A 121,896-nucleotide genomic window follows, 5' to 3' on the forward strand; every position below is an offset into this window, starting at 1 on the left:
GGAGATGCCATTATAGATGAGCTAAAAGTCAAGTTTCAAAACACAATCGATGTTCTCTTAGAACCAAAGGCCTTTAATGAGGACATCTTAAATAAATTGTTGAGGATTGATTTCATTGTATTGGCACGTAAACCACGTGAAGGCTTTCTCTTCTAGAAATAAAGTTGTCCGAGCTAACAAAGCCTTATGGAAGCTCAAGGCTTAGTGTTGGTATGTGGCGACTAATAATGAAAGTATTGTACACTCGTAATGGCGACATTGAAAAAAAAACTCTAAAAAATGTTGACTTTGTATGTTGCCCTAAAAATTGCATGTTATAAGTGGCTAGAATGAAAAGGGAATTGTAATGGTGTTGTATTGTTTTATTGGATAATAAGAAAATATTGGATGGATGTGTTCTGTGGATGTAGCCCATCTTGGGTGAACCATATTAAATCTCTATGTTATTTGTGTTGTGTATTTTTCTTCATCTTTGTGTATTTGAATTTGCATATAATTGTTGATTTGTATTTGCTTCGGTTCTGCCAAAACCTTAATACTTAGAATATCCTCATCCTGATCAAGAAGGGATTTTGATGGTAGTGCAAGCTCTGAAGGATTGAAAAGCTCGAGTGGTAGGTCAACAACAAAATTAACAAGATCGAGCCAACATGGACTAACAACAAGGGCCACCTACTTTCTCTATTTGATTATAAAGTTTAATGTTTTATAATTTTATATGCATTTAAAGACTATTTTAAATGATTATTTTGAAGAATCAATTTCATGAGACTTTGGTTAGTTACAAAGGTAAACATTATAAATATGTGGCTATTGGACTATTGAAGGGTCCAAAATTCTGATCCTCGTTGCATTGTGGTGCAAGTGAAAAATAATCGAATTAGAGATCAAATAAAATTTTGTTGTGCTTCTAAGAGTTTCTTACAAGTTTGTGTGCATGGAAATTGAATATTTCTTAATGCTTTTTTAAGTATGTGATCTTAAAAAATTGAATATCTCTTTCTTTGCGAATGTTGGTATTCATACAAGTAATCTTCACCAGTCTCTAATGTTTCAAAAAACTTTTAAGACCCAAAATTTTTCCTTTCATGCGTTAACATTTTAATCTTTGTGTTGAATGTTAATGGTGATTATTTTATGATAATCAATAGCTTGTGAGCCTCATTTTGATATTTTAAAATTGTTATTTAATTTTAAGAATCCTTTAACATTTGTTACAAGGTGATGTGCGAATGTTAGAATCCTTCACTATTTTTTGGTTACAAGTGTGTTGACTTGAATTTCATCATTAGAATACTACCTGCAACATGTTAGTTTCATAAAATACAAAGGAAATGCTACAGGAAATCCAAGCTCAACCAATGAAACTACATGAAATGAATATTAAAATAAAAACACCATTTTTACCTTCATGATTTAAGTCTCATTGTGTCCTAACTCCACTGTTCCTGGTTGCAGATGATGTACTCTCAAACAAGCACTAATAGCTTCCAAGATGGCATGTGAAGAATGGACTGATAACTAATAGTTAACTGATACTATGATATGCAATGCTAAATGATTATGCTAAATTGCTAATTGCTATTTGCTATTTGCTTCAAGATTAAAACTCACAGATGCATAAGTTTTCACAAATGGTTAACTTGAAAACTCACTTGAAGACTAACTCTTTCTCAACCCAAACTCCCATTTTTATAGACTTTGAGAGGATAAGATGATGTGGCCTAGATCAACGGTCATGATCAGATCTGCAGATTTGGATGGCTGTGAGAAAAGGTGAAGGTTGAGAGAAAGGGGGAAGGAGAAGACAAGTGTCACTCATCTCACCTTGATTGAGTTGCTCACTGAGGAAATCTAGGGATGGTTGGAGAAGATTTAGGCATGAGAGGACAAGTGGACTCAAGTCCTTCATAAAATGTAGGGATGTTGGAGAGAATATAGAAGAAGGTTAAGAAATATGTGTACGCACGCAATATTTCATTAAATTTGGAAGTTGAAGATAAGTGGCTAATAAATGATTTATTTATTTTAATTTTGTTGAATTAATTTAGCCACATGGTGGATGAGTTGGAAAAGGAAAGATGAAGAAGAGATGGAAGGATGAGTTGGAAAAGAGATTAAATAATTTAAGAAATCATTTATATTTAAGACTATAGGATAGAAGAATAATCATTAAATATTAGATATTTAATTGATTGAACGAATAATTAAATATTAGATATTTAATTAATTGATTAGAAGAAAAGGATAAATGAATTAATTAATAAAATGTTTCAATTAAATTAATTAATAGAAAGACACGAAATGAATTAAATAAACTAATCTTTTCAAATTAACTATTTAATAGAAGAATAATTATTAAATAAATATTAAATATTTATTTAATTGCTCATAGCCATTTTTATGTGTATGCAACAAGTATAACCTAATTTTTAATTCACGAAAAACAAATATTTGATCATGCAAAGGGAGCTATACCTTTTTAAACTTTAGAGAGATACTAATTGATAGTTTACTCAACGGTTTGTTATCAATTTGTCTTCATATTTGAGAAAATGAGAGTCGTTATACTTACTATTTTGAAAAGACAAATCTATTAACCAACTTATTTTTGGTGACTCTGCTGGGGAAACAAACAAAAATACCAAGTAACAATTTCCTGTTATGAAATAATATGGTTTTGTCGTACAATAATAATTTCCTTGTACAACCAAACTTGGATTGTGTTCATGATAAACAAGAAAATAACATTTTTCAACTAAATATCATGGGTTGAAGGCATAAAAGAAACACTACTGAGTATATGAGAGTAGATTTAGCTCTTGAAGAAGAAGAAGAATTAGCCTAGCAAACTGTGGTAGATTTTGAGAGCCATAATGGAACCCAAATCCTCAATAAAACCAATGTCACATACTAGACCAAAGTCAACTATAAAATTAGGAACAATAACCAAGAAATTAATTTGTGAAAAGTGTTCATAATTCTTAATCTCCATGAGATATACTAGATTTTATAAGGTTCACAAGAAGTGAATGTAAAAAAGGAACCACCAACTCTACTTTGGAAGCACTTCAAGGGGTAAACTTTTGATACACCTTACTTCTTTTGAGAAGAGAAATAAGTAGTCCACCTTCACTTGAAAGAAATTCTACACAATCTCTTGTTTTTCAAGCTTTAATCTTGCACGATAATGCTCTCCTAATCACTATTAATTTTATTCTTTCAATGACATGGCTAATACCATGGGGAGCAACTATAGGGCCCCTTAATCTACGAGTACAAAAAAATGAGGCACACAAAGTCTCTAGGAAAAACTTACCTAAGTTTAGAGGTGATTGGAAGGTCTCTCCAAACAAGCATTTAAATTCTTTTTATGTTGCATGCGGGGTCCTTGGAATCCAACATGAGGACGTTGCGGTGAGGTTGTTTGTGGAGTCTCTGATTGATACTATTGCAAAATGGTTTTATCACTTACCTAAAGGGACATTAGATTCTTGGAATTTCATGAGAAAAAAGTTTGAGGATAGGTTCAAAATTGACGAAGATGAATATTCCCTACTCGCACAATTGACACAATTGAAAAGGAGATACACGAGCCTATGGGGGCATTCATTGCTAAATTTAACAAGATTATCAATGAGATTCCCCAAGCCAAAAGGCTAACCCTTGAAATTCATAAATGCTTCTTCATAAATTCTATGCTAGTAGATATAAGTTTCCATTTGAGACGAGAAAGGGTATTAGACTTAGTAGAAGCTCAGACCATGATGATAGAATTGGAGGTTAATTTCATTATTGTTGGAAAGTGGAAAAAGGAATTGTAGTCAAGTAATGTGCAACCTTCTACATCCTCTAATCCTATGATTCAAAGATTGACCAAGGATATCGTTACACTAAAGAGACACCTTCTTAAGGTCAATCCATCCTTTCAACATCCATACCAAGAAACTTTAGTAAAAAAATCAACCTGGGGGTGGTGATAGACAAATGCAATAACCTCCAACACAAGAAATATTGGCCATATAAGCACCAAGTAGTGAGGGAGAAGAAACATGTGTACCTTTCACTTAACAATTGATCATGATAGGGGCTTGTGTCTATAAATGAATAGATACATGCAGATGGCTACCATGAAGGAAGCAACTGATGAAGTAACAAACGAAGGTGTCTAAAAATTATGGCAAGTCTATAGTTAACTTCTTAGAATGCAAGTTAGACTCGAAAAAGGTAGAAGATATTTTCATCACCTTGGATCACTCCTCATGCGTTGTGCTCACTAAAAGTCAACAAAGTGTAAACAAAAAAGGTTTACTCACTTTCCAAAAGTTCACTTCTCATTTCAAAATCAATAGCTCTTCCTCTAAGATTCTAGTTATTGCTAGCAAAATCTTATAGTCTCAATCAATAGATAGAAGTAAAAGTCCATTTGATATTTTTGATATTGTGGAGTTTTGAAAATCTTCCAAAATCCAATTAGTAAAATGTGTCAAATCTGAACGTGCTAAAGCCAACTTATGTGCTAAATGATTACTTAATACTGAAGCCTCAACCTCTGATTTATCATCTGGTACCAAATACCACACCTCCACCCTACCGGATTTGAAGCCTAATCCTTTCTATGTGTCTCTCTATATTAATGGTCATAGACTTAGCAATTGCATTATAGATTTTGGTGTCCTAGACAATGTAATGCTAGCGTCTGTAGCAAGAGCTTTTGGTTTGTCTTCAACCAACACTTTAGGAAATATTACTCCATGGATTCAAAACAAGTTCCTTTAATTAGTCAGATTAAAGATGCCCAAGTTTTTTTTGCTAGCCCATCCAGGAAAAAGGCTTAAATTAGCCATTTTAGTAGTTGATATCCCTGCCAGTCCTGACATTCTTTCAAGCAAGAGTTTTTGTAAAGACTTTGGGAGGTGAAATTCAAATGGATTGGTCTTACGCTCTTATTCTCCTAGGAAATAAAAATGTGTGTTTGGAAATTGGGGACAAAGAAAAATTCACATTTCTAAAGTCTGACGATCCTCGATCTCAAATCCTCTGAGGAGGAAAAAATCGGTAATAACACATTATTCTCTGATGATACCATACCAGTGGTGAAGGATTTCTTGCCTCAGATATCTCTTCAGAGTTATGGACTTTAGAATTTGATGGCAGCTGCTCTAATTCAGGCTCTAAGGTTGCAATAGTTTTAATTTCACTAGGTGGAGAAAAATTTCCCTCTTCTTACAAGCTAGATTTTAAACATACTGATAACATTGCAGAATATGAAGCCTTGTTACTGGGGAAAACAAGAACAATTTAAAGGGGGGTAAAACAAAGTAAGGGTTGTTGGGGACACTGAGTTGATCATCGAACAAGTAAAGAGCGTTTTTACAGTAAAAAATGAGAGACTAGAATATTATAGATTTAGGGTATGGTATGAAATTGAGCATTTTGACACTTTCTCTATTGAAGCAGTGCCTTATGACCAAAATTCAAGAGCATATTCTTTGATGGTTTCAACATCATTGGTTCTTTCACACCCAGACTTCAAGGAAGATTCATACATAATTGAAATGATATACCATCCTAACGTTCCTAATAATGTAGAGCTTTAAACTTTGAGAATGACAAGCAAATTTGAACATTCTTGGATAATGCAGAAGTGTTCATGGATAACTTCTTCGAGGAAAGTGGATCATAATGTAAAGAGTTATGTCCTGCTAAAGAAAAAGAGTTGGAAGGAGGTATGGTGCAATTCAAAAAAATAAAAAATCCCAAAAGTTTTGGTTTCCCTCGAACATCTTTTTGATATGCATGACAGATATGTGAAGAAGATGATCAAATCTATTAATAATTACGATGATTACGAGACTGTGAATATTGGGAGCCTAGATGATTCAAATATATTTTATGTTGAAAAATGTTGTACACCCGAGGAAAGGAATAAACTAATTAAGTTATTGGTTAATTATAATTACATGTTTGCATGGTGTTATTATAAACTGAAGAACTTTATTGGTGGGCAATCTCAACATCACATACCCCTTAATCTTGGAACATCCCAAGATAGCTAATGTCATCTTCAAGGAGATTGATAAAATGTTAACATCAAGGATTATCTACCATATTCATCATTCTATCTGGGCGACAAATATTGTTCCTAGGTACATGCAAGAAAAATGGTGAGAAAAGGATATTATGTTGATTTCAAAAATCTAAACCGATCTTCTCTGAAACACAACTATCCTCTACCAAATATGGAGCATGTACTGCAAAAAATGGTTGGAGCAAAGATGATGTATATGCTAGATAGGTTTTTAGTTTACAACCAAATCAATATGGATAAGAAAGTTCAAGACAAGACATCTTTTATCACACCTTTGGGAGCATATGCCTACAATTGCATGTCTTTTGGCTTGATTAATTCAAGTTCCACATTCCAGAGAGTCATGGATTTATGTTTTGGAGGTCTGAGGAATAATATTATAGTGGTCTATCTAGAAGACTAAACTATCTTTTTAAAGAGAAGAGAGAATAATTTGAAAGATCTACAAACAATCTTACGAAGATGCAAAGAACATGGTATTTCCCTCAATCTCAAGAAGTTAGTCTTCTACACCACTAAAGGGAAGCTCATGGGGCATATCACCTCAAAATAAGGAATAAGGATAGATCCATAGAGAGTAAGAGCTATTCAACACTTAAGTTTACCTTCAAATAGAATAGGTGTGAAATCGTTTCTTTACCAAGTGAATTTTATATGAAAATTTCTCCAATATTTCTCAAAGATTACCAAGCATGTAGCGAACATGATGAATGAAAAACAAGGCTTTAAAAGGAACGACTTTGGTAAACAAGATTTTAAAGATATTAAGGAGGCCATTGCTCATGCTCCAGTCCTAGATCACCCAAAATTTAACAAAGAATTTATCTATTTTTATGCTTCAAAACATATAATATTCATTATTTTGTTGCGAGTTAATAGCAATAAGTTTGAATAACTCATTGATTTTATGAGTGTTCCACTTAAGAATCATGATTTGAATTACTCTCAAATATAAAAAACATGCATTTGCAATGATCAAGGCAATCAAACGGTTCAAACTTTATAACCTACACTCATATTGTAGTTTATGTTTCCGATTCAACAATTAAGATAATACTTACTCAATAGGAAATTGGTTGAAATAAGGAGCTTGGGTGGCTATAGTTTAGGAGTACGACTTGGATATCAAGCCTACCAAGATAGGTAGAGGTAGGGATTTATGTAAATTGATAGCTAGAAAATGAATTTGAGGTGCAAGAAGAATCTCCAACAATTCTACTTGTGAGTATGTAGGACCCATGGTTTTCAAACATTGCATATTACCTCACATATGATGAATCCTCCCTGCATCTGTCCTTTAGAGAGAAGAGAAATCTCAAGTTTAAATCATCAATATATGTGATTTGGAATTATACTCTCTATAAATGAAGTTTGTATGGAACCTTTTTGAGGTGTGTAGATAGATACTAGCAACAAAATCTTTTAGGAGCCTTTCATAATGAGGCTTTTGGTGTACATTCTTTGTCCATTTTAACTACTTTCAAGATTTTAAGAAAGTCCTACTAATAGCCAAGCATGTTCGAAGATGGATATCACTAGGCAGATATATGTGAAAAAGTAATAAATTTGTAGGTAGAGCTCAATTAGAAACCCTCCTACTCAAACTATTCGTAATTGAAGAGCCTTTCTAACAGTGGGGTCCATATTTTGTAGGACCAATCAACCCACCTTCAAGAGTTGGTTACACTCACACATTAACAACAACAAACTACTTCACCAAATGGGTGGAAGCTATAAAAGTTAAACATACTAATTCAAAAGTATGCAATTTTATTAAAGAGAACATCCTGGTATGTTTTGGAGTCCCACTAAAACTAGTCACACATAACAGTACCAATTTTTCATCTTGTAAAGTTGTCATTTTCTGCTATAACATGGGGTCATACTATCCCATTCATCAGATTATTACCCCCAAGGCAATGGCCAAGCCAAATCTAGCAATAAGAATCTAGTGTCAATCATGAAAAAGCTCATAGATGAAAATTAGAGGAACTGGCACAAAAAGTTGTAGGAAGATCTATGGGTGAATATGACCATGCCTATAAGAGAAACTGGAATGTCACCCTTCAATTTCTATATGCTATTAGTTTAGTTTTTCCTTTGCCATTAGAATTATCAGCTTCTAGATTGTAGATTCTAATTAAGGATCAATATTTCCAAAATTCCTTAGAAAAAACAATCATGTACCTCACCAAGATTGAGGAATGGAGAGATGACATGGTAGACATGGTTACATTCCATCAAGCAAGGGTAAAAAAGATTTTTTATAAGAGAGACAGATGAAGGAACTTCATGGAGGGAGATATGGTGTTGTTAGGGAATAAGGGAAAGGAACCTAAAGGAGCCCACAACAAGTTTGAATTTGTATGGAAAGCCCTGTTGGTGTTTCCAACTGATTACCTAGATATTCCTAAGAATTAGCCCGATTCTATCAATAGATATCTGGATTAGTTGATAGAATTGGGATCAGAGGCTGACAAACAAGAATTAATGAAAGGATGATTAAATTCTTCTACACTTTAGGCTTTGTAGACCTAGGCGAGTGTACCTTTGCAATATTTAATAGTTTTGCATAAATATTATCAAATATTGCATCAAATCAAATGATTCTTGTAGACACTTAAATTTGATTAATTTCATTAATCGAATTTAATTGCTCTTGTTGCATTTATTGATTAAATAATTAAATTATTTAATTGATTATGTCATCCCTTTGGCTAAATTAATTTAATTAATTAAGTCGTATCCAATTATTTAACTAATGTATCTTTTGATCATTTAATTGATTAATTCTCCCTTTCGTCTATTAAATTAAATAAGTACATTTATTTATTTTGTTTAATTCATCTTAACCTTTTCTTCCTAGCCTTTTAAATTTGAATTAAATAATTTAAATTTATCTTATTTGGAGCACATGGCTCGTAACTTTAACTCCTCTCTAACCCATCCTAACCCACTAACTAACCTATGGTTGCTAACCAACCTTATCCTCCTAACTAACCGTATCCCATGTGTGCACATTCCCCATTTTCTAAATTACTTGGAAAAAGAATCTAATTTGGGTGTTTCTCTCCCAAATGGACATGTGGCCTCTCTTCCACTTTACATCATGTGCATTGAAACTTGGCCTCCAAGAGGACAATTGTCATCATTTGCCTTGCCACTTGGCTTCACAAGAGACAAGTGGCACATTTCGGGGCATCCTCAACCCTCCTTCCATTTCTATTTAAGGCGACCATTTTTTCTTCAGAATCTATCCACTTTCATATTGTCATAGCATTACAATGTCATTTTACATCCACACCTAATATCCATCTTGCATCTATTATTAGCTTAGATTTCATACTCGCACAATCATGGAGCGATTTCGAGCACCTTTGTCAAAGTGAGTACACATCAAACCAAGGATAAGCAAATTAAAGGAACTTGGGAGTTTGCATGATTTTGCCCATCTCTTAACATCTTGATTTTATTTTTACACATCCAATCATGAGTGTTTGCTTTGTATTTTGTGTAGTTTAGGCTGTTAATTTCATTTTCAATCTGTTTATCATACTCACAATTATTTGCACATGTGCAATTCTCAATAGAATTTAACTAGATCTTGAAAAATACTTCCTTGAGTTGGCTCCACTCATGGTTATTTATCATTATTATGCAACTAAGAATAAGGATTCTAATTTGTAAGCCTACTCCTACAACATAAATTAAAAAGATTTTTATCAATAATATGTTTTTGAAACAAACTTGGAACCAGGTTAGATCAGTGCCTAATTCATAGGGCAGTGGAGTCATACAATAAATACATCCATATCTAGAATCGACTTAAATCTAACTCTTAATTTCCAACATTCATGCATTATACAAATGTTAACTCATTATACTTCTAGGATTTTACTTAATGATCACAACTTATATCTTCAAGTTCACTGTAACATCCTCACATACTTTAATTCTCTCCATGAAAGAAACCCATGAAACACATTACACACTAACTCATAAAGTGCAAAGATAAATCAATATATCCTCAAAATATTGATTCATGCAAAGAAGAAGACATAAATTTGAGACAATCTAGAAACATTTTTGTTAGGGGTTAGGCAGATCCGGAGCAAATACGAATTAACAATTATATGCAGATACAAACACAAAAGATGAAAAAAAATACACAACACAAATAACACATAGATTTAATGTGGTTCACCCAAGATGGGCTACATCCATAGAACACAACCGTCCAAACTTTTCTTATTATCTAGAAAATCAATACACCACCGTTACAATACCTTTTTACATTCAAACCGTTTATAACATGCATTTTTTAGGGAAACATACAAAGTTGACCTTTTTAGGGTTTTTTCAATGTTAGTTTTTTTTTCTAAAAAAAACGACAAACAAAAATTAAAAAAATCTCTCGAGGGTTGCCGTCCTTGAACCCCGATGAGGATACATTATGAGTGTATAGTACTTACATGATCAGTTGCCGCATATTAACAATTTTTTCATTTATTACTCATAATAGTTAATGCAATTGCATGGATTCAAATGACTGCAAATTTCACTTCATTGCTTTAGCAAATTTAGAGAACACATAATAGCTACCAACCCAAACTCTATCTCAAAACTCTTTGCTAATGATCCTGATTTCTCTTTTATAAAACTAAGGGAGCAACAAGCTTCAGATTAATTGGCACACTTGGCAAAATTTTATTTGATCATTCAAACAACTGAAAAATATGCCAAAGACATATTTACTTGCATGACAACAAGAAAATTTGATTGTTGTTGGAGGGAATTTGCAAATGGACTTGCATTGGTTTTTGGCACTGATCTCCTGCAACTGATTTGATGATGTTGACTTCCTTCAACTAAAATAGATGACATGCTGGATGCATTTAGAAGATGCTCCATTTTCTTTATATCTTGATAGATAACCATGGCCATTGGGCCTGCCAAGTTTCTATTTAAGTGGGGTACAACCTCTAAGAGCATTTTCCTTTATGTTGTTCAGTCCAAAAACAACTTCAACTGAGACAAGTGCTAAATATACTCTTAACTGACATATGTATCATTGATGTTATTAAGATGCTTCATCCCAAACACTAATGCAAATATCATGTCCAATTGAACACTAGTATTTTCAACAATATTTTTTTCATCACTCAAGACAATATTAGTAGCCCATGCCAACATTTGGATGATATCAATTTTCCATTGCTCTTGACTTTTCAAGCTACCATTTGTATCACTGAAGAATGGAGGGAGAGGAGTGTTATGAAAGTTGTGATGAACTTTCTGCCACTCATCAATCTACTTCATAATGTCACCTAAAGCTATTCTTATTTGCTTTCACTTTCCTTGAGTGGGATTTTTTGCATGTTCAACCCTTTTTTATTCCAACCTTACCTACAACCTTTTATGTTCTTCCATGTCTTTATAAGAGCCTATAAACACAATCCAAAAATATCAACATGCAAGAGCATCTTCTCAAAATTTCTGATTTACCAAACTAGCGACAATACCAAACTTATTAGCTTTCAAATCCTTAACAAGTTCTTTTTTCGTTTTCTTTCAATATTTTAGCTTGTCTTCTCCATTGTGTCCTTTTTGTAGACACTTTGATCAATTTCTTCTCTAAATCTGATGTTGTTTGCATAATAGATAAAGGAGTTGAGCTTGAAGAAGAACTATCTTTATCTCTCAATTGAATGTTTTCATTTCTTAGATGTTTATTCTCACTATTGAGTTGTGTATTCAATCTTACCAGTTTCTCAATATGAGCTTTAGTGAATTTTGCTGCACCGATGGTTAAGTTTGCTACCTCAACAAGGTCAATATCCTCAATCCTATGGATAAGGAACTGTCCATAACTTTTACTCAGATCTTCAATTGTTTGAGGCATTTTACTTGATGGATATAATACCCAAATAGATATAGAATTATCATCAAGATTAAATCTTGATCTAGTGTAAAATTTATCAGCAACATCCACACTTAGTTTAATTTTCATGTTTTGGTTAGATCTCAGATTATCAAAGACTATAACAAAATTGATGTCACATACATGTAAGATGATGATTCCTACTTCTTGAAGTAGCTTTTTTCCTTTCTCAGGGGTCATATACTTCATTTTCTCATCCGATTTCTCCCATAATTCCTTGAATACTTGTGGGTGCATATCAGGCCTATATCCTTGACCCTTTCAATTATTTTCCTTCCATTATATTTGAGAATGAATGCATGAAGTTATGGGCAATTTACCAAAGCATCATATGCGACAAATTTCTGAGTAGCCAGGTGTTTGACATAATCAAAAAATTTATCTAAACATTCAATGACTATTCCATTCTTGTCCTTATGAGGACTGTACTTCTCGATTACAAGTTGTTGAACTTGTTCATATTCTTCTTCATCCTCCTCCTCTTAAAGTCATCAATGTCAACTAAGAAACTAGTGTCTAGAGTAGGTTGTGGTGATATGTGGGCTATACATGATACACTTTCTGCCTCCATTGGTCTCACATATTGTTCAAACGGTATCTCCCTATGTGGTCTAAAAGCCTCCAGTGGCACACCAGTTATTAATGTAGACTCATGTTGTATCATCTTTTCTAACCTTTTCAACTAACCTCCTTCATCAATAAAGGCACCCTTTTATGAAGGATTATTCTTCATTTTCCACCTTTCGACTGCAATGACTTCATTGTAAATATCAATCCTCCTTGAAGCATAATCTTCTTCACAATTTCTTATCAAATCATCCTAAAAATAGTGCTCATGATGATACTCGATGTTGTGCAGTTTTATTTTTATTTATGAAAGCCTCAAGATCAAACCACCTCCTAGTTGTACTAGAAGGTAACTTGTAGTATGTGATCTTCATTGAAATGGAAGGGAATCCTTCAATTGTAGTGTCTCTGAAATCACAAAATTATAAAGTTGCAGGAAAGAAAGATTACTTATTGAAAGATTTAATATGCAAAAGATATGACTCTACCATTTGTCTCACAATCTCTAAGAAATGAACCTTGTTAGGCATAGTCTTTGGCAATAAATAAGGAACCCCTTCAAAACCAAAGACCCTAATTTTAGTGTAGTCCATAAAGCATACCAATCTCCCTTGTTATAATCAATCGGTTTCTTGGTCTCTCTATCCTGGGGTCTTAAAATCTTCAAGATTGTTGGAGACAATTTGTAATTCCATGGATGACCAAGTTCCATATATACTTGCTTCACAAAAAGTTCCTCAAAGTCTAGATAATGAGCTCTGTCATATCTACGGTCCCATATAGTTGTCCATATTCAGATTTCATGTATTTTTCCATGTTGATCCTAATATTTTATCATAAGTGGTCTCTTGCATATGTTATTGTAAAGCGGAAAATCGAACCCTAAGCATTCCCCCACTCCAAGGAGAGAGAAAGGAGGTCACTAGGGTTGACGGTTTTCACTTAGGAGAGACTTTACATTCAAAAGAGGGGTTGAAACCCACAAGATCCAATCCCACACAATGCAAGACTATATTCTAAATGAGTTTCAGGGTTGAGACATCAAGGATACCCTCTTTTGTAAAGAATGTAGATAGAAAGATCGAACTAGGAATGTATGTAAAAGTAAGAAAGATTCGCTTGTAGATAGAGATAGGGACACGGGATGAAGCTACGGACCTGAAATTAGCAGTAAAATGTCGAGACAATGCTGTCCTGCAAATTTGAACGAAAGTTGACAGGACAATGGCGCCCGGAGTGCACACGGTCCTCCGAAAAATCCATGAAACGAAGGGGGATCTGTTCATCTCTGCACAAGGATTCCAGATCTTCAATTACAGCCACATACCTGCAACCTACACACAGAAAAGAGAGGACGATTGGGGGGTTAGGGATTAGGGGTTTGCCTTTAGGTCAAACCCCGGTTTTGGAATTAACCAAGAAATGAGAATACTGTAAATGTAAGTGTTTGTAATGTAATCAAGTACTGATACCTTGTTGTAAGAATGTTTGTATTCTTACATGCGAAGGTGTAATGATGTTGTATGTTGTATGTTGTAGGTGATCTCCTCTTCAATGGTTGAATCCTTGTCTTTGAATGCAACACCTAGCCTTGAATGGAGACTTAGAATACTCAATTGCTTGAAGGAATGCTTGAATGCTTGAATGTTTGAATGTTTGAATATCGCTTCCGCGTCTTGCTCTTGCTTACTTCCTTCCTCCCTTTCTAGGAGAGGAAAAGTAGTTTATATACTTGTCAATTAGGGTTAGGAGACTGATTTTTCTGACCTTAGGCCGACCCAGGAACATTATTTTCCAAATTGCAAACTTGAAGACCCGATGCCCAACAAGAGACCAGGCCCAAAATAGGGCCAGGGACCAGGGCGCTGGGCGCCATGGTCCTGAAGGACCAAGGCACTGGGCGCCATGGTCCTGAAGGACCAAGGTGCCACCTCCTGGGACAACAGGGTGCAAGGAGGATCAGGCCAAGGTGCAAAAATATGCAGTTTTTGATGTCGCAAGCAGGTTTCGAGGTCTCCATTCAGGCTCAACGTTGCGCTACCATCATGAAGACCCAAATGCAGTCAAAATTGCAAGTGTCACAATTTTAGGATGCTACAGTTATTATCACATCTTGTGTACAAGATAGGATGCATCAACAATGTATAGTGTTTGAAAACAATAATTTTATTATCGCTCTTGATTGAAGTGAGGATTTCATTTATTTAATCTACAAGAAACTCAACATATTCAACAAAACTTGTATCATGGATCTTAATATTATTCATGAGGTTCATTGGAATGATTGATGTGTTCTTATGAGCATCGATGCCCAAAAATTGGCACATAGAATAATATCTGTACTCATAATACTCAAACAACTTCACAAAGAAAGGTGGCCTACCAATATCTTTGAAAGCTATCAAATACCCATTATCATCTCCTGGTTTGTGGTGGGGCAACAATTCCCTCTTGTAATCATTCTCTAAACTGTGATATTCATCAAGGATATCTTGGAAATTGATCCTCAAATCACAACTAGAATCTACTCTGAACACCTGACAGATGAAATCTCTTGATATTGTCATAAACTCTAATCTATCTTTGTAACAAATCATCTTTCCCTTTAGATCATAAATCTTTGCCAAGACGCTCATCATCTCCACATTAACAAATACATTTGGTACCACCAGTCTTCCCAAATTCAACCTCTAAGGATTGCAAACTGGTGTATTTTTGTACATATCTATATAGTGGTATCTAAACACATCATACCCATGCAAGGGTGTTGAATCATCCCCAAAACCTTTCTGCACATCTTCAAATCTATCTATGTTAGGGTTTACACCATGTGCATGCATTGGCCTTGTAGATGAGCTAGGTAGTTGGTCAATCAAGTCTTGATTAAACTGTCTATCCTTCTTCTGTCCCTTTTCTTTTGGTTGAGGAGGGGTTTCTGAAGAACTTGCCATTTCACTAAAGTTTCAAGGAAATACTAGGATGTAACAAAGTTTTTACAGTGACGGAACACAAGATTTCTTCTTATAGCTCTTTTTGCAAATGGGGTCTCAATTACAATGAACAGATTCTACCAAACCCTAAACAAAAACTCTATGATTTGACAGTCACCACAAATACCAATCACATTGAGAGAAAAAAAGAACAGATTCCAGGACTTACTATTTTGAAGATATTGTAATTTATTTCAAATTCTTTGGGGAATTTTGATCTCCTTTATGACCAAACACTTAAGGTCGATAATGCTTTTTCTAGAAACTGAAAAATTTACAATTGTCTTGTAATGCAGTTGATCAAAAAGACCCAACTTAAGTCACTTGATTATGCTCATCAATGCTCACTAATACATGATCCTATACTGTCAGTAAAGTGATGGATAATTTTGAATCTCTTTTGTTGATTGAAAAAATCAATGGTCATCAGTGAGGTTTGAAAATTCCCACCGAGCTAATCCTTTTCATTCACTAATGTCGCTAGGTCTTTGTGCCTCAAGTGGGCACCCATTGATGTGTATACATCCTAGCAACGAGTAAGCTTTCGTTTTCTTTTATACTGCATTGTTGGATCACGAAGGATTAAAAAATGCTCCCATGATGAGCAAACTCCCAACAATGTATTTATTGCTTACCATATTTACCACATGGATTGCCACATCAACCAACTCGACTTTTTCTTATCATCAATGGATCATTGGGGCATTTAAAGGATTCAAAAAATACCCACATGCTCCACCAATAGACCCTTGGATATTATCATAGTATCATTGGAATCCACCAGATGTTCCAATGACCAACCATCTTCTAGTGATGCAGTTCAATTTTTAGTTCATCACCTACGTGTGCTGCCACATGCATCACCACTGTTACTTTTTTTCATTGTTGTATAATTGGGGCCAAGAAAAGGTCCCAATGACATACAAGAGATCCATCAACATGTTGTTATTGCCACAACATGTTGTTATTGCCATATTACTCTTATAGTGGTGCTCACTAATTTAGTCTCCCACCTCATTATTGGATCGTTGGGGCTCAAAAGAGTGCCCAATGATGGTTGAGGTTTCATTGATGAACATTTTCTTGATGAGCTTATATGATTAAATAACCTCATTAGTGGATCACTAGAGGTGATGTTTCATTGATTGGAAAATCACATAAATGACCTATTATGTACATGGACATTTGACAACTTATTAGGACATATAAAGGGTACGGGGGGTTTGTGCGCTAAAGGTGTTACAAAATATTAGGCTTAAGATACTTATGAAAAATTCAACTAGGCTCAATAGGGAATGCTAACACTTGGGGATAATCAACTCAATGGTCATATTACACTTAATCATGACTAATGCAACCTACAACTAGATATCATAAGTCAACAATGTAAAATAATACAAGCTAATGAGGCTATGAATCTATAGATTTTTATAGAGCTTAAAAGGCAAAGAGAAGCCCTATATTTATCAAATTTAATAGTCCTAATAGTGGCTCCAATTAGGGATGTTGGATCATTTTGATCAAGGCAAGGATCTAGAAATCTCAGGGGAGGGGGGAAGACTAGACCAAAAACATAAAGCAAGGCTAAACATGCACATGAATACATAGAAATGTGTACACTAAAACTATTGTGCATGGATCAAATTTTATGCAAAGAAGTGCTTCAGGAACTATCCATACACTGGCGGTTCCTATACTTCACCTTCCATGTTCTGGAGATAGTATGAACCTTCACCATTTTTGTCAAAAATCACATTGGACCTAGCTAAAGGGATTCAAACTTCCCATGTTTTCACTTCTCCTAATTTATTGCATTCCACATTATGACCATATCACCCACCTTGAACTTCCATTTTGTATTTCTCTTGTCAAAGAGATACTTGGCTGCTCGTTGCAACTTTACATTCCTCTTCTGGGCTTCACTCCCGATCTCATCTAGTTTTGCAAACTAATCCATTTTGTCTTCCATTGGTTCAGGAATGTTAATATCCTCTTCTTTGAATAAATTTATATATCAACAAAAAATTATTCATTAGCATCGTAGTCTGAGCTCCATAAACAAGTTCAAATAGGGACCTACTGGTTGCGTTCTTCACAATCATTTGATTTTTCTATAATGCCAATCTTAATTTAGAGTCCCAGACCCTTTTGTTTTTCTCAAGCATTCTTTTGATGATTTTGATGATACTCTTATTGTTGGACTCAACTTGACCATTACCACATGGATGATAGGGTGACGTATATGACATAGTTATACCGTAGGAATCACAAAAATCTTTGAACTCCTCAGGCCTAAAGCACGTGACATTGTCCATGGTTAGCCTAGCAGGAACTCCAAATCTAGTCAATATGTTATTCATCAAAAAGTTAATGACCACTTTGTTGGTTGCTTGTTTAGTGGTGATAGGTTCTACCCACTTAATGAAATAATTTGTAGCAATCAAAATCCACCTATGTCCTCCACTTGTTTTTTCAATTATTTCTCCTACGAAGTCAAAATCCCACATTGATGAAAAGGATCTTTGACTTGCAAGGGTCTCAAAGGCAACACACCTTTATATTTAAGCTTTCTTGAAAATTTTTGGCATGATTCAGACTTTCTAACATATTTTTGGGCATCAACAAACAATGAAGGCCAATAATATCTTGCTTTGAGGACCTTGTGAGTTGTCGTCTTGGTAGTGAAACGGCCACCACTCACCCCTTCATGCATATCTTTCAAAACTTGTCCGACCTAATACTCACCAAGGCACAACAACAATATACCATTCCCACCTTTCAAAAAAAAGGTCACCATTAATGAGAACATACTTCTGTGCTTGGAGCTTGAGAGTCATTTTTTGGTTATCGGTCAAGTTTTCTAGACATTTCATATGCCTCAAGAAATGTACCACATTAGTATACTAGGAGGTCCTTCAATACAATACACTTCGTCCTTATTTGCCTCTATGTTGTTAATTTGTGCTACTTCAAGATTGGTCTCAGCCATTAGTCTTGCTAACCATTTTCCCCTAACTAACTTGGTAATTTGTATTTCAATGTTCAATTCTTGGATCTTATTAATTGATGCAATCAAGGTAGGGAGATCCAATGAAGGACATCCCCGCCTTGCAACCTATAACACAAAACACCATGCAAGATACCGAAAACTGGTAACACAACACAAGATCTAACTAGTAAATAGGTAAAGAGCAACTTAACCGGTAGAAGCAACACACGATATAACCGATAAATAGATAAATTAATCACTATAACCATTTAATGAGTTACATAAGCCTTCAATGACTACACACGCTAGACCGCAACCCAAGATTACAAAACAATCTTGTCATGTTATATAATTGTGATCCTAGAAATTTTTGACTGCATTAGGGTCCTCACACACGTGAGATCGAATCCTCTACCCTGATCGGAGACTGAAGATTTCTCAACCCTCAGAAACAACTTCTTTCTTGGCCTCTGCATCACCCCCTCCACACTCTACCCTAGAGAAAGGGGTAGGACAGGGGCGTGGCACCACTGTCCCCCCTAGGACAAGGGCGTGGCTCTACTGTCCTCCTAGGATAGGGGTGTGGCGCCCCTTTCCCTACCCTATTTTGGGGTAGGACCCTTCCTAGGGTTGCATTGTTGGTTGTGCATTGGGCGGGAAACTCCCCTGATGTCAGCCTGTGACAAAAATAAAATCCACTAACATGTATTTAAGGGGAATTCCTCCTCTAATTTGCATAAGTTGAAGTTGGATAAGTTTGAGTTGCATAAGCGATCAAGCATTCAAGAGCATTCAAGCATTCTTTTCCACCATTGAGCATTCTCAAGTCTCCCTTTAAGGCTAGGTGTTCCATTCAAGTCAAGGATTCAACCATTGAAGAGGAGATTGATTTCAACATTCAATTCCATACAAGCATTTCTATCAACATTGCTATCACAACCTCCCTTGAGGTGATTTACAATTCAGTCTTTTATTTACAACTACTTGCAAGTACTTTCTTTCATTACTTGGTTATTTCCAAAACTGGGGTTTGATCTAAAGGCAAACCCCCAATCCCAACCCATTTTCCTCTCTTTTTTGTGTGTTGGTTGCAGGTACACAACTGTACTTTCGGATTTCAGCTCTATTTGCAGAGGCAGAAAAACACTTTTCATTTCGCAGATTTTTCGGAGGACCATGTACGTTCCCGCCATGGTTCGGACAACTTTTCCTCAAATTCGCAGGGCAACTTTGTCTTGACATATTACTGCCAGATCCAGGTGCATAATTTCATCCCATTCTCCGATCTCAAGTTATAATCAGTTCTTTGTCACTTTTGCACTACATAATTCAATCAATTCCTTTCCATTTCAAATAAGGAAGAGGGGATCGACTTATTATTCCCATTTCATTCAAAATTCAATCTTCATCTCTGAAGGTTGAATCTAGTGAATTCTCCTCTCCTCTTCTAAATGTAACATGGTGAAAAGTGTTTGAAGGGTAATCAATAGTGAAACTCTCATCTCTCCTTGGAGGGAAAGGGTAGTTTTCCTCTTGATCTATCATTCACCATTTTTCAACATTATAAATCCTTACAACACAAATCGAAGATCCGCAGATCTTTTGCTTGACAAATAGGTCTTTGGTAACAGTTTGCACTGTTTTGCACTGATCTAGATCTCATTCCCTCCAGACTTCAATCCCCCCAGACCAGATTCTCTCTGGAAACTACATCTTCACTCGATCTCTTCTTCCTCCGACCTTTGTCCTACAAAATGAATCTCTAAACTTTCCCTTTATACCATTCCCAAGCAATAACAACTCGATCAAGTTGACCAAAGACCAACTAGTTCATGATGAAACGTGTAAACGATAACATGTCGGCCCAAATCATCAAGAACATCTTCAAATGCATAAAACTTCATGCGGTCCTCTGGAAACATTGGATAAGGCCCAAAAAACATCGCTCAATGATCCGCAAGTTACGAAAACCACCAGCAGCCCGATTCATCTTCGCTCCATATACTGCAAAACCAACCAGTAAGAACATATCAATACCGAGCCAATACCGGAATCGATGTCTCACTGGGATTAAATACAAATGCTGGTTTGAACTACTTCGGTGCTCTTGCATCATTAATCCACTTGCATCTTCTACCAATTAGTTTTGATTGGACAAAAATATCTTTCACAAGTGCATTGGGTACATATGCAATGACTTTAGCACCTACTAGATAAGGTCTAATAGTTTTTATTGCTTTTACAATTGCAGATGCTTGTTTCTCAACTATACCATAATTCAGTTTTGCAGCTTGAAGGGATTTACTAAATAATATAATGGGTTGTTCATACCCCTCCTCATTCTTCTACAACATGATAGATGCAACTATGTTAAATGAGGCAAATGAAAATATTTAAAATGGTTTACTAAAATCATAGGAGTTTAGAACCGATGCCTCTTTCATATCTTTCTTGATAGCCACATAGGCATCTATGGCTTCACCTGTCCAATCTATTTTAACTTCTTCCTTTAGCATCTTAGAGATTGGCTTGATAATCTTTGAAAAGTTTGAAATGAGCCTCCTAATAAAGTTGATTTATCCAAAGAAGGATTGAATGGCCTTTAGAGTTTTTGGGATGGGTATCTTGTCAATAGTTGCTACTCTATCAAGATCGAACATAACTCCTTTGGAGACAATGTGTCTTAGCATCTTTCCCTCAGTCACAACAAAATGGCATTTATTGGGATTTAGAGAGATCCCATACTCAATTGCCCTAGAAAAACCCTTTTCAAGGTGCAAGCAATGATCTTTAGCTTTGTTTTTAAAGGCAATTAAGTCATCTTGATATACAACCATGATAATGTTTATAAGATTTGCAAATGCAACATTTCTTAGCCCTTTGAAATGTTGCTTGAACATTGGTTAATTTGAATGACATTCTTATATACACATAGGTCCCCCATGGAGTTGTGAATGTTGTCTTATATTGTTCCGACTCTTTGAATTTAACTTGATTATAATTAGGCAAGTCATCCATCATTGACAATAACTTACACCTAGCGACTTTTTGTAACATGGCATAGATATTTCGCTATGGGTAATTTTCCTTTAAAGAGGAGATATTCATATTTCTAAAGTCAACACAAAGTCTTATATCTCCATTCTTTTTCCTTATTGATATTAAGTTTGAAATCCATGAAGAATGTTAGATAGGTTTGATTATACGACCACCTTTAAGCTTCAATGGTTCTTCTTGCATTTTTGGTGCTAATGTTGGATTAATTGGTCTTTGTTTATGTCTAAAAGGCCTTGCATCTATTTTTAACAAGATTTTATGTTGAAACGAATCCTCTCTGTAAGCCTTTAAATCAACATAAGACCAAGAAAAGACATGCTTGTATTTCCTTAACAATGCAATAGGCATTGTCCTAATTTTAGGATCAATCTTTTTTCTAATGTACATTTTATTAGGAGATGCTTCAGCCCCCAATTTCACCTCCTCTAAGCCTTCTTTATTAAGAAGGGCAGGCTTCATGGTACAACTGCCATTTCCATCAAAAACCCTGTCCAATGATATCAAACCTTTTGGTACCTTATTAGTTTTGAGTTGCACCACTTCATTCCCAAATATTGTGTCTTTTCCATCAACAACTTCAACGAATGCATTAAAATCAATTTCCTGGGTCTTATACTGATCTACGCATTGGAAAAAATTCAGTACATCATCATCATCATTTAAGACCTACCAATCACATATATTATCGGAGATTGAAGGTCTAGTCTTAACATTAAACTTTTGAGATCCCTACTAAAGTAGGATCATCACTCCTCAAAGTCACATTAGCCAAAAAATTTGCCATGATATTTTTTGATCTTTCCAGTCAATCTATTGAATGCATCAAAAAACTCTAGGGTGTCCCACACAAAAAACTTATATTGTTTCAACATCTTGTTATTTGAAGAGTATTTTGACCTAACTTGCGAAACAATTAATTTTAGAATCATCAATATATAGTTAACATCTTAATTCCATGTTTCACAACTAAATTGAGGCCTACTAATAATGCCTCATATTCAACAACATTTTTTGTGTTATCAAAAGATAACAAAAAAGAATATTTGTAAGTCTTCCCACTAGGTGCAATGAAAACTACACCAAGCACCATCAAAATACATCTTCCATAATCCTTGTTTGTTATTTTGGATTTCATCAGTAATTATCTGATCACTATTTTGTAATTGTGGATGTGATGGCTCAACCCTAAAATTTCCTATGTCTCGGTCACAAAAGCACACCATGTAATTGGGGTCAACATGTTCAACTATCTTCATTGACCTAGGTTATCTATCCAGTCTAACTTTTTTTCCATTCACAGGTATGGTGGAATAAGACAAAACTAATTGGACATTCCCACCAACAACTGATGTCTATTATCTTGAAAATAATATTCCATATTAGGGGGCAATATCAACAATAATTATATATGTTCTATAAGTAGCTTTTGGTAAAAAGGCGAACTTTAATTTTACGTTTTTCATGACACCAATGACTGTGATAGACCTATTGTCCATAGCATAACACTTCTCATATGTGATATCAACTCACAATCCTAATTCTCTCATGACTTTGATAGACATTACATTAATTGCAACTCCTTAATCAATCATATAATTTCATACTAACTTATCAAAAAAGTGTTATATAATGGGTCAATTTGAAATGGACACTTAGTTAGTGTTGTTCCCAGGTAAACTTTAGGAGTTTTCATGGTTTCATCTTCAACATCATTGACCTACTTGTTGACCCTTTTTGGTGTATGCATAATCTTATGATGTCCTAAGGTTTTACTTGAGACATTTGAAATCAAAGACATTGCACTATTCCTAAATTATTTATTTTTCATCATTTCTAATAATGGAACAAATACCTTAATCTAAGAAAAATTCTGAGCTATATCAAATGAAGGGATTATTGGAACACATTGGAGATTTGATTTTCTTGCCTCAACTTTGGGAAGATTTCCTTTCTCAATGGAAGTCATAGGCTTAGGAGCATTATTTACATGAACCTTATCCACCACCTTGTCACTCTTTTGACTCTCCATGGGTACATATTAATGAAAACTTTCAAGCTTGGGTACTTTGCCCTTATTTTCAATCTTTTGAGTTGCTAGTAAAATTCTATCAATATTTTAATTTTCTTTTATGAAAAGATTGCCAGACTTTCCCTGGTCAACATTTATAGTCATGTTTCTCAATTGATAGTTGCTTCTAGCTTGAGCAATTGCTGCACCCATGAGAGATTTTGTCTCTTCTTCTGATGGTCTTCTCAAGCTAACATTTCTAGCTTTTGATTTAGCAACATTTATAATGACATCTCCTACAAAACTATCTTCATCATCAAAAAATATTTTTTGCTCACATGCACCTCCTCTCTGTCTCTTAGCATCAACATCACAATCCACTGTATCTTCTTCAAAATAAGCATACTCATCCTCTACTACATATGTCTTGATGGAGAGCATATTGATGGTATGGTCCTCTTCATACTAATCATAGCCTTGGTCTTGATAAGATGTCTCAACTTCTTGAATAGATTGAGAAACTACACACTACAAAGGAGAATGAGGTAAATTACATGGTACACACCAAGGACTGTCATCAACCATGTTAGCACTAGGCCTTTTCAAAGGATCAAGAATCTCTTTGTTGGATGATCCCTTCTAGTTGTTATTGTTAACGTGCTTATCATCACACCAATTAGTGTTATAAGGCATATCATGCAACCTAGGCCCGTCTTTTTTTTTACAATTGGGTTTGTCATGTGATAACCCCTTTTCATTATTATCCACTTTGTAACTTAAGTCTTTTAAAGCACTCATGACCTTATCAAGCTTTCCATCCTCTTTTGGCTATTTGTCTTGATGTCCCTTTGGATTTTGGAGGATTTTAAGTTCATTTCTCTTTCCAATATTTCCTGATGCTTTTCTATCATTCTCTATTTCCAACACAATTCTAAATGCATAAACAGGTGTGTACAAGTTTTTTCTCTTTAACTCATCCCTGATCTTTGGATCAAATACCTTTTTATAGAGCACCATCTACACATTGGGTTAGTTGGCCTAAGATGAACTGGAATTCTATTGTACAACTTTTTGAATTTAGAATCGTACTCTGTCACTGACTGATTATACCCCTTTTGAATATTTGTTAACTCATGAAGGAAAAAATGCTCGGATTTGAATGGTCATCATACTGTCTTTTGAATATTCTTTTAAATTTAATTCAACAACTGATAGAGGTGTCAAGGAGACTTCATACCAATCTCTTGCATCCTTTGGCAGGGACTACATAAATTATTTCATGATCACATCCTCATGTTCAACTTCAAAGTTATCCATAACATTTTCAAATGCCCTTATGTGATCTTCACTAGACAAAGTGTTATTTCTTGAACACTTTGGTAAGAAATGTCTAATTTCATTGTCAATGGCATTAGGATAACCTTGTATACTAGTAAAATCCAACTCCCTATATCTGTCTATTTGCCTAGGCCCTCTAGAAAAGATATTTTGATGTTGATGCTGGTTTTGATTTTGTTGATTAAGAAGTGGTTGATGAATATTATGGTGTGCAACAATGTTTTGATGCATATTATCTTGAGGATTATGTTAAGGCTACAATGGAGGTTATTGAACATTCATACCACTAAGAGGGTTTGCATTTCTTTGTTGATGTTGTGGTGGATTTTGATATTGGGATTGAGATTGCATAACAAATGGATTATATCCATATTGTTGATAGCCAATCCCACCTTGGTTTGTGACAATGGGCTGGGTATACACAAGGGCCTATGAAACTACTGCAGAAATATTACACGTACTAACTAGCATCGACATTTGAGGCATTGGTAATGGTTGAATTTGGTACTGGAAAATGTATTAGATGCACTTACTTTAGACACTTGGACAAAACTTACAATAGGCTGTGAAGGTACACTACTCACCATAGAAAAGGCTTGATTGACACTAGCAAAAATGTTTTGAACACTTGATGTATTAATAGCCAAGTGTAATGGCATGTACACATTCATTGGTATGGCACCATATCCCAAACTATAGGCATTTAAAGTACCAAGTTATGATGAAGGATTTGACATAGACCACAAACTTAATCTTAACATCTCTTGGGCTATGGATTCTCTTTGTTTCATTGTTCGCAACCTAGCAACTTGTTCCCTCATTTGCTCATTTTCTACTTACATCTTGTGGTCAGTTGGTTCTCTAGAAGCACTTAAGCAGGTTTTAGCATCAATGAACTAAGCAAAATGGGGAGGTTGACTCATTGTAGATAAGTTGAACGTTATAAATTGTGGTCTATTAGAGACATTTTATGGAAATGGGTCAGGTTGTTGAGTAGAGGAACATTTTTGGTGTTGGCAACAATAGTGAAGGAAAACTGAGAGGGGGGTGAATCAATTTTCACTAGATCTATAAAATTAACCACAAATACAAATCTGATAAACTATAGCAAAAACAAAGATAAGAAAATAGATAGCACAACACACAACACCAAGATTTTGACGTGGAAAACCCAGTTAAGGGAAAAACCACGATGGGAACCTACCCATAATAAGATGATACTCTACAACAGTATGTGAAAATATTACAATGGGGAATGCACCAACATTCAGACACACTGCCTAGAGCTCACTGCTCAAGATATAATAACCTGAAAGGCTACAATCCTTAGGGAAGTCTCATTGACTTACAACAAGATTCAAACTACAATACGAAATAAATGAACTAAAAGAATAGCATCTCCGAATGCCTGATGACAGTTTTGGTTAAGCACATATGTCTACCTTGCAACACTAATCTCTTCTCAATACACTACACCAAGAGATGAATCCTTGTTCACACATACACCACTCTCTAATAATGCAGACACGACCTTGATACCTAAATTAATGACAATATCACCTATTTATACAATTCATCAATCTTGACAACAAGATCAGCTAAACCCTCTACTCACAATTACAAAATTAAATCACACGATATAAAGATCAACCATTGAACCAATATAATGATATACATGACATAACATGGACCTACATCACATTTCCAAATGCTCATCACCACCGATGATCACGCCAAGATCAACCGCAACATGCTACATCACCAGGAAAACCACATAACACGAAGAACATCACCAGATCAACAAAATCACCAAAAACTTGCACAACGATCAATACAGATCATCAAGACAAATAGGACACAACGTCAGTAACAACTGCACCAACACCACTTATCAAATCTTCATCGATTACCATCTGAACTTAAAGAACACTCAAAAAACAACAACTATCATAAAGAAAGATAACTTGCGGAGCACCAGATCACAAACCATCTGGAATGAAGATACACAAGACCATCCCAAACAATCTCCCAAAATCTCAGCTCAAGATCTGATCACACCGAAATATACCAGAGGAAATACTGAACTCTGCAAAGCATGGATCATAAAAACAAACTGCAAACCGTATCATATGATATGATCAATTAAGCTTTTCGGATCACTGAAACCAATACAAGAAAAATTAATGACACTAAAAATTATCCATATACCAAACCATGATCCCAATAAGCTAATCTGCAATCATCAGAACAATAAATCATATGAATATGTTGACATAAATGACAACAACATATCTTAGCAACAACAATGTCCAACAATCTCCCCCTTTGGCACTAATGGCAACATGTGAATGTGAAAAACAATCAATGCAAAGAAAGAAAACATCTCCAACAGACTCCCCCTAAGATCAATCAGATAAAATAATTTTTCACATGCTTCTCTCCCCCTTTGATAACAATGCCAAAGATTCTGAAAAACAAAAAAATAAACTCCCCCCCTTAAATAAGCAAGCCATAACTCTCTCCACCATAAGCACAAAACCAATCCAACAGACTACTCCACCAGAGGAGCATCACCAACTCATCAATCTTGACAAAGAGATAAGACTATGAAGTCCACTGGATTGATGCATCTAGTTCTCATCAGGAGGGGTGGATACCCCTAACTTATCTCTCAAATAGACAAATGTATTTGTAGGTAAAGGCTTAGTGAAAATATCAACAATCTGTTCCTTTGTAGACACATATTCTAGCTCTACTTTCTCTTCACTGACCTTTTCTCTCAAGAAATGATATTTGATTGGTACATGCTTAGTCTCTGAATGTTGCATCAGGTTCTTTGACATATTAACAACACTAGAATTATCATAACACATGACAATGGGATCATCATAGATAACTCTGATATCCTTCAACATTTGCTTTATCCAAACTACCTGAGTGCAGTTACTAGCAACAACTTGATGCACTCATCTTCAATAGTAGATAAGGACACTGAATCTTGTTTCTTACTAGCCGATGAAACTAATTTCTTACCCAAAAAAGAATGCACCACCGAAGGTACTCTTCCGATCATCAAAATCACTAGCGCAGTCAGCATCAGTGTAAGCACATAACAAGAAATCATCATTCCTCAGATACCACAAACCATAATCCATAGTCCCTTTCAAGTATCTGAATATCCTCTTTACAACAGTGACATGACTCTCTTTCAGATCAGCTTGATATCTAGTAGCCATGCACACAACATGCATAATGTTAGGTCTAGTCTGAGTAAGATATAGCAGTCCACCAACCATAGATCTATATAAAAACTGATTAGCTTTTAGAGATTCATCATTTTTAGATAATTTGCAGCCAGTCACCATAGGAGTTCCAACTGGTTTGGAGCCATCTAATCCAAACTTCTTCAACAATTCCTTCACATATTTAGTTTGAGATATGAAAATACCTTTTCCAGTCTTGAAATCTGCAAACCTAAGAAAAATTTCGTCTCTTCTATCATAGACATCTCAAATTATTTCTGCATATCACCGACAAACTTCATACTCAACTTATCATCTCCTCCAAAGACAATGTCATGAACAAAAAACTTCAATAATCAAAATGTTATCATTCTCAATCTTGAAATACAAATTACTATTAGTAGTACCTTTATTAAATCCTAATTTCAGCAAGTACTTATCTAATCTAGCATACCAGGATCTAGGGGCTTGTTTCAATCCATAAAGAGTTTTCTTTAGTTTGCATACCATGTCACCATCATCTGATAATGAAAATCCATCAGGTTGCTCAATGTAGACTTCTTCCTCGAGGTCACCATTCAAAAAGGCTAACTTGACATCCATCTGATATACCTTGAAATATTTATAGGCAACATATGCAATAAATAGTCTAACAGCTTCAAGTCTGGCTACCAGAGTAAAAGTCTCCTCATAATCAATTCCTTCATCACTTCTTACATCAAACTTTCCTATATCATCATCTCTTTTGATATAACACTTGATACCAAAAATTCTGAAATATCTCACAGTAGGAACATGACCAAACCATAGCTCATAAGGAGTCTTACTAGTATCACCTTTTATATGAACTCGGTTGAATGTGTAAAAAACAATGCTAACAACTTCTCTCCAATAGATCTTTAGAACATTCCCTTCAATCAACATAGTCCGTGCAACATCCAAAATAGTTCTATTCTTTCTTTCAACAACTCCATTCTACTATGGGGTTCTAGGAGCAGATAATTGTCTTCTAATCCCATGCTTCTCACATAATGAATCAAACTCACTGAAACAAAATTCTCTTCCTCTGTCAAATCTCAAACATTTTACCTTTAGTCCTGTCTTAGTCTCAATCTTTGTTTTGAATATCTTAAATTTGTCTAATGCTTCTAATTTTTCCTTCAAAAAGTTAACCCACATCATCTTGGAGTAATCATCAATTAGTAACATAAAGTATCTGTCACCCTGCACACTTCTAATGTTTGTAGGTCCACATATGTCACTATGCACAAGATTTAGCAATCCATCAGATGTATAATTATTACTCTTGAAAGAAATTCTTGTTTTCTTTCCCATTTGACATTCCTTAGATACTGGATTAGTAGGCTAAACAATTTTAGGCAAATCTCTAACAACTTATGTAGAACTGATCTTAATCATTGAATCAAAATTAACATGACACCATTCTCCTATGCCACAACCAACTTTCATCAATTTGAGCAATCAAGCAACTTTCTCACCAACATTCAAATGAAAGATATTACCTTCAGTCTTAGTTCTAGATGCAATCTCTATATCGGAGGCATTTAGGATCTTGCATTTACCATTCTTGAATTGCAAATCATAACCTTTATCCATCATCTTTCCAACACTTAAAATATTATGCTTCAAACCTTCAACATAAAAGACATCATTAGTGTTATGCTTACCATCAAAGGAAATAGAACCTCTACCACGGATCACACATGCTTTGTCATCTCCAAATCTTACTATTCCACCATCATACCTTTCCATACTCACAAATTTGCTTTTATCACCGGTCATATGATGTGACAACTGTTGTTAATCACCCATTCATCTTTCTCTTCAACTTTAGCAGCTAAAGCTTTCTCTTCAATAGTGTAGCTTGTGGAATCAACAGGTACCGGTCCATCTTCTTTGATAGCAATAAACACAACTTCATCTCCTTCTGATTCTTCATCCGTTACACCTTCATCAACAACATAGTAACAGTTATTTTGATGCTTATACTTCTGGTTAGACTTGTAAGGCTTATCATACTTCTGATGCTTCTCATATCTATCATTCCTATCATTCTTATCAAATTTGTCATTCCTATCATACTTAGCCATTCTCTCCGGGCACCTAGAAGCAAAATGTCCCATCTTATTTCAAGAGAAACACTTTAGAGGCAATTTTCCATCATACTTACCAGCTCCCTTAGGCAATCTCCGGACAATCAATGCTTCAAGCTCATCCAATTCTCGTTCTTGCTCTTCCATCTCTCTTCTCTCTCTTTCATATCTGGATATTCTGCATTCATCAAGATCATATTTCTTCTTTCTGGATACATATGCTCTAAATGTTGTCTTAGACTTTCCATGCGATTCACCAAATTTGCTTAGTTCAAATGCAACAATCTTTCCAACCAACATATCTCTTGTCACAATAATCACACTCCGGATCTCATCAATAGCAACTACCTTATGTTTGTAAGCAGGAGGCAATGATCTCAACACCTTAGCAGCAATTTAATCTTCTTCAAGGGTTCCACTAGCACATATGATACCTAGGACAATGTCATTCACCTTAGCCGTAAAGGTGTTTATGTTCTCATCTTCTCCCATCTTTAGCATCTCATATTTCCCTTTCAAACTCTGCAACTTAGCAACTTTTACTTGTTTATCTCCTTCATACAAGGTTTCAATATTTTCCCAGATCTCATGTACAATCTGAAGTCCCATTACATTAGTCATCTCTGAATTAGTTAGGGTTCTCAACAATGCTTCCTTAGCTCTAATGTTATGTTCAACTTCCTTAATCTCATCAACATTAACCTGTCTATTTGGAGGAACATAGTAGGCATTCTTTGTAATCTTCCAATAATCTTCTCCAAAACATCTCAAGTGCACCTCCATTTGGTTCTTCCATATAGCATAATTACTTCCATCAAATCTCAGACTCTCCTTCTTAAAGATAACACTTCCACTTCCAGTTGCCATCCTAGATCTCCTCGAGCGGTTCTAGCTTCTTCCAGAGGATCTAGCTCTGATGCCAATTGTTGGCAACAACAATGAAGGAAAAATGAGGGGGGGGAGGGCGTGGGTGAATCAGTTTTCATCCGATCTATAAACGTAGCGACAAATGCAAATTTGATAAATCACAACAAAAACAGAGATAAGCAAATAAATAGCACAACACACAAAACCAAGATTTTGACGTGGAAAACCCGGTTAAGAGAAAAACCACGGTGGGAACCTACCCACAATAAGATGATACTCTGCTGTAGTATGTGAAAATATTACAATGGGAAATGCACCAACATTCAGGCACACTTCCTAGAGCTCACTGCTCAAGATACAACAACCCGAAAGGCTACAACCCTCAAGGAAGTCTCACTGAAATACAACAAGATTCAGACTACAATCCGAAAGAAATGAACTAAAAGAATAACATCTCCAAATGCTTGATGACAGTTCCGGTTAAGTACATATGTCTGCCCTGCAACACCAATCTCTACTCAATACACTAGACCAAAAGATGAATCCTTGTTCGCACATACACCACTCTCTGATAATGCAGACACAACCTTGATACCTAAATTACATGACAATATCACCTATTTATACAATTCATCAACCTTGACAACAAGGTCGGCTAAACCCTCAACTCACAATTACAAATTACATCACACGATACAAAGATTGAGCACTAGACCAATATAATGATATAAATGACATAACATGGACCTAAATTAAATTTCCAAATGCTCATCACGACCGATAATCACTCCAAGATCAACCGCAACATGCTACACCACTAGGAAAACCGCATAACATGAAGAACATCACCGGATCAACAAAATCACCAAAAACTCGCACAACAATCAGTGCGGATCATCAAGAAAAATAGGAAACAATTAGGAAATACCAACAAGCACGTTAGAATCATCAATTATAGCTGCACCAACACTGCTTAACAAATCTTCATCGATCAACATTTGAACTTCAAGAACACTCAAACAACAACAACTATCATGAAGAAAGATAACTTGCGGAGCATCAAATCACGAACCATCTAAAAGGAAAATACACAAGACCATCCCAAACAATCTCCCAAAATATCAGCTCAAGATTTGATCACACCAGAATATACCAAAGGAAATATTAAACTTTGTAAAGCACTGATTAGAAAAACAAACTGCAAACCAGATCATATGATATGATCAATTAAGCTTTCTGGATCACTGAAACCAATACAGGAAAATGTAATGACACTAGAAATTATCCATATACCAAACCATGATCCCAATAAACCAATCTACAATCACTGGAACAATAAATCACAAGAATATGTTGACATCAATGACAACAACATATCCTAGCAACAACAATGTCCAACAGTTGGGTCATTCTAGCATCATGATCAACCTTAGCTTGATTTTGTTTGATGGTTTTTTCAATGTTGTCTTGGATTGCTTTGGATTTTGTAGGATATGGCTGGAAACGATACATGGTTTTATGCTTGTAACCACCAATGCCCTAGGAAGGTGTGAGATTCAAAAAAGGCAACTCTGGGTGATGAGTTTTTTATCTAAATTTTCTCTAAATAATGGGTTCCTGGATTCACTAAAATATTGCTCAGAGATCCATTTCTCTCCATCAAGGGTGGAATACAAGCCTAAAACTAAAATGGGAGTATTCATTGAAACTTGCATGGTATTTGAAAGCAAATCTGATGCAACTAGGAAATTAGAAGTACCTTTATGTTTAGTAGACCATCTCTTGTTCATTGTTTTTTTGTTTAAGGGTTGAATTGGATGTCTATACTTGCAGGATCTTCTCCCGTACATGTGAGGATTTCTGACAAATTTGTGACTCACCTGTCTAGTACTTATTCTCTCAGTTGTATGTGTCACTTCTTTAGTGTTCATGCTAACATCTTCTATCTTAACAATCACTGGCTCAGAGATATTCAACTAGAGTCACCACCCTGAAAAGGGAATTTTAAAAAACTTTGAAGAAATTTTCTCACTCAACTAAAAATCTTATAAATTTCACAAGAAATGACTAAAATATAGACTCGGACAACCCATGACAGACTACTAAATAGTGGACTTGACAAACATTTGCAACTGTCTCTAGCAGAGTCGCCAATTGGTTGGTGTTCCAACTGATTGCCCAAATATTCCTAAGAATTAGCTTGATTCTATCAACAAATATTTGGATCAGAGGCCAATGAACAAGATTTAATCAAAGAATGATTAAATTCTTCTGCACTTTAGGCTCTGCTAGACCTAGGTGGGTGTATCTTTGTAATATTTACTACTTTTGCATAAATATGATCAAATATTGCATTAAAGTAGATGATTCTTAATATAATTTAGCAAGATCTTGAATAATACTTCCTGGAGTTGGCTCTACTCATGGTTATTTATCATTATTATGCAATTGAGAATAAGGATTCCAATGTAAACCTACTTTTACAACAAAAATTAAAAGGATTTTTATCAATAAGATGTTTCTTAAACAAACTTGGAACCAAGTTAGATCAATGCTTAATTCACATGGCAATGGATTAAAAAAAAACATTCATATCTAGAATCAACTTAAATCTAATTATTAATTTCGAAAATTCATGCATTACACAAATGTTAATTCATTATACTTTTAGGAATCTACTTAATGATCACAACTTATATCTTCAAATTCACTGTAACATCCTCACAAACTTTAATACTCTCCTTGAAAGAAACCCATGGAACACATTCCACACTCACACAGAAAGTGCAAAGACAAACCAATATATCCTTAACATAATGATTCATGTAAAGAAGACATAAATTGGAGAAAATATCAAAGTAGTTTTTCATTTATTGCTCATAATATTTGGTACAATTTTATGGATTCAAATGACTCTACAAATTTCACTTCATTGCTTTAGCAAAATTAGACAACACATAATAGATATTCCCCCAAACTCTATTTTAGAACCCTTTGCTAATGATCTGGATTTCCCTTTTATAAAACAAAGGGAGCAACAAGCTTCAGATCAATTGACATACTTGGAAAAATTCTATTTGATCATTCAAAAAAAAATGTTACAATTGTAAAATATGCCAAAGGCCATGAAAATAAAATATTTTTATTGTTGTTGGAGGGAATTTGCAAATGGACTTGCACTAATTGTTGGCACTAATCTCCTCCAACTGATTTGATGATGTGGACTTCCTTCAACTAAAATGTTGATAAGACAAATACGATGATAGGTGGCACACATGATATTGAAATAGTTGACATGTTGGATGCACATAGAAGATACCTAATTTTCATTATATCTTGATAGATACTCGTGGCTAGTGGGCTTGGCAAGGTTCTATTTAAGTGGGGTATAATTTCTAAGTGCATTTTCCTTTATCTTGTATGGGCCAAAAAAATATTCAACTAAGACAAGTGCTCAATATACTCTTGTCTGGCATATGTATCATTGATATTATTAAGATGCTTCATTCCAATCTCTAATGCAAATATCTTGTCCCGTTGAACACTGATATTTTCAACAACCTTTCCTTCATCACTCAAGACAATATTAGTAGCCTATGCCAGCATCTGGATGATGTCAATATTCTATTTCATTTTACTTTTCAAATTACCATCCCTATCATGAAGAATGGAGGGAGAGGAGTGTCTTGCATTTGATCATATCTATTTAGTTCTTTGATTAACCTTTTATGAAACTTTCCATGAACTTTCAACCACTCATCAATCTACTTCATAATATCACCTGAAGTTGTTCTTACTTGCTTTGACTTTCCTTGAGTGGGATTTTTTGCAAGTTTGTCCCTTTTTTATTCCAACCTCCCCTGCAACCTTTTATGTTCTTCCATGGCTTTATAAGTGCCTATAAACACAATCCAAAACTTATCAACATGTAAGAGAATCTTCTAAATCTATGATTTACCAAACTTGTGACAATATTAGACTTAGTAGCTTTTGAATCCTTAACAAGTTGCTTTTCCTTTTCTTTCAATTTTTCAACTTCTCTTCTCCACTATGTCCTTTCTATAGACACTTTAGTCAATTACTTCTTTGACTTTGATGTTGATTGCATTTAATAGATAAAGGAGTTGAGCTTGAAGAAGAACTAGCTGTATCTCTCAATTGAATGTTTTCTTTTCTTAGATGTTCATTCTCATTATTGAGTATGTATTCAGCCTTACCAGTTTCTCAATATGAGCTTTAGTGAATTTTGCTACACTAATGGTTAAGTGTGTTACCTCAATAGAGTTAGTGTTCTTAATCCTATTGACAAGGAGTTGTCCATAAAATTTTCTCAAGGATCTTCAATTGTTAGAGGCCTTTACTTGGTGGATACAATACCCAAATGGATATAGAATTATCATCAAGATTAAATCTTGATCCAATGTAATTTTATCAACAAAATCCACACTTAGTTTAACCTTCATGTTTTGATTAGATCTCACATTATCAAAGGCTACAACAGAAATGATGTCCCATCCAGGTAAGTTCACGATTCTTGCTTCCTATAGTAGCTTTCTTCCTTTCCCAGAGGTCATATCCTACATTCGTTCATCCACTTTCTCCCTTAATTCATTGAATATATGTGGGTGCATCTTGGGCCTAATATCCTTGAACCTTTCTCTTATTTGTCTTCCTTTATATTCAAGAATGAACACATTAAATTTTGAGGAATTTAGTACAAAAGCATCATCTGAGAGAAATGTCTAACTAGCAAGGCGCCTAACATCATCCAACAATTGATCTAAAGGTTCAATAACTATTACATACCTATTCTTAGGAGGATTGTACTTCTCAGATAAAGGTTGTTGAACCTGTTCTTATTCTTAATCATCAATGTTAACTGAGAAAACTAGTCTCTAGAGTAGGTTGTGGTGATATGTGGGCTAGAGGTGACACACTTTCTGCCTCCATTGGTCTCACATCCTATTCAAATGCTATCTCCCTATATCATCTGAAAGCCTCTCGTGACACACTAATTATTAATGTAGACTCATGTTGCATCATCTTTTCCAATCTTTTCGACTGGTCCTCTTCATCAATGAAGGCACCCCCATATGGAGGATTGTTCCTCATTTTCAACTTTTAAGATACCATGACCTTATTGTAAATTTCAATCCACCTTGAAGCATAATCTTCTTCACAATTTCTTATCAAATCATCCTGAAAGTAGTGCTCATGATGATGCCCACTTAGGTGTTGTGCAATTTTATTTTCATTGACGAAACCCTCAGGATCAAACCACCTCCTCATCGTACTAGAAGGTAACTTGTAGTATGTGATCTTTGTTGAAATAGAAGGCTATCCTTCAAATGCAGTAACTCTGAAATCACCAGATTGTAAAGTTGTAAGCAAGAAAGATTGCTTATTAAAAGATTTAAAATGCAAAAATTGTAAGTTTTCCATTTACCTCACAATCTCGAAGAAAGCAACCCTTTCAGGCGCGATTCTTGGCAATAAATAAGGAACCCTTTCAAAATCAAAGACCCTGATTTTAGTGTAATTCATAAGAGCATACCAATCCCCCTAGTTATAATCAATTGGTTTCTTGGTCTCTTTGCCTCGGGGTGTTAAACAATTCAAGATTGTTGGAGACAATATGTAATTCCACTGATGGCCAAGTTCCATATATACTTGCTTCATACAAAATTCCTCAAAGTACAGATAATGGAATCTATCACATCTACAGTTCCATATAGTTGTCCATATTTGGATTGCACGTATGTTTCCATATTGATCCTCATCTTTTATCAGAAGTGGCCTCTTGCATATGTTATTCTCCCATCCCCTGTACAAGATGAGATGCATCAACAATGAATACTGTTTGAAAAAAATAATTTCATTAATTCTCTTGATTGAAGCGAGGCCTCTATTTATTTCATCTACAAGAAACTCAACATAGTCATAAGGACTTACATCATGACTTTGAATATTAGCCATGAGGGTCATTGAAACAATTGACATGTTCTCATAAGCATCCATGCTTGAAAATTGGCACATTGAGTAATATGTGTACTAATAATACTCCTCAAACAACTTCGTAGAGAAAGGTGGCTTGCCAGTATCTTGGAAAACCCTCAAATACCCATTGTCATCTCTTGGCCTATGGTGGGGTAGCCATTTCCTCTTATAATAATTCTCTAACCTGTGATATTCATCAAGGATATCTCAAAAATTGATCCTCAACTGGAATCTACTCTGAACACCTGACATCTATGAAATCTTTGGATATTGTCATGTACTTTGATCCATCTGCCTAACAAATCATCTTTCTCTTTGGATCATAACTCTTTGCCAAGGCTTTTAACAACTCCACATTGATAAATACATTTGGTACCTCCAGTCTCTATTGTTGACATTGTCTTATAACCGGTAGGAAGAGCTTTGTGAAGGTTATTGTAAACCAGTATGTAAGTTTGTGAGATGAACCAGTAATCGGAGTAAAAGGTTAAACCCTTTTTATGTTATGTAGCCGGTAAACCCTACTAGTTGTTTTTATTAAACCCTAACTGATTACAGTTGTTGAATTGGTTATGTTGGTTTATGATCTGATGTTGAGCGGTAATGATGGTGACACATGGTCATTGTATGAAGACAAGTTTAAAATGTTTTGGCACGATTGTTTGTCTAGGGAATGAGCAAAGTGTATTGCATCTAATGCAAAACACGTGATGAGTTACTGAGCTCGATGAAGTAGTAATTAAGGAGCAGTTGAGGTTTTCTTGACCGATGTGTAGAGATTGCTATGAAATCCAACAGTCATGCTTGTTTGTAATCTCGATGAGATGATTAGATTTTTGTTGTGTTACTGACCTAATTGATTTGTATTTAAGGTCGATGAAGTTGTTTTGTTAAGTGTTAGCAAGAGTTGGCAGAAATCAGTTGAGTGTGTGGTTGTCGAACTGGAGAATGATTCTACAGTTTAAGTAAAGGCAGATAGAAGCTTAAATGGATCTGATCAAGCAAGTGTAAATATATTCAGACAGATCAAGAAACTCCTGTTGTTTTCTAACAATCACTGCAGAATTGAAATCCCCTAACCGGGTAAGCTCTAATAAGCTTGGTTACTTATTAAATCCTCTAACAAGGTGGTCCATTAGATTGGGTTTTCAAATCCTCTACTGAGGTTACTGCTTACAGGGTATTTGCTTCTAACAAGGCATTTGTAGTCAATCCCTTAACCGGGTGATTCCTAACAGGATCAGTTCTTAACAGGACTTTTGTAAAAGCTTTAACAAGCTTGGCTCCTAACAAGGCTAACTTCAAAAGAGTTCAGATATTATATTGTGAGTCCCATCTCACTGTGGTTTTTACCTATTTGGGTTGTCCACGTATAAATACTTGTGTCATGTGGTGAATGTTTTTGTGGTTATGATCTTATGGTTGATTTGATTAACTATTTAACTATTTCTGATAAGGCATGATAACTGGAAGCATTGAGAAATGAAACATTGGCATATGATAAAGCATTTGGATGTTTACAAGTTAAATGTTGTTTACTGTTTAGTTGCTGTAACAATCAACCGATATTCTTATGAGTATTGATCTTGATAGTGGTATTTCATTGATAAGTTTACTTTGTATGTTTGAATTTGAGTTTGGGAAGTTTGTATCAGTTTTTCTATTTACTAATTCACCCCCCTCTTAGTAATCGACCAGATACTTATTCTTTCATCATACCATCAGTGTGTACATCTTCATATAGTGGTATCAAAACAAATCATACCCATGCAAGGGGGTCCAAGCACCCCCAAGACCTTTCTGCACACCTTCAAATCTATCTACATTAGGGTTTAAACCTTGTGCATGCCTTGGACTTGCACTTGAGCCAGGTAGTTGGTCAATCAAGTCTTGATTAAACTGTCTATCCTTCTTTTGACTCTTTGATTTTTGTTGAGAAGGGGTTTATGAAGAATTTGCCATTTTGTTGAGGTTTCTAAGAATACTAGGATGTAAAAAAGTTTTCATAATGATAAAACACAACATTTCTTCTTATAGATCTTTTTGCAAATGGGTTTGAACCAAATAGGGTCTCAATTATAGTGAACATACTCTATAATTCGACAGTCACCATAAATAGCAATCACAATAAGAGCATACAAGCACAAATCCTAGGACTTACTATTTTGAAGATATCTTATTCTATTTCAAATTATTGGGGAATTTTGATCTCCTTTACCATCAAGTAGTTTGAAGCTCAATGATGCTTATGCTAGAAACTGAAAAATCTAAAATTTTCTTGTAATGCAGTTGATCGAAAAGACCCAATTTTCTCAGTAATGCTCACTAATTCAGAATCCTATATTGTCACTAAAGTGACGACTGAGTTTGAATCTCCTTATTGATTGAAAATTCCCATCAACCTAATCCTTTTAATTCATTAACGTCGTTGGGTCATTGGGACTCAAGAGGATGCCCCAACAATATGTACACTATTGGCAATTTGGAGGAATTGATTGTGTTGCATTGATGTTTGTCAATGATGTCAACACTAGCTTATTTGGCTGTCTACCGGGTTTCGATAGAGTGGTTGGATTGTGATGTTGATCTGGAGATCATCTCCGATATTCTTCGGTATGTTCAGTTTGGTGGTATTGGTTTGTTTCGGTCAATCATGTCATTCAGATGCGTGTCACATTCAATTGGTTTGGGATTTGGTGATCCGGAAGCTATCATATGTTCTAGTAAGCCTTTTGGTTACCGGTAAGGGTTTTGTTGACAGAGGTTTGTTGAAGATCTTTTGATGGATTCAATAAGTGGTGTCGGTGCAGCTTCTAGAAGGTTCTCAAGATGCTGATGGTTATCATGTTCATGTTCCAGTTGATCCGTGGTGTTGCATTTGGCTTATGGCGACCTATTTTAGGTTTGGTGCTATTCTGCTAGGTTATGGACCGGTTTATGTAATGTGTTGGTGGATGCTCCCGATGCGTTACCGGTTGGATTTATTGTTTGGTTAATGTTGTTTCGGTCTTAGGACGACTTGGATTATCATTGGTTTGCGGGTTTATGTAATGGATTTATTGTATTATCTTTTAGGTGGCCGACCTAATTGTTTAGGTCTCGGGTTTGTATAAATATGATGTAAGATATCTTTGTATCTATCATGGGATAGACGGTTACCGATGGGTTATGGGATTATCTATTTGCGAATAAGGTTGTAATCATCATATGTAGAGGATTTGGTCGATCATAGGTGATCGAATTGGGTTTGTGTAAGAGGTTTAATACCTCTGGTATTGAGCTTAACCGAAATTGTACTCAAGCATAGGAGATGCTATTCTTGCAGTTCAATCTTCTTTTTGGATTGTAGTCTAAAGATTTCTTGTAGTCAGTGAGGCTCCTTTTGTAATGAGTAGTGAGCTCTAGGTAGTGTGCCTTTTGCATGTGCAGGCCCCTTATATGTAATATTTATTCGGCTGATCATTGGATAGATATTGTGGGTCTCCAATACCACCGTGGTTTTTCCTCCTTGAGGTTTTCCACGTGTAAATATATGGTGCTATGGTGTTCATCTTTGTGGTTGCATTATTACTTCTTGTTATTTTATTTTATGCATACCGGTTAATAAGTTGTTGTGCTAATAAGGTTAAAATTAATCTTACTAGTAGAAAATTGATTCACCCCCCCTTCTTAGTGTTCTTGGATTCCAACATACACATCCCAGTGATGAGCCATCTTTCTTTTCCTTTTAGACTGGATTCTTTGATTGTGGAGGCTTCAACAATGCTAGCATGATGAGCATAATCCCAACAAAGTATTTATTGCTTGCCATATTTACCACATGGGCTGCCACATCAACTAGCTTGACTTTTGCTTATCATCGTTGGATCGTTGGGGCATTGAAAGACACCCATCAATACCCACATTATCCATCGATAGGCCCTTTGAGATTATCATAGCATTGTTGGGTCATTGGAACCCATAAAATGTTCCAACGATCAACCAACTTCTAGTGGCACACTTCATTTTCTAGTTCACCACCTGCATGTGTCGCTATGTGCATCACCACTATTACTATTTTTCATTGTTGGATCGTTGAGGCCAAGAAAAGGTCCCAACAACATACATGAGCTCCTCCAACATGTTTTTATTGCCACATTACTCTTATAGCCAGCCCACCAATTTAGTTTGCCACCTCATCGTTGCATCATTGGGGCTCAAATGAGTGCCCAATGATGGTTGAGGTTTCAATGATGAACATTTTCTTGCTTGGGTCATATGATTAAACAAACTCATCGATGGATTGTTAGATCTTGAAAATCTGCCCAACGATAGGTGTTGTTTCACTGATAGGAAAACCATTTAAACAACTTATTATGCACGTAGACATTTGACAAATTATTAGGACACATAAAGGGTACGAGGAGTTTGTGCGCTAAAGGTGTAACAAAATATTAGGCTTAAGGTACTTATGAAGAATTCAACTGGGCTCGACGGGGAAAACTAACACTGGGGGCCAATTAACTCAATGATAATAATACACTTAATGATGACTAATGCAACCCGTGATTGGATATCACAAGTCAATAAGTGTGAAAGAATACAACATAATGAGACTACGAAGCTAGGGGTTTTTATTGAGCTTAAAAGGCAAAGTGAATATCTAGATCTATCAACTTTTTATAGTCCTAAAAAGACACTTTCAAGATAATTCAAGCGTGTGGAAGAATTGCTTTCAAATTGGCCCATTTATATGATACAATCTTGCCACTTCCATATAATAAGCAAGTCTTGAAGCTATATCAAATCTAAAACAGGTGCCCCCTATTCTTGTATTATGGTAGTTTAGGTGGTTTGTCTGAATTTTGGTTTGTGTCTAATTTTTTATGTGTGTATCTCAATCCTCTCAGGCTCCTCACTGAGTTATTTTATTTTTAGATTGTTACCCAATGTTGCTAAACTAGAGATTCTAAGTTCCTACTACATTCTTATCAATATTGGTCCCTATTCATAGCCAACTGTTACCATGGTTTTTCACTCCATTTTGATAAACCATTATGTTGTTTATTTATGTGGACTGAATGAATTCCTAAATGTCTCAAGAGTCTTGAGTATTGTGTCTTTTCTCTAAAAGTTCTTTGAAAATCTCAATACTTAGTCATTTTTATGTCTTATCAAAATTTACGTGTGGTTTTGAAACCACTATTAGACTTTGTTGAGGTTCTCACAACCCATTTGGATCCCGATGAAGATATATCTTGTTAATAATCTTTCTAAAAGTTCAAAGTATTTTTCATTTTTCACCTTTAGTCCCAGACTTGACAAGTCATTTGTTCCTTCAAAAATGATCAAAGTCTTTCCCTTATTAAAGGCAACGAACATGAGACAATTTTTGACAACCTTGTCAGAGGTCATTGGGGTTCTCACAACTTGACATTTCTCCAAAAATTTTCTTCATTACAAAGTTTTCAAAGTGAAATAAATAAAAGAGAAGGGAAGTTTCTTTTAAGGTGACGAGCATTGGGAGTTTTAAAACCAACATTGAGAGTTGACATGGTTTCCACAACCTTGTCGGACTCCGACAAGAAACTCAAAACCAAAGGAATAGAAAGAAAGGACCAAGAAGAAATGAGCAAGGAAGAAAGAAAGGAAAAGTAAGTATCTACTCTCAATCGCTCAAAAGTCAATCTCACTAGTATTGGTGCTTCATTTTCAAAACTCTCTACACAAAACTGACCAACACAAGGGGACACTCTATAAATTTTTTCCTAGAATTCAAATCTATTGTTTTAAGTCAAACCTACAAAGATGAAATATAAGTACTTGGGGTTATAGGAATATTTTTGGACTAGACAAAACCCTACCCAAAATTGGAGACACACTAGGGTACATAAACCTTGATGAATTTTGGGAAAGGGTTAATCACCTAAATAAGCATCCAATCACACAAAGATTAACCAAGAGTGATTTGCTTGAGGCTTCTAAATTCCAATTGTGGTGTAATCTATAGATTTGGTTCTTGCATGCATAAATAGGTGCAACCTAGAGATTAGGGAGATAAAGACTAATGATGACAAAGTTTTAATCACTCTAGACTAAGCCACAATTAGTGGATGTTTTAGGCTTCTAGAAAGGGCAATATATGCAAATTGGGACTTTTCAATTTCATAGTCACAATTCAGTGAGAAAAAAGGGGCTTTACGGAAACATAATAGCTAGGGAGTGGTTTGCGACACCCAAGAAATGGCAAGACCAATTACAGACCATACACAAGTCTCATTTTAAAGGGGAGATCACTGAAATTATAATTCTATTGCATAAGTTGTGAGATAATATGAATGCACATAAATTTGAAGATTGGATGTTTTCTTTGTGCAAATCATATGCACATGAGAATAATACCTAGATTGGGCTAGCCTAATCAGCGATAGACACCATTCGATGATTACAGATTTTTCTCTTAGTAAATTTTTATATGTCATCCTATTTTTTCTACATGATAGATTGCACTAGGTCATGGCTTGGGCTTAGGCGTGTTGAACTCTATGATAACAACATCCAGTCTACAATTACTATCCTGACTTGCAATTGGAGATGTGTTGAGAGGAAAAAGGTTGGAATTCAGTTTCCTATTAAAATTGGACACTACATATGTAAGCCTCTATTTGATTCTCTTATTATTGAAAGGGACGCGGTTAAATAAACCATCACTACCTATGATTGCTACATATTTCCTTTTGATAGCAAGGACTTTGTCAAGAATAATCTGTATTTGGGCTCTACATTTTATCATGTGCCATGTATGGAAGACTACTGGGCAAATTGTTTGGATGAATATGAAGTTAGAAAGAGGAGTTCGATAAGGATGAGCTTGAAACAAAATTGTTACATTTCAGTTAGGTTGGGATATAGAAGGGGTGGGGTCAAATGATGAATCTAATCTAGTTTACCCCATTTTTACTTCTAATATTCAAATGCACCCCACAATCCCCATTGATTAGAGCTTGTAGGAGCCAAAGGACCTTCATTAATAAGGATTGTTGTGGTCCTGAGAAGAACCCAACTATGACTAGCCAAGAAAAAGGCAGAAGCATCAAAGGTCTACACCAAAGGAGGATAGAAGGCACAAGGTCAAACTAATCCTAGTTCTATAGGGACTTCTTCCTCGACAATGCCCACCCCAACTAAACAAACTATTACTCTAGGTGGAACTAGAGGTGGAGACGAGCCACTTGAAAAGAAAAAATCTCCAAAGAAGACATGTGGGGATGGTTTGACTAAAGATATTGGAATGAGTGAACAAGCAAATAAGGATGCAGGTAGAGGAAAAGAGAAATGATGCAAAAAAAGAGAAAGAAGAGATGAGGGGCAAGAGCAATGAGTTAAAAATAATGGAAATATATTCTTCCAAACCCTCACAAGAATCTAAAAACACCCCTCAAAAGGATAAGGCTCCTTCATCTTTCCCTTTAAATCTACATAATGCCACAAAAACTCCCCCACTTAAGAGGGCCCTCTAGTTCACTCCTGATTTTTTGAAAAGTGCTCTAGGTTCTCCTTCTTCTCCATCATGGTTTGGAGAATAAATTGTCAAAGAAGAGAAAAGTTGAGCTTGTGAAATTGCCAACTGATGATATTGTAGACAAATTACTATAGGTATTGTAGACACCTAAAAGTTGCACAATGAATTAAGTGAATCTTATTCATTTAATTATTCTTAATTCTTCCAATTAATTAAATTAAGATTTAATTAATATCCCTATTCTTCTAATTAGCCTAAGGTTTGATAAAGTACCCTTAAACTATCCTAACCTATTAATTAAACTAAGGTTTGATAAAGTACCCTTAGCCATTTAATTGAATAAATCTTATTTATTTAATTAAAATCCCCTTTTCCCCTTTTTGATTAAATTCACATTTAATTAAAATCCCTTTTGCATTTAAATAAATCAAAATTTATTTAAAAATCCCCCCCACTTGCAAAATCCTATAAATGCAAGTTGCATCCCCTTTTTGGCTAAATTAAATCATTTTAATTTACCAAAATTACCCATTTTCCCTCACCCACTTGCAAAATCCTACATTCCCCTAATCATTCTTCTAGAAGCCTTCTAATCCTATCCTAATCATGTCCTATTCTCCTAATCATGTCCCATCCCTAAAATTGGGGGAGTCACTTCTCCAAATTTGGAAGAAAGTCTTTAAAATGCATTTAAGACTTTATCTATTTCAATTAGTTAACTTGTTGAGTCTTCCAAACATGTAAGCCTCTTACATAAACCACTAGTGGTTTTCCTCTTTGGGCAAGTTAGCCTCCAAGGTTTTCAAAAGGTCATTGGGCAACAAGGGGAAAATGGGACAACCATCATGGACAGACAGAGCAAGAACTTACAAAGATCATTGGGATGGGCATGGATGAAGTTGCAGATAAGAATACTGTCACAGAGGTCCATGATACTCAATATATAGCATGGAAAGAGAGCATCAAATAGAATGATACTTTCCTCAAGAAAAACATCAAAGAGTAAAGCAAGTTGCTCATAGATTGCAACCGAATGTTAAATGGGATAGCTCAAGAATTCATAGATATTGGATGCCTAATTAAAAGGAAGGATAACAAAGGAGATGCCACTACAGATGAGCTAAAAGTTGAGTTCCAAAATACAATCTATGTCCTAGTCTCAAACCCAAAGGCCTTTAATGAGGAACACTTAAATAAATTGGTGATGATTGATTCAACATTGCATTGGTATGTAAACCATGTAAAGACTTTCTCTTCTAGAAATGAATTTGTTCGGACTAACAGAGCCTTATGGAAGCTCAGGTTTTAGAGCATTGTGATTTTGAGAGTTTCTTTGTCTGTGTGCATGGAAATTGAATATTGTTTAATGTTGTTTTCAGGATATGAGCTTATATAGTTTGAATATCTTTTCCTTTTTTGAATGTTGGTATTCATATTCATACAAGTAGTCTTCATCAATTTGTGATGTTTTAGCAAACTTTTAAGACCCAAAACTTTTCCTTTTATGCATTAACATTTTAATGGTGATTATTTTATGAAAATTAGTAACCTGTGAGCCTCAATTTGATACTTTCATTTTAAGAATCCTTTCACATTCGTTACATACTGATGTGAGAATGTTAGAAGCCTTCGCTACTTTCTAGTTAAAAGTATATTCCAATTTTAAATTCATAAAAAATCAAATATTTGATCATATGAAGGGAGCTATGGCTTTTTAAAATTTAGAAGAAAACTAATCAATAGTTTCACCAACTATTTGTTATCAGTTTGTCTTCATATTTGAGCAAATTAGAGTCAATCTACTTACTATTTTGAAAAGACAAAATGTTAACCAACATAAACTCATAGTGAAATTAGCAGACATTAAAATTTTGTTAATTTTAATTATGGCTTATGCCCATTCTCAATTCAGCTCTAATGTTTCATAATCGAATTACACAATATATATAATGAATGCCTTATCACATGAATATTTAAAATTTTCTATTTTTTGTATTTTCACTTCTTTTTTTAATCGAATCCCTTGTTATACCCTTAAAAAAACCCTATATCCACTATTGTCCCATAAAAAAGGCCTTATACGAGAATCATGTACCCTCATTTCCCATTATAGTCACTATTGTACCGTTAGTGGAGCATAGACTAAAGCAATGACACTTTATACCTTAGTGTCACTATTGTGCTTCAATATGTTGCCACTATACTAATAGACTAGTGCTCAAATTGGTTGAAGCTACAAAGAATTAATAAGTTGAAGCCTTTTATTAATGCCATCAAAAGATAATCAGACCTCTCATTGAGGCAACATTAGAATTACATCAAATTAAAGACCTACATGCCATCTAGAAAGAGAAACCAATGCATGACATCTCTTCAAGTTGAAGGGGAAACTAAACACTCAAGTCAATAAATAAAATAAAGAGAAGCATTGGCACCTACTTTAAACGGATAGTCTTCAAATTAAATATTATACTTCGGGCTTGGAATTTGATGGAATGTCTTTCCAACGATGTTGACATGACGTGCCTTCCAATACAACATGAACAGGGAGGACCTTTTATCTGCAACAAGGTGCTTTCACCAATCAAGCTAAGGCCCTCACCCCTCTTCTAAAACCCTACAATGCATTTCACTTTCTAAATTTTAGAAACCATAGTTTGAGCATTTGTCAAAGAGCCTATAATGGAATTCTAAAGCTATTTGAAAGAAGAAAGGAAAATGGATCTATAAGAATTTTGTTTCTAGATGGGTACAAAGTTAGGGGGATTTGTCAAATTGTGAACAAAATTGAATTTAAAAATCAAATAATATTGACTATCCTAAATTTGAATAATAGGAACATATCTCAAATTTATTTTGTGAGAACTTCTCTTAATGTACTAAGGATTAAAAAACTATACTTTTTTAATTATTTCAAGAAGTTCAATTTCAAATATAAAGGCTTCATTTACAAGAAAACTCTAGGATAATTCTTTAATTTTCCTAAACAATATCATTTTAAAATCAAACAAAATTAAGAACATGAGATAATAGTGTGAGAAATTTATTGCTACAATCACAGTTAATTTTAAATTATTCAAGATAAACTTACAAACGTTCTAAAAATACAATTTTTTTTTTATATTCTACCTTTGAAAATATTCTAAATTGGTGTATTTTTATACAGAAAGGCATAACTGTAAGCAAAACAAATAGCAAGTCTGATGCAAAAAGTGCAGTGCAAAGACTTTGTTTTTAAAAATGGTTGATTTTTTTTATTTTTATTATTGTTCTAATTGAATGGAAGGTAAAATTTTTATTTTATTTTTAAAATTTGGCATCTATCAGTATATTTTACATAGATTTTTAAAAATATAAATATACTAGATATATCAAATATTATAAAATAATAGTTCGATAAACGGAGTGATTTCTCGTGCGTTTGATCATCTGTAATAAAGGTGACACTGGGTTTGGTTGCAAGGCTCGGGGTTCTGTTGTGAAAATCAGTAATGTAGAATACAGTAATATCAGGGGCACATCGAAGCTTTATTAACAATATTTGCAATCGAAAATGGTCGATAGTAGGCATTTGGGTTCATGGGCGAATGTGGGCCGGGAAGACCCGCCTCATGTTCTACAGTGGGTCTACACGAACGACAGATGGAAGGACATGGAGATACAGGTAAACCGGAGCGGAATAACAAGGTTTTTCGGCCAGTTTCAAAATACTTTCAAGGCTTCTTTCGAAACAGACGCAGTGTGGCATGGAGGTAGAATAACAATGGAAGGAGATTCACTCGAGGGCATTTTAATAATGGTGCGAATCAAGGGAATTCCGAGAAGGAATTGAAGAGATTTTCGGGGAATTGGTCTTTGGATCTGGGCAATCAACGAATGTTTGCTAGGGTTGTTGGCTTGGAAAATAAGGAGACTGCGGCTAGGGTTTCTGTTTCTTCACAACAGGTGGGAAATAAGGTAAATGTGAACCTCAAGGAAGCTAGTCCAAAAAAGGTAAGTAAGATACCTACTAATCCTATTTTGTCGGGGGTTTCTTCATCACAGGTTTGGGCTTCTATCCCTTGTATCAATCTTTTGGGTTCTGATGTTGATAAGAAAGCGAATTGTTTGCATACGAATGCTATTTCTGGGGAAATTTGGGGTGATCAAATTAGTTTGTTAAAGCTTTATCATAAATTGCAAAAAAGATGGGGGGATATGCATTATTTTCAATTATTGTCTACGAATGCTTTTATTATTGTCTTTGATTCTCCTTCTTTCAGAGATGAGGTATTAAGAACTTCACATCATTGGTTTGGAAAACATTTAATTTCAATTGCAGCTTAGAAACTTTTTTTTGTTCCTGCTAGTTCGAAACTTATTCCTTTCTGGTTTGGTTTACCTAAAATTCCTTTTGAATTTATGGACCCGGATGTTCTTGAGCAATTTGGAAATACTATTGGAACTTTTTTAACATCTAAAATGGATTTTGTGGAGGGGGAGGTTCTGGTAAAAATTTGTGTTCTTATTAACCCTAACAATGTTTTCCCCCGTACTTGTAATATCGTCTCATGATGGTATTTGACGCCAGTCAATTGAGAAATTAGGTACGGAGCTTTTTAAGTCTCCTTTACTTTTGGATACTCTGTTACTTATGGATTTTAAGAAAAACCAGTAGGTTGTTGGCTCTGTCCCTAAATCCCTTAATAAAGATAGTTTGTCGGCGGGACCTTCGGTTGAAGGATGTGGAAATGTCTCTTTGCATAAATTGGTAGAAACAGGTCACATTAATCTTTAAAATAATCCATTGTTTCGTAGTTCTGGGAAACCAAATGATCACACTTCGGGTTCGGTCTCACTTTCGTCTTTACTGAAGACATTTTCTAATAACGGGGGTATAGTGATGGATGGTAATCCCCCGATAAATGGAGTAGATCATCCATTGACAATAGATTGCCCTAAGATGCCAAATAATCACATAAAGGGTAAGGACGACAATTTGTCTTCATGCACTCATAAGGAGGTTTTGGATTCTTTTAAGAATGTGAATTTAGATAAAAATGTAGTGGTTGATATGGAAATTATTAAACAGGTAGCTGCCATAGGTTTTCCTAATGACGCTTCTTTAGTTTAGGAAATTAAGATTTTGGTGTCTAATAATTCCCCTCTGAATGTTGAAATTAATATGGCTAATGAATCTTCCTTAGGGAATAGTAATCCGTTAGAGGTTGTCCCTATTATTATGCCAGATGAGAATCTGGCTCAGCAAGTAAATGATATTTTTAACAATCATGCATATTAGATGGATGAGGGTATTATTGATAGAGTTGTTTGTTCAATTGAGAATGATTTGGGGGGTATAAACTCGACCCTTCCAATTTCTGCATTTGCTAATCCTTTTGCGGTTTTGGCTACAACAGAGTTGGGTTTTGAAGATAATCCAATTATCCTGGCTTCTCCAAAGTCATGCAAAAGTTTATCAATTGTCCAAACAACTCTGGCTTTTTCACCATTAGTGGTTTCTCTTAGGGAGAGATAGGCCTCCAAATAATCTTAAGACTCAAATGGAAATTGATGCTGGGATTCAAAAGACTTTGTCCCTTTCTCCTGTTGGTGGGCAAGGGAGGCGTTCGGTCTCTCTTGGTAGGCCTAATAAAACATGCCTAACTCCTGTAAGTGTAAAAAGAAAGAGGAGTAAAAGATCCGTGACTAGTTGTCCTGTGACAAGATCAGGGGTTGTGAAGCGTAATTTGCAAGGTTGCTTTGGGGAAAGCAAAAATTCTCCGATTAATGGGAAGAGGGGAGCTTCGGCCTCCCCTCGAGGACAATGAGAATTATTTCTTAGAATGTTTGGGGCTTAAATGCCCCTAATAAGAGACGCTTAATTAAGTCCTAGAGTGTGATATTTTTATGTTGCAAGAAACAAAGTTGTCAAAGGAGTCTGTTGATTTGGTTTTTTCATCTTGGAGAAGGTGGAATTTTCTTTCTTCTCCTGCTTGTGGTGCTTCAAGAGGTTTGGCACTGCTTTGGAATAATTATAATATTGAGGTACAGTTAGTGGCATCTACTACAAATTGGATGTTGACTTTAGTTAAAAGCAAGATTTCGAAGGTTAAATTCTAGCTTTTTAACATTTATGCTCCGTCAGGAATTCAAGGGAAGAGTAAGTTATAGGGTGAATTAAAGAGGATTTCTTCTCCCTTAAGACATGGTTCCTTTATTATCTTTGGGGGTGATTTTAATGCTATCATTGATTTAGATGAGAAAAGAGGAGGTGTTTTCCCTAATAAAAAGATTATGGATGACTTTGGGGATTTCATTTTTGATATGAGCCTTTTTAATTGTAAGTCTCAGAATGGGGTTTTCACATGGACAAACATGAGAAGGGTTTTTTCTCAGATTGTTGAGAGATTAGATTGGTTTTTGTTATTTGAGAATTGGATTGATTCAGATTTTGAATTCTTTTCCTCTATTCTACCGGTCTCAGGTTCTGATCATTTTCCAATTTCCTTTTCAGTTATTGAGGATAGGGCTTCTTTTAAGTCTCCATTCAAATTTAAGCCCATGTGGTTTAGGGATTCTTCCTTTTTGCCTCTGCTTATGAAATGGTGGAATTCTTCTCCTTTTTGTTCTGGGTCCCGTATGTTTCAGATTGCTAAGAAGTTAAGTTATTTGAAATTGAATATTAGGGAATGGAATATCTCGCATTTTAAGAACATTTTTCAAGAGAAACAAAGGATTCAAGATATGATTGAGTGTCTTAATACTCATGTGCTTCAACATGGTATGGTGCCACAAGTTTTTGATGAATTGAAGTCACTAAAATTACAGCTTGAGGAGGTGTTAGCTAGAGAGGAAATCTATTGGAGACATAAATCTAAAGAGTTATGGCTTTCAGATGGTGACATGAACACAAAAAAAATTCATTCTTCAACTAAGCTTAAAAGATGTAAGAATAGGATATCTTAGATTCAATGTCATAATGGGAATTTATTGATAGACCCGGAGGACATTGCTTCAGAGGCAGTTAGGTTTTGTAAGTCATTATTATCTTCGAAAAATGGAAATCGTATCAATGATATTATAACTAATATTCCTCCTTTAGTATCTTTGGAAGACAAATAAGATGTTGATGTCTCCCTTTTCCTTAGAAGAAGTTAAGAGTGTCGTCTTTGCCATGAGTCCGGATAAAGCTTTGGGACCAGATGGTTTTACTCTATTTTTTTAGAAATGTTGGGATTTTGTGGGAAATCATGTTTTATTGGCTCTCGAGGAAGCTAGGAGAAATAGGTTTGTTTTAAAAGAACTTAATACTACAATGATTGCAATTATTCCTAAAAAAGAGGATACTAAGACTTTTGTTGACTTCCGCCCCATTGCTTTATGTAACACTTTGTATAAGATATTTACGAAGGCAATTTCCCTTAGGTTGGCAAAAATTCTAGCTAAGATCATTTCATTGGAGCAAGGTGGTTTTGTTCCTGGAAGGGAGATGACAGAGGGTGCAATTGTAGCACATGAGGTGTTGCATTCTATTTCCACCCAAAGAACCCCGACCATGATACTTAAACTAGACATGATGAAGGCTTATGATAGAGTAGAGTGGGGGGCTTTATGTGTTCTTGAGAAGTTAGGTTTTTCCAAGGCCTGGATCAAATGGATTCGTGCATGTATTTCTTCTGCAAGATTCTCGGTTTTAATTAATGGTTCTCCTTGTGGTTTTTTCACTTCCTCCAGGGGTTTGAGACAGGGAGATCCCCTTTCTCCCTTTTTGTTTATTCTCCTAGCTGAAACCTTCAGTTGGGCTATTAGGCCTGCTAAAGTGGGGGGGGGGGGGGGTTTGGAAAGATATAAGGATTCAGAATATTCCCCAAAGTATTTCTCATTGTCTCTTTGCAGATGATGCTTTGTTATTTGGACATGCTTCGTTAGTTGAGGCAAAAGTGATTAAAGGAATAATACAGAATTATGCATCGTTTTCTGGTCAGAAAGTGAATGGTGATAAATCAAAGATTTTCTTCCTTAATACATCACAATTGGTTCAACATAGGTTGCAATCCTTTTGGGGATTTGAGACTGGAAATCTTCCATGTACTTACCTTGGGATTCCTTTCTTTGTTAAATAGGATAAGATTGGTTTTTGGGATAAGATTATTTCGGTCATTTCTAAAAGAATTCTCTCATGGAATCATAGATGGTTAACTTTGGCGGGTAAAATTGTTCTCATCAAGTTTGTTTTGAATGTTGTTCCCATATATCTCATGTCTGTTTTGAAGTCTCCAAAAGCAGCTATTGTTAGTTTATAGGATACTCTTAGAGATTTTCTTTGGAACAATAATAAAGATGGCAAGAACAAACTCCCTTTAGTTGCATGGTATAAGGTATGTTTGCCTAAGGAACTTGGGGGAACAGGAATTCAGAGTCTGGATAATCAGAATTTAGCCTTAGGTGCTAAGTTGGTTTGGAAATTATATGACAAGCCTAGCTCCTTATGGGCACAGATTATGTTTGCCAAATATTTAAATAATGGACCGAGAGAGTACATTTTTAAAGTTTCAAATTTCCCTTCGGGTTCTGCTATTTGGAATTTCCTTTGTAAATATAGATCAGTTATTTTGCCTCATCTCTCATGGATTGTTCATAATGGTAGAAAGGTCAGATTCTGGGATGAGGTATGGAATGGACAGACACCTCTGGTGAATATTAGGGATTAGTCTCCTCTGATCGCTATTCTTTCCTCCCTTTGGGGTGTTTTTGTAGCAGATTATTTTGAAATTGTGACTAGTGGACCCCTTAAGCTAGCTAGATGGAAGTCGATTGATTTCTTAGATGTTGATCAAAGTATGAAATTAAATTTTGAGAAGATTTTGGAGGATAGAATTGTATTTCTTTCTGATTCTGAGGATGAACTTATTTGGACAAAGAATATTTTTGGTAAGTATACTATTAAAGATGGTTACAACTCTCTTATGGTTGCTAAAGATTTATCATCCTAGCCTTATAAGTTATTTTGCCATTCGACTTGTCTTCCTAAAGTTGGAGCCTTTGTTTGGTTGGCAATTCAGGACACAGTCCTTACAGGTATGAGACTAGACAGGCTTGGTATTACTGTTGTTTTCCCTTATGTCATTTGTAACAAAAAATTGGAATCTTCTTCACAACGGTTCCTACATTATGATTATGCTTATGAATGTTGGCAGTGGTTGTTTGAGAAGTTAAATATATCCTTTGTTATTGGTAAGGATCTCATTTCCCATTTTAGATCTTGGCCCTTTTATGTTTGCCTCATCTTTTTATGCATGCCTTTGGATTATATCTCCATCTATTGTGATTTGGAATGTTTGGCTAGAGCGAAACAACAAGATATTTAAAAAAACAAGTTCTCTTGTGTCTGAGGTTCTATTAAAAATTGAGTCTTCAATCTCTGAGGTTGCTTTGTCGTTTATTTATAAGAATTTGGAAAATCTTACTTCTTTTTCGCATTGGGATAATAGAGTTACTAGAGCTTGGAAGATGTTGTCGGTTTTACCCTCTCATGGTTCAATTTTAAAAAAGAATGATGCAATAGGTAAGAGATGCTCTGCTAGATGGAAACCTCCTCCACATGTACACTTTAAACTGAATTTTGATGGGGCCTCTCGTGGTAACCCTGGGCCGGCTGGGGTAGGCATGGTAATTTATGATCACAATGCAAATTTTATTCGAGTTGTGTCATGCTATTGGTTTTAAAATTAACAATTATGCGGAATTTCATGCTTTGTCTTTTGGATTGGATATGACAATCTCTTTGGGAATTAAAGACTTAATAATTGAAGGTGGTTCTATAGTGATTATTCAATGTGTTATGAAAAATTGTTAGAATTTGCAGTATATACTTGATCTCATTTTACAAAAATTAGAATTTTTTGAATCTTTCTTGTTATCCCATTGTTACAGAGAAGTTAATAAGATTGCGGATTATTTGACAAATTTAGCCATTGATAGCAATGCTAATCAACGAGAGGTGGGTTTTGAGGAAATTCTTTCTAAGGTATGGGAAGGTTTGCAACAATAGTTATGTGATTTTCTTGAGTAATGTTGATGTAAAATTTTATGATGATAATTATTCCCGCTTTCCCCTTTCATTTCAAGTATTCATGTTTGTTGTCTGGAGGAGAGCTCGACCTCATGGTATTTGATACAATAATGGTTTTTTGATACTTTCTTTTTTGGCAGGAAGGTTTTTGGCTCATGGGATTTGGCACAGGGCTTTGGAAAATTCTATCTTCTTCTATTGATAGCAGCGGTGGAGTCTACATTTGAAAATTATCCGATGGGTTTTTTTTGTTTTTTTTTTGGTGCAAATTGTCATATGGGCTCTATGTAAAACTAATATTATGTGTTGTGACCGCATTTTGTATGTGGTTTTGGGCACGGTGTATAAACTGAGCTGTTAGATACTATAGGTTTATTTTATGAGTTGTGACCGAAGGTTTTCTTCCCAGGATTCTTTTCTCCGGTATGCTCTTTGAATCCTGTGTAAAAAATAAAAAATAAAAAAATATTAATAAAAAAATTTAGTGGAATAATCCACTTTTATTGAAAAAATAAAATTATAAAATAATATATATTAATGCTATAAATTATAATATTATATTTATCTATAATAATTTTTTCCCTTTTACTAACAATATAACATATCAAATTATTTAATCTAATAAATTTTAAAATTGTAATATACATTTTAAAATTGAAAAAATATCCCACAAACCATCAAATTCTAAAATCTCAGACCTCCAATAAATAAAAGAATAAAATATAATAGAAGACTTTTACATCCACAAGATCAAGGATAACCTATGCCAGAGTACAGAATAACACAGACGTCCGTAGACTTATAAGGTTTAAGTGCAATTAGAAACCGTTTATAACCTTCATATTAGTACCAACAAAACATCTGCAATACAATACACTCGAGTTTCTAAGAACATTTCCTCGTTCATCCCTTCTCCATTGTCATCCTGTTCAATCAGGAGTACATTGATGGTGAGAAAAACTTGGGAATTTGGCATGAAGACATCCTAAAAGTTTCCTGAACGTAAGTAATCTTGTTCAATTGTGGCATAGTGGCGAGGAGGATCATGGGAAGACATATTGCAATGGGACTCTTGCAGTTACCTTAAGATGATATCAACTCCACTGAAAGCTTACGTGTTTACCGAAGTGATTCAGTTTGTCATCACATCAATGAAAAAACAATCACTACTTATATGTTGGGCATGCATATCTCACCCATTATGAGATCACCAGCTTTCTAAAATTTTGGAGTTTAAAAATTTAAGCTTGATCATTATTAAAAAAATCCATGACAACCCATGTGTATAAAAACACCTGAAATTTTTCAGCTAACACCAACTAAAATATTTTAAGAAGACCCTCTCCATGGAAATGGAGCTTTAGCAACTTTAATGATAGAACTTCAGGTATGATGGAAAGTTGTACAATACCAAGGTAAACTGTTTAGTGAACTGCTGGCCATAACAGAAAAGGTGACAGCCAGAAACAGGCTCACTATTGTTGTCGTGCCTGCATTGTGGCTTCTCAAAGAAATTAGGGAGGGTGAGATAAAATACAATCTTGTTTGTGAAGGGAAAATGCCTTCGGCAAAATTTCTGAGGTTGAATGGTTCAAATATGTCCTGAAAAAAGGAACAAAATCTTCTTTTTCCTCCAAGAAAAGAATTACATGTCTCATAACATCGAAGATAATAAACATAATATATCAACCAGCAAACCAGGAAAACAAATTCTAATAATGCGAACTTATCCTACTAATTGTTGGTCCATTCACAGTGAATTATTATTGTCACCCCTAAAACAAATTACGTAAAAATTTCATGATGGACTAACTGAAGTTACAATGAATATCAAACACCTAATCCCATTTAGTTATTTTCTCTATTTCTCTACATTGAAGCCAAATCAGCTAGAGTTGCATTTGCATTGCATATAATGAACAGATGTGTGTGTGCATGTGTGATTTAAAAGCCAAAGGTTTAGGAAAAGACAAAAATTGCACATACTGGAATCCCAAAGGGCTGCATCATATCAATAACTTTGACGAGCATAATATCTTTTTTGCATTTATGTTTTAGCTTTATAACCACTTCTAAAGCCATGGTTGAGGAGCTCGCTGCAGCTCCCCTGCCAGCCTTTGATGCAACTTTCAGTTCCAGTTGTTGTAGCTGGTGAACTACATATGACATACATGGTCTCATGGAAGGAACATGCTGAGTGCAAGTATAGACAAGGTCAACTACCTTATGAATTTCTCATACCTCGGGAATATCAGTAATGACAGAATCCAATAAATTCTGAGGTCGAATGGTTCAAATATGTCCTGAAAAAAAGGAACTAAATCTTCTGGTTTTTTTTCAAGAAAAGAATTACATGTCACATATCGTGGAAGATAATAAACATAATATTCCAACCAGTAAACACAGGAAAACAATTTCTAATAATGCAAACTTATCCTACCAATGGTCAGTCCATTTACAGTGAATTGTTATTGCCATCCCTAAAATAGATTATGTAAAAATTCCACAATGAAATTGAAAGGAACTGGATTTACAACGAGTTTCAAATGCCGAATCCATTTAGTTATTTTCTCTTATCTCCAAATTGAAGAACAATTAGTGCACACAAACAAAAAAATAGCCAATTTGTTCCAACGTGAAGCCAAATGAGCTAGAGTTGCATTTGCATTGTATATAATGAACACATATATATAGGATTTATATGCCAAAGGTTTTGGAGAAAACAAAAATTGCACAGGCTGCTTCCAATCCCAAATGGCTGCATATTAGCTTCAATAACTTTGACGGGCATAGTATCTTGTTTGCATTTACATTCTAGCTTGATAACCTCTTCCAATCAAGCCACCAGCTCCACTTCTAAAGCCATGGTTGAGGAGCTCGCTGCAGCTCCCCTGCCAGCCTCTGATGCAACTTTCAGTTCCAATTGTTGTAGCTGGTGAACTACATACGACATACGTGGCCTCATGGAAGGAACATGCTGGGTGCAAGTATAGACAAGGTCAACTACCTTTTGAATTTCTCCTACCTCGGGAATATCAGTAATGACGGGATCCAACAATTCTGTATACTGATGAGACTGAACAAGGGGTGTAGCCCATTCAAATATTCCTTGCCAATCCACAGATTCAACTGTTTGAGTTGGTTTACGTCCACTTATGAGTTCAAGCAGCAAAACCCCAAAGCTGTATACATCACTTTTGGTTGTGAGTTCATTTCGGTAAACAAATTCAGGAGCAAGGTATCCATAAGTGCCAGCCATAACTGTTCTCTCATGCATCCCTTCCCATGGGATAAATTTAGACAGGCCAACACCCAAAATATGTGCTCCAAACTCTTCATCTAACAGTACATTGTTGGCTTGAATATCTCGGTGCACAACGTGAGGTTTGACTTTGTCATGTAGAAATCTGTTTCTCAACACAACACACGAAATATGACCAATGGTCAGTTGTACACTGTACAGCATATGCATGGGAAAAAAATTCAACATTTGTTTTTCCTATCTAATCCTTTCGGACAGAAGGTATCTCAAAAAAACTACTAAAATTTATGATGCTGAAATGTTACTCAAATCACAAATTGAATGCCCAAAAAATATATCAACATTATATAACATCAAATATTGTAAAAATAGCAGAAAATGAAATGTAAAACACACAAACAGCAGATATAGGAGAAAATAGTTGCTGCATGGGAAGTTGGACTCATCTATTATTACCTTATCATTCACATTTGTAAGACAACTGCCTCAGTTAACACTGTACTTTCTATTCAAATGCAGTATTGCATGAATGAACACATTTTTAAAATTTAATCATGGCCACAACAATCAAAATTCAGGACATTAGAATGGATCTTAGCTGTATACTCCCTCTTCTATTTTGTCCCGGTTAAAATAAGTCATGTTACATTGCAGATGTAAGCATCATCAAGATATTTGGTAGTGAGTGATTACAGTAGTAATTACAATCATTTGTGCAAGAAACATAAATACGAGAGAAAGAATGCTGATCAAGATTCATCAAGAGTATCAAGTAACTAGGATAAGCCTCCTACCAAGAATTTCTCAGAATATCCTAGGAGAGATAATTGAGAACAATCTTTTCAACCCCACAGAACCCAGACAAGATTGTGTATTGACATGTATAATGATATCCATAGGTTCAATTAATGTCTACACGTCAATTTTGTGTCCACAAATACCCATGTTCCACAATAACCCCTCTTTTGGTGGACGAGAAAATGTGGAACGATGAAAGGACGACAGCTGCATGTACCATAAAAATCAGAGGAAAAAGGGAAAGGCTAATTGGTCAAATGTATGGACAGTCTAAAATTCCTAGTTAACAAGCATGCTTTTAAAGGATGGAAGTTTGCAAAAAAACCCCACAGTTATATTGGGTAAGCCACAAATAACAAAATGTCCAATGAAGAGGCAATTGTCAAAACATTGAAATATACAATTGGAAAGCTTTTGAGAAAAATACCAAGGATAAAAATCCCAATTATTCAGCAAGTTGTGAAGGGGGTGGAATAGACAGATTGAACTAAGTCCAATGGAGAGGGCATTCTTCTGGTTGATCTGCATGGACATCTTTAAGTGAGCGAATGCATATGATGGGGATGTTAAAACTCTAAATAAATGTTCTCTATCCAACAGAACACTCTTTCCCAAGCTCGGATTAAACAAAAACATCCACAATAAATCTACTGATTGTTATACACACCAGCCTGGAGGATCTTATTAAGAGGCAACCTCACCAAATTCCTGGAATAGAGGCTTTTGATGATATGGTCCTGAAAGATATATCTACTAATGAGTTTTCTAAGGATACATAATTGCAGAAACAGAAATTCCACCAGAGCATAAACATTTACATAAGATACAGGTTGCTGATTATCAGTTCAAAGAGTTCAATTTGAAACCTATAAGTAGAGCCGCATAGGGATGATAGAATTTGTCACCAAAAGTGACAAGGGCACATTTCAAAAGGATGGTGAGGAAAAGAAAGACTAAAGTCTGAAAACAAAGCACTCAGAGAATACATTGCACATCTAGTGAATTTAAGTATCAGAACCAAGATGTAATTTGCCACCAAAACTTGATGACATCCCTCAAAAAAAACAGTTAGATGAGTTAGTAGCTCATGGTAAGAAATTTAGCAATGTACCCGTAATTTAAATTAGGATGGCTTGCAGTCCATTGAAGAACTATCCACCCTACTGAATGAGATTCAAGATGTTATTTGGCAAGCAGTGGAATTAGAGTTTTCTGTCTACCAATGTAGAAGTGTATAATTGCTGTTTGGAGAGTCTTGAGCTAATTGAGTACCTGGGAACTGAAGAACTTCTTAGACTCAAGGTAATGCAGATGATTATCAGGTTCCTGATTGAGTGCCAGGATGTCATTTGATTTCTGAAATCAGAACCCTTGGTTTGAAGACTGTCAAATAAGTTATAATAAAATTGCATGCAACGGAAAGGGATGTTTTGTCTTTTTGTGATAATTTGTCTATTACATTTTCAGATGATGATTCAAATGCAGCAAATATGAATTTTGAGCAGCTGATAATGGTACAATTGGGAGGATATAATTATAATATATGTCACATGGATGAGTTTATTAAGGTTGCTATCAAAGTTGGAGGTTTTAGGTTCAAACTGCCAAACTATTGAGTTCTCGTCATGAGAAGCGGAGATTTTGTCCAGCTTTAATGGAGAAATAAAAAATTCACTTAAAGGCCATCTACGAGAGAGATAAGGAACTTCGAAAACAAAATCCAAATGGCTACAGAAAAAGAAACATCTTCTCCTACAACACCAAATATTTCAAAAACAAATGAAGAAAAAAATGACTAAATTAGTCATTTTCTGATAAATTAAAAATTGTCCACATGCTATTTTGAGCACAAATTGAGCACCTAGCTTTGGCATATTGTAATTATTTAGTTTTTTTAAGAATTTTTTTAAGCTTAGAATATTTTATTCTTATTGAAGAAGATAGGGATGGGGTTTGCTTTAAGGCAGAATTAAATATTATTATCTTTTTCTTTAAAGCAGTCTTGAAGGCTTATAAATAACTGCTACAAGCACATTGTATTACTATGACCATTTACGATAGAGATAAGGGACTTGGAAAATAAAGTCCAATTGGCTCCAGAAAGAGAAACATCTTCTCCTACAACACCAAATATTTCAAAAACAAATGAAGAAAAAAATGATTAAATAAGTCATTTTGTGACAAATTAAAAATCGTCCACATGCTATTATGAGCACAAGTTGAGTGCCTATATTGGCATATTGTAATTATTTTTTTCTTTTTAGAATTATTTCAGCTTAGAATATTTTATTCTTACTTTACAAGATATGGATAGGATTTGCTTTAAGGAAAAATTAAATAATATTATTTTATTCTTTAGAGAAGCCTCTTGAAGGATTATAAAAAAGTGCTACAAGCACATTGTATTAGTATTGATCATTCAGACTTAGATTCATTCATGAGAGATCAATAGGATTTTTAGAAGAGGAGTTAGAAAGATTGAGAGTTGTCTACCCAAGAGGAGAAGGGAAGTAAGCTTATGCTACTAAAATCTTCATCCAAATCAAGGGATACTATTGTAATTTGTAACCATGCAAGTGGAAGAATAAGTGACAAAGAAGTTTTATGTTAGCTTCGCGTAGCATTTACTTACAAGCTCATGAAGCAACTCTTAATGTTTCATAGCGTTTGCTAATCCTTCGTAGTTATATTATGTTCAAACCAATCAAATTGGGGATGTGATACTGATGATCTCTAATTTAATCACTAGATAACATCACTATTAAATAATGTTGTAGTTTAGTATTATGAAAACAGAAAAACTCGTTGGTGAGATAGGATATTTTTAGGTCTTGTGCTCTAACCTTTGAGGTCAAAAATGGATAGGTCAAGTTTGCTTTGACTCGTTTCATCTTTAATGTAAAACCCCTAAAACAAATTGTACAATAGCAGGCTTGTTTATTATTTTAGATTTAGGAGAGGATTAAATTAAGGAGCTTCCCTTGAAAATTTGAAGAGAGGATATCCTCATCCAATATTATGTTCACAAAAGTGACAAATTAAAAAACCAATAGTATCTTGAATTTTATTGATGAGACATCCTTGCATTTTCTATTAAATTTTTTTTATCAACATATTAATCAATAATTGCAAAAATACTTTCTTCTTATAGAGCATGGTGGGAGAATTATGGGTTTAGGACTCCTAAACTTCAAGAGTTCTGAATGAGACAAGCAATGATTTGGGCTGTGAGCACAACTAGAGCATGCTTGTACGCACACTCCAAAATGTGCAATAGATTATCTCAAACGTGGATGAGGGAGTAAGTTTTTGTTTCCTACAACATTCGACTCTGTCATAGACAATTGGAGGAAATCAATGTCAAGGAAATTCACTTGGCTAATGTTGACTCATCACTTGATAGGATAGCTGATACTACACAGGCCACATTTATAGAGGAATTTTGCTGGTTTGAGGCATTGACAGCAGCAATTGCACAGGTAAATACACAACTAGAGAGAGAGAGTTGCATGCACCTAGATGCATTTGAGGCCAACGTGGGGTCAAAGAGAGGTGGGCCCAATGTTGTTGGGCATGAAGGATCCTCTCTTGCATGGTGATATCGTGTCTTTTGTATTTTCAATGGTATGGTTATCACAGTGAAAGAAATTTGGACTGTATAACCTATTTTCTGAAATGTCTGATATAAAACAAATATCTTCTTCTTCATGTCAAGTACATATATATAATTATGAAGAAATCAACCTGATATTACTCCTAAAAACATGTTTTACACCAACTGAGCATTATGGTTAAGCAAAAAAAGAAAGCGCTAAGCTGCCAACCTATGGGCATTGAGTTCCCATCCATCTGAAAACATTTAACCTTAGATTGTACAATTTTATTCAAATCTTGTTAGAAGTTGTTGCAACTTGCAACTTCCCCATGATGAGAGGAGACATATCTCCGAGGAAGTAGCTTTGCATCTCGTGCTCCAAAGGAAACTGATCACTGCCAACCAAATTGTATGTCATAAACTCTTGCTGACAATCATCCAAGCATTCCCTAGAAGAGATCATTGCCAAGGGAGAGCAGCAGTAAAGAAATTAAATCCAACTTGTAACTATCCCTAAATCCCTCTAGCTAGCGAGCACTTGCATAAGTTATGGTTGACTATCTCCTCTTTCCCATGCATGGTGCAGAAATCATCAACAATACCCAACCTTCTTGACCAGCTTTGATAGCTAAACCTTGACACATTACTAGCAAACCAAACAACTTGTCTTAGCCCATTTTCATGTTTAGTACATGCATCATAAATTTTATTTTATTTAGATGCCTTTGAATTTATATTTGTTTTGTCAAGTATTGGCTGCCATTATACCATATACCAAGTCAAGTGCAGTAGACTTGTCAAGTATATCAAGCCAATATACAATGGCTGAAAGACTGAAAGTATGATTAAGATCCAACATAATTACTTGCAAGCAGATAGATTTAGTTATGGTACTAAACGTTCTAAAAGAAGTTTTCCTTTAGAACTTTGAGTTTTAGAGTTACATTATTATACCATTTTATGACTTATTAATTTTATATAATCCAAGCACTTAATCTTAAAAGTCAATGGCTATTAGATTTCAATTGGCCTATTAAAGAAAAATCAGGTAATTATTTGTAGTTTAGACCCTTATTGAAAAGTTGGTGTTTTCAATTTTTCTTTATATGAACAGTGGCTTCTAGTTGACCTGAGAACCCCTTGATCAGGATCTGCCATGCCCAGGAGCTTACTGGAACTTCTATGATAGGAGGGCAATCTTATTGTGTGTCCCCAGGTTTCAGAAATGCTGGAGACCTTTCCCATGTAAGCCTGACATTAATAACAAAGCATCTGGAAAGCTAAACTTCACGAGTGCAGAAACAAATATATTCTTGTTAATTTCACTCTGGTAAAAATTCGATACAACCCTAAGAATGTAAGAATATCACACACATAAGGAAATCAGAAAATTGAAAATTCCTAAAATAGATCATGTGAAAATGTATAAAAACAAAGTTTCCTATTAACTTAGAACTAACATTAAACCAAAATTGAACTTCAAAATATACCTAGTCTAATACCATATGAAAAGATTGTTCCTTGGGGTTTCAAGACAGATAACAGAAATATTTCCATCAAGTTTTTCGTAAAACAATGTACATTTGTCTTTAAAACACCAAAATAAAAATGCTAGAAAATGTCTAGATGTACCATTGTGTAGAGACTCAAAAAAGTGAAAACTTCACAAGTTGCTTTGTGACTCCTCAGATTCGGTGGAAAAAATCAGCAAATCCTCAGCAATAAAAAAACATAATTGAATTTCTAATTTTGTTCAGACTCAACCGAGACTAGTTAGTCTGCTGAAACTTGCATGAAAATTTAGAAAAACAAAGTTTCCTATTGACTACCAGTTCAAAATTGAACTTAAAAATATATCTAGTCTGCTACCATATCAAAACATTGTTCCTTGATGTTTTGAGCCGGTGAAAACTTGGCAAGCTGTTTTGATACTGATTTGGACCCAGTGGAAAAACTGGGCTGAAACTTGTCAATTAAAAATACATATAATATGTGAAAAAAGGTTTTAATGTTTTTTTTTAATTTCAAGTTGATTTTCTGGTTTTCTTCACAGACTCAGCTGAGATTTGCAAGTAATGGTAAACTTGTGAGTCTTGTCTATAAGACTTGGGCAAGTGTGCAAGTCAAGGCTGCAGACTTCCCAAGCCTGATTCGGACTTGGATCCATGAGTCCTTTCTGAGATTGGGTTGAGTCTCCACATGATACATCATTACATACAATGCCTGCTAAAAATGTTGAAATAATCCAGTTTGACTCACACAATGGATTAGTTCCCTAGTATTCCAATGGCATATAAACACCAATGTTTCCCTTGAATACCAAATTATTAAGGAACTAGATTGGAAAAAGGATACATACGCAATGCCTTGGGCAAGAGTCGTTGCAATTCGCATTCTCATTCCCCAGTCCAGGCTCCTGCCTCCTCTTGGAAGGTGATGCAACCATCTGTCCAGAGGCCCATTTGCTAGAAACTCATAAACAATATACCGCTCACCATGTTCATAGCAACATCCTTTGACAGCTACAAGATTGGGATGTCGAAGACGTGCTATCCTTCCAATCTCAGACAGGAACTCTTTCTTACTTTGGAAGCTAGACTTATTTAGCCTTTTAACTGCTACTAATGAGCCATCAGGCAGGGTACCTCTGTACGTTCCACTCTTCTTTTTATCCCCTAAGAGTCTGTTTCCTTCACTGAAATTTTTAGTGATTGCCCTCAATTCATCATTAGCGTACACTCTCCATGAAGGAGGAACAAGAGCAGCAGAAGAAGGGCTAGATATTTGCCTAAATCTCTTGCGTCTTTTGCTTCGTCTATAAGCCAGAAGCCAAATCACCACAGCAAGCATAGTAAAAAGGATCAACCCACTTACAACTGCAAGGATGACAATATACTCCTTATGACAAGGTCTGAGTTCACATTTATTTCCTGGTATAAGAGATGTGTCAGAAAATGGTTAGAGGATATAATGTACAAGAATGTCTAGGAGGACACAAAATTTTCAGATTCAAATAAAGAGTAAGGACTTGCTTCAGGCAATGTAACCTACAAAAAAGCAAAGAGGGAAATGAACTAGAAGAATGCAAGATTATGATTCCTGCTTACGATCTGTTATCAGAGGCTTTTTGGTTCACAAAATAAAAATATGGTTTACCTTTGCTTAGCATGCAAACGAAGTCATGGGAAGTTTTGCATCTATCACCAACTAGAGGAATTTTTCCATTGGTCACTAAAGTGCAAAACTTGGTAAGATTTGTCTTGAGGCAGGAAGAGTTTGAACAATTGAGGGGGGATGGTGGCCCAGGAAATACAGAGTTATTCCAAAGTGATTGATCACTCCATTGCCAACTAAAACCTTTTTCAGAGTTAATGGCACGGCCTCCAACCCAGCACCCACTACTAACATTTTTGCAAAGAGCTTGCACATGCTGAAGTTCTTGGACAGATGTCAATGCAGCCAGATGGCCACTGCGATTCTGACAAACAGCTTCTGCTCCATCCCATGAACTCACTTTTGATATGAGAAGAAAACATTTTCCGATGTTCGGTGCACTGTTCCATCCTTCTGGGCACAATCCTGTAACAATTCATGATAGTATTTAGCTATTATACAGCTACCACAAAATATTTTTACAATTCTTAGATTCCATATACCATATCAAAAGTACAAAACAGAAGCAACTGAACAGATGTCCAAGGTTCCTTTATTCTCATGATACAGAAGCATTAATATTCAAATTGAGATCCATGTAACAGAGAATCAATTAAACAACATGAAAAGGCAATGCTAGAGAGATATCTTAACAGAGAATCAAAATAAATTGCAGCTACGGATATACAAATAAGAAATTCAATGTGTCATTCTACACGATAAATTAAGCATTCCCATCATTTTAAGTGGTTCCTTCCTAAGAAGTTAACATGGATTAAGAACAATACCTGCTCATGGAAAATTTATGTTTGGTTAAGAACAGGTTTTTCAGACCTTGAAGAGAAATTGTTTGCATCTCATTGGTTTAAAGAGAAATGTTCTAATTGGTTTGCATCTCATCAATGAACATCATTACATTGTTTTTTGATTTTCTTTAACACGTGTCAAACCATCTTATTGATTAAAGAATATAGAGAAAAGGATTGATAGACTAGGTATAGCAGTCATGAAGGTTTGTAGGTCAATCTCTTGTGGATGGTTCCACAGATACATTTTCCTTGTCTTCACATTTGCAAATATGCATGACCATTCTTATTAAACTGAGTTACCGGGTTCGGCCCCCTACACCCCTGGTCCTGGCCTGGGGTTCTGGTCCAGTCTGACTGTGGTTCAGACAAGGTATATTTCCACAGGTAGGGTTTGAGCCAAAACGGACCTGGACGGACCCAGGTCGAACTCGGGCAGCTGGCTGACCCAAAACATGTTTTTTTTTTGCAAAATTTGATATTTTTTTGAAATACGCCTCTTAAAAAATGAAAATTAAACCCTAAAAGTGATTTTTAAAACATAAACTTGGCTCATTTCTCCTCATTTGTGTTGCAAACAAAAGTTTTTTGCTAGCAAGTTGAAAAAAGAGTGAACAAAGTTTGACTTCCAATATCAAATAGGAGGAGTTGAAGACTGATTTTTAAAGCTTCAACAAGTGTGGCAGCATCATTTCCACACATTTGCAAGCTCCCATTGGCTGCAAGAGGTAGGTTTTTGAACATTTTTTTCAACTAATTTTGTTTCACAAATTGTCAATCATGAAACATTAATTGTTTTTCATTATTTTGTTTTTGTTTTTGATTTTGAATATGTTCATATTATTTCTTGCCATAGGAACTAGAATGGCATCTACCTCTTTCTCCATTGGCACAAATGAACAATCAAAACAAAGAAATGATCCAAATTCTCCCCTATGGAAGTATGTTGACATTATAAGACCGCTTCCTAGGTGGGGGATTCCGTTGGAGATGCCAAGGATGTGGTATAGCACATAATAGTTCATACTATCGGGTGGTAGGTCATTTGTGTGGAATACCAGAAAGAGGCATCAAAAAATGCCTTGGAAAAAATGTTATACCTATACCAGATGAGACGGTGATGAAATATATTAGTGAGCATGAGGGAGCAAAGAAGAGAGAAGCTCGCAGATTGAATCAAACCACACCAAAAAAAACAAAGGGAATGCAAGCCCCATCTAATCCCAATGTTGTAGTAGAAAACCACCCCTTATTTTCCTTAGCTGAACCTCAAAGTGAAGCACTCTTGACACGCAAAAGAACAAAGGGGCCTTAAAAAACCGCATTTCAAAATGAGAGTTGGACCAAGATGTAGCAAGGTGCATATATGCAAATGGGTTGGCTTTCAATGTTGTTCGCTCCCTATATTGGAAGCAAATGTTGAAAAGTGTTAATGAAGCTCCAAGAGAGTACAAGGGCCCAGGTTATGAGAAGGTACGTGGAACCTTATTGGAAAAAGAGGTGAAGGGGGTTGAAAATGCATTGAAACCCATAAGGGATTCATGGGCTGAGACAGGTGTATCAATTGTTTCAGATGGGTGGAAAGATTCTAAAAATCGTCCCTTGATCAATGTCATAGCGGTATCCCCTAAAGGGACAATGTTTTTGAAAGCTATGGATTGTGAGGGCCAAGTACAAGATGGCCAATTTATTGCAGATATTCTCATCTCCGCCATTGAGTCAGTGGGACCCTGCAATGTTGTCCAAGTCATAACGGGCAATGCAAAAAATTGTTGAGCTGCTGGTTTGTTGGTTGAGGAATGCTATGATCACATCTTTTGGACACCTTGTGTGGTCTATTCACTCAATCTTATGCTACAAAAGATTGGGAATAAAATAAAATGGATCAGAGATGTGTATGTAGAGGCTGAGGACATCCAAATGTTCATCACAAACCACCACATATCTCAAAGGATTTTTAGATCCTTTTCGAATTTGGAGCTATTGAAGGTAAGTGAAATAGTAATTTAATTTTACATTTTCTGATTTTTTTAATTTTAATTTTCAATGTTCATAATATCATTGTGTAAGCTATATTGTGTATTCTTCTTTAAAGTTTGGTTTTATTTTTTAATCATTTTGGCATTAATTTGTGTAATAGGTTGTTGAGACCTGTTTTGCATCAAACACAATTATCTTGAGACGACTTGTGAAAGTTAGAGTGGCAATATGCAATATGGTGATCAGCACCAATTGGACTATATGGAAACAGAGTAGCAATGAGAGGGCAGCAAAAATTAGGGACCGAACATTGGATGAGTCATGGTGGGATCTTGTAACATATCTCTTTAGTATCACTAAGCCCATTATGAGCATGATTCGCTATACCGACATGGATAGGCCTTGCATTGGTGAGATTTATGATGGCATTGACTCAATGCTTGAAAAAATTAAGTGCACTATAAATGCAAGAGAGAAAAACCCCAAGGAGAAATTCTTCAAAGAAGTGGAAGCAATTGTTGTAGAAAGGTAGAATAAGATGACCACTCCTTTGCATCTTCTTGCCTATGCCTTGACACCAAAGTACTATAGAAATCAATTTCTTGATAAACCAAGAAGGATTCCACTATGGAGAGATCTAGAAGTATCTGATGGGTACAAGGCAACATTCCTTAGACTCTATCCTGATGATGATTTGCGAGATATGGTTACAAATGAGTTCATAGAATTTGCAAATGGAAATGCTCTAAGTGTTGATGCTCTTCATCATAGATCCAAAAGGATGCTCATAATCGGTACTTCCATGGTGCATGCTTCCAACACCTACAACCCTTCGCTGTCAAATTTTTATCACAAGTTTAATTAATTAAAATTTATCACAAGTTTATTTATAGTTTACTTTGTCTTCATAGTTTGCTAGTATTTTTTAATTTTTAATTTTATAAATGTATAACTTTAATTGTTTACTTTGTCTACATAGGTTGCTAGTTCATTTGCTTCAGAAAGAAAATGGAGCACATACTCTTTCATCCACTTAGTAAAGTGCAATAGGTTGCTATAAAAAAGAGCGGAGAATTTAGTATATGTACATTCCAACCTACATCTTTTTTCACACAAACGTGACTACACCCAAGGGGAAACGAAGATGTGGGATATAGAGCCAAAGCATACTGATTTGGATACTCCCGCTTCTCAGCTTGTTGCATTAACACTTGATGACTTAGATAGCGAGCAAACTTATAGTGCAAGTGCAAGTGGTATTGGCTCATCTAATGTCAATGTCAATGATGAGGGGGATGAGGAGGAGGAGAATGAGGATGATGAATTAGAAATTTAGAGAATCCATTTGATGATTAAACTTTAAATTGTTGAAAGTTGAAACAATGATACTTGAATATTTTGTCATTTTCATATAAAACTTGATGTATATGATGCTATTATGGTATGATCATGATGCTATGATTACAAGTTTATGTTTGTTTTGTTGTTTATATGATGCTATGTAACATGCTAATCTTAATTCATTCTTATAGGCTACATAAATATTAAAATATATATATAATTTACATGTTTTTGTACTAACGAACCCAAACCCCTTTTCAAAATTTAGCCGTACCGGCGTACCGGTTCTTCGAACCTGAACCGGCAACCTAGTTATTAAAATATAATAACTAAAAAAAATTATTTGTTCTCCCTTCAACCACCCAATAACAGAAATAAAAGCTCCATGAAGAGAAAATGATGAATTTATTATTAAATTTTTATTCCTTTTTCATCTTAAACTACTTACAGATTTTGAGCATTCAAGAGGCCATTTTGTAAAGTGATTAGTTTACATGGATACGACTAGAATTCAAGATATTATAATTAATTTTAAAAGTTTCTATAATGAGATGATGGAGAAATGATTACAAGATTATATTAAAAGTGTTCCATTCACCAATAGAAACAATGGAATTAAGTACTTGGATAATGTGGGAAAAGAAAAAAGCTATTTAAATAAAAAAGAATATTTTTAGCTCAACGGAAAGGGGCTACTATGAAATAAAGTAGAATATTTTATTATTTTTTGAAGAGCTTACAGCTGTGAACACTTCAAAGCTTCAAGTAATAACTTTGAAGTGTTCACAGCTGTAAGGATAATGCGATTAAGGATCTGATATTCTTTCTTTTTAGCAACTGTCATGATCTAGTTATTATTTATACACTATGAAGTATACTTTGTGCAGTGCAATGTAATCAGCGATATAAATTTGAACAAGAAGAATCTATTTTCAATGATTCATTGGTTAAAACTCTCTACTTTTTTTCTCTCTATATCTCTATGCTATGGAAATGCCCTTAGATTTTAAAAAATAGTAGTTTTTGTCCCTTTTTCTATTATCTTTTACGTTTTATTAAAATCCAAATTTTTCCCGATTTTTCCAAAAAACCTTGTACTTTTAGTTTGCTGATTTTTCCTCCAAACAATTTTTGCTGCTATGAATTAAGGCAATTGATCGGCTGTAGATCTTAATCTATAGTTAGTCCTGCAAATGTTGAATGCATTATGGTTGAGTATGATGTTGTTTCAAAGTGAGTTTTAACTTTTAACTACTTTTTATTATTTTTGTTCTTTTCTTAAAAAAAGTAATTGAAAAGTGGCTGGGCCATAGGGCACAGCTATTGTCTCATAGCATTTCCAAGTTTCTGCTGGCTGTACTGGGGCTTCCCATTTTTGGCACGTTTTGGAGAAGGCACAGTGACATTTCCGAGGCGTCCCTTAGATGTTTCCGACTGGGGACGCCCCTAAGTTGGTTGAGGATGCGTCCTTGGGTTACATAGGAAAAAATACATTCCTTTCTCTTATTATCCTCACTCACCCAAAACTCCATTTCTACTCATTGCTCAAGGATGCAAGTTTTTAGCGTTCAATCATTGTGCCCTCATCATTCCTTCACCTTGAGGAGTGTTAGATAGAAAATTACCTAAACAAGCTCAAATTACTGTTGTGTGGGGCAGTAATAAAGTATACATGAACTCCAAGTTCTCTCAAATGAATCTACACCTTACATTATCCAATAATTTGAGCCCCTTTAGTAAACACCATTAATAGATGGTAAGAAGATCAAGGAGAATCTTTGCTCAAGGTTCAAAAAAAAAAATTTTGAAGTTGCCTTTAAATTTCTTTGCAAGCTCCTCAAATGGTTATTTTTTAATTTTATGAATTTTTTAATTTTTTTTGGTAGCCTAGGGTTATGTTATTGTTTCTTTCCTCACATTTGTTTATTTTAAAACATGTCAATACAGGTAATTGTCTAGAATGGCCAGGAGTTCTTACTTTGTGGACCATCGATTAGATAGGGCTTTCAAACAAAACCAATTTTTACTATTTTGGCGACATGTGACAATATGATTAGACAACTTACTAGAAAACGGTTAAACTTAAATTTGATGCTGTAATGAATGCTGAAACAATACAGAAGCTAGCGAAAAAAGCAGACCTTTGTTGGAAGTATGTGTTGCTGTGTTTGTCATTGATGTCAAACTTGTTGTTCCAGATTGGTGTTGGACTGGAGTGTCTGTGGTGCAAAGATATCTTGTTGTGTTGGTGTTACAATTGTTAAATTGATTGTTCTAGGAGTGTTTGGGTCTGAAAAATGTGGCTAATGTTGTTTGTTATTGTTATCTTCTTTGGATATAGTTTTGGTATCGTGGATATGATAGTTCTGTGGTCCGAAATATCTTTGTGTTCTCCAGGTGTTTTGGCATTGTTCAATAGCTAGTTGTGATATTCTATGTTAGACCTATCCTTAGGCCCGGATATGATGTGTGGAAGATTGTTTGATGCGTTATGGGGTGTCACCGTAGCCTGTGGAGATCCGGATTAGAGTTATTTGTATTGGAGGATATGTGTTGACCATTAATTGCTTACATGGATGCGTAACGTGTTGATATGTTGTTTGTTATGTTCTGGAGATTGTGGATTGATGAATTGATCTTTGAAAGATGTGTTTTGGTCCCCTCTTTCTCTTGGAGTGGATCAACGTGTGTGTTTTTGGTCCGAAAGGTTTATTTTGGTTCAAGCTAACTTGGTTCAAGCTTTGATAATCTATCTTGTATATAAGGATGAATGTGATTGAGTTGAGTATGTGATGAGGTGTGGAGTGTAGATGTGTGATGTGAAGATAGTTAGTGAGGTTCCGTGAAAAGCAGAGAAAAAAATTTGTGTTCAAATGATATGCAAGCTGTGTTGAGACTATGACAAAGATATGAGACAGAGTGTTGGTAGTTGAAAATCTAAGTTGTGTGTGTTGATGTTGATCGCTTGATGAAGAGTTCAAGGACAGCTACATGATCAGGAGATCCTTCTTTTTATATCATTTTTGTATCTTGCCTTGTTGTAGTTAGCTTCAGGTTTGCAAGTTCTCTTTTGAATCTTGCCCCAAGAGCAATTGGCCTTGGTTTGCAAGTCTGGAGCAGTGAGCTCTTTTCATTGTAATCTAATATACATAGTGGATATATTTTTGTGGGCAAGTGCTCACCGAGCTTTTTCCTTGTTTGGGTTTTTCATGTAGAAAATCTTGGTGTTCATGTGTTCGATGTGTGTGGTTGTTTATGGGATGCATTAATCTTTAGTTTGGATTGATTCACCCCCCCTCTCAGTTCTACCTTGGGTTCAACAATTGGTATTAGAGCAAAATTCCTCTTAGGTAAGCTTAACCGCTTGAGATAGATCCAGTATGACGCAGGAAGTGCATTACAAAGTTTCGATCTTTGATGGTACAAACTTTCTATACTGGAAGGAGAGAATAGAATCGCATTTGTAGACATTGCAGAATGGAATTTGGGAAATCATTCAGATCGGACATACACCCCTGCTAGGTGGTGCTCAGACTCCAGATGAGATAAAGTTGGAGACTAATGCGAAGGCTAGAGCTATAATCTCCAGTTGTATAAGTGATTCAGTGTTTGGAAGGGCAAAAGGATTTAAAGAAGCTAAAGTTGTGTGAAACAAGCTGTGTTTGGCATATGAAGGAGATTTGAAGACAAAGCAGGCTAGATTGATGAATCTGGAACAAAAGTATGAGTATCTGAGAATGCTTGAAGATGAAGGTGTTGAGAACTATATTTATAGAGTGATTGATCTTGTTGATGGAATTAGTGTTGCCGAAGGACATTTGGATGAATGTGATGTTGTTCATAAGATCTTGTTGACTTTGCCTAAATCCTACAAACCTACAAGATGTTTTATACAGGAGAGCAATGATTTGAGTAAGTATATCATTGATCAACTTATTAGTACTTTAGCAGCTTTTGAAATTTCAGAAATGGAGGAAGAGAAAAGAGAAAAGAATGAAGCAACAACATTTAATGTTTCCAAACATGATGATCCAATATGTAGTGAGATATAGATGAAACTAAAAGAAAACTTTGTGAAAAGATTGTAGCGAGACACTGGAAAGTACAAAGATAAGTTGCCTCTGAAATGTTTTTCTTGTGGTGGAATTGCACATTATGCTTCTAATTGCACTTACAAAGAAGACTATAAGAGATTGGATGATGATGAGAAGAAAAATAAGTTTAGAAGATGCAACCTTAATAGAAAAAACAAGAAGGGCTTATGTTCTATTGAGGAACATACATCAGAAGATGAATTTGATGATGACTCGAATGAAGAATCCTTGTTTCTAGCAATTGAAGAAAAGGAGAATGCCTTGGAGAAACTGGAACCAAAGAAAACAGTCAAGACTACATTGCATGCTATGATAGAACCGAATACATGGATTATAGACTTTGGATATTCAAATCATATGATCGGTGATAAAGACAAGTTTATTAATCTCAAGAAGTATGATGGAGGTCTAGTGAAATTTGCCGAAGAAGATGGTGCAGCTATTTGAGGTATTGGAAGTGTTTCTATTCATGGTAAGCATAAAACCGATGATGTTTATTATGTTGAAGAATTAAGACATAATTTGTTAAGTGTTAGTTAGATGTGTAAAAAAGACTATTAAGTTTTGTTTAGTAGCACTGGATGTGTGATCAGTAAAGAGAAAACTGGTAAAAAAGTTGTTGAAGGAGTTAGAACAGGTGGAAATGTGTATTACATCAGGGATAGAAAGGAAAGTAAATGTTTTCTAGCACAAAAGGTTGAGATTGTTCCAACAATTACAGAGAAGACAAGTAATCCAGAAGAGAGCAAAGAGAAGGAAACAAATGATGAAGAAGAAGAAGAGGAAGACTCAACAAAAGTTCCTACTAAGTATGTTCAAAAGCATCATTCAAAAAATCAAATAATTGGAGACAAGACAAAACGTGTTCGACAAGAAGGAAGATTGCAGAAGCTTAGGAACAAGCAAATTACTATTTTCTATCAATGATTGAGCTAAAGACTTGTGAGGAAGCAATTAAAGATGAAAAGTGGGTAAAAGCAATGGAAAAAAAACTAAATCAAATCCAGAAGAACAAGACTTGGGAGCTAGTACCTAGACCGGTGGACAAGAATGTAATAGGAACTAAATGGATATTTAGGAAAAAGCTGAATGAGCAAGGAAGAAAGCAAGACTGGTATGTAAAGGATATTCTCAGGTGGAAGGCATAGACTTTGAAGAAACTTTTGCTCTAGTAGCAAGGATGGAAGCTATTCGTATGTTTCTTGCATTTTCTACTTACAAGAACTTTAAAATTCATCAGATGGATGCCAAATCAACATTTTTGAATGGAGATCTAGAAGAAGAAGTTTACATTGAGCAACCGAATGGATTCAAATTGACAGAAGAACCGGATAGGGTGTGTAGATTGAAGAAAGCATTGTATGGACTCAAATAGGCACCTAGAGCTTGGTATGCAAGATTGGATAAGTATTTGTTTCAACAAAATTTCAAGAAAGGTACAATAGAAAGTAGTCTTTATTTCAAAATTGATGGAGATAAATTTTTAAATGTTGTAGTTTATGTTGATGATATCATATTTGGAGGAAATGATAGTTTATGTAAAGAGTTTGCTAAAGAGATGCAGAAAGAATTTGAGATGTCAATGATTGGTGAGTTGTCTTTCTTTCTTGGGTTGCAAGTTATTCGATTTGAAAATAGATTTTTTATCTCAAAGCAAGTAAGTGAAGGAAATGTTGAAGAAATTTGGTTTTGATGATTGCAACCGGTTACAACTCCTTTAACTATTGGATACAAATTGAGCAAAGATGACGAGTCTCCGGAAGTTGAACAAAAAAAGTACAAGTCAATGATTGGTGGATTGTTGTATTTGACTGCGTCCAGACCATATATCATGCAGGATGTGTGTTTGGTGGCTAGATTTCACGAAAATCCAAAGGTGACACATGAGCAAGTTGTGAAAAGAATTTTCAAATATTTGAAAGGTATTGTGGATTATGGACTTCGGTACAAAAAAGGTAAAGACTTCATGTTGAAAGCTTAGATTGATGCAAATTGGGCTAGAAGTGTTGATGACCGAAAGAGTACTAGTGGTGGTGCATGCTTTTGAGGGGACAAATAGGTCTCCTGGTTCAGTAAGAAACAAGGTTCAATTTCCTTATCTATTGCTGAAACAAAGTATATTGCAATGGCATCTTGTTGTACTCAGGTAATGTGGATGAGGAAGACTCTTAAGGATATCAAGGTAACATATGATGAAGCAATTCCTATTATGTGTAACAATACAAGTGCAATAAACATTTCAAAGAATCCAATTATGCATTCAAGAACAAAACATATTTCAATTAGATATCACTACTTATGGGAGAAAGTTGTTGAGAAGGAAGTTCGGTCAGAGTAAATTTCAACAGAAGAGAAAGTTGCAGATATTTTCACCAAGGCATTGGCAAAGGATACATTTGAGTTTCTTCAGGAGAAGCTTGAGGTTATTGTTCCTCCTCCTTCTAGCTAGGTGCATTATGGAGATGCATCTTTCCAGGGGGCACTTTCATGCCTATTTCTTTTCCTACATTGATGTTGTGGTTGCTCTTAGGGGGAGTAGTGGTGTGCATAGTGTTGTTGAGGCCTTTGTCCTTGATGGCAAAGAGGGAGAGATAGAGAAGTTTCTTGGTTTCGGGGAGAGATAGAGACAAAGCAGTATTGTTTTGCAGATTTGCAATATTGGTTGCAGGTTGAGTTCAGTCGAGTGTTTTCAAGTGTTGTCATCAATGACAAAGGGGGAGATTGTTGAAAGTATGTGTTGTTGTGGTTGTCATTGATGTCAAACTTATTGTTCTGGATTGGTGTTGGTCCAGAATGTCTGTGGTGTAGAGATATCTTGTTGTGTTGGTGATGTAGTTGTTTTATTGATTGTTCAGAAAGTGTTCGGGTCCGTAAAGTGTAGCTAATATTGTTTGTTATTGTTATCTTCTTTTGCTATAGTTTTGGTATCATGGATATGATAGTTATATGGTTTGGAAATATTGTTGTATTCTCTGAGTGTTGTGGCATTGTTTGATAGCTGGTTGTGATATTCTATGTTAGACCTATCCTTAGGTCCGGATATGATTTGTTGAAGATTGTTTGATGTGTTATGGGGTCTCACCGTAACATGTGGAGATCTGGATTAGAGTTATTTATATTGGAGGCTATGTTTTGACCGTTAATTGCTAATATGGATGCATATCGCGTTGATATGTTGTTTGTTATGTTCCGGTGATTGCGGATCGATGAATTGATCTTTGGAAAATGTGTTTTGGTCCCCTCTTTATCCTGGAGTGGATCAACGTATGTTTTTGGTTCAGAAGGTTTATTTTGGTTCAAGCTGACTTGATTCAAGCTTTGATGATATATCTTGTATATATGGATGAATGTGATTGAGTTGAGTATGTGATGAGGGGTGGAGTGTAGATGTGTGATGTGAAGATAGTTAGTGAGGTTCAATGAAAAGTAGAGAAGAAGAGTTGTGTTCGAACAATATGCAAGTTGTGCTGAGATTGTGACAGAGATAGAAGATAGAGTGCTAGCAATTGAGGTTTGAGTTGTGTGTGTTGATGTTGGTCGCTTGATGCAGAGTTCAAGGACAACTTCATGGTCAGGAGATCCTTCTTTTCATATCATTTTTGTATCTTGCCTTGTTGTAGTTAGCTTTAGGTTTGCAAGTCCTCTTTCGTATCTTGCACCAAGAGTAGTTAGCCTTGGTTTGCAAGTTTGGAGCAGTGAGCTCTTTTCATTGTAATCTGATATACATAGTGGATATATTTTTGTGGGCAAGTGCTCACCGTGGTTTTTCCTTGTTTGGGTTTTCCACGTAGAAAATCTTCTTGTTCAAGTATTTGATGTGTGTGGTTGTTTAATTGTTTATGTGTTGCATTGATATATGTTTTGGACTAATTCACCCCTCCCCTCTCAATCTTGCCTTGGATTCAACAACTTTGTGGTAAGCTGACCAAAATTTGGTTGCCAAAGGAACCAATTCTTGCTTATATGAAAGAGCCAAAGGAAGCAAACAATCTAACCAAAAAATCTAGATCAAAGTCTCATCCTTTGGCTAGGAAAGGATCTCACATGCCCATCTACAAGGCCATCCTCAAGTATTTCTTACAACACCATCTTTAGGAGACAATGATAGTCCCTCCTCACAAGAGAACCAAGGATGCACATCAATTAGAAAGAGCATTTTAGAATGAGGCAAAAGGCAATGGCGATGAGCTATGTTTACTTGAGTATTCTACTTGAGTGATTTATAGAGTAAACGGAAATAACATAGTGACATAAGAGGACAATATCAATTACTTGCAATCATATTCTGGAAAGATATGTCTTTATTCTCACTTATCAGATATGATACAAGAACATCATATGTGCAGTCCCCGACTACAAGTACATCAAGAAATATATAGCCAGGTTGAAGTTGGTTGAGAACACCAACTGTCGGCAACTACCAAGTAACCACCAATTGTCAATGACTAAACTTAATTACATTTTAACTTATTTTCTTATTTTGTGAACTACAAGCTATAGTGCATTGTATATACCAATGGGCTTCCTTTCAACCTTGTAAGGTCACCATATTGACAAGCAATGCTCAAGGGTATAAATGAGACAACTACAAGATATACATGTCTTGGCTATGTTGTGAAAGCAAGCCCCTAATCAATGTCATTGCAGTGTACCCTAATGGGTCAATGTTTTTTAGGGTGGTTGACCATAAAAAGCAAGTGAAAGATGAAAACTCCATTGCCAACATCCTCCTAAAGTCCATTGATGTGCTATGACCTTAAAACAATATTCAAGTGACAACAAAATATGCTTGAAATTACAAGCTACATGGAAATTGAATGAGGTGAGATATAGCCACATATATTTTGGACATCATGTGTCATTCACTTAGTCAACATGATGATGCAAAAGCTTAGCAAATCAATCATGTGAATAGAACAACTCTACAATGAAGCTAATGAAATTTAGATGTTTGTGATTCTCAAAATTGGAGTTGTTTAAGGTAACTTTATGAAATTTCAATATATGTTGTTTTTATTTACTTCAATTTTCATATTTTAATCTGCAGTTTTTATTTTGCCTTTACATTATCTACTTTGTTTTTTTAAAATTCAAAGTTTAAAAATGAAATAGATAATGTTTTAAGTTTTAACTTTGAATTTCTCTAATTTATTTTAATTTTTAAACACATAATAGGTTGTTGAGACTCAATTCACCTTATGCACAATCATCTTGGGATGACTTGTAAAGGCACAAGAGGCTACAAGCACCATGATAGTCAACAACCTTTGGGCTGTATGGAGGCAATCTAATACAAAGAGGACCCAAAAGTTCAACCCATTGATCTTGGACATGACTTGCAACTCATGTAGAAAGAGTGTTGAGTTTCACTAAGCCTATTGTGGACATGATTATGTTCACTAATACAGATCAGCCAAGTTGGGCTTGATATATGACAACATTGACTCTCTGGAAAAAACGTTAGGTGCGTAATAGCAACTAAGGAGCAATCCCCATTGAAACATTTTCCAAGCAAGTGTAAAAAATTATAATTGAATAATGGAACAAGGCAACCATACCACTACATTTCCTAGCATTTAATTTGAACCCCAAGTGTTAAATTAGAGATTTTATTTTCTTGAGAGTTAACCACTATACAAAGACATTTAAGTTAATGAAAGGGTACAAGGCAACATTCACCAAACTCATTCCCTAATCTAGATATGAAAGACAACCTTGGGAATAGTATTAAAACTCTTCACAACAAGTACAAGAACACTCGTGGGTGGTACCTCCATGGCCAAGAATTTACATACCTAGAACCTCTTATCAAAGTACTATCACAAATATATATTTAATTTGTTAAATCTTCATCATTTTTGACAACTATTTTTTTAATGTTGTATTAACTTCGTCTTAAATCTTAACAAGTTGCAAGTTCCATTCAGCTAAGCAAACTGAAGTACATATCCTTTATCTATGCAATTAAACACAACCAATTGGCAACAAAAAAGGGAGAGGAGTTAGTATGGGGCATTCCAACTTGTACCTCGTCTCATATAAGAAAGTTGAGTACACGGAGAGGAACGATGTATTGGCATGTAGGGCATAAGTGTCTCAAGTCGAATGATTTTGTTGCATAGTGTTTCATAGTATCAATCAAGGATGAGAGGCCCAAGGCTGCTACACAAGACTTGCATGATGCAGCTAGTGGGAGTGGTCTTGGCATTGCTTGTGTTTCTAATGAACCAATTGATGATGTTGATGCTTTCAATGAAGATAAATATGACGATTTATTTTGATTTTCCATGTGCAATTGCACTAATATAAATTATTTTGATTTATCTTTAGCATTTGACAAGTGACCTTGAATGGTTAATTCATGATGTTTTGTATTTAACTTCGTAAATTTTTGCAAATTATAGTCATATATATATATAGTGCAATTGCACTAATATAAATGATTTTGATTTATCTTTAACATTTGATTAGTGACCTTGAATAGCCAATTGCTAATGATGTTTTGTATTTAACTTTGTACATTCCGTACCAAAACCAAGAAAAAAATTTAGTGGATTGCCAAACTAACAACATAGAGATAAATTTAACTCTTCTTCAATTTTAATATTAGAAAAGTACCATGTATGAAAACAATATCTAAGTGGACTCTCAAAATACAACTCCAGCAATACTGCAAAGCACATTCTCATGGCCTATGATGGTATGTTGTAGTGCCACAACACCTTGTGAGGTTTGCAGTACTTCCAAGATCATCAATCTCAATCAGAGAAACAGGAATCGCCTAAAATCACCGGGTTTGGGAGTCAGGACTCGCCAAACTCGGCCGGCGTAAGGCAACTTAAAGACCAAAAAAAACATGTTTTAAAATGTTTTTTAACTTTTTTTGTTTGTTTATATTTTGCTTTGACCTTAAAAGTGAACTTCATTTCATTCATTTGGCAAAATAGGAGGAGAAAAGTGAGTTGTGAGGAGAAACAATAGAATAATAACATCCGACGCCTTTATCAAATAATAAAAGTCTTTTGGCCTTGCGGGGCGCTGCCCCTCGACCCTGCCCTGTATCGCAACAGGGAGCGCACTAGGGGCGCTGCCCCTTGACCCCAACTTGGGGGCACTGCCCCCAAACCCCCGTCATAAAATTAGGGGGGGAAACTGCGCCGATAAAAGTAGGGAAATTTTAACCTCCAAGTCTGATTAGGCTCCATATAACAACATATACTTTCATTTGGTGCATCAAGAGTTGGAAAGGAAGAGTTTGCATCTCATTTGATCATATGATGACATGGATTTTTTATTCCATGAGTTTTGTAATATTGTATACATTTGACAATATTTATATATCTATGTTTGTTATTTCCTTCAGCTACAATTTGCGTTTATGCTTATGTGATTGATGTATACTTGTGTATGTAATCAAATTAGCTTCTATATGGTGATGTTATTGTGTCTTTAAGGTGTATTTATTATTTAATAAAGGGTGCATGAAACAAGTTTTAAATCCTGAAAAATCTCTAAATTTCTTGAGTTTTTCACTTTGCCAAGTCCAGCCGAGTTTCAACTCCGAGTCCCGAGACAAGTAGGCCTCGCCGAGTCGGGTCCGAGTCCCGACTCCCATTATTTGATCTATCCCCACTATATACCACAAAATTTATAGTGGCCCAAAAAAATCTAAAGAAATTAGACATGTTAGATTCCATGCACTTACTAAACCTTATGTAATGTTCTCTCATCTGAATTCTCAAGATTCAAGACACCTACAAATCAAATCTCTAAGGTCCATTCAAAAATTGCAATAACAGAAAGTGTCAACAGTGTTTCTGCCTTCATCTGTAGAAGGCCAATTCAACAACTACATTTTATCACAACTCAGATTAACCTTGGAAGATGAAGAGTAATGCATAGAAGGGTAAACGTTTCATCTTCCATAACAATTCTCGAGTCTTCGCAGCTTCATGAATGTTGTGTACAAATATCCAGATAGACAACTATCATCAGATATTAGAGAATAGACAGAGTTAGCAAAATATAAGCCATCATTCATCTCCCTTGAGAGTATGCCAATGCATATAATACACAAATTAATTAAGTTTTCTAGTCTAGTTTATTATTGACTTGCTAATCGTTTCTATGTAAATTTTTAATATTGGTTGTACATGTAATACATGCAGACTCTAACAATTTAGTGTGTTGTCCCCTAAATATCCAGTAGGACCCAAATCCAAAGAAGTGGCAAATGAAACAGGAAACATGCAAGCCCTTGTCATGAATGGGATGAAAAATGTTTGCCCTCTCGGGTGAATAACTTAAAGCACACAGATAAAACACGTAATGTAGAATAATAATGCCATAGATATCAGATGCAATATAAGAGATGTTATTCCATTCATAATCCGTCCCCCCTCACAAGTTACATTCGGAAGTATATAAAGATACCGAGGGGGTGCGAGCGCCAACCGTCACACCGCAATTGCCACCCCTCGGTTGCCAACTAACCAAAACAATTACAACTTAATTAACTAGTTTTATTTCCGTGTACAATATTGCCGCCAACATCATCCCCCCCAAAAGAAAAGAAGTCGTCTCCGGACGACTTAAGACAAAATAAAGATGACATTAAACAGAACTGCTGACGCCAGTCGAGCCCGGAACTTATACACTTGCTGCGTCCTCGCCTGAAAACCCTTTTCTGCTACCATCCGATGCTCAAGTGCGGATTTCACCATTATTGCTTCCTTTGACATCACAATCCTCCTGTGCCTAAACCAAACTTGTCTGCAAAACATGCTTTTCAGTCTCAGCCTCCACCAACTGCTACTCAAATGCCACTGTCTCCCTAGCCAATTTGTCCTCAATAGCCACTGGCGTTGCCCTCTCGGCATCCAACTCCTGGGTACGCTGAGCTAAGTCTCACGCTAGTACTGCCTCCAACCTGGTGGTTAGCTCCTCCCGAGCCCTCTGTGCATCCACCAAGGCAACCTCATGTCCAGCCGAGACATACTCCGAGCTACTCAAAGCGTACCATTCATGCCTGGAGGTGGCCACAACCCGCTGGCACAAAGGCTAGGAGACACCTCGAATCCTCCATCACACTCCCCAAAGGCTAAAAACTGAATTGAATAACTCCTTGGTGTCATACAACTTTGCATTCTTGCAATGCCTTCCCTCAAACTCTGTTTGTTCGCAACCTCCAAATCCGTCTCCCTCTACGGCTTATGACTTCCCCACCAATGCTTAGCTGCAGGCTTCTTTCTCACAGTACGGGACAACCCAACACTTACCGTGCCTTCTCTGATGCCCTTCGCCAAACTCAAAAAGTGTATTGTAGCTCAAAAATAAACTGGGGGTTTGGGGGCAGTGCCCCCAGCAGGGTCGAGGGGTAGCGCATCATTTCTGTGATATTTTAAGATGTCAAAATCCTTCTTCTCCACTCTAATATTTTCAGCGTCCTGGCTCCAGATGTCATTGAAAAAAAATCTTTTTCACTCTGATCGTCGTCGTCGTCGTTTTTTTTTTTTGTTTTTTTTAAATTTTTTTTGTCCACTGTAATGTCCCCGATGGCACCCCGGCCATACAACCCCCTGTACTGTCAACAACAACACTGACACCTCCAATCGTACGGCCACCTTCCCGTGCGGTCAACACCCCTCCACGGTTTGGTTGTGTTTGTTTGTGCGGTGCTGTGCTCGTCTCTCCTTTTTTTTTTCTCTTCGTCCGTTTTTTGTTTAGCGTGGTGCGGGGTTTCCTTCTCCTTCTTTTTCCTTGCGTGGGTTGCGTGGTGTGGGGGTTTGTTTTAAGTGCGACGTGCGGGTGTCCACCGCACGGTGGTCCCACTGTCAGTGGTTCTACCGCCGGTGTGGTCACTGTACAATGGCCCCACGACTTCTTTTTTTGGCAAGCCATACGGTCACCTGGCGTACGAGTTTTTTTTTTTTTTTTTTAATTGTCCAGATTCGGCTCGGTTTTCATGCCTCCGGGATCGCCTTTTCTCGGTTTGCCTCGCTCGAGGGTCTCCTGCTATGGTTCTATGCCTCTCAAGTCACCTGCCCGGCCTCTCGAGTCCCCTTCCATCCTCTCGGGTCCCCCTCCGGGCTCTCGGGTGCCCTTCCGGCCTCTTGGGTCCCCTGCACGCTTCGCGTGGTAGGGTTTCAATTTGGACCCGTTGGTGGCAAGTCTATTTTCAGTGGCCATCCCAAGACATGGAACCACAAATTCTACAGGGACCACGGTCTCCTTCCCGTACATAAGAAGAAGAAGAATAATAAAGATTTTGAAGGTTGTGGCCTTCCACACAGGGTTCCAATCGTTGCCGACACAATTGATCTTGGGATTATCTACGTCACCGAGGTTTGGGGCGTCTCCCTTCCAATATTCTTTGTATTCTGGCAGGTACACCCCCTCTGTTACTTGCGCTGGTTCCTCTACTTCGACCCTGTAGCTCTGGAACATTTCGTAATCCTCCATTTGCCAGTGGAAGAGCCCGTTCAATGACCCCGTCTCATCCTCGGAGCACTCTCCTAGTTTGAGAATCCCTTCGTCGTTGGGCTCCCTGCAGCCCCGTCCTTCGTTCCTCAGGTTGCCTTCTCCTTCACCCTCCAATTTCGAAGATGATGCCAGTTCCTCACTAACCAACTATGTACCGAGGTCTATGATAAACTTCCTTCCTCCATTCTCCACAGACAGAGTGTTCTTCTTCCAGTTGTGGGTGGCCTTGGCTGCCACCAACCACCCTCTCCCTATGATCGCATCATACCCTTTTTTCTTTAGTGGGATTACCACGAAGTCCAGTATGAAGGGTTGCGTCCCGATGGTAACTTGTTGGCCCATTAGTGTCCCGATGGGTTTGATTCCATGCTGATCTGCTCCGAGCAGATTGAATGTAGATGGCCACAGCGTCGGCTTCCCCAGCTTCTGCCAGGTTTCTTCTGAAAGAACATTCACTCCTGATCCACCATCGACGATGGTATCGGTTAGAATGGTGCCAAGGATACCCATCTCCACAATGGCCGGGTTCCTTCCAGTGTTAACTGCCAGCAGCATGGGGTCTATTGGAGACCCCCCAAGAACATCTGTGCAGTGGTTGGTATTGGTGTGTGGTTGGGAGAGATTATTCAGCAACGCCGTTCGTAATTGAGGCATCGTCTGGAGGAGGTCGTGTACCTTCACAGACACCTCCAGTTTTAATTTTAAAATTTGATTTAGTATAGCATCCTCTGCCTCCAGTCGGCTGGAAGTACTCGCCGTACCCTTCGCCTTCGCCCTTTCTCGTATCTCTTTCTCAACTTCTCCCATGCTTCCCGTGCCCTTCGCTTCTCCATCTCCGGGTCTGGGCACATTGCGTGTATGGCTTGGGCGCGGGTTACGACCAGCACTTCCTCTTCTTTGGTTTCCTCGACATTGAGCAAGTTGACGCCGACTTCGGGCAGGTGGCGTCTTCGTGGTCTCTCGGTCCGCACCATTTGCACAAATATTGTGTGGCCTCTCCCTTCGAGCAGTCTCGGGCGAAGTGCCCCCACTGGCTACACGCTCTGCATTGTACCATCGATCGACCTTTGGAGTCGTATTGGATCCGGCTCCTTGTGTTGTTATTGTTGTTTCGTCCTCCCCACCGGATATCTCGGTAGCCTCCCGAGGTTGCATTGTTGTTCGCTTGGGAGCTGTCGGTACCGCCCGATGTAGTTGGTTGGTCCTACATAAGCAATACTTGTTGGCTTCGTGTTTTCATGTTGTATGGGCACTCCTTGGTGGAGTGTCCCATCACTTGGCAAATCTCGCAGAATGCCTTCTTCGGGCAAGTACCCTTTGTGTGCCTCTCCTCTTTGCACTCAGTGCACCATATGTCCCCTTCGGTCCGACCGGTGCTTCTCATTGTTTTGAATTCCCTCCTCATTTGCTCCATGTCTTTCTGGAGCGCTTGCACCCTTTGTGTGCCTCTCCTCTTTGCACTCAGTGCACCATATGTCCCCTTCGGTCCGACCGGTGCTTCTCCTTGTTTTGAATTCCCTCCTCATTCGCTCCATGTCTTTCTGGAGCGCTTGCACCCGTTTGCCAGCCTCGCTATCGCTACTGCTTTCCTATGACGAGTCATCCTCCTCGGACGAGCTATCCTCCTCCTTTTTCTTTGATGTCTTGGTCTCGCTCTCGAGATCCATCGCTCTATTGTATGCGTCTTCGTACGATGTAGGTGGAACGATTTTCATCTTCTTTCGGAGGGAATGCTTTAGTCCCTCCATGAACCATCGCTTTTTCAACCCATCTGCTAGTTGACTCTCCATTTTTCCCAATAGTTCCTTTAGCCTCCGACTAGAGGCTCGGACAGTCTCGTTCTTGTTCTGCTTCGTTCCATAGATCTCGGTGACTATTTCGTTGTCATCTCTCAGGAGGCGGAACTCTATCCCAAACTCCTCCTTTAGGTCGGGCCATGTGCCGACTTTGGCCTTGTCCATATCTGAGTACCAGTCTATGGCCACTCCTCTCAAGGTTGTTGGGAATTGTGTTACCCATTCGTCTTGGTCGGTAACACCGTTCGCTGACCATATAGTTTCGCACGTTCGACAATGGCGGACGGGATCTTCCTTCCCGTCGCCATTGAACTTCGACAGTTTCTGTTTACTCCCCATCGATGGGGGTTGTCTTCCTAGAGGTGGTTGTGGCTATGTCTGGTCCCTTGCGCCGCTCTCTCCGATCCCTCTGGTGCCGATGGTGTGTCCTGCGTGGGTGACTGGAGGTACGGTGTGTTGCCGAGTGTGGCACCTACCATACGGTTATCCTCCCCTTCGTTGTCACGCGCACCCACTCCTGGCTACCTTTGGTGATCCTCACTTTGTGGTGTAAGGGATAAGTTTCTGAACCGATCCCGAGTCTCTTCGACTAGATCTCTCCTTAACCTTGTTTCCTCCAGAAACTCTTCGTGGCTCCGCACCCTACGGTGTTCTAGCGATGCATAGAAATTTCCGTCGGCTTATGCACCCTCCGTGACACCTCCTTGGTTCCCCTCGGGCCACCCTTCGGCAGATCGTCCTTCAGCAAGTTTCCTCAGCCTCCGTCTACGTTCTACTTGTTGCTCCAGAATTAAGGCCCTCTGTGCGGCCTCCCACTCGTCCGTTTCTGCTTTTATATTTCTATCTATATTTAATATATTGGGCATAAATCACTTCCGTACATAGCAAGCACATGCCATGTACACAAAAAAACTTTTATTATTTTTCTTTTTGGCCACAATTTATCTCAACATTGTGTCGAGATTATTACAGGGTTCAATTTCCCCTTCGCCTCTTGCCATCACGCTCTGCGTCCCACGACGATTGTTCTATTTGCGTCGTCAGCCTCTGGGTTAATCTCACCGACGGGTAGGCCCATTGTGTCTGTGCGCCATCCGCGTTTTCCGTTCCCGAGTACGTCTAGGCAACGGCATCAAATGTTTGCCCTCTCGGGTGAATAACTTAAAGCACACAGATAAAACACGTAATGTAGAATAATAATGCCATAGATATCAGATGCAATATAAGAGATGTTATTCCATTCATAATCTGTCCCCCATCACAAGTTACATTCGGAAGTATATAAAGATACCGAGGGGGTGCGAGCGCCAACCGTCACACCGCAACTGCCACCCCTCGGTTGCCAACTAACCAACACAATTACAACTTAATTAACTAGTTTTATTTCCGTGTACAATATTGCCGCCAACAGAAAATATTTGGTTCAATGACACAAATCAAATTTGAATCTAGTGTTATGTTGCTGTATGCAGGTAAATAGCCTGTACCTCATACATGAAACTCAAGCTTGGGATTACTTTGGTAGTGTTTGTCCCTTCGATACATTTAAATTTACTTACTAATCAGTTGGAAAGAATGATATTTCAGAATTAATTGAGGAGATATCCCATAACAAGAGAATCATCAAAGAAATTGCGAACATGAAGCCATTGAAAGGAAACATTGTAATTAAGTGATTTGTTGATGATATTAAAACAACACGCAGCAATTTCAAGAATAAAAATTGAAGAGATGAAGAGTATTCTTGACATAAAAAATGATGTAAACAACGAAAGCAGCCACAAATTGGAATATGAGAAGTGTGCTGATGAAAAGAAGAGAGATGATGGATGGCCCAGACAGCTTGCTGGGGATTTGAACAAGTGTCAATGGCATTTATAGCTGCTATTATATTTGAGGCCTTTTCTTGTCAGAAGACAAAGCAATATTAGGCTGTTGAACCCTATTGGTTTTTTATTCCAACAGCAATTAAATAGTTTAGATATGAATGCAGGTAATCTAACCATTTTGGTTTATTGTGAAAAAATAAAATCGGTATACACATGTTGAAAATTGGCATAAAGATCCAAACCATCACTTCTTATGTTTTAGTCTGCTTTAATTGGGTTTTGACAGAATGTTAATGTAAATAGTATAGTATCTATGCCGTTTGATAAGAGTTTACTGCTTCAAAAAATTTAGTTCTTCTACAATTCCATGTAAGTCTCAAGATAAAGTAACAATATGCAGCCCCATGGTATGCAAATTGTCCAGAATTCAAAATAAGTAAACTCTTACAATGGTAATTTGGTCATATGCTAAATGCCTGAGTGCAACATATAAAGGTCATCAACTCAGCATTGAGAAGGAACAGAATGGACCAGCTTGAAAAGATCAAAGCCAGTAAAAGAAGTATCCAGTAAAGAGACATCATGGATACAATTGCATTTGACACTTTAAAAATCGAGTTGAGTGGTTTAATGGCATGATGGCTCATCTATGGAAAGTTGGAAACACATGGCAAGGTGGCTCTTGCTGGAGAAAGATTTTTTGTCAATATTGTAGAGGGAACAGACAAAATCCACCATGAGGAAAAAATAAATTAGCAAAAAGGAAGCCAAGGATAGAGAGACACTTCCATTATGATTTAACATTTAGAATCTCAGTGACTACCTGATCATTCACATGTATAAAGTGAAGTCACCCAAAGATACATGGGAATTCTTGCTAAAAATCAGTGTATTTAGCATAAAATGAATTTGTAATGTTTTGTTAGTGTGTGGCCAACTATTTTGTTAGTTAAATCATCAACTTTCAGTTAGTTGTTCATTTTTACTTGTGGTAGTGGTTTCCAACAGCTTTGTTGATCAAGGAAAGTGCCTGACCTTGGTGTGGTCTTCACTAATCTACTTGCATGTAAGCAAACTCTATTTGAATAAAGCATTGTTCCACAGAGTTTCATGGATAGGGGACCAGCGGACCATGGATCCAATTTAGGGATGGCTGTTTATTTTTTGCTTTAAAAAACTACAGCAGGGGTTGACGGGCAGCGCCACTCACAAAGATCTCAGAGCAAAGCCCCCAGTGGGCTCAAGGAGTAGCACCCCTCATGGAGTTCTAGGGAAAAGCCCCCAACAGGGTCGAAGGACAGCACTCCTAGTGTGTTTCCTACCACAATATATGACAGGATAAAGCGGTCAAGCCCCTGCCACCAAGCCCAAATCAGGGCCTATGCAGCCACACAAACCTTCATGGCACATGATATTTTTCATAATTTTATCGCTATGTTTTCTTTGGCACCAAATCAGAATCCTCACTATTTTTAACCAAAACTTCATTCTTCAGAGAACTAACAGTGAAGTTGAGGAATCTGACCAATCTAAATGACGAGGATTGAGCAGTTGAATTCAGGAATATCGTCATCCTTTAATATTTTTATTTATTTTCTTCTCTATTTTTAGAAACTCCTTACAGCAGTCAGCAGAACCTCACAGACATTTATGAAAACTTGATAAAATCCACCACCCCCCCACCCTCACCACTTCCCAAAGTTAGACAAGAGAGTGTGCATCCTAGTAAACAAAAACAGTAACAGCTGTTATAATAGACTATTTTGCCTCTAATACAGTGGCATTCCTCCTTTCTTCCAAGGTCAATAATTTGTAAATGCCATCACAATCTCTGTCTGTTTGAAGCTATGCCACAAATCAAAAATGTTATCCTGACAGAAGGAAACTTAGTTTTCTTTTTTTTTTAAATAAATTTTTTTGCTGCCTAGGCCACAGGACTTCCTGGTATCCCCAAGACAGTTGAGGGACATCTAGAAGTCCACTGGCCATCCCAGAAGTGTCGGGGCATCCTCCCAATGTCCCCAGATGGGCCCATGGGGGGTGTGGGATTAGAGTGGGTCCATAAGACATCCCCTGCTTCTGCAAGGCATCCTGGAAACATCCCGTCTGTTGGTGGCAACGGGGGCCAGTGGGATGACATTTCATCCCTGTCCCTGCATCTCCAAAACATCCCCATTTGCTAAACTCTGCAATTGAGGGACTCCTGGAAACATCCCCAGTCTGTTGGTGGCAACGGGGGGCAGTTGGATGACATTTCATCCCTGTCCCTGCATCTCCAAAACATCCCCATTTGCTAAACTCTGCAATTTTTTGCTGCCTAGGCCTCAGGACTTCCTGGTATCCCCAGGACAGTTGAGGGACATCTAGAAGTCCACAGGCCATCCCAGAAATGTCAGGGCATCCTCCCAATGTCCCCAGACGGGCCCATGGGGGGTGTGGGGTTAGAGTGGGTCCATGAGACATCCCCTGCTTCTGCAGGGCATCCTGGAAACATTCCCAGTCTGTTGGTGGCAAAGGGGGGCAGTGGGATGACATTTCATCCCTGTCCCTGCATCTCCAAAACATCCCCATTTGCTAAACTCTGCAATTACGGGAAGGAACGCATCCCATGAAACTACAGAATAAAGTTTCTATTGTGCTAAACTCTGGCATGCATTATTAGTTTCTATTATTATAAGCAATTGATACTTTAGCCAGATAACAGCAAAAATCAATGAATCTCAAGCTTTGGCAACAAATTATTCTTTTAAAAAGAAAATTTCTGGCAACATAAAGCATTGCAGGGCATGTTAATCAATTGAAGATATCATTGGAGGAGTTAGTAATAGTAAGGTCACCCATAAAATAGGAGGATGCAATGGAAACGGTTTGGAACTCTGCTTGAGTCAAAAGGATGTCTAGTCACAATGCTGAGAACACAAACAGGATTAACATTAGATAGCTTTGTTTCTGGATTCAACTGTGTAAAGTTTATTTGCATCGATGTTTCGGATCACACTCTGTGATCCATCATCAGGATTAACATTACCAGACAGGAGATGGGCTTGATTGCAGGAACAGCCACAGCTCTTTTCTAGGTTATTAAGAAACAAAAACCATTAAAAAAAATCATGCTGTGGAATGACAATATAAGAAGGCCCATATAAAAGCAAATCATACCTTGATGGTAGAGGCAAAGGGAATGCTTCTAAATCAAATAAGAACACTATAAAGGGTAGCAAATATTGATTACAAACACAAAGATAAAATTCAATGCCAATACAGCTGTAAGTGGCAACCAGGAGAAATTATTTGCAGCATATGAATATTTCAGTTCCTGGAAGAAATAATGTTTGGACTTCAAGGGTACTCTCACAAAGGAACTTGTTAGCTTTTTATAGCATGGTTTCAAAAGGAAGAAGTGTCATTCTTGTTTATAACAGTAAACATGATGTTACAGAACAAGGATACATCTCATTGAATATGCCAGATCTAACATGGAAGGAAGTTCGACAATTAAATCATGTGTATCTACAATTATCAAGAGTGCTGATAATTAGCAAGATATCTCATAAGCTTGATACTACTGTATCATTCAAGTTTGTTTGTCCTTAAGAATATTGATATCAAGACAATTGCTAAAAAGATATGAGAAAGAGATCAATATATGTTGCGTATATAAGTGTCAGGAATAGCATTGGCCGCTGCACATGACAAATGTGCTGATAGGAACATTTAGATTCACAGATTGGAGAGTATTTGCAAGTACTATCTGAGCTTGTCAAAAAAGTACCGGTCAGTGCAAGCATTGGAGACAATTTCATTGTGTACACTGCCCTATAATAATCAGTTGTGGAAACCAACAATTTAAGCTTCAAAATAAGTTTCTTTAGTGCTGTAATAAAGATCAAATGTTGTATCCATGGAAAGGAACAAAAATGAACTGCAAACATATTGAAAAAATGAACTTATCACAAGGAATTTTACCTTAAAAAAACCAAATGTGAAAAAAATACACAAACCCTTTTACTGTACTTGCTACCACTAAAAACATTCAACCAAGAACCATTTGACGAATAAGACAAACCCCCAAAGGGTGTAAATAACAGAACTTGTCAATAAAGACTTAAATCAAGAAGTCCAACCACCAAAAAAATTGTTAAAAACAATCGGCCAAGAAGCATTCAATGAATAAGACAACCCTCCAAGGCTGTAAATGACAGAACTCATCAATAAAGACTCAAATCAAGACGTCCAAACACCAACGAACACGTTTTCCAAAAATTACTCTTCTTTTTCATTTGACACGGGAAGAACCATCACATGTCAAGGTCAAAACACCATGGCATATCCTCACACTATATCAAGTGAATCCATAAGGGCAGAACCACCATATATGTCAGGGTCAAAACCACCATGGCATATTATTAACTGCAATGACAATGATACAAGCTGAATGGCCATAAGTGAAGCACAGATGCTATGTCACAAGGGCAACCGCCTCGACACAAGTGCTCCTCTCACCGTATAACAAGTGATTCTGTGACAATGCAAACTATTCTTTGTTTCCACTCTCTTTTAAGGGAGATCCTTCAACATTTTATAATTCCTTTGTATCCAAATCACCTAAGAACCCTCTACAACCTTGTAGATGCCTCTGTCATCTTCCAAATTCTATTCTTATTGAAATTCATCATATTATAAATGTTGAGACTGTTCTCAAGTTTCATACATAATCAAACTAGTAAATGAAAATATCAGCTTAATAAGCTGAATTACTTTTCATGATCCAATCTGGATCACACCTCCCTAATTAAGAAAATTGTGGCCCACATAAGCCTAGGAACTTATATGAGAGCACAATTTTCCCACTTTTCTTCTTGGAATACCGGTTGGCTTTGCTTGCCAATTGAAATTTGAACCCCACTTCCAAATTTCCCTGCTCTGTTCTCTTTGATAATCGCATCTTAAGCAAAACATCTTTTCCAACTCTTCTTGAGCCAATATCCCTAGTCTGATCTCTTTGATGTTCTCATCTTTAGTCAAAAATCTTTTTCCAACTCTTCCTGAGAATCAGGTCCAAAGTTTTCAACGGAACTTCTTCATCTAGCATAGAAGACTCAAAGAGATGTTAGTTTTCAACATTCATGATAGAATACAACTTTATATATGGAAACATATCTAGTATGAACGTATGTCAGATGGACCATACCTAAGTGATTTTAGCTTCCTTCCTTTACCTTAGACTTCTTCTCTGCATAAATAAAGTTATACCTCGTCCCTAACTTGGAATTTGTGCTCATATTTATGTTGATAATGTCTTACTTATACTTAGCTTGAGACTTGTCCAACCTCTCATGCACTTCGAGATGTATATGCCTCATCTTTTCAATGAATTTTTCAGCTTTGTGGGTTTCTGAATCCACTCCTTGCCACCTTTATGGCCCTCACAAAATCAAACCAACTAGGATGTAAATAACCAAACATGTCTTAAGAGGAGATCAATTAATAGAAGAGAATTGACTGCTCTAATGTATGAATAGGTTATACACACCAAATTTCCCAATCTTAGTATTATAGCCTCTCTAGAGCTGCACCAACATTGGATTTACCACATTGATTTGTCTGGATCCATCTATAGACAAAGGAAATTGATCTCTTCAAACCTGTGCCCTTGCCTAGAACTCTTGAATCCTTAAACTGAACCAACAAAATCAGACAAACAAAAATAAACCTAAACATCAACGAAAAAACAAATCATCCACTTGTCCTTAAGAGTTCTCTTGCATGAAATGAGAGCATACATCTTAATAGGCTGATGCACACTTATAAAAAAGCAAGCTTGCCCTTTCTTTGACAGACACTATTGCTCTCCAACAGTCTAAAAGGAACCAATAAAGGCATATACAACATGGATTCCAAAGTTTGCAACATCATTTTGCATGTTTCGTCAAAACGCATACCTTTGTAAATGCCAAAGTCATTATCATTTCAGAGTGATGAGTAACTTTTGAACCCCCTCAGTAGTTTAACTCTTCCATATTTCAGTACACAAAGCTTCTGCAACTTGTAAAGAAAACATTTTTGGTGATAGCAGTCTTCTTAGGCTCAAAATCTGCATTTTTTGCCCTTCGTGCATTCAGAAACATCTCTCCAATATAAGCACACAATAAAGTAGAATCTCTGGATAGATTACAGATCCTGCTGAATTTGCTCTAGTTGAACATATAGATTTTTGTGATGCCATTTCTTCAGTTACAAGAATTACTTCAATTAGGATAGTACTGGCGACTCAACTAGCATTAGATAGGCATGTTCATCAGTTGGATGTAACAAAAACTCGATAAAATGGTTGATTGGAAGAAAAGAGGAACCAGTAAAGGCATTTAAATTTTGGATTCCAAAGTTTGCAACATCATTTTTCATGTTTGGCCGATTCACATACCTTCACAAATGCCAAAGTCATTCCCAATTTGGAGTGATCAACAACTTTTGAGCCCCCTCGTTAGTTTAACTTTTCCATCTTTAAGTACACAAAGCTTCTACAACTTGTAAAGCAAACATTCTTGGGCATCGTAGTCTTCTTTGTTATTTTCACATAAACACATGAACATGATGGATGCAAGGTTCCTGATTTCAAAGGTTACAATAAAACCTCAATCTGAAATGAAGGGACTGAAATAGGTAAAGGGCGTGGAGGAATAATAAAAGACAAACATAGAATGAAATAATAAAAGTTGAAAAAGAGGACCCAAATAAGCAGTTCATTTGGCTGAAGATAACCAACAATGAGGTAACGATCAGGCTGGCTGCTTATTACTTTGCTCCAAAAAGTTTGAAATTCTGCAAGACGAGGAATATAGATAACAAAGATACTTATGCTGCTTTAAAAAAAGACATCTGTATTTTCAGTAACTCTGGAGAAATAGTTCTAATTGGTGATTTCAATGCTAGTACAGCAAACCATCAATCTAGGACAGCGAAGAAAGAGAGGATAACAACGCTTTATGGCTAGAGGAAAATGGAGACAGGATGTGGGAAAGGGCTTCACAAGATCAGTATGGGACTGTATTACATTTTGGTGCAGAGCTCCTTGGGCTATGCAGTTTTTATGGCTTGGTTATTTGTAATGACATGAGAACTTGGTCAGGATCCGGTGGTTTCACTTGTAAAACCTACAATGGGCGAAATGTGGTGGATGACATAATCTGCTCTCGGAGTTCTATTTTCAAGATGTTGGAGTTCAATATCAAGAATTGCCCTATGGAGTTGAAATCCGATCATATGCCTCTTCTTGTAAAGTGTGGCATTCACACAAATAACCTTCATGAGAAGCAGGACCAACACATGCACACAAAAGTCCATAAACAGGGTAAAATTCTTGTAAATCAGGAAAACCAAGAACTTTTTGTTGCTGCCCATGAGCAACACTTTAAGATGGCAAAAAACAACATAGGAGACAGGGAAAACAATGAAGAAAATGATTAGAATCGCAGCAATATGTTGATCCCTTTAATCAACAAGGCTCTAAAGTTTTGTAAGAGATCTTGGCCTATGAAGAAGACTAAAAATTATTTCTCGGCTAACCCTTGGTATGGTGAAGAATGTAAGGCTGTTAAAATATCATTTAAAGGGAAGAAATGAAACAAAGAAAATAAGATAAAATATGAAAATTTGATAAAATATAAAAAAGAAGGTTATGTGATTTGGAGGAGGAAAGAGTTAATATCTTTGGGAAAACACAATCCCAAAGGTTTCTAGAGGGAGCTGAAGCAAAAGGGAAAAACGACAGAAAATAAGATCTCGAATGCCCATTGGTTAGATTATGCAAAGCTTCTCCATGAACAAGCTCAAGAGAAGAGTAACCCTTCTAGGATTGACACATCACATGAGCTCTTCTCCATAGAAGATATCAAACAAGGCATAAAGAATTTAGCAGGGGGTAAAGCTCAAGACATTGATGGGCTGCAAGTTGAATTCCTAAAATGGGAAGCGGAACTCCTTGCTCCACACATTAAAGAGAGTTTTTAACAACATCACACAAAACAACTTCCGGCTCAAGGGGACAACTAGTGCTGTTATTCCTATCTACAAAAGTGGAGATATCAATGAGCTTTCCAACTATCATACTATTATGATCAACCCTCTCCTCGGAAAACATTTTGGTAGCATAATTGAACATAGAATCAGCAGGTGGGCAGAAAAAGAGGGAAAAAAAAGCCAAAGGGTAGGCTACCTTTAGGCAAGGGTACTCTACCATTGATCACTAAATCACTCTTCAACACTTCATTGAAAAGGTTTTGGACGCCCAAGGTAGAGAAGCCTTCCGTTGCTTCATTGATTTCAAAAAATCCTTTGACACTATTCCTATGTACAAGCATTGGAGTAGAATGGAGGAACTTGGGATTCTAGACAAATTTAGAGTAGCAGTCCACAAACTTTATGAGCAGGTTAGTGCCAAAATCAGAATTAAAGAGGGTATGTTAGAGTGTTTTGGCAGCAATATTGGAGTCAAACAGGGATGTCCTCTATCTACCATGTTGTTTGACTTATATATTGATAAACTAGAAGAATGACTAAACAAGACCATGGGAAAAGGCATTCAGCTGACAGGTTCCGTGGTGAAGTTACTTTTGTATGTGGGTGGTCTTATTCTAATTGCAAAGTCTGCTCATGGTTTGAGAGAACATTTGAATGCTTTAGAGCTCTTTTGCCAAGAGGTCGGGATGCAAGTAAACATCAGCAAGACCAAAGTCATTATCTTTTCTTTGAGAAGGAAGAAGCAGCAAGTTAACTTTATCTTTGTGGGCAGCTCATTGGAAATAGTGGAAAAATACAAGTTCCTAAGAATTGATTTTCACAATAGACTCTGCTGGGTTTCTTGTAGAAAAAAAATATCCGAGGATGGAGAGTTCTTACCTTCTTCAGAAAAGGCACAAGAAAGCAAAGTTATGGGATTGGAAAACCTAGAAAAGTCTGTTTAGTTTGTTGGTCGTGCCAGTTGTCCTCTATGGTTGTGAGGTTTGGGGGAGTAACATGTCAAACCTCAAGTGGAGACAACTTTAAAGAATCCAAAAACATTTAATCACCAGAAATCTTAAAGTCAAATCCATGATTCCCTATGAGAACTGTTATCACAAAAGCTTGCACCTTTGCTGAGCTATCAACTCAGCAACCTTGTGAAACATGGAAACAACCCCGAAGTGTGGAACCTTGCGCAAGGGAGTTGAATCTCCGGAGAAGGCCGACTTCCTTCTCAATCTAGGTGCAAGTGTTGAACCAACTCAACACTTCAAAACTGACTCCTAGGCCTATCCTAACAAATTGCAGAGGTAAAGGGAAGAGAGAAATGCTTGAAATAAAAGGAGGTGATGCACCAAGAAGAGATTGTTCCTCTTCCTACCCGAAATGACACAAAAAATCAACTGAAACACCCAGGAAATGCACAACTTCATTTGTATGAGTGACCCCAATGCATGTATGAAGGTTAGAATTCACTGAATGCCAAGAGGGGATAAGGTTTCCCACAAGTCACACTCAGAAATAAATTTAACATAGCATATATGAGAGAAGAACCACAAAACATACACCTATGATGAAGGTAAGGAAACATACACAACATACATAAGTTGAAAGTAGGCAAGAATGGTGATTTCAATTAATTATAAGGCCAATGGCCAAATTTACAGTTGCACAAATGCAAGATAAAATACAAGAGAAGTGGGAGAGCATGGAATAGCTCAAGCCAACAGGGAGAGAACCCTTTACAATGAGGCTTAACAACCTTTATATAGAAAAATGGTTACAAGAGTGATCATGAAAGATCCCTAAATAGGTCTTTTGATGCCCTGTTTTAATTTTAATTTAATAAACTATATATGGGGCCTTTTTGCTGTTCTTAGAGACTAGACAGAATATGCAAAAGAGTTTGTTTCTTTTGTGTTGTTTTTTTGGTGATGGGGTTTGCAACACATGACAAGAAACAACATAAATGATAAAAATGAACTGTAATCAAGAGATCAGCTTCTGATTTTTGTATGACAGCAGATTACAATCATCTAGAAGTGAAATAACAATCACATGTACAAACAGAAAACATACCAAAGATCTAGTGCTAGGGTTTGAGGCTAGTTTGCTATCTAGAAAATGGATACAAGCTGAGAAGGATGGTGTAGGAGCAGATCAGTGGATTCAATCTGCTTATTCTGCCATAAGATGAATTACCAATAACAAATTGGGCAAGAACCCAATTACCAGCTGGAAATCCAACCTTTGCCAAGCAAAATTATACAATTTTGACCTTCTTTTCCCACTGTTTTGCTCACCCTGATCACAAATCCAGTCAGTTGACTGTGATTTCTTCCACACTCCCCTTTCTAATCCCAACAATGAGATCAAGCACAAGAAATGGAGTTAGAACACTCCATTTAATTTTAAATTGATGCACAACCTTCTAGAATGGTACGGCCCTACCTGGAATGGTACGGCTGCAATTATGAAACCCACACTTGCTGCAATTTCAAGACAAACTGCTCAGAACTGATGTATTGTACCTAATGGTGATTGCTAGGCTGGTTTTGTTGCTAAATTGACCCCCAATGGGTCTAGACAAGGCACATCCTTGTCCCATGTGGGCAAATTAGTGGGTACACCTCCACTACCAATGCAGATATGAGGGTTCATGTCCTCCAAACACCTACAATTTCTGCTGCTAATGCAGAGCAGAGAAAAATCAGAAATAAAATAATAACATAATACCAATTCCCTCCTCCAAAATGTCTAATAACCTTTTCCAAAGAGTGGCGTAACCCTAAATGGAATATCCCATTGGAATCCAACTAAAAAAGCATCTTCCTTGGCATCTTTTGGGTCCACGTAGCTTAAAGGCTTAAAGGCTTTTAAAGAATGACAAGGGTCCCACCATGCCATGTCATTTAAGTGATTTGAGCAAAGGGGTGGCATTGACATTAAAGGGGCCACTTTATTAAAAGGTACGCATTGTTTACCTCACTGGGTAAACAAGAAGAATACAGAAATCGAACAGTAATGCACAATGCCAATACAAAAGAAGTACCAGAATAAGCTTGCCATTAATGTCAAAGGATGTTCATATTATAATCTGTCGTCAATATTACATGTCCTCCAACACCCGGAGGTGGTACAATATATGACAGCCGAAGGGGTGCGACACAACCGTCGCGACTCCAACTACCTACCCGTCGGCTAACTAACTATCAATAATTATCATTACTAAACTATACATTTTTTCCCGATAACATCATCCCCCCCAAAAAAGAAGTCGTCTCCGACGACTAACAACAAAATGGAGACAATGCATATATACACCCAAAACAAAGTCAAGGAGGGGGCTGAGGAAGCGTCCCTGAAGTCGAAGGCTGAGATGCAGGTGTCTGGGCCGCCAGGCGGGCGCGGAGCTCATAGACCTGCTGGGTGCGTGCTGCCACATCCCGCTCTGCCAGCAACACCTTCTCTAAGGCTGTCTTCACCATAAGCGCAGCCTCCAGTAGCTCCTTCTCCTTGGTATCGGCGGACTCTATCATGCGAACCAACTGAGCTTGAACAACATCTAACTCCTGCTGGACGAGACTCCGCGCACTCTGCTCCTCCGAAAGACGGGTGTCCACCACAACCTTCTTTGCGCAGGCTGTCTCAAGCTGTGCTACCAACTCTGATCTCTCGACTGCCCACGAGGCTTGTTGTCTGGCCATGTCCTGCTCTAACTCAACTCGAGCAGCCTCGCGAATCGCAGACTCATGCTGTGTCTGGCGTAAGGCATAGTAGGCCTCCCTGTAAACCTGCTCAATCTCCCGGACGAGAGTCGTCACCCTACTCTCCACGACGGGCTGAGGCACACTCCAAGCCTCCAACATCGCATCCGTCTGGATAACTGGCCACCCTCGTGCCTCAAAACATGAAGTGAAAGCTGCGGGACAGCCGTCTCGCATAAACTGGAGGACCTGCTCTAATTCCTCCACAACCTGCTGTAGAGCTCGTGTCTGAGCCGCGGCCACCACTCGCCGACCCCTCGTCACCATATCTGCCAAGTAAACCTCAATATCCTCCCCATCCAGCCCCGATGTAGGTACAGGAAGCCCACATGGTAACTCAACAGTCTCCTCAGGGACCACACCTGCTGCGTCCTGCTGGCACAACGGTGTCTCCCCCGCCCCCTCAAGTATAGCAGTCGCCTGCTCTGGGCCGGTAGGAACACCCTCTCCAGTCACCTGTCCCTCTGCTGGTGCCTGCGTCTCCGCCGAGGAATCCTCGAGATCCACCACCTCAGTGGGAGGCTCTCGCCGAGGTGAGAATACAGCTGCTCCTATGGGTGGCATCACTGTCATCTGGAATCTCCGGGTCAGCCAACTCCCCATAGCCGCCACCGATGGAGCTGCACTCAACACCTCCGACCCTCTCTCCCCCTCGGAAACATGTCCTGCGATGGGCTCCTCCAACAAGGAGGCAGCAACCGTCACCACTGCCTCGGATCCCACAACGTCCAGTCGCACCTGAGGCTCCGTCTCAACCATCTCCTCTGCCACGCCTCCCTGCGGTGGACCACACGACTCCGCCCTGCTGTCAGTACATGCCTCTGTGGGAGTCGGTCCTGCGACGGGTGCACGAGCCTGCTGCGGTGGTATGGGGGAAGGTGATGCGGCCGGCTGCATGGGCCCGAGTGTAACGGGCGTGCGGCTCTGCCCAAATGCAGGAATCGAAGTACTGCCCGCTGACGACCCCACAAGTGTGCCAAGTGGGAGTGTGGGTGGTGCAAACAACACTCGCTCTCCGGCGGGCTCCATCCTCCCCTCGTCTGTGGCCCGACTGCTGCTGTCATCCTCATCCTCCTCATCCTCCGAATCCTCTGCACTGCTAGAAGTTTCTCGCCCACTATCAGGTTCTGCTGAGGTGGTCTCGAATATCCTTTTCCGCTTCGCGGAAGAGTGGCCAATATCAAGGTGTCTCCAATGCATGATAGGAGGCTCACCGTCTACTAATGGTTTCTGTGGCTGTATCTCCAATTCTGCCTCCGGTACTACTTCTCGCGTGGCCTCCAAAAACAATCCGATGGCATAGTGGGGCATGTAAAACGTGCGATGCTCCATCATCAAGAACTCGCACATCCGCTTTGATAACAATGTAGCCCAATCATACACAACACCGTTCAACAACCCGTTCATCAATACGATCTGAGGGAGAGCGATGTCCGATGCCCTACCAGACCCCGTCAACCTGCTCTTGATAACGTCCATTATGCATCGCCAATGGCCCTCTGCAACAAAAGACCTACGCATCCCACGGCTCTTCGTGGCATCAACAATGCTCTCTAATTCTGCTGTGGTCAAGTCTCGAGATACTCGTTTAATCCAATATTCTTTTTCCTCCCGCATCATTTTCTTAGCTTTCAATTCCACTTTCTTGCCATGTACTCCTGGAATGCCAAACACTCTCGTAAAATCTGCAGGTTTGAAGGATACCGTGATATCCCTCCCTCGGTATTCAAAAGTACTCATCCGTGAGTGGCGATCAAAGGTATCAACCATGAATCGTAATGCTCTCTCATACTCACGGACAGCAAACACAGGCATTCGGATGGCCCACTCCACTCCTGCTTTCCGAAGGCTCTTCTTCACCAAATCATCATCTGGTGTATCCTGCCACCACTTCCTGCATTCGGACCCATTCAATCCCTCAAAGGTGATCTGCTGTGGGGTCAATGCGTTCTTTCCTCGTGCGGCATGCTGCTGTGGTGCCTTTCTCTTCTGCCTGGCGTGCATTGTGTTACCGGCTATGCGAACACCCGAAGGAAGAACTCGCATATCCTTATTCATGTGGCTGCCCTCCTGCAACCGTTTTTTCCAATTCCTCTTTCCTGCAAACTCCATTAATTTCCTGTAACTGATTCTTGATTTTAGCCGTCGCATTGCAAAAAGCGGCTAACTGCCTCCGGGCAGCTAAGACTGTGCGGAGGTGATGTGCCTGTGTGTTGGGCGTGCGGTAGACACGGTGATATGCCTGTGTGCGGTGCGTTTTTTATTGACCGCACGGTGTTCGCACAAAATTCAACTTCCTTCCTTCCACCGCACGGTAGCTTCCTTCTTTTCGCGATGTTCGGCGAGGGTTGGCAGTGGTGTTCCTTCGTGCGGTGCGGCTTCGGTGGCTTTTCTATCCCCGACGTTTTGTGCGTTGCCCTTCCTTTCCCTTCGGCTGCGTCTTCTTTTCCCCTTCGCTGATTTAAACTTGCGCGGCGTGGCGTGGGCTTCTTCTCCCTCCGCGGTGTTTCCTTCGTGCGGCGTGGTCTTCTTCGTACGCTGTTCCTTTTCCCTTTGCGCGGGTGGCGTGATGTGCCTTCGGCGTTGTTCCTTTCCTTGGAACCGCGTGGTATTTTCCTTCGTTCCCCCCTCGGCAATATCTTCTTGTTTTCCTTCGGCAGTGGTGGTGTGTTTTATTTCCTCCGCTTGGGTTTGGGCGGCTTTATGTTCACGCGGCCCGTCGGTGGTGCCACCGCACGGTGGTATCCACCGTTGGTGGTGCCACTACGTGTCCACCGTACGGTGGTCTTTTTCTTCTTCGTTGTTTGTTTTTTTTTTTTGTTTTTTTTTTTCAATTTTTCTTTTATATATACTCTTTTTTTTCAAGTTTTCGTATATATATATATATATATTTTTTTCAAATTTTCTAATTTTTAGCTGCGGCCGTCTGACTAGAGGTTCCCTGTTCCCTCCGTTCGTGATAGACCTTCAATTTGGACCCATTGACTGCCTCTAGTATCTCCTTCCCGTCCAGCGTCCATAACTTTATCGCCCCGTTCGTGTTGACCTCACGTATCCGGAAGGGCCCTAACCATCGAACTTTGAATTTCCCCGGTTTAATTTCGTTTCGTCCATTATATTTCAAAACTAACTGCCCCGGGGTGAACCTCGCCCTCCGAATGTGTTGGTCGTGCCAATGTTTCCTTCGTTGCTGGGCCACGTCTGTCGCCCACTGTGCCATCGTCCGTCTTTCATCTAGCTTATTTAGGGCATATAGTCTCTCTCGAAGGCTTTCCATGTCGCCTAGCCTGTTGTCAATAGCGATTCTGAGACTTGGCACCATGAATTCCACTGGTACCACAGCCTCCTGGTCGTACATCAATTGGAAAGGTGTCTGCCCGGTGGTTACTTTGTAAGTTGTTCGGTACGCCCAAAGTACCGACGGCAGACGCTCCTCCCAGTCTTCTTTTTCCACCCCACAGGACTTATAAATTACCGACACCATGATTTTGTTGGTCGCCTCAGCCTGACCATTTGCTCTGGGATAGTACGGACTTGATAGGGAATGAAAAATTTTGAACTCGGTTGTCAGTAGTCGAATAATATGATTTACAAAGTGCCCTCCTCTATCACTTGTCAATTGAATAGGTATTCCATACCGGGTGATAATCTGTTCATAAATAAATTTCGCTGTACTGACGGCAGAGTTGTCTGCCAAAGCCCTCGCTTCGACCCATTTGGTCAAATATTCTGTCGCCACGACAATGTATCTACATCGTCGGGCGCGACTCGGTTTCAATGGACCAACGAAGTCTAACCCCCATCTTTCGAACAACTCTTGAGCATGCGACGAGTTAAGTGGCATGAAATCTCTCTTTAACGGTCGCCCAGCACGCTGACATGTATCACAACTTGTCACCCATTCTCTGGCGTCATTATGCAGTGTCGGCCACCATAAGCCCGCTAGTAGGACCTTCCTTGCTGTCATATCCGGTCCCATGTGTCCTCCAGCGGCGCCTTCATGGGCTTCTCTCAATACTCCTGGGATTTCCTCTTCCAAGACGCATCGTCGTAGGATCTGGTCAGGTCCCATTTTGTAGAGAAGGCCATTTATAAGTTGGAATGTTCGGCTTCTTAATACAAGTTTCCGTCTTTCGCCTGCTGACATTTCCTTAGGAAATTTTGACGTTGACAGGTATTCACCCACACTCGTGTACCAGGGAGGAAGGATGGCAATGCAGAAAAGATGGGCGTCCGGAAAATCCTCGCTAACGCCTTCGGCCGGCTCTCCAGACTTGATCCGTGATAGCTGGTCGGCTATGACATGGCTCCTGCCAGGTCTGACAATGATGTTGAACGTAAATTCTTGTAACAGCAACAGCCATCGACTAATCCGCCCCTGGATGATTGGCTTGTTCACCAAATACATCAACGCCTGGTGATCCACATAAAATGTGAATGGTGTCGCCAATAGGTAATGTCGGAATTTTTGGACGGAGTATACCATGCCGAGGGCTTCTCTCTCCGTCGTGCTGTAGTTCCTCTCTGCGTTTGACAAGAGTCGACTTGCAAAATACACTGGGTGGTCCAGCCCGTGGCTGCCAACCTGTGCCAGGGTGGCCCCTATGGCGAAGTTGGATGCGTCAACATGTACATGGAACTCTTTGTCCCAATCTGGGTATGTCAAGATTGGCGCACCCACCAACCGTGACTTTAACTCTTGAAAAGCCTCTTCTTGGGCCGTCCCCCAGACATATGGCTCCCCCCTTCGTGTCAGCTTATCAAGTGGGTATGATACTTGGGCAAAGTTCTTAATAAACCGCCTATAATACCCGATGTGCCCAAGAAATGACTTGACGCCAGTGACATCGTCGGGCGCCTCCATCTCCACAATGACCCGTACTTTGTCAGGGTCCGTCTTCAGTCCAGCCTTGCAGACGATGTGCCCTAGTAACTTGCCCTGAGGCACCATGAATCTGCATTTCTTGGGATTTAGGGCGAGGCGGGCTCGTCGGCATCTCTCCATGCATTCGCCAAGTGCGGCCAGATGTGCCTCCTCCGTGCTGTAAATGGACCAATCATCCAAGAATGCTTTGAAGTTTCCTACGGACATTTTATCGAAGATATGGAGGATTATCCGTTGAAAGGTAGCTGGCGCGTTGCACAACCCGAATGGCATTCGGTTGTATGCATAGACGCCATCTTCTACGACAAAGGTGGTCTTCAATTTGTCCTCCTCTGCAATGGAAATTTGATTATATCCGGAGAATCCATCCATAAATGAATAAATTTCGTGACCCGCGACTTCCTCGAGGATGGTGTCTGTGAATGGTATGGGAAATGGATCTTTAATTGTGACAGCATTCAAACACCTGAAGTCTACACAGATTCTTATATGATCGGCCTCCTTTTTCAAGGATATCACAATGGGTGATACCCATTCACTCGTCTGGACCTTGAAGATAATCCCTAATTCAAGCATGCGGTCAATTTCGTTATTTACCCTGGCCGCATAATTTTTGTTCATCCTGTATGGCCTCTTCCGTACGGGCACGGCTCCGGGACCCAGAGGGATCCGATGTACACAAAGTTCTTGTGGTACCCCCTTGAGGTCCTTATACGTCCAAGCGAACACATCTTTGTATTCTGTGAAGATTTTGAACGCCGCCGTCTTTAAGACCGGATTCCAGTCGTTGCCGACTAGAATGTTTTTCTGTTCTGAAGTTTCTCCAAGGTTTGTAACTTGAAGTGCGGATTCTTCGTACCTTATGGGCTTACTTTTGTCAAACTGGTGCGTTGGTGCGTCATCCATAGGGACATCCCCTTCCTTGTATTGTCCGTATTCTGGCGGAAACTCGTTCATGTCAGGTCCTTCAATCCCCAACATATTGCACCCATACAATAATTCATAGTCTTCCATTTGCCAATGGAAGAGCCCTTTCAAAGAATCCGTCTCATCCTCAGAACAGGCTTGAATTCCTAAGATGCCTTCGTCATCTGGTTCCCTGCCATCTTTTCCTTCGTCGATATCGTTGTCTCTGTCGGACTCTGACTCTGACGCCAACTCTTCACTGACCAGTTGAGTTTTGAGGTCAATGGTATACTTTTTGCCAGCCTTTTCCATGGACAAGGTGTTCTTCTTCCAATTGTGGTTTGCTTTGGCCGCCACCAACCAGCCTCTACCGAGGATGGCATCATACCCCTTCTTCTTCAATGGGATGACCACAAAATTCAAGACGAACGGCTGTGTTCCGATCGTCACTGGTTGCGCCATGAGTGTGCCAAGCGGCTTGATGCCGTGTTGGTCTGCTCCCAATAAATTAAAGGTGGACGGCCAGAGAGTAGGTTTACCCAATTTTTTCCATGTTTCCTCTGGCAAGACATTTACTCCCGACCCACCGTCGACAATTGTGTTGGTCAGGATGGTACCCAATATACCCATTTCCACCACTGTTGGGTGTCTACCATTGCTGATCGTCAAGGCTAATGGGTCTGCCACTGTCTCGCCAAGGTTGTCCTTGCCATGTATTGGTCGGCCTACTGGGGTTATCATTGCGGATTGCAACAATGTCGCTCGCAAGTGCGACATACTTTCCAGGAGGTCCTTCATTTTGACGGGTATCTCGACCTGTAACAGTTGGTTTATAATGTTTGTTTCTCCTTCAGAGCGAGAAGTACCCGCAAGCCCCTGTGCATCCTTGCTCGTTGACATCTCCTTCTCCAATTCCGCTCGTGCCTCCAGTGCCTTTCGTTTTTCCGTGCGGGGATCTGGATAAGTGGCTGCTTTCGTCTTGGACCTTGTTATGGCGAGTACATCTTCCGTTTCTACATTCAATAGGTTCACGCCAGATTTGGGACAATTGCCATCATCATGGTCCCCCGGACCGCACCACTTGCAAAGTTTTTGCGGTGCTTCCTCCACTGTACAGTCTCTGGCGAAATGCCCCCATTGATTGCAAGCTCGGCATTGTATCATCGGCCGCCCTTTAGCGTCGTATTGGATTTGGCTTCTATTATTCGTATTGTTATTATTCGCCTGTTGTTTCGATAGCCGCCAGACGAGGCGTTGTTGCTCGCAGGCTAGGACGTGCCTGCTGACGCAGATGGTTCTGTAAAGAGAACCTGTTGGTTACGGGTCCTCATATTGTACGGACACTCCTTGGTAAGGTGTCCGGCAATCTGGCAAATATCACAAAATGCTTTTTTCGGACAAGACCCCTTGGTGTGTCCGTCGGTACGGCAGTCCGTGCACCATAACTCCCCTTCGTCGCCCTTGCTTGTGCTTCCTTTGGTTGCCTTTATCTCTCTCATCATTCGCTCCATATCTTTCTGGAGAGCCCGTACCTTCCGATTAGAGTCGTCATCACTGCTATCACTTTTGTCAGAAGAGGAATCATCCTCCGACGAGGATTTATTTTTCTTCTTCTTGGATGTCTTCTGTTCACTTTCTAAATCCATTGCCCTGTTATAGGCGTCGGAATATGAAGAGGGAGGTACTATCTTCATTTTTCGTCTAAGGGATTTCTTTAGACCTTCCACGAACCACCGTTTTTTCAGTCCGTCTGCCGGCTGGTTCTCCATCTTTCCTAGCAGCTCTTTGAGCCGCCGGCTGTAGGTTCGAACAGTCTCGTCCTTTCTCTGTTTCGTGCCGTAGATTTCGGCTACGATCTCATTATCGTCTCTTAGGAGACGAAACTCTGCTTGAAATTCCTTTTTCAAGTCTGGCCATGTGCTAATTTTAGCCTTATCCGTATCCGAAAACCAGTCGATGGCTACGCCCCTCAGGGTTGCGGGAAACTGTGTTACCCACTCGTCCTCATCGGTAACACCATTCGCTCCCCAAATTGTTTCACAAGTGCGACAGTGGCAGACAGGGTCTTCTTTCCCATCCCCATGGAACTTTGGAAGTTTTTGTTTTTGTGCCATGCCTTGTCTTTTTACTACTGGTGGTTGTTGTCCTACTCCGGATGGGTCAGATCCTATAAGGGGTGCTTGACCGCCGTGCCCCGGTGTCCCTCCGACACTCCTGGCAGCCCCGGTGTCTTCTCCCTCTCCTGCCTCCTCCCCACTCCTTGGAGTTTTCCTAGCCTCTGGTGTGTGTGGCAAGTCCCTCAAATCCCTCAACTGAGTTTTGGTACACTCTATCCTACGGCGGGTTTCCGCAAGTAACTCCTCCCGACTCCGTGGGTGGCCGCTGGCCTCACCGTCCCCTTCGGAGCGTTCCTCCTCTCTTCGCTTATACCTCTGTCGCCTTTCCGCTTGCTGTTCAAGGATCAAGGCACGTTGGGCTACTGCACGTTCATCTATATATTGTTGCTTATTTTTGTCTTTATTCAATGTATTGGGCATTAATTCCCAGACAGCTTTCTATATACTTAATGGCATAAAAAGTAGAACACTTTTATTCATTCATAATGTGGAAGACAAGTTTATGCCAACAATATGACATAATTATTCCAATAAGTGTTCTTTATTCCGCCCCGTATGGCTCACGGTTCAAATGCCCCTGACCTGGCGCCATCTCGTTCTGCTTCCCGTTCCTCGTACTGTTGCAAAATTTGTTGACGTCGCTCTTCCCGGGCAATCTCCTCCAGGCGAGCTTGTTGTGCCAACGATGCTTGTGCTAGCAATCGGGGGAGATGGTTCATCAACCGATTTACCTCCGGACTCACTTCCAACGCTGTCCACACGGCACTTGGTGGGACTTCCGCCCCCGCCGCCTCTCGTCGAACGTAGGTCTGAATGGCTACTTGGAGTAGAATTGAAAATTCTCTCGTCGCGGTGTCTTCTCCTACGTAGAGTTCTGTTTGGGCATCGTCGACTTCTGGGTTTATTTCACCAACGGGTAGGCCCATTGGGTCTGTGCGCCATCTGTGTCTTCCGTTCCGAGTTCGTCTAGGCAACGGCGCCAAATGTTTACCTCACTGGGTAAACAGGAAGAATACAGAAATCGAACAGTAATGCACAATGCCAATACAAAAGAAGTACCAGAATAAGCTTGCCATTAATGTCAAAGGATGTTCATATTATAATCTGTCGTCAATATTACATGTCCTCCAACACCCGGAGGTGGTACAATATATGACAGCCGAAGGGGTGCGACACAACCGTCGCGACTCCAACTACCTACCCGTCGGTTAACTAACTATCAATAATTATCATTACTAAACTATACATTTTTTCCCGATAACACGCATAGCACTTTATTCAAACATAAGCCTTTCTTAAAAAAAGAAACTTAGGCTTATAAAGTAACTTTATAAAAGTAACTTTTTCCTTATTAACTTTTGACACTTAGAAATTTTTAAGTGTCTTTATTCATCAAATGCAATGTGGGAATTGCATCAAAAAGATAGGGACATGACAGTCTCCCCTTCCCGGATTTGCTTGCCCACAAGCAAAGACAGGGCTGGATGCTTAAGAATCTCTTCTCCTTCCCACGTAGCATCCTCAATGGGTAAATCTTTCCAACTAACCAAATATTCCTTGATCACCTTGTTCCTAAAATGCCTCTCTAGCTACTCCAGAATCTCAATAGGAATCATAACCAGTTTGCCTTCATCATCCAACGGTGGCAGTACTGGAGATGCTACAATACCCTGACCAATTGCCTTTTTGAGGCATGATACATGAAAAACATTGTGAATCTTACTCTCAGGAGGAAGCTCTATCTCATATGCTACCTCACCCATTCTCCTCAACACTCTATAAGGCCCATAAAACTTGGGCTTCAGCTTCTCAGCTCCCTTAACCTTAACCGAGCTTTGCCTATAAGGTTGAAGACGTAAAAAGACCATATCCCCAATCTCAAAAGATCTCTCAACCCGATGCCTATCAGCATACATCTTCTACTGATTCTGAGCTTGATGTCTTGAGAGATTTTAATATATCCTGATTCTCCTGTAACCAATCCCGAGCCAAAGGCACTCTATTATCAGCCAAAGCTAAGTCAATGAGCGTCATGGCATCATAACCATACAGTGCGTGAAATGGAGTCATCGCAATGGACATGTGGTATGTAGTATTATAGCAGAACTCCCCCAAATACAAACAACGAACCCATGCACGCTGCTATCCGGAAACATAGTTACGTAGATACCCCTCTATCCATTTGTTGACAATCTCTATCTGGCCATCCGTCTGAGGGTGGTAACTAATACTGGGAGTCAATTCCGTACCAACGAGTTTGAACAACTCTTGCCAAAAGGCACTCATGAACCTATTGTCACAGTCACTCACAATGGTCCTTGGAAAACCATGTAATCGGAAGATCTCTCCGAAAAACAAATCAGCAACCTGTGATGCTGTGTAATCTAATGCTATGGGAAAGAAATGGGCATATTTAATCAATTTGTCCACCACAACATAAATGCAATCTTTCCCTTGGACCTTAAGAAGTCTAGTAATGAAATCCATAGATATTCCAGTCCACTTTTGATCCGGGATGGGAAGTGGTTGCAGCAGACCAGCAGGGTGTGTGTTTTCAATTTTATTTTGTTGGCAAGTAAGACACTCACGCACATGCTGTAGAATATCACTCTTAAGACCCTTCCATGAGAATCTATCCCTGATTTGTCTGTAACTTTTTCCATATCCCTGATGTCCTGCTGTTGGAGAATCATGAAATGCATGCATAATCTGATTTTTAAGTGTGGATTCAGGTACTAAATAAATCCTTCCTTTATAGTAAATGATATCATCAACAACCGAATAACTCTCATCCTGAATAATCCCATCCATGACCTCACATGCAAACTGATTCTTTGAATAGTCTACCAACAACTAAGATTTCCAATCAGCTGAGACTTCACATAAGGAACATAGGACAGCAGATGAAGGTCTCCTAGATAAAGCATCAGCAGCAGCATTATTCTTCCCTTTGACATAGTCTATGTCAAAATCATACCCTTGGATCTTAGAAACCCATTTTTGCTGCCTTTCACTGAGATCCTTTTGCTCCAAGAAATATTTCAGACTATTGTGATCAGTTCTCACCACAAATTTGCAGCCAACTAGATATTGTCTGAACTTAGTCAATGCATGCATAATTGCAAGCATTTCCTTGTCATAAGTAGAATAAAGTTTCTCATTGAGTTTCAATTTCCTACTCTCATAAACAATGGGCTGATGATTCTGCATCAATATAGCTCCCACACCTTCACTCAAAGCATCACATTCCACTACAAAGGGCTGAGTGAGATCAGGTAATGCTAAAACGGGACAAGAGCTCATCACCTGCTTAAGCCTGTCAAATATCACCTATGCTTCCGGAGACCAACCAAAAGCCCCTTTCCTTGTAAGATCTGTCAATGGTGCTGCAAGTTGTGAATAACCTTTGACAAATCTCCTGTAGTATGCACACAGACCAAGGAAACCACATAACTCAGATATGTTCTTGGGTGGTGGCCAATCAACAATGGCCTGTATCTTCTCTTGATGCACCTTAACCCCATCAACGCCAATCACATGACCCAAATATAAGATTTCAAGTAACCCAAAATCACACTTTGACAATTTGGCATACAGTGACTGTGATTCCATGATACTCAAGACCTCCTCAAGATGTAACAAGTGTTCTTCCGAAGATCTGTTGTAAATCAAGATGTCATCAAAGAACACTGAAACAAACTTACGTAGCTGCCTGTTGAACAGATGGTTCATACAAGACTGAAAAAGTGGCAGGAGCATTAGTGAGGCCGAATGGCATCACCAAGAACTCGTAATGACCATAGTGGCATCTGAAAGCAGTCTTTTGAATGTTTGACTCTCTCACCTTAATCTGATGGTACCCTGAACGAAGATCTATCTTCGAGAAGTACACTGCCCCATGTAACTCATCTAACAACTCTGTAATACGGGGAATGGGGTGTCTGTTTTTAACAGTGTTCCACAGGCGTAGGGGACGGGGGGACGAGGGGACCAAGGGCCTAAATTTGGGGACGGCGGGGGGATGGCGGCGGGGGGGGTGGCGGGGTGGTGGTGCTCATATATATACATAAAGTACTAGAAAAACTAGTTTTGAAAAGATGTATAACAGTATAACAATATAAGAATTAGATTTCAAATGAAACTATAGGAAATACTAAGATTACTTAGATTAGTAATACTAATTGCTAAATGCTAAATAAAATTTGACAAATGAAATTGTCAAATTGGAGATTTCTCATTTCTATCATATGAATATCGAAAAAGGAAAACGAAAATACGAATATCTGATGCCATTGCAAAGTCTATAATAATAAAGATGATTACATAATTCATCATTACAATGAGTAGCCAAATACAAATACGTGTAGCAATAGCATTACAAAAGAGACTAGAGTCAAAGACAAAATGACAAAACTCAAAATGTAGCTAATGGAGGCCTCTAATCATCTGCGAACTCCTCCTCACTGGAGCTGCTGGACTCTTGAAGATCAAGGTCCCTAAAGCTCACACCAACTAGCCCTGTATCTGAAGTGGTAGGATCATCCTCATCAATCTGTGAAGGCTCCTCTGGCTCTACATCCCATCGTGTTGCTGGACTCTCCTTGTACACGAGTGTCTTGCGGTCTATGAGACGCAAAGCACTGTGTACAGCCACAAGCTTCTCTGCTCTCTTAGAGGTAAGTCTGTTCCTCTTAAGAGAGTGGATGAAGCTATATGTAGACCAGTTCCTCTCAGCAGCTGAAGAACTGGAAACCTGGGATAGCAGACGGATGGCTAGAGTGGTGGTCAAAGATTTCGGGCCATGACAAGTCCACCACAAAAGTGGGTCCTCCTGTGCCATAGTGTCTATATCCATCTTTGCCGCATTTGAATAACCTCTAAGAGTGGCAAATCTTCCCCACTCAGTGCGCATTGTGCCGGCATCTCTGGAATCAAACATCTTCTCTATGCACCTAAAGAAACCCGCCTTCACCTCATCATCCTCAATCGGTGTCATTCTACCTGGTCTAGCCTTGTACCACTTAGGATTCAAGGCAAAGGCAGCCATATGCAAAGGAGTGTTCAACTTGTCCCATCTACTCTGAATGATAGGCCGGATTTGCTCATTGTAGAATGCTAGAGAGGGGTCCTTCACTCGCACAGCAGCCCTCATCTGGTCAAGCATAGAGTCAATGCACTCATACACCTCTCCAAGGTTAGGTGCATCCCCATCCCCATCCCCATATCTAATCACCTAGAATACTGGAGAAATGATGGAGACAATGTATTTCGCATCAGTCCAAAACACATCACTCTTCACTATCTCCTTCACCCTTCTCCCTTGCTCTGTCTTGGCCTCAGCCCACCTATTCCACTCATTAGTCATAACCATGAGTTGCAATGCCTCTTGCAACTCAATCATTCTCTCCAAGAGAATGAAATAAGATGCATATCTAGTCTCAACTGGTTTCAAGAACAACTTCTTCACGAAGGTCCTGAAGAGTGCATGTGAAGTGTGGTGGTTGCAGATAAACATCTGCACATCTCTCGCATCAATGACCACTCCTCTAATCCAGTCAATCTTCCCCATGTCCTTGAGTGCATTGTTCATGGCATGCACACAACATGGGGTCCACCAAATGTGTCTATAGGCTGCCTCAACGAGTCTCCCTGCTGCTCTACACACATAGGCTGCATCTATCACTACTTGGACCACATTTTGTGGCCCAACCTCCTCAATAGCCTCCCTGAGGACCTGAAACTGGAAATCAGCATCTTTACGATGCCCTGTACAATCAACTGCTCTAAGGAAGTATGGGCCCTCTGCACATGTGACCGTGACGTTGATGAGTGGACGATGGCTAATGTTCGTCCACCCATCCATAACTATGCTGCACCCCGATGCCACCCAACATGCCTTCATCTTCTCCATCAAAATATTGATCTTGGAATAGCTTTTATCCAAGATCGAGGTCCTCATTTTCGTCTCCCCTGGTGGCACATAAGATGTTCCTCCCTTGGCCACCATATCCATCATCTTCCTATAATAAGGAGACCGTGTAACATGAAATGGAATGCCATTGGCAAAGAAGAAATTGCCAATGGATTCATCTATCTCATCTCTCAGCTGCACATTAAACATATCAGCAATGGGGTTGCTCTGTGGTGTATGCAACCTACGTTTCCCAGCCCTGGCAGCAGTAGAAGTGGAAGTAGATGGAGATCCAAACATCATTCCTCCCACCTGCGAAGCATGATAAGTATGTGGCACTGGCACATTCTGGTTGTCGTGAAGTGATGCCCTAGCAGACAAAGTAGTAGGCATTGAAATATTTGTGTCATCTGGAACCCCCCAAAGCCTGTTAAACTCAATTCTGTACTGTATATTTTTGGGTTCCTCCAAAAACTTACAATGTTTCACGCCTTTTCCTCTCCAAAACAAAAAGTGTGCATTCACCCTGCTAATGCTACTGAACCATTCTCTGTCACAAATATTGCACTTCCACTTCCTTGTTCCCCCACTTGAATGTGATGCAGTGCCTTGTACTGATATTCGTGAAGCAAACTGTTTTAGAGGAGACTTAGGATCAAAATGACCCCTAGCATATGGTGCCAACAACTCTGAAGGGCAACCTGTACTAGCTGGTGCACTTGCCATAGAACTAGATTGGGCTCCAGGATCAGCCCCATGGTCACCCCCCTCATTTTCAGGTTCATATTCTGAATCATTCTCACTATGAGAATGGATTTCCATGTCATCTTCACTCATGCCTTGAGAGCTCATTGTGAAATTGACACTGCATTTCACAAAATAAAAATAAAAATAAAATCAGCCTTGTTTAACAATATATTTTTAAATTTTTTTCCTATTCATCTCAAAATGAGATTTGATGTTGAATCTTGAGGGCAAAATGATGAATCATTTTGCCCTCAAGATTCAACATCAAATCTCATTTTGAGTCTTGAGATGAATAGGGAACAAAAAAACAAAAAATGACATAGAACAATGAAAATAAAAAAGTAAAACAAAAAAAAAACAAGAAGTTGAAAAACCCTACCTTGTGCTTGAAAAATCTCTCCAAAATGTAGAAGAATCTTCTTCTTCCTCTTCTTCTTGCTTCTTCTAGCTCCTATCACGCTTGCAATCACTTTTCTCACCCCTTCAATCAATCTTCTTAAAGTATTTCCTCCTCTTCAAGTTGCTGGAAAAAAAATCAGTTTTCCAAAATGAGAGTGAAATCCAAAATAAACATGCTTTTGTGTTGTTTTGGGGGATAGGGCGGGGCCCACGTCCAATTAGGGTTACCCCTTAACCCCCCCCAAAAGGCACATGTTTTAAAAAAACTTTAAAAAGTGTCTTTTTTCGCGTGGGAACACGGGAGACGCCCAGACGTCTCCCTGGGAGACGCGGAGACGTCTCCACGTCCCGGCGGCGTTTGGGTGGCGGTGGCGGGACGGTGAGGGGGACGTCGCGTCCCCGTCCCCCCGTCCCCGAGACGTCTTTGACGGGGGGACGCGCCCAAAAGGGGGGGGACGCGTCCCCGTGGAACACTGGTTTTTAATGGTCTTCTTGTTCAATGCACTCAATGCACATTCTCAAAGTGCCATCTTTCTTCTTCACAAGAACGACTGAAGAAGCAAATGGACTAGAACTGGGTCTAATAAACCCCATATCCAGAAGTTCCCTGATGGTCTTCTCAATCTCATCCTTATAAGCCTTGGGATGCCTATAAGGTGTGGTCATAACTGGTTTAGCATCCTCAAGCTCGATGACATGCTCAAAACCTCTATCAGGGGGTACACCAGATGGAATGTCTCCAAACACCACTCCATGCTCATCTAAGATAGTCTGAATATCAATGTGAAAAGTCCTCTCATCCATCACTGGTGACTTTCTAGATGTTACAAAGCATTGAGTAGCCCAAATAATATCCTGGTGTCCGAAAACAGTTTCCATTCTGTGAGAAGAAACCACCTTAGGACCTCCATCCGAACATGCCCTCAGAATGGTCTTCTTACCACCCTTCATGAATTCAAGCTGCATCTTACGATGATCAATAATGTACCTGCCAATACCCTGCAGCCATTGTGTACCCAGAACTACATCATAGTCCTCCAACCGTAAGACATGGAAGTCATCAATCAGGGTGTAGTCCTTCATCTGTATCCGCAACTGTGGCACTCTCTTAGTGCAACCTAAGATAGCTCCATCCGCTACCTTCACTCCAAAACCAGAAAACTCCTCTCGGGTAATACCATACCTGTCAATCAACTCCTCACTGATGAAGTTGTGTGTAGCACCAGTACCAACTAGACACACAACACGATGCCCCTGAATAGTACCCTTAAGTCTGAAAGCATCAAACTTAGGGTTTCCTGAAAGTGTAGCCACAACAACATCAACCATATCAGTACCCTCATGAACATCTAACTCAATCTGAGGTGTCTTCTGATCATCATACTCAATATTTGGATCTGAATCAGCAACATGGTCCTCATCACCATCTGAATGGACCTCAATAAGATGGATATTTCCCTTTCCACTGCATCGGTGACCAGCCAAGGCTCCTTGCAAGTAAAACATAGTTTCTTCCTTCTTAACTCATTCATAGACTCCGGATCAAATTTTGGGACAAAAGTATTGCCTTGCTGAAACTGAGAAGTCTTTTGGAAAGGTTTAGAGTTCCTGGTGAAGTTTTTGTTTTGCTGGAAAGTGGATCGGGGAGGAGTAGTGTCAAGGTCTAAGGTAAGTTGAATGGCCTCCTGTAATGTCCCAGGCCTTAAAGCCTTAACCAGTCCTCTGAGTCTCTCATGTAGACCCTCAATAAACAACATAACCACTCTCCTATCAGGCATCTCAGGAACCATCACTGCTATCCACTGAAACTCATTAATATAAGTTTCCACATATCCTGACTGTCTAAGTAGAGCTAAGTCCCTGCAATACAGCTCTATATCCTTCCTGTCAAACCTGGCAATCAATCTCTCGGTGAACTTAGTATAAGAGTGAATAAGGGTATGGTTTTGCGTAACCAAACCATGATGCCACCAGTCATACGCAACTCCTTCCAGGTGTAAAACAACAAACTGTATAGCCTCATCCTCAGTCATGGGCTTCAGGGATAAATAGATGTCCAATTTGTGGACCCAAGCTCGTGCACTGGTAGAACCAACACCATTAAATGTGGACATAGAGAGCTTACCAGTAGCTCTCTTCAGATCATTATTCCACTGTTGTCTGGGCCACCTGTCATTCTGACCTCGGTTAGCATCCCTACGTTGCATATAGTACTGATGTAAGGGAAAGGCATCCTAACATACTGCGGTAAAAGTGCCCACTGATCATTGGCTGCCATGACAGTGTCCTAGAAGGTGATTCCATTATGAGGCTCAGCCAACGGTGGTACATCTCTAGGGGTGAACCGTGGGAGCATAGGCTTATTCGTTGTTCTAGTATGGGTCCTGTCCCTCCGTGGTGAGATGGATACATTACTCAGGGAAGATGGAATTCTACTGCTGCCCCTACTTCCTGCAGCTGATACTGTCCTGCTACGACTCCTGTGGCTTCCCCTATTATTTTCCAAATCCATTTTGTCAAATGTGCCCTATAACCTGTTGATTGCTTCAACAATTTTTGGCTGTGCTTCAGCCAAACTCCTCATAATCTCATCAGGATTGAGTGGAATCTGTCTCTCCTGTCTGGGTGGGCTCCTCTGTCCTTCAGGTATATCACCCATATTAGTCTCAAAGGGTGGTTTTGTGACAAAATTTAAATCCACTCTAGGTCTCCTGCGTGTGTAATATCTGTAGGTGCCAAATCTACCCCGCTGCATAGAATTACTCTAATGACCCCCAGGCTGGCAGGATCATCGGCTCTGATACCACTGAAAGATCCCTAAATAGGTCTTTTGATGCCCTGTTTTAATTTTAACTTAATAAACTATATTTGGGGCCTTTTTGGTATTCTTAGAGACTAGACAGAAGATGCCGAAGAGTTTGTTTCTTTTGTGTTGTTTTTTTGGTGATGGGGTTTGCAACACATGACAAGAAACAACATAAATGATAAAAATGAACTGTAATCAAGAGATCAGCTTCTGATTTTTGTATGACAGCAGATTACAATCATCTAGAAGTGAAATAACAATCACATGTACAAACAGAAAACATACCAAAGATCTAGTGCTAGGGTTTGAGGCTAGTTTGCTATCTAGAAAATGGATACAAGCTGAGAAGGATGGTGTAGGAGCAGATCAGTGGATTCAATCTGCTTATTCTGCCATAAGATGAATTACCAATAACAAATTGGGCAAGAACCCAATTACCAGCTGGAAATCCAACCTTTGCCAAGCAAAATTATACAATTTTGACCTTCTTTTCCCACTGTTTTGCTCACCCTGATCACAAATCCAGTCAGTTGACTGTGATTTCTTCCACACTCCCCTTTCTAATCCCAACAATGAGATCAAGCACAAGAAATGGAGTTAGAACACTCCATTTAATTTTAAATTGATGCACAACCTTCTAGAATGGTACGGCCCTACCTGGAATGGTACGGCTGCAATTATGAAACCCACACTTGCTGCAATTTCAAGACAAACTGCTCAGAACTGATGTATTGTACCTAATGGTGATTGCTAGGCTGGTTTTGTTGCTAAATTGACCCCCAATGGGTCTAGACAAGGCACATCCTTGTCCCATGTGGGCAAATTAGTGGGTACACCTCCACTACCAATGCAGATATGAGGGTTCACGTCCTCCAAACACCTGCAATTTCTGCTGCTAATGCAGAGCAGAGAAAAATCAGAAATACAATAATAACATAATACCAATTCCCTCCTCCAAAATGTCTAATAATCTTTTCCAAAGAGTGGCGTAACCCTAAATGGAATATCCCATTGGAATCCAACTAAAAAAGCATCTTCCTTGGCATCTTTTGGGTCCACGTAGCTTAAAGGCTTAAAGGCTTTTAAAGAATGACAAGGGTCCCACCATGCCATGTCATTTAAATGATTTGAGCAAAGGGGTTACATTAAAGGGCCCACTTTATTAAAAGGTACGCATAGCACTTTATTCAAACATAAGCCTTTATTAAAAAAAGAAACTTAGGCTTATAAGTTACTTTTTCCTTATTAACTTTTGACAATTAGAAATTTTTAAGTGTCTTTATTCATCAAATGCAATGTGGGAATTGCATCAAAAAGATGGGGACATGATAGATCATGACCCCTGTATGTCAGTCTGGGAGTGCAGTCAGAGTATGCAGACATGACATAAGTCACCACAACAAGCATGGCCCCGTACCTCCCTTGATGGAAATTCTGCCAAAAAACATTAAATGCACATCTATGGCTCCATAAAAGAAGGTGCATAAGTCACCAAAGCTATCGGAGCATTGGAAGCTTTGAGTGTCGATCACGCCATTCGGAAGCGTTGCAAGCCGGAAGTAGCTTGGAAGACCTCGGAGACCTGGGTCACCAAAGTTGGGAAGACTTAGCAACTTGGGAACTTCGAGGTTCCGGAGTTCCGAGGTAGAAGAACTAGGAACTTGGGGATCGGGGGGTTCCGGAGTTCCGGGGTTGAAGAATTAGGAACTTGGGAACCTGGGGGTTCCGGAGTTCCGGAGTTGAAGAACTTAGGAACTTGGGAACTTGGGGGTTCCGGAGTTCCGGGGTTGAAGAACTAGGAACTTGGGAACCTGGGGGTTCCAGGGTTGAAGAACTTAGGAACTTGGGAACCCTGGAGGTTTCGGAGTTCCGAGGTTGAAGAACTAGGAACTTGGGAACTTGAAAACTTAGGAACTTGGGAACCTGGAGGTTCCGGAGTTCCGGGGTTGAAGACCTAGGAACTTGGGAACCTGGGGGTTCCGGAGTTCCGCGGTTGAAGACCTAGGAACTTGGGAACCTAGGGGTTCTGGAGTTCCGGGTTTGAAGACTTAGGAACTTCCTTCTGACAAGACAACACTTCACACTTCATAATTCCATTGCTTTTCTCCTTGATCAACTGGGGCAGCGCTGGTCCATGGAACATATCTCTGATCGGTTCTCACTGATGGACCAAGGGTATCATAAAATGACAACAAGAACCTTTTGGCTGAAGAGGGGATGTTACCAATGGAAGCATAAGCATCTAAAAAAAGTTGAAAAGGCGAATAAACATCACTAGCCAAAAATGGTCGTTGAGGAGGATCTAGATCAGAGGAAGAAGACTTGGATGAAGCAGAAAAAGACGTGGATAAGTAATTGGGGCATTAATCCACAAGAATGTCTAATAACAATGAAGAGATAAAAAAGTGTACTAGAAAAATTCAGGACTACCATGTGAAAAAAAAAAAAAAAATTGATCGAAAAAAAAAACACACTATATCAAAGAGTTCAACCCCTTGAGGAAACATGATGAAAAAGCTTATTTAAGAGCCACAATTAAGTAAAAGGCTAGGATATTAGTTGTTTAGATGAGGGCTGGGTCTCACCATTTCAAATGAGAGACCAGTAAATGGACGATTCCCAAGGAAGATTGGGAAGAAAAAAAAGTTGCATTTTCTACACCAAAGGGGTGGTTGAACCTGAACAACATTTCATCCTAAATTGTGCACTCCATTTGAAAATATTTTGCAAGTGTACAGTCTGAATGAGATCTTCGAGAGTTTCTTAAGAAGAGCCAACATTGAAAGAAACCTGAAAATGGATCAGCTTTGGGTCCCTTAGACCGCCTAGTCTTGTGGACATCATTAGAATATTCAATAAATTCATTCATTCATTTGGGCTCAAAATCTGCATTTTTGCCCTTCGTGCGTTCTGAAACATCTCCCCAAAATAAACCCACAATAAAGTAGACTCTCTGAATAGATTACATAAGCTACTGAGAGTGCTCTAATTGCATCTATAGATTACTGTGAGACCATTTCAGTTATACGAGTTACTTCAATTAGGGTGATACTGACGATTGGAGTAGCATTAGCTAGGCGCGATCGTCAGTTGGACGTAACAAAAGCTCTATCAAATGGTTGTTTGGAAGCGAAAATCTTCGTGGGACAACCAGGAGGCTACATAGAACAAGGTGAAGATGATTGGGTATGCGGATTTTGCGATTGTGGAAACTTCCAAGTTTAAATGGTCTGAAGTAATTCTCAAGATTTATAGTCTTTCTTGGTAGTTACATATACTGAATAAAAGATCTTTCAGCGGAGATGAATATGCTGTTTTGCAAAGGAATATGTCCATACGATTGGAATCGTGTGGGCATTCATTGCTGTCGGAGGCAAAGGCAAGGAACAGTTAGAATAGGAGCATATATCACCAAATGCTAAGAGGAAGTACCACGATATTCATATTGCGTACTCAACGAACAGCTTTGAATTGGGAGTAATGCTATATTCAACTTAATTTACCAAATAATGCGCTAGAGTAGTCAACTAAGAGGCCATCATTTAGACTTCAACAGGTAACAATGAAATTGCAACAACATTTACGGGTATAGCTTAGATGAAAGGAAAAGAGAATAGAGAGGAGAAACATACTTACCAGAGTGAACCTCCAAAAGTCCAATAAAAATGCAGAGTGCAAGCAATTGGGCGGGCTTCATTGAAAACAACTGACCAGATGACCACCAATCTGTGAAAAATGAAAATCTTCGAAAAGTTGAAGATATTTCAAAGTGGGCAGTGGCACCCATTAATTCGTTAAGGTAAATATGTGGCCGCTATGGATTTCTCTGATTGAATTTATTATGTGGGTCTCACTATTGACATCATACAGAAGGCAGGGTGGATTTTGACGGTGACACAAACATTTAATTTTTGCGGAGCTTTGATTTTGAATAAAATACATAGATAGTTGAGAAATACAGAGTTTACTATATAATAGAAATATTGGTATTTAATATCTGTACCAGTGTCAGTCAAGGTACTACAGAGTAGAAGTCTGTTCATTTTCGAGCACAAGAAACTTAATTTATTTATATTAATTATCATCAGGATTCATGCCATCTGGATGGAAGCTTTTTTATTTATAACCTTTTTGATGAAGTCGTTATACAACCAATGTATTAATGCGGGTGTGTGAGAGGATGTAAGGTCAGAGTTATGGCAGATCTTTTGTGACAGTTAAATTTGATCAGGGGACTTGAATGCAATCTTTATGAGCATTAAATGACTTCACGTACAAAACGCCAATTTTTTCTTTTACCTGAGATGTTTTAAAATAACTAGTGTTACAGGCCAGGTACCGTGCTTTTCGTGAGGAGGAAGCTTTGATATTTGCTGTGTTTAGACCAGCAATTTGCGGTCTTCTAATGCCTAAAGGCGAGTCGATAGCCAATGCTTAAAGCAGAAGATTATGCAAAAGAAATGTC

General features: G+C 38.1%; 1 protein-coding gene across 1 annotated transcript; it reads right to left on the reverse strand.

Moving 5' to 3' along the window:
* Nucleotides 1-57,246: 57,246 nt before the first annotated feature.
* Nucleotides 57,247-121,467, reverse strand: LOC131040767 (C-type lectin receptor-like tyrosine-protein kinase At1g52310). The gene is made up of 4 exons (XM_057973757.2): nt 121,068-121,467; nt 65,568-65,990; nt 64,771-65,341; nt 57,247-58,163 (listed from the first exon to the last, which is right to left on the reverse strand). Exons 1-4 carry the CDS (start codon nt 121,216-121,218, stop codon nt 57,593-57,595), a joined length of 1,716 nt encoding a protein of 571 aa, XP_057829740.1. The 5' UTR covers nt 121,219-121,467; the 3' UTR covers nt 57,247-57,592.
* Between the last annotated feature and the right edge of the window lie 429 nt (nt 121,468-121,896).

Source organism: Cryptomeria japonica, chromosome 9, assembly GCF_030272615.1.
Source record: "Cryptomeria japonica chromosome 9, Sugi_1.0, whole genome shotgun sequence".
Lineage (NCBI taxonomy): Eukaryota > Viridiplantae > Streptophyta > Pinopsida > Cupressales > Cupressaceae > Cryptomeria > Cryptomeria japonica.

Coding starts and splice junctions, on each gene's coding strand:
- LOC131040767 (XM_057973757.2), bottom strand. CDS start 121,218: ATGGGTGCCACTGCCCACTTTGAAATATCTTCAACTTTTCGAAGATTT. Junction 65,991..121,067: donor ACTTTTGGAGGTTCACTCTG/GTAAGTATGTTT, acceptor GAATTGTTACAG/GATTGTGCCCAGAAGGATGG. Junction 65,342..65,567: donor CGTTTGCATGCTAAGCAAAG/GTAAACCATATT, acceptor CTCTTATACCAG/GAAATAAATGTGAACTCAGA.